We start from the raw sequence: 144179 nt of genomic DNA on the forward strand, positions 1-144179 counted from the left end.
TAAGGGAGCTAAATGATAATGGCAAAAAAGGCAGTAAAGATTAAATTAAAAATAAAGTACTCCAGAGACGTAAATTGCCATCTTATTTGATTTTATTTTTAACCTTGAAAACTAATCAGGTAACTTTTATGAACTGTCTAAATAAATTTCCCTAAAAAGTATCCAAAACCTCTTACTGCACTTTCAAAAACAGTGTTTCTATTGCCATAGGCCATATGACATACTAAAATAGTAATGTTTATTACACAACTTTGCTTAAACTTCCTAACCTTAATATTAAAGAATATTCTATGGACCAACGTTTCTAAATTTAATGCAGTCTATTATATTAAATGTCTTTATGTTCTTCTTGGGTCTTATTGAAAGCTTTTGTGTCCAACGTGTCATTATAAATTTAGAGGTGTTATTTTGTGCCTTGTTTAGGAAATACTTCTGTACACAAGATTAAGAAGATATTCTTATTCTATATTTTATTTAAAAACTCAAATTTATCCTTTGATTTACAATTGACTTGTTATTCAGTGTTCTGGGTAGTAATACTAGTTTCAAGACTCAGTACCACTAGCAAGAGATCATCCTTACCCCATGAATGCTTTGAAGTATTATCTTCTCATAAATTAGGCTTTCAGATTACGTGTTGTCATCTGACTTTAGAATTTCTGTTCTGTTTGTCTATATACATACACAGGAAAATTAAAATAATAAGGAATGCTATAAACAACGCTAAGCTCACAAATTTGATAATTTTGTTGAAATAGAGCTTTCAAAATGCACACAAAAAGAAATAGACAATATGAAAAAGCCTATATCTATTAAGGAAATTGAACCAATATTAACCCTCTAAACCAGAACACACCAGGCTCATCAAATATGTTTACTGGTGAATTTTTCCAGTCATTAAGAAAAACATAATATTAATCTGTAGAATCGTTTTCAGAAGATGGTAACCGAGGGAATACTTTTTAACTCATTTTGAGTGATACCTTAGTAACAAAGACATTGCAAGAAAAAAATCTATAGACCAATCACTCTCATAAGCATAGAGAAGGAAATTCTCAACAAAATATTAGCAAATTAAATCCAAAAATGTATGAAAAGAATTATAATAATCAAGTAGGATTCATCTCAGGTATGCAAGGCTAGTCAATATTTAAAAGCCAGCTAATGTAATCTATCACAGCAACAGAAAAAATGAAAATTCACATGATCATATCAATGGATGCATTAAAAAACTTGAAAAATTCAACACTTATTTATAGTAATAATAAAACTCTCAGAAAACGAGAAATAGAGATTAACTCTCTCAACTTGCTAAAGGATATTTATAAAACTAAATTCTATTGCTATGTAATAGTTAATGCTGAGAGATTCTAAGCATTCCCACTTAGCTCAGTTACAAAGCAAAAGTGTACTCCCTCGCCATTCTTTTTCAGCATAATACTGAAATACATGCTAATACAATAAGAAAGAAAAAAGAAATAAAATGTACACAGATTGAGAAAGAAAAACAATATTGTCTTTCTTAACAAATGACATAATTGTTTATGCAGAAAATTTGAAAGACATGGGAAAATCGCTCAAGGAAATAATGAGTAATAATAATAAAATTGTAAAGTACAAGGTTAATACACAAAAGTTAATTGCTTTCCTTTATATCAGTAATGAAAAAATTCAAAACACACTAAACTTGAAATTAAAAACAGATTAAAATGTAATTTGAGATTAAAAAACATAAAGATGTAAGTAAATGGAGAGATATCCCATGTTCATAGATAGGAAGTGGTCAATTCTTCTGAACTTGATCTATATTTCTATGCAATCCCAATTAATATCTCAGTAACTTATTTTATAGATATCAACAATGGCAATACATTCAAGCAAAGAGAGCTTCTTTCACAAATGGTGATGAAACTACTAGGCATCACATGTAAAAAAAATTAATCTAGACACAGACCTTACCCCCTTCACACAAAAATTAGCTCAAAATAGATCTTAAATGTAAAACCTGTAACTATAAAATTCTTAGAAGATATCATAGAAGAAAACATAGGTGACCTTGAAAGTGACATTAACTTTGTAGATAAGAAATCAAAGATACAAACCATGAAAGAAATAATTCATAAGCTACATTTCATCAATATTAAAAACGTCTGCTCTGAAAAAAGGTAATGTCAAGAGAATAAGCAGACAAGCCACAGCCTGGGACAAAATATCTGCAAAACACACATTTTACAAAGGATAATACCTGATATGTGCAAAGAACTCATAAAACCCAACAATAAGAAAACACACAACCTGATTATAAACTGTACTACACACCCTAACTGACACCTCACCAACGTAGCTATACAGATGGAAAATAAGCATATGAATAGATGCTCCTCACCATATATCATCATGGAGATGCTAGTTAAAACAAAAATGAGATACCACTACATGCCTACTAGAATAACCAATCTCCAGACACTGACAACACTAAATGCTGATGAGAATATTGAATAATAGGAAGTTTCATACATTATTGGTAGAAATCCAAAATGGTACACGTACTTCATAAGACAGTTTAATGCGTTCTTATGAAACCAAACATACTCTTACCACATGATCCAACAGACATACTCTTTAGTATTTATAAAAAATAAATAAATAAATAAACAGGAAAATGGCGGCGGAGTAGGATGGAGGGACTCCAGCTCTCGTACCCCTGGAAGGAAATCCTGGCAGATCTACTGAGGAACAGTGCAATCAATTCCCCAACCAACAATTCCCCAGCATTTATGAAAATAAGAGACCAGAGATAGTGACAGACCAGACAGCTACAGGTTGGTGGGGTCTCAGGGACACGAATAAGGAGAGAGGTGGCGGTGGCCAGCATCCCTCAGCCAGCACCTGGTGGCCTTGGAACCACTGCTGCCATTGCAGTTGGGGTCCAGAGGCTTCCGTCTGTGTCCAGCAACAGGGGTGTCTGCCATGGAGGACTCATCAGGAGCCTGGTATCCCTGAGTAAAGTCAAGGGCGGCAGCGGTGGGGCCGGTGGCCCTCTGCCGGCACCTAATGGCCTGAGCTGATGCTGCGACTGTAGTCAGGATTCAGAGGCTTCTGTCTGCGCTCAGCAACAGGGGCATCTGCCACAGAGGACTCATTGGAGTCCGGCACTCAGCGGAGCCTTGGAACGGCTACAGGGTCCTTGGAAGAGAGCTGGCTCCCTCCCTCCCCATCTAGGCAGGGCTGGTCGGCACCAGGCAGAGCCCTGTCTGCCTAGGTTTGCAAAGATGGTGGCAAGGACAGCTGGCCATGTTCAGTTCCGATCTTTTTGGTCGCCAGCCCGCCAGCCTGCCAGCCCAGGAGATTTGAGAGGAGCATTGTCATAACTAGTCCAGTTGGGAATTGGGCTAGATTGAGAGGCAGGCTTTCTGGAGAAGTTTTTGTTGGGAAGTGGACTGAGGTGTTCTCCTGTGAAGGCAGCTTGACTTGCTTCTCACCCAGCCACAACACTGGAAAGGACCGTACCAGATCCTGTGGGACACAGGCAGCCTGTCAGGTGTGCGGGCACCCACACCGCAGTCTGCTAGCCTGGCTGGCTCGCCGGTGTGTGCCTGCACCTACAACCCAGTCCACTGAGGGGTCCTACTAAAACCAGAAAACCCAGATTAGACAGTTTGAAACAACAAGGGAGGGTTTTTTTTTTTTACTTTTTTTTCAGTAATTGTATACTTTTTAAATTTTATTATTGCTTTATCTTTCAATACTTTGTTCCTCTATTTTTCCTGTTTTAGTCCTTCTTCCTTTCACCCCAAACTTACCACTTTTTCCTCCATTCTCCTGCCCTTTTTTCTTTATGTTTGTTTGTTGCTTTCTATACCACTGTAAATACTTCACAACACATCTCTTGGGTCTTAGCCCACTTTATAGATTCCTGAATTCTATTACTGTAGTGATTAACTCTATTGCTGACACACTACACCTATTTACTATTTTTACTCTCACCTTACCTCAAAATCTGACCACCCGCAACCTCACTGCTTTCTAGATCCAACTCACAAGCCTTCCCTCCCCAACAAGAGACTTATCTCTGGTCCATCCTTTCTTAAAAGTGGCAAGTTGTGTTGAAGATTATGGTTAACACTATATATAGCCTGAAGATCTTCCATCTCTTCTCTATGAGCTTTGACTGTAAATATCATAAAGTACTCTCCTGCTGTCATAAACCATTTTGCCTCCCCCTCCAACTGATCACAAGCACACACAAAAAAGAATTAGGTGGAAGTAGAGAACATCAAGATACCTGAAGGAGGCTGCACCACTGAATCTCACAGGTATTCTACCACAGAAGTTCACACCATAAACCCAGGGAGTCCGAACAGATCAATTTAAGAAGCTGAGGCAAACAAGAAGAGTCTCACAAAAATGGGAAGACAACAAAACAATGCCCAAATGAAAGAAAAGGTGGAAGCCTCAGAAAGAATGTTAGATGAAATAGAGGCAAGTCAACTATCAGATACTGAATTCAAAACACTGGTTATCAAGAAATTCAAAGAGCTCACAATGAGCTACCAGAAACTACAGGGGAGCTACAATGAACTCACTGCAAACTACATCAAGATGAAAAAGAAAATAGAAACTATCAGCAAAGGCCAAGAGGAAATGAAGAATAGAATTACTGAACTGAAGAACACAGTAGAAGGAATCAGAAGCAGGATCGATGAAGCAAAAGATCGCATCAGCGACTTGGAGGACAAAGTAGAAAAAAACTCCCAGAGAGAGCAAGAAAAAGAAAAGAGGCTCGGAAAGAATGAAGAGGAATTAAGAGAATTGCAAGACAATAGGAAATGTAATAATATCTGAATAATAGGAATACCAGAAGGAGAAGAAGAAGAACAAGGGATAGATAACCTATTTGGAAGAGTAATGATGGAAAATTTCCCTAATTTGATGAGACGAAAAGTCACACGAATCCAGGAATCACAGACAATCCCAATCAAGAAGAACCCAAAGAGCCCACTTCAAGACACATCATCCTTAAAATGGCAAAATTCTGAGACAGAGCATCTTAAAGGCAGCAAGGGAGAAAAAGGAAGTAACATACAAGGGAGCCCCAATAAGGACAGCTACTGAGTTTTCACTGGAAACACTCCAAGCCAGAGGGAATGGCAAGAAAGATTCCAAGTAATGATAACCAGAGGCCTACAACCAAGGCTACTTTAGAAGGCCAAATAAAGAGCTTCCAAGACAAAAGAAGTCTAAAAGAATATGCCTCCACGAAACCAAGTCAGCAAGAGATGCTAAAGGAACTGCTTTAAAGAAAGAAAGAAAAAAAGAGAGAGATACAAAAACACAGGTATGAAAATGGCAATGAATAATTACCTATCCATAATAAACTTAATGTAAGGGGAATAAAGGCTTCAGTCAAAAAATGTAGAATAGCTGAATGGATAAGAAAGCATGACCCACATGTATGCTGCCTACAAGAGACCCACCTCAGCACAATAGACCACCACAGACTAAAAGTGAAAGGATGGAAACAAATTTTCCAAGCAGATGGACAAGAAAAAAAAGCCAGGGTAGCAATTCTCATATCAGACAAAATAGACTTCAAAAAAAGGGCCATAAAGAGAGACCCAGAAGGTCACTTCATAATACTCAAGGGAAGAATCCACCAAGAAGACATTAACATCATAAATATATATGCATCCAGCATAGAAATACCCAAATATATAAGGAAAATCTTAGGACTTCAGGAAAGATATTGACTGCAACACATCATAGTTGGGGATTTTAACACCCCACTGTCAAAAGTGGACAGAGCTTCCAAACAAAATATCAATATTGTGGCATTCAACAATGCCCTAGATGAAATGGACTTGACTGATATATATATATAGAGCCCTTCATCCCAAAGAAGCTAAATACACATTCTATTCAAATGCACATGGAACATTTTCAAAGATAGATCACATGATAGGACACAAAACGAGCCTCAACAAATTCAAGAAAATTGAAAACATACCAAGCATTTTCTCCAACCACAAGGGACTAAAATTAGAAACCAACCCAAAAGGAAAAAAAAAAAAAACACCCCAAATCATGGAGATTGAATGGTAGGCTATTAAACAACGAATGGGTCAGGAATGAAATTAGGGAAGAAATTTAAAAGTTTCTGGAAACAAATGAAAATGAACTCACAATAACCCAAAACTTATGGGACACAGCGAAGGCAGTCCTGAGAGGGAAGTTCATAGCAATACAAGCTTACCTAAAGAAGATAGAAACATTTCAAACAAACGACCTAACCCGACGCCTGCAAGAGCTTGAAGAACAACAAAAAAGAGAGCCCAGAGCAAGTAGAAGGAAGGAAATAACCAAGATCAGAGCACAATTAGATGACATAGAAACTAAAAGCACAATTCTAAGGATCCATGAATCCAGGAGTTGGTTTTTTGAAAAGATAAACAAAATAGATTAACCTTTAAGTAGGCGCATCAAGAAAGGAAGAGAGAGGACCCAAATAAACACAAGCAAAAATGAAAGAGGAGAGATTACAACTGATAGCACAGAAATAGAAGGGATTGTAAGAAATTACTATGAAGAACTGTATGCCAAGAAATTTGAAAACCTAGGTGAAATTGACGAATTTCTAGAAAAATTCAATCTTCCAAAACTCCATGAAAAAGAAGCAGAAAACCTGGACAGACCAATACCAGCAGATGAAATTGAAGAAGTAATCAAAAAACTCCCATCACAAAAAAGCCCTAGACCAGAGGGTTTCACAAGAGAATTCTAAAAAGCATTGAAGGGAGAGCTAACCCCTATTCTTCACAGACTATTCCAAAAAATCCAAAATGATGGGAGACTCCCAAACTCTTTTTATGAAGCCAGCATCACCCTAATTCCAAAGCCAAATAGAGACACAACAAAGAAAGAAAATTACAGGCCAATATCGCTGATGAACATAGACGCTAAAATCCTCAATAAAATATTGGGAAATCACATCCAACAATACATCAAAAAGATCATACACCACGACCAAGTGGGATTCATCCCAGGGATGCAAGGATGGTTCAATATTCATAAATCAGTAAATGTAATACATCACATAAACAAAAGCAAAGACAAAAACCACATGGTCATATCAATACATGCGGAAAAAGTTTTTGATAAGGTTCAACACCCATTTATGATAAAGGTACTCAGCAAAGCGGGAATAGAGGGAGCATTCTTCAATATAATAAAGGCTATATATGAAAGACCTACAGCCAACATCATACTCAATGGGATAAAACTAAAAGATTTTCCACTAAGATCAGGAACAAGACAAGGGTTGCCCACTTTCACCACTTCCATTCAATATAGAATTGGAAGTTTTAGCCTCAGTGATCAGGCAAGAAAAGGAAATAAAAGGCATTCAAATCGGAAAGGAGGAAACAAAACTGTCACTGTCTGCAGATGACATATCGTGTACATGGAAAATCCTATAGACTCTACCAAAAAACTGCTGGAACTAATAAATGAATTTGGTAAAACAGCGGGTTACAAAGTCAATATCATTAAATCAAAGGTATTTTTGTATACTAGCAATGAATCAGCAGAAGCAGAAATCAAGAAAAAAATCCCATTCGATATAGCAAAATCAAAAATAAAATATCTGGGAATAAATCTAACCAAGGATGTAAAAGACCTGTATGCAGAAAACTACACAACACTGAAGAAAAAAATCAAGAAGGACACAAACAAATGGAAACATATACCATGTTCATGGATTGGAAGAATTAACATCATCAAAATGTCCATACTACCCAAAGCAATTTACAGATTCAATGCAATACTTATTAAAGTACCAATGGCACATTTCACAGACATAGAACAAACACTTCAAAAATTTATATGGAACCATAAAAGACCCCGAGGAGCAGCTGCAATGTTAAGAAAGAAGAACGAAGTAGGAGGGATCACAATACCTGATATCAAACTGTATTACAAGGCCACTGTAATCAAAACAGCCTGGTACTGGCATAAAAACAGGCATATAGACCAATGGAACAGAAAAGAGAGCCCAGAAATAAACCCAACTCTCTACAGTCAATTAATATTTGACAAAAGGGGCAATAACATAAAATGGAGTAAAGATAGCCTCTTCAACAAATGGTGTTGGAAGAACTGGACGGTTACGTGCAAAAAAAAAAAAAGAAAGAAACTTGAGCACGAACTTACACCATACACCAAAATAAATTCAAGGTGGATAAAAGACTTAAATATAATCCGTAACACCATTAAAGTCCTAGAGGAGAACATTGGCAGGAAAATATCAGATATTTCACACAGCAACATTTTTACTGATATGTCCCCTGGAGCAAGGAATATAAAGGAATGAATAAACAAATGGGATCTCATGAAAATTAAAAGCTTCTTCGCAAGTAAAGAAAACAGTATTAGAATAAAAAGACAACCAACTGTATGGGAAAACATATTTGCCAATGATACCTCAGACAAAGGTTTATTCTCCAAAATATACAAAGAACTCACACGACTTCATTCTACAAAGACAACTAACCCGATTGAAAAATGGGGAACGGACTTGAACAGACATTTCTCCAAGGAGGACATACAGAGGATCCAGAGACATGTGAAAATATGCTCAATGTCGTGAGCTATCAGAGAGATGCAAATTAAAACCACAATGAGATACCACTTTACACTGGTGAGAATGGCTATCATAAACAAAGCCATAAACAACAAATGTTGGAGAGGGTATGAGGAAAAGGGGACTTTAGTCCACTGCTGGTGGGATTGCAGACTGGTATAACCATTTTGGAAAACAGTGTGGAATTTTCTCAGAAAACTAAAATTGGACCTGCCTTTTGACCCAGCAATTTCACTGCTGGGATTATATTCTAAGAACCCTAAAACACCAGTCCAAAAGAACCTATGCACCCCAATGTTCATAGCAGCACAATTTACAATAGCCAAGAATTGGAAGCAACCTACGTGCCTGTCAGTAAATGAATGGATCAAAAAACTATGGTACATATACACAATCGAATTCTATGCTGCAGAAAGAAAGAAGGAGCTCCTACCCTTTGCAACAACATGGATGGCACTGGAAATATGCTGAGTGAAATAAGCCAGGTGTTGAAGGACAAATACCATATGATCTGACCTTTAACAGGAAGCTAAACAACAAAACAAACAAGTAAGCAAAATACAACCAAAGACACTGAAATAGAGAACAGGGGGATAGGGACCAGAGGGGAGACGGGAGGGAATTTCAGGGGAAATAGGGGAGGGATTTAGAGGAACAAATATAAAGGATACGTGGACAACAATTAAGAAGGGTGGAAATGGGAGGGAGGGTGGAGCACGGGGGTGCATTGGGATGGGAGTAATAAACAGAAAACTATACTCAAAAATAATTAAATAATTTTTTAAAATAGAAAAGAAAAACAGGACAAAACCAAAAAAAAGAACTGAAAGTTATGTCTACATGAAAACCTCCACACAGATGTTTATAGCAGCATTCTTTATAATTGCCTAAATTTGAAAGCAACCAGATGTCCTTCAGTAGAAGATTAGATAAATAAATTATGGTGCATCCAAATAATGAAAGATTATTCAGCACTACATGTTTTATTTATGAACTAACAAGCTACAAAAAAAACCATAGAGGAAACCTCAATTTATATTACTAAGTGAAAGGAGCCAATCTGAAAATGCAATTTACTGTATGATTTCAATTAGACTGCATTTTGGAAATAATAAAACTATGGAGACAAAAGATAATTGAATAGACAAAATACAAAGAATTTTAGGGCAGTGAAAATATTACGTATGGTATTATAATGATGAATACATATAATTAGATGTTTATCCAGACCCACAGAATGTGCAGCACCAAGAGTGAACCCTAAAGTGATTTATGGACTCTGGATGATTATGATGGGCCAACATAGGTTGATCCTTGGGGTGGGGGAAGTATTTAGGTCAGTATATCATAGAAAACTATGCATGTATGGGGACAGAGTATATATAAGAATTCTTTGTACCTTCCTTTCAGTTTTGTTGTAAACTTAAAAAATAAACCTCTTTTAAAAATATCTGAAACTCCCAAAATTTGGTTAAAAGGGCATTAGCCTATAGATTCAAAAAGAATAACAAACTCAGCAAAGGATAAACCCAAAGAAATCCACATTAAGACACATATTATTTAAACTTTTGAATACTAAAGACAAAGAAGAAAAAGTCAGAACAACTAAGGAGATGTTAGGGAGAGTACCAGAATATATTCATATAGCAGCATGGGCAGGCAGATTTGTAATTTTAGTATTTAAAGAACTTACTGATTTCCATTTTGCTTTAACTGAATTTATAAAATATTCTATATGAGACAATTGTGCTAAGTATTCTGATATATCTCTCTGTCATAATATCTTGTGGTTATATCCCCTTTATAGGAATAAGAAAATTTTTCAACTTATTTATTCTGCTACAGATTCTGATAAACTTCATGAATCAGTCAGGATTCTGGCAAGAAAGACTTGGCACTTAAATAGAAGAATGATCCTGCACCCCAAAGCTTGCAAGTTGCCACTACTACTCCTAAGCCTGAAGGGACAAGGTAGGGAGCAATTACTGAAATCCAGAGAAAAAGAGTGTTGTGAGAAAGAACTGCCTGGCATGACTTGTTGATTTTTCATCAAAATACTGACTCAGTATCCCTCCAGGAAGGTAGTAAAAACCCCAACCTTGCTTTTTCCTCTCCTCTCCTCTGTAGCTGAGGTCCATCGATCAAACTGAATTGGAAGCCCAAGGAGCAGAGGAAAAGGTGGCAAAGGGTGAGGAATCATCTGGAGGGGCAAATGAAAGACATCCAGCGCACTTCACTGGTTTTACGACAGTCTATAGGTAAGAATATAGTCTTCGCAACTCAAATACTTTCAGCTGCATTACTTTGAGACATCTACCTAACCTACCTGAGCAATAATTTGCTCCCATAAAAATGGGCCGCAAAGCACACCTAACTCATAAGGTTAGCCTAACTATATGCATTGTGCCTGCTATACATTGTATTCTCAATAAATCTGTTATTTTTATAAAAATGCTAATTTATAACCTTTTGTATTTATGCTTACAATTATAAAGGTTGACAAAAACATCTATTGAAACATAGTAAACATTGCCACAATGTGGATTTTTAGATTCCTGTATATATATATATATATATATATATATATATATATACTGTATGATTTCAATTAGACTACATTTATATATAGAAGTATATATATATGTATAAAATTCCTGTATATATGTGTATATATATATATATATATACAGGAATCTAAAAATCCATATATATATATATATATAATCCACATATATATAATATATACATACATACATACATACATACATATACATACAGGAATATATATCAGGAAAATTGAAGGAATATAATATCATATAATATATATATCAAGAAAATAAAAGGAATATTTTGACTTCTGGTTGTTAAAAAACAATACAGAGGGAAAACTATGAACCCAAGCTTTATATAATTTTGAATATGGGTGATGTTTCTCTCTACCCAACCCCATCTGACAATGAAAAGAAAACTGCAATTACCCAAGCTTTTTATAAATCATAATTTTCCATTCCCTGCCTATACATGAAATTATGAAGCTGCATGGGACCTCTCCAAAAGTCTCTATGACATCAAAGATTATAGTTTTTCAAGTGTTTTTCTGTAGATTACCTTTCAATGTGGCTTTCATATTCAGGCAATCTCTAACTGGCTCCAGTATTCAAAAGAATTTAATTCAGGAAAAAATATTCCAGAAGTGAGGAACCTGTCTCAGAAGCTTCCTTGTCATCAGTGCTTAAGGTTTCACTGAGAAACTGGTGGTCTTAAGATGTTAAAATAAGATGCTGTTTTGATGAGATACCATTTGTTTATTCTTTCCTTTATGTGCCCTGCTATAAGGGACATATCAGTGAAAATATTGCTGCATGGAATATCTAAGATTTTCCTGCCTATGTTTTCCTCTAGGACTTTTATGGTGTCACAACTTATATTTAAGTCATTTATTCACCTTTATTTTATTTTTTTTATGGTGATCAAGCTTCATTTTCTTGCATGTAGCTGTCCAGATCTCCCAACAGTTAGTTGAAGAGGTTATTTTTACTCCATTTTATGCTTCTGCCCACTTTGTCAATTATTAATTGAACACGGAGACTTGGGTTTATTTCTGGACTCTCCATTCTGTTCCGTTGGTCTATGTGTCTGTTCTTATGCCAGTACCAGGTTGACAACTGTACAATAAAATAAAAACATTTTTCAGAAAAAGATTCTAGTTGCTTAGGAACTGTGACTGTAGCTATCATACTGTATGAACTAACAGATATGATCTTTCTGGATGTGTTGGCATCCTTTTGATGAAAAACATGATAATTGCTTGGTCTGTTGGCTAATGAAGCAGATAATAAAATACGGAGAGTTCAACAAGTTACATCTGGGAATTGAGAATGAAGCAAGTATTACAGTTTCTCAAGAATTTATTTTATTCCTCTCAACAGAAGGCTCTGAGGATGGATGATGAAGCTGAATGAGTGTGCATCTTTAAGGTCCTGAAATAAATCATTTTTTGTTTCATTTCATTCTAAAAAATAAATCATGTACCTTATTATGATTCTGACAGTAACTTTCATGCTGACTGACTGTATAAACAAATGCAAGAATGAATAGTGCTTAAAGCTGAATATAGAAGAGGTTTCTGTACCAAAACTTCTATAAAATAGAGTCATCTTAAAGACTGTAAATTTAAAAAACTTATGAAGTACATAATTATGATCCAAAAAAAGCCATTGAAATTAAATTTAATGGATGACTCAATGACTTTTATCATAAATTATACATCTGGCTTTTTGTTAGATGCCCCCTCAAGGGACTACAGTCTTGTTGAGTGCATGTGAAATACACATAATGAACATCAGGACCACCAAGGGTAACCATAGCCAGGAAATGAAGCAGCAGAACAGGAATCACCAGTTGAAGCTACTAGCAAAGAACTGGGAGAAGAATCCAGAATGGATTAGATGCAGGGAGTGGAAATTAATGGAGTGAGATTTATGTGTCACATCAACAAATCACAATGCAGAGACAAGCATGTCACATTGAGGACAGTCACAAGAGTCCCCAATCTAAAGTGGAGAAGTCATTTTAAAGGATCTCCAAGTAAAGGTGACTCAGTTTTATGAGTTGAGAGAGACTTCATTATGCACTGGATATCAGGTAAGCTCATTTAAAAATATATTATTACTAGATGTTTTTAACAAGAGCTTAGAAACTCTATAAGGAGTAATGTTTATTTTCACTAAATATTTGCTAGATACTATGTTTAAGACCTTCACATAAATTATCTTACTAGATCTTCGAATACATATACTAAATATTCAGTATGTCTCTGCTATTATTATCAATTATTATTTCCAATTTTTTATTCACACCTGAGTTACACATGAATAAATAGCAAGATGTTTTTTGTTTTGTTTTGTTTTTTTAGCGTAGAATTTAAGACTAGATGAGACAAGAAAGGGCCTGTGGCGCCAGCTCTGGATTTTGGCACTGGGCTTAGTCAATCTCAATTGTAGCCATGAGGGAAATCTTCTGTAAATGTCAGCTCAGCCAGGAAAAGTTTATTTTTGCTCTGCTGTGTGATTTTGATGAATCTCCTATTGATTTCAAGAGCTTTGAATGTCTAAGGTTCTTCTAAAGTAAAGCAATATTAACCCGATGCTCTCACTCATTTAAATGTATCTATCATATACAAAGCCTGTACATGTATAAACATTTCTTGGTGCTTACAATATCTAAGTAAAATTTGCACTCGTTCTTATATGAAAGAAAAGTAGATTTAAAAGTTTCTTCTTTCCTTTTGTCACCTGTTATCCTTCTGTCATCTTCTGTAAACAATAAGACTATTATATCCTTTTTCTTTATGCTCTGAATATAACTTTGATTGGCCTGCATTAACAGTGAAGAATAATGATAGCACTACCACTTCAAAGAGATGCCTTCAAACTATCATGTCATTATCACTGCCAAAAATTTAACAAATGCAAAATCTGAACAAAATTGAACTAAGTCAATAAATCCCAGAAATTGCTCCCTAAAACACAACATTCTGCAAGCATAACTTCACATAACTCCTGAGCTAACAAATTTAAACGGAGAGTTTAATCAAGTTCCCTTTTAAAGAGGTATGCTTTAAAAGCTGTAAACAGAAGTAGAATGGCTCATAAATACCAGATAATCCACTTCAGCAATACTGCTGGAAACAAAGGAACATTGCTTTCCTTCACTGTAACCTGGCTGAATATTCAGGAAAATATTGCCAAAATATTCATCACCAGTTGGCATCAAAAAATACAGTTTTCATGGTAATGAGTTACTTTGAGGAAAGATGTTGACAAATGTGATACCAACACATACTATTTGCCTTCAGCATTTTACATGTAAGAAGCCCATAAGTCCAATCAGAAGTTCACATACACTACTGCCCTTTAGGCCTTTTTAAAAATATGGAACCCAATTTTATCATTCTAACCATCACTGAAGTTTTGAGTATGCTGTATATCATGACAGTAGTCAGCAACAAGAATGTAAGTCTTTGTTTCAATCAAAGGTACCATTTCAATTGATATTTCATACCAATGACGTGAGAATGGTGTGAAGATTGCAAGTAGTCCCAACTGACCACCAGGATCAGGTAATGTACCTAAGTAACCCCTAATGTGGGATTGTCAGCTCAGAGTGACAGTGTCAAATTGCTTCTCTAGGTTTCTAACACAAACACAGACCAAAAGTCTCAAGCAGTGCAAACATAGGAGCATTGTTTAGAGTGAACGGTATTTAGAAACAAGCAGCAAAGCATATGGAAAAAGAGTCAATGAATCATGGTGATGGTAGTGGTGAAACTTTGTGAGTCATTCCATGATCACCAGGATTTCTTGGCCAATTTATGAATAGTCCTGGTCTGTAGAAGATGTTTCATAGGACTAATGTACAACTGATACCTCACAAGTATGTGAGAGCTCTAGCCCAGAAAGTTTTGCCAGAATATATTAGAAGTCAAAAGCTGCTGACTGTTTTGAGAACTTGAATCCTGCAGAGTATCTTCTTACTGTGGACAATAACGTGGTTTAGCTGTGGCTGACACTGTGAAATAAAAATGTTGTACAAAATGATCAGTTCTAGGAGGGTTCGAATGTCATGGTCTTTGTGTGTAAGCATCTCATAGTTACCTGTGCCTTAGCCTGAGCAGTATGAATTCCAAAAGATTGGAAATAGCAGAGTATGAAGATAACACCCATATCTGATCTTATCTTAGGGGGTATTACATCTCAGAAAGTCAACAAGACACTTTGGAAAAAAAATTTTTTTGGAAATTTAGAATTGAAGATATAAAAATCTTAATGAACTAAATTGAAAAATAAATATGGTTAAACTTTTCCTATGAGATCTAGAAGTTGAAAAAGATGCAAGAATGAGAATGGAAAAAACAAACAATCCTTATTGACAGGTGACATCATTTTACTTGTAGTTAATCTAAAATAATCTATAGATGAATCATTGGAATTAACAAAAAAGCTTAAAGTTACTAGAGAGAAACTCACTGCACAAAACTCAATTACATTGCTATATGCCAACAAATAATTAAAAAATAATGGCACTTACAAAAGATAGATTCTGAATAATATAACATAAAGTCAAGCACCCATAAATTATGGACAAGGTCTAAGAAATCATGGACAAGGTCTTCAGAGAGGAAATTCTAAACCATTATTAAAAAATTATGAAAGAGACTAAATAGAGGAAAAAATATAACAAGTTTATGAATGGGAATACTCAAGGTTTTAAATATACCATTTCCCCCCAAATTGCACTGCCAATGAAAATCCCTAATGTTTTTATGGAATTTAATAAACCAATTCTCAAATATATAAATGGAGATATAAATTGCCTAAAATACTCAAGATAGATTTCACAAAAAAATGCTAAAGGAGTTGTCCTAACAGATAAAGATTTATTTCAAAGTTATAGTTACTAGCAGTGCACAGAAATAGTCAAATACACGAATCAGAATTAACTTTATAGAAACAAAACTTCTCACGTAAAGGCATTTCATGTTAACATAGTGAAGACAGTATGTTCTTTTTAATAAATGGTGCTGGGACAACTGTATACCTGTAAGGAAGAAATATAATGACTTATACCTCAAAGATTACACAAAAATAAGTGCAGATGGATTAAAGTCATGAAAGAAAAAGCTAAAAACTATTAAACATGCTTTAAAATACAGAATATCTTCATGACCTCAAATAGGTAAGACTTTCTAAAACAAGATGTAAAAGGTATTGGCACTATATTTTTGTGCATGTGCTTGTGGTGTGAAAATTAACTAGATATATGTGACAAAATACCCTTTGGGTGGAAAATCAAAAATAACTTTACGAAATACCTACAACACAATAAAAAATAAAGCATGATAAATCAACTCATTGAAGATAGCTAAAATAATTACAGAAAACAATTTAATGCCTTCAAGAGAGTAGAAATGTTAAATACCATGAAATCAGTAAAAAGTTAGAAAAATTACAGATTTTTGATATTTTTTATAAATACCATAAAAGAAAAAAGATAAGAAATCACTGGATTAAAGAACCATGTAATAGAAAACATCCAAACTAAAACTGTTTCTTTGAAAATATCAATTGCACAGTCAAAGCCCAGCAACACAAATCAATTAGAAAGAAAAGGAAGTAGATTAAAATAAGTGTACTACAAAATAAATAGAAAAATAATAGATGTACATTTTTAAAGGATGCTTTGAACAAGTACACTTTAAACCTAGATAACATGAATAATTTCTTGGGAAAATGTAAACTGACAAAATTGTCACAGAATGAAATTTTTTAAAAATGTGTATATGCCAGCAACTTTTAATAAAATTTAATTTATGTAAAGACCTTTCAAACCACAGGTCCTGAAGCTTAGAGATGAGCAATGCCAGTCTTTGAGAAAACAGGAAACCCCTCTTATGTACAAGTTGTCTATAAAAGTGAGAGAGGGTGAGTTTTCCAAGTAATGGAGTAACACAAGTGTCATTAAAAAACCCTTTAAAAAAATAACTATCAGCTCAACATCTTTATTCTGCCTGAGAGACTTTATAGAGTTATAAATATCATCAGAGCCATACATTTTCTTTAAAATCTTAAGAAAAACCTTTCAATAATGGAAGACTGATGATACAAATTCTTTGAAAATATAATTTAGCAAAATGGTCATTCCTCCATATTATACAGATAAAGGTGAACACTAAAGCATAATTATAAGACCTTTACCTTGAATACATTAAGAATACACTAGTAGATAAATTAGGGTAGAGGTCCTTTCTCTTCATATTTATAATTATTCAGTGTTATAACAAAATTGAACCCCAGGAGTTTATTTTTAGTTTTCTGTGACATATAGTTTTGTTGTTTGTTTTGTTTTGTTTTTAATCTAAAAGATTCATTGTTAACTCATATGGCTCAATCTGTATATGCATTTACTGGAAATTACATTTGCTTGCTTTATTTATTAAAATTAAAGATTGACATATAACTTTTAATATGCACCCCACTGTGATGCATATTAAATGCATCGCATTTAATGAGCACTGTGATGATTTCTCTAAAATCTCAACAATTTCATGTAATAATGTTCTTTTTATAAGGTGGATTGGTTTAACTATTGTAGTCAAACATCTATACTATTAATCAGGTAGAGAAGATGAGGTAAATCTTCAATTCTCCAAGTGAGACCTGAGTATCCCTGAGATTCAAAGAGACTGATTGAGAGAGTTTATGAGGCCGAAATTATTTTCATAATAATATGAAGTTATTATTTGCTTTTTTTGCTGAATGGATATTTATAATGATGGCACAAAGCAAAGTGGTATTAAGGATCTAGAACCTCAGCATGAATCAAACAATGGCACCAAATTATATGAGTAGTCATTACATTCAACACAAACATGTATGAACATTAAAATAAGTTTCAGTTGTTTAAGTATATGGTGATGAAACAGTAAGAAGTATTAATATTATTGAATCTCAACCTGTATAGGAACACCTTTTTACTACCATGTGTGATAAAATGGGAAGTCCCAAAGAAATTGTGTGCTACACAACAAGGCATGAGAGTTGTCATGGAAAATTGTTTGTGCAGTTATTGGAGATATGAGCTGAAATAGTCACACATTTCATACATCATCATTTGTACTTGATTGAACAACTGAAAGACAGCTATGGTTATCAGATGTAAATTTTGACAAACATTTTCTCAAAAATGAGCAAAGTGAGCCTGTCAATTCAAATAACTTAAATTATATGTTGTTGATGGTACAGCTTGAGCTTTCAAATGAAATTAAGACTGCTGAAAATTTAACAAGCATCCCAATAAATAAGACTTCTCTGATAATATGAGTGGTGAGATGTTAATCAATGTAGTTTTTAATATTATAGAATTAAGTATGTTAGGATTTAGAAGATCTGCATTAGGCAGTGAATTGATTTTTTTAAGTGATCAATGTGTGATGTTCAATATCACACATAAGCAAGTGATCCATTCAAAATACAAGATAGAACTATAGCTTTTAAATGACTATGAAAAGCTGATTGACATTGTTTCGATTCCTTCTAAAACTGTTATTTGTCAAATTTTGTGAAAGTATCAAAGAAAAATATCCACAATTAGCTGACAAAACTATTAGAATATTTCATCCTTTTCCAACCACTTATCTATTTTAGGCCATGATGCTATCACAAACTTCAACTTAAAATATATATATACTACAATAAATTAAATAAAGAAACATATGTGGAAATGAAATGTCTTGTAATAGATTCAACACTAAAGAGATTTGCAAAAATCAGAGGACTTCCAGCCAAGATGGAGGCATAGGTAGGTACACTGTGCCTCCTTACATAACCAAAAGGACAACAAATTGAAAAAAAAATAATGAAAACTACCAGAAAATCGAACTATATGGAAGTCTGACAACCAAGGAGTTAAAAGAGAAACATTTATCCAGACTGGTTGGAGGGAGAAAGAAGGGCAGGTGGGGAGGAGAGGACTTTCAGCAAGGCAGCACCTAGAGGACTGGGGCTGGTGATGGCTGGCAGAGTGGGCAGTCCCTTATTTACATGTGGATAAAATGGGAGGAACAACTGGGGAGAGAGACAGATGAGCAACCCAGGGTTCCAGTGTGGGGAAATAAAGCCTCAAAACCTCTGACTGAAAAAATCTGTGGGTGTTGTGATAGTGGGAGAAACTTCTAGCCTCACAGGAGAGTTTATTGGAGAGACCCACAGGGTCGTTGAACATACGCAAACCCACCCACCCAGGAATCATCACCAGAAGGGCTCAATTTGCTTGTAAGTAGCAGAGGAAGTGCTGAGAGCTCATTGAAAGCTGGCTATGAGCTGAGCAAGTGGCATTGTTCTTCCTCAAACCCCTCTCCCACATACAGCATCACAATGCAGAAAAGAGTGTGGTCCTACCCTGGAGAATACCTAAGGCCCCACCCCTTAATATATAACAGGCTTGCTTAGACAAAAAAAATGGTCCAAATGAAAGAAGAGATTAAAGCTCCAGAAAAAATACAACTAAGTTATGAAGAGATAGCAAACCTATCAGAGGCAGAGTTTGAAACACTGGTAAAAAAGATGCTCACAGAATTGGTTGAGCATGGTCACAAAATAAAGAAAAGTGAAATCTATGAAAAGTGAAACAAAGGGAACCAATAATGAAGCAAAGGAAACTGGGGATCAAATCAACAGTTTGGAGCAGAAGGAAAAAATAAACATTTGTCCTGAACAGAATGAAGAAACAAGAATTCAAAAAATGAGGAGGGGCTTAGGAACCTCCAGGACAATCTGAATCATAGGAATGCCAGAAGGAGAAGAGGAGGAGCAAGAAATTGGAAACTTATTTGAACAAATAATAAAGAACTTCCCCAATCTGGCAAAGGAAATAGAAGTCTAGGAATCTCAGAGAGTCCCAAAGAAGTTGGACCCAAGAAAGCACACACCAAAGCATATCACAATTAAGTTACCCAAATTAAAAATAAGGAGAGAATCTTAAAAGCAGCAAGAGAAAAAACATAATTACATACAAAGGAATTCCCATAAGTCCATCAGCTGATTTTTCAAAAGAAACTTTGCAGGCAAGAGGGGGCTAGAAAGAAGTACTCAAATTCATGTAAGGCAAGGACCTACATCCAAGATTACTCCATCCAGCAAAGCTGTCATTTAGAATGGAAGGGCAGATAAAGTACTCCCCAGATAAGGTCAAGTTAAAGGATAATCTGTTTCCATTTTCTGTTTATGTACACTATCATGTCATCTGCAAACAATGACAGTTTTGTTTCCTCTTTTCCAACTTGGATGCCATTTATTTGTTCTTCTTATCTGATCTCTGATAGGAAAATTATCTCAGATGACAGGATAGTGTACATAGAAAATAGATGCCACCAAAAAACTACCCAACCTAATAAATCAATTTGGCAAAACTATGGAATACAAAGTCAATATTGAGAAATCAAAGGCATTTTTGTACACCAACAATGAAATATTGAAAACAGATATCAGGAAAAACATCTCATTTGATATAGCAACAAGAAAAATAAAGTACCTAGGAATAAACTTAACCAAGGAGGTAAAAGACCTCTACTCAGACAACTACACAACACTGAAGAAAGAAGTTAAGGAAGGCACAAACAAATGGAAGCATGCACCATGTTTATAGATTGGAAGAATTAACATTATCAAACTGTCCATACTACCCAAAGCAATTTATAGGTTCAACACAATCCCAATTAAAATACCAATGACATATTTCACAGTTATAGAACAAACATTTCAAAAATTTGTATGGAACCATAAATGACCCCGAATAGCTGCAGCAATTTTGAGAAAGAAGAACAAAGTAGGAGGGATCACAATGTTGATGTCAAAGTATATTACGAAGTCACAGTAATCAACAAAGCCTGGTACTGGCATAAGAACAGACACACAGATCAATGGAACAGAATAGAGAGCCCAGAAATAAACCCCAGTCTGTACGGTCACTTAATATTCAACAAAGAGGGCAGAAGCATAAAATGGATTAAAAATTTTGACTCAATTTTTATATATTTATATTTAGAAACAAAATCAATTATTATATTCTAGGGTATTATTTTGCATATGGATGTCATTATTGCTTTCTAGAGTTACATTTTTCACACATAAGCATAAATAAAAGAAATAAAAACATTTATATAGATACATAATTAGTATTACCTGTATATAATATGCACCCTTATTTTTCCCTCAAAAATTTAGGCAAAAAAGTGCACATTATACATGGCAAAATATGGCAACAGTAAAAAGAAGTTCTTTGGAATTCTCATTAATTTTTAAGGGTGTAAAGAGTTCTGTAAATCACATAGGTTGAGGCCTCTTGAACTAGATAGACTCTAAGTAACAGGATATATATTTAAAACAAAATAGCCTGGCTGTTGTATCTCAGTGGATTGAGCATGGGCTGCAAACCAAAGGATCACTGATTCAATTCCAAGTCAGGACACGTGCCTGGGTTCCAGGCCAGATCCCGAATGGGGCATGTGTGAGAGGCAACAACACATTGATGTTTCTCTCCCTCTCTTTCTCCTTCCCTTCTCCTCTTTAAAAAACAAATTAAAAATATTTAAAATTAATTATAATAATAAAAGAATAAAACACCGATGAAACAGAATTTTAAATGTATCTGAAATCAAAATAATATATTATTAATTAAATTATTAATTAATAAATTAAAGTAATAATAATAAAAATAATACATTTAAGGTATATGCATATTTAAAGATATATATTAAATACATTAGACTGAATGCCTATTAGGAATTTAAAAAACTGACACCTCTAGTCATTTGAAGGGCCTGCGAGCAAATATACACATATATCATCAGCTTAATGAAGAAAATACTAGGGAATAAAGAAATATAGAATTTTCATTTTCCTGTTTAAGAGTGTTCAACCCTTGATAAATTCTAGATGTTAGAGTCATTGGGTTAGATGTTAGATGTTAGAGTCATTGGATTAGACCCATTTTGTAATCTGTACCTAAGTACTTTTCTAAACTTCCCTAGCACTTTGTGGCAGCTTTAACACTGCATGTCAGCAGCTGCTTCTCCCTTCTTTGATACACATGTCCTCATCTCTGTGCTCTAGTAGGCAGCCTACATACCTTACCCTCTTTGACCTTACTACAATGTAATAAGTTCACTGGGTCACTAAAATACAGCCAATGATTAACTAAATTGGTGTGATGTGTGTGTGTGGGGGGGGCTCCACCTGCAGAGCCCCCCTGGCCACCACAGATGAAAATAAGTGTATCAGGACATGACCTTCTTGGGGAGGAAAGGTGGCCAATCTCTCAAAGGAGAAGGGCCTTGAGCCTATTCCTCAATAGGCTTTTAATGAGTTCAGTTTGCACAGGAATACAGGTAAAGTTCATCAATCATTGTCAGGCAGTAATGATCAAACACGAGATAACATTCAAAGAAATATGAAGGCTTATTCTGCAGTTAGCTAAAGGGCCATAAAACTTTGGGAAACAAACTCCTTTTACACTTGGACCCTTATCAGAAAATTGAAGGCATTCTTAGTAAAGCAGGTTTCACAGGGTTTTATGCATTCTTTCTTAGGCCTGATCACCCTGGGAAACTGCCCGTCCTGAACAGGGCTGTACCACCCTCCAGCATTGTTTTAGGCCTAAGAGGTGGGGGAAGTAAGGCAGGTAAGAGATTAGGAGACTTCTTACAAACAGAATAAGGACCTAGGCTATGTCAAAGCTGAGGGGTGAGAGTCCATCATCCCCTTTTTCTATGGTTCCCCAAGTTCTTTCCTGATGGTTCCATTGCAACCATGCCTGTCTTAGGTCATCCCTCCCCTGAGGAATCTTACCTGTCATTGGCTAACCAGTCATCAGCACAGGGCCAAGCAAAGTGAAGTAAAGGGGGCAGAGGTAGCACCCAAGCTGGGAAGATAAGCTTTGTCTCCTTAGTGGCTTATTGTCCCAAGGTCTTTTACTCAGACTTAGCCATAGGGGGTTACAACTTCTGAAATGAGGGAGGGCAGTTCCCAGCAGAGACTCACAAAGCCCTTGACAATCTTGAACTGTAATATTAATGACAAAAATTTCAATGCCTAAAATGTCTCCAAAAAATAAAACAATATAACATCAACACCAAAAATCTTTTGTTTTATTATGTTTAGGTAGCTCTGGATTTCTATGTCTGTTCTGATAAATTTATATATAGATTCAATAAGATCAGTCAATTCAATATCAAATTTTTATGAAACAGAAAGCAACAAATGAGGGCTGGAGGAAGATGGCGGCAGAGTAGGACAAAGGATTTCACTTCTCTCCACGCACCAGAGAAGGACCTGGCTGGTCTGCGGAGGAGCACAGCAGATGCCCAACTGGGACCCAGCATATAAGAAGGCAGGACTCCAGAGTGTGTAGTGGACACTGAATGACCAGAGATTGAGGAGAGGAGACAACCACAGATTAACAAGGTATGAGGGAGCAGTGCAGAGGCGGTGGCGGGCCCCACACCAGGCTACACCAGGGCCCTGGCCGGCCGCCCCGGTCTCTGAGAGCCGAGGGTGGGCAACACCGACTCTGGGAGAGAACTGGTCACCAGCACCCCCCCCCCCCCAATCTGGCAGGGCGCAGACTGGAAAACACCATAAGAGATCGGCCTGCCAGTAGTAGCAGAGAGAGGAGTGAGCATTCGGAAGCAAACCAGAAAGCTCTGATAACCCATGGAGTCAGGTTGCCGGCTTGGGAGAACTGAGAGTTGCCAGAGCATTCCCGGCTTCTCGGGGACTGTGCCGACCCTCGAACAGTCTCGGGGAGTCTCAGGCTGCTGCCAGGGCCTCTAGAAGTGAGTCAGTTGCGAGCTCCATCCCTACTCACCCAGCACAGACCAGCTCCATGCATGCTCGCGCGGCACAGACCAACTCCTTCCCTGCTCAGCTGGCGCAGAGTGGAAGGCACTGGGAGTCAAACCGTGGCCTTCAGCTTGATTGGCTGCAGGTTGCCCACACCCCCCGGCCATCACGGGGCTGCGCCGGCCCTCGGCTTGAACAACCGCCAGTCACCCACGCCTCCCTAGCCCTCGCGGGGCCTGCGCTGGCCCTCTACTTGGGGAACCACCAGTCGCCCGTGCTTTCCTGGCGGGGCGGGGTCTGTGCCCACACTCAGCTTGGGGGACATGAGTCACCCGGGTGATCCCTGTGGCGCGGGATCTACACCAGCTCTTGAACAATCTCGGGGAGTTTGGGCTGCTGGCTGGGCCCCTGGAAGAGAACCAGTCGCCAGCTCCATCCCTACTCAGCCAGCGCAGACAGGGAAACACAGGGAGTAAGGCTGTTGCTGTTGGTTTGGGAGAATTGTCAGTTGCCCTGTGTGTTCAGCCACAACACAGGGAATGGTCCACACCCAAGCCTACAAGAACAGGAAAGCCTGGCTGGGAGCGCCCTCATGCCAGACCAGGGCTGGAAAGCCTGGGAGAAAATCCACTCTCAATGGGGCATGGGAAAGCGGCGCCAGTATAAATCTTTGGGGGGGTACCGGTGAGACCAGTTGAGTGTAATGAGGTGCGAGAAGAGGCACACTAAGAGCCCCTCAGGCTGCTGCAGCTAGTGAGACCAGAAGAAAATGTTTGACTACCTGGAAACCAACCACAGGAGTAGTGGGAGCAGAGAACACCAAGATACCTACAGGAGACTGCACCACTGAATTGCACAGGTATTCTACCACAGAAATTCACACCATAAACTCAGGGTACCAGAACAGATCAATTTAAGAAGCTGAGGCCAACAAGAAGAGCATCACAAACAATGGAAAGACAAAGAAACAATCCCTAAATGAAAGAAAAGGAGGAAGTCTCAGAAAGAATGTTAGATGAAATAGAGGCAAGTCAATTATCAGATATGGAATTCAAAGCACTGGTTATCAGGAAATTCAAAGAGCTTACAACGAGCTACCAGAAACTACAGGGGAGCTACAATGAACTCTCCGCAAACTATACCAACATGAAAAAGGAAATAGAAACCATCAGCAAAGGCCAAGAGGAAATAAAAAAATAAAATTTCTGAACTGAAGAACACAGTAGAAGGTATGAATAGTAGGATTGATGAGGCGGAGGACCGCATAAGCGAGCTTGAAGACAGGGTGTGAAGAAACTCCCAGATGGACAAAGTAATGGAAAAGAGAATTAGAAAAAATGAGGACAGTCTAAGAGAAAGGCAAGACAATATGAAACGTAATAATATCCGAATAATAGGAATACCAGAAGGAGAAGAAGAAGAACAAGGGATAGAAAACCTACTTGAAAGAGTAATAACGGAAAATTTTTCTAAGTTGAGGAGAAAGAAAGTCACATGAATCCAGGAATCGCAGAGAGTCCCAGGAAAGTGGAACCCAAAGAGGCCTACTGCAAGACACATCATCATTAAAATGGCAAAACTCCAAGTCAAAGAGGGAATCCTAAAGTCAGCAAGGGAGAAAAAGGAAGTAACATACAAGGGGGTCCCAATAAGGTTGGCTACTGACTTCTCAATGGAAACATTCCAAGCAAGAAGAGAATGGCAGGAAATATTCCAAGTAATGAGAAACAAAGGCCTAAAACCAAGGCTACTTTATCCAGCAAGGCTCTCAATGAAGATAAAAGGCCAAATAAAGAGCTTCCAAGACAAAAGAAGTCTAAAAGAATATGCCTCCACAAAACCAGCTCTACAAGAATTACTAAAAGGGCTGCTTTAAGGAAAGGAAGGAAAAGAGAGAGACAGAGAGGAACACAGGTACACAAATGGCAATGAATAAGAACCTTTCAATAATAACCTTAAATGTAAATGGATTAAATGTACCAATTAAGGGACATAGAATAGCTGAATAACCATTCAGCTAAGGTTATTAAGAAGAAAGCATGATCCACACATATGCTGCCTACAAGAGAACCACCTCAGGTCAAAAGACCACCACAGACTGAAAGTAAAAGGAGGGAAACAAATTTTCCAAGCAAATGGGCAAGAAAGAAAACGCGGAGTAGCGGTCTTCATATCAGACAAAATAGACTTCAAAAAAGGGGTATAAAGAAAGACCCCGAAAGTCACTTCATAATACTCAAGGGAAGAATCCACCAAGGAGACATTAACATCATAAATATATATGCACCCACACAGGAGCACCCAAATAAATAAAGAAAATCCTAGAGGACCTCAAGAAAGATATTGACAGCAACACAATTATAGTAGGGGATTTTAACACCCCACTGTGAAAAATGGACAGATCTTCCAAACAAAATAGCAACAAAGATATAGCAGAATTAAGTGACACTCTAGAGGAAATGGTCCTAATTGATATATATATGGAGCCCTCCATCCCAAAGAAGCTAAATACACATTCTTTTCAAGTGCACATGGAACATTTTTAAAGATAGATCACATGATAGGACACAAAACAAGTCTCAACAACTTCAGGAAAATAGAAATCATACCAAGCATCTTCTCTGATCACAGGGGACTGAAATTGGAAACCAACCCCACAGGAAAAAAACAAAAACAGCCAACAGCATGGAGATTGAATGGTATGCTCTTAAACAATGAGTGGGTCAAGATTAAAATGAGGGAATAAATCAAAAAACTTCTTGAAACTAATGAAAATGAACTCACAACAACCCAAAACTTATGGGACACAGTGAAAGCAGTCCTGAGAGGGAAGTTCATAGCAATACAGGCTCACCTAAAGAGGATAGAAACATTTCAAACAAACGACCTAATCCGACTCCTGCAAGAACTCGAGGAACAGCAACAAAGACAGCCCAGAGCAAGTAGAAGGAAGGAAATAACCAAGATCAGAGAAGAACTAAATGACATAGACACTAAAAGCACAATTCTAAGGATCAATGAATCCAGGCATTGGTTTTTTGAAAAGATAAACAAAATAGATAAACCTTTAAGTAGGTGCCGCCGCCCGCGGCAGCAAGGTGTTCGCCAGGTGAGGCGATGGACTTAACTTAATTAAAATAATGGAGAGGTCCAAGTGCTCCTGGCTGGCAAATGGCGAGTTTATTCAAGGAACTGCTGGCTTATATGCAGAACTACAGTGGCCTGAGAACAATGCTGTTTTACAAAAGTTTGTACATTCCCGAAGGCTATCAAGAGGGCAAGATGTTCTCACATCCTGAGAACATTAGCCCACAGATAGCAGTGTCCTCAAGATTATCTCTTTCCTGGAACATGACGCACATGCCAAGACCTTGTTCTTTCCTTCAAGGCTGAGAAGGAGAAGGTCCGGAAGATGTCAAGATACCCACCGGCTCCAGGGACCAGAAACCAAGTCCCGCCACCGTTTTCACAGTGGGGGCTCTGTCCGTGATCCCCTGCAGCCTGGTGGGCTCCCACAAGTAGGCTCATCAAGAAAAGAAGAGAGAGGACCCAAATAAACACAAGCAAAAATGAAAGAGGAGAGATTACAACTGATAGTACAGAAATAGAAAGGATTGTAAGAAATTACTATGTGGAACTGTATGCCAAGAAATTTGAAAACCTAGGTGAAATGGACAAATTTCTAGAAAAATATAATTTTCTAAAACTCAATGAAAGAGAAGCAGAAAACCTGAACAGGCCAATAACAGCAGATGAAATTGAAGCAATAATCAAAAAACTCCCATCTCACAAAAGCCCTGGACCAGATGGTTTCACAAGAGAATTCTACAAAGCTTTTAAGGAAGAGCTAACCCCTATTCTTCACAGACTATTCCAAAAAATCCAAAAGGAGGGAAAACTCCCCAACTCTTTCATGAAGCCAGCATCACCCTAATTCCAAAACCAAACAGAGACACAACAAAGAAAGAAAATTACAGGACAATATTGCTGATGAACATAGACGCTAAAATCCTCAATAAAATATTAGCAAATCGCATCCAACAATACATCAAAAAGATCATACACCACGACCAAGTGGGATTCATCCCAGGGATGCAAGGATGGTTCAATATGCGTAAATCAATAAAGGTAATAAACCACATAAACAAAAGCAAAGACAAAAACCACATGGTCATATCAATACATGCGGAAAAAGCTTTTGATAAGGTTCAACACCCATTTATGATAAAGGTACTCAGAAAAATGGGAATAGAGGGAACATTCCTCAATATAATAATGGCCATATATGAAAGACCTACAGCCAACATCATACTCAATGGGATAAAACTAAAATCTTTTCCACTAAGATCAGGACCAAGACAAGGTTGCCCACTTTCACCACTTCTTTTCAATATAGTAGTAGAAGTTCTAGCCACAGTGATCAGACAAGAAAAGGAAATAAAAGGCATCCAAATCGGAAAGGAGGAAACAAAACTGTTATTGTTGGCAGATGACATGATAGTGTACATGGAAAATCCTATAGCCTCTACCAAAAAACTGCTCAAACTAATAAATGAATTTGGCAAAACACCGGGATTCAAAGTCAATATCCAGAAATCAAAGGCATTTTTGTATACCAACAATGAATCAGCAGAAGCAGAAATCAAGGAAAAAATCCCATTCAATATAGCAAAATCAAAAATAAAATATCTGGGAATAAACCTAACCTAGGTAAAAGACCTGTATGCAGAAAATTATACAACACTGAAGAAAGAAAGCAAGGAAGACACAAATAAATGGAAACATATACCGTGTTCATGGATTGGAAGAATTAACATCATCAAAATGTCCATACTACCCAAAGAAATTTACAGATTCAATGCATTATCTATTAAAGTACAAATGGCATATTTCAGAGACATAGAACAAACACTTCAAAAATTTATATGGAACCATAAAAGACCCCGAAGAGCAGCTGCAATGTTAAGAAAGAAGAACGAAGCAGGAGGGATCACAGTACCCGATATCAAACTGTATTACAAGGCCACTGTAATCAAAACAGCCTGGTACTGGCACAAAAACAGGCACATAGACCAATGGAATAGAACAGAGAGCCCAGAAATAAATCCAACTCTCTACCATCAATTAATATTTGACAAAGGCACCACCTTACACCATACACCAAAATAAATTCAAGGTGGATAAAAGGCTTAAATATAAGGCATGAAACCATTAAAGCCCTAGAGGAGAGCATTGGCAAGAAAATCTCAGATATTCCACGTAGCAATATTTTTACTGATAAGTCCCCTAGAGCAAGAGATATAAAGGAAAGAATAAACATATGGGATCTCATCAAAATTAAAAGCTCCTGCATGGCTAAGGAAAACAGTATCAAGATAAAAAGAGAAGCAACTTATTTGGGAAAACATATTTGCCAATGATACCTCAGACAAAGGTTTAATCTCCAAAATATACAAAGAACTCACTCGACCCCACTCAAAGAAGACAAGCAACCCGATTAAAAAATGGGCAGAGGACTTGAACAGACAGTTCTCCAAGGAGGACGTACAGAGGATCCAGAGACACATGAAAAGATGCTCGATATTGCTAGCTATCAGAGAGATGCAAATTAAAACCACAATGAGATACCACTTAACACCAGTCAGAATGGCTCTCATAAACAAAGAAGCAAACAACAAGTGCTGGAGAGGTGGTGGGGAAAAGGGGACCCTAGTTCACTGTTGGTGGGATTGCAGACTGGTACAACCACTATGGAAAATAGTATGGAATTTTCTAAGAAAACTAAAAATGAACGTGCCTTTTGACCCAGCAATTCCACTCTTAGAAGTATATCCTAAGAACCCTGAAACACCAATCCAAAAGAACCTATGCACCCCAATGTTCATAGCAGCACAATTCATGATAGCCAAGAGTTGGAAGCAAACTAGATGCCCATCGGTCAATGACTGGATCAAAAAACTATGGTACATTTACACAATGGAATTCTATGCTGAAGAAAGGAAGAAGGAACTACTACCCTTTGCAACATCATGGATGGAACTGGAAAGCATTATGCTGAGTGAAATAAGCCAGGCGGTGAAAGACAAATACCATATGATCTCACAGTTAACAGAAATCTAAACAAAACAAACAAGCAAGGAAAATATGGCCAATGACACTCAAATATGGAACAGGCTGACAGGGTCCTGAGGGGTGAGGGGAGAGAATCATAGGGGAAAAGGGATTGGACTCACATGAACAAGTATAAAGGACACATGGGCAATAACTAAGGGTGGGGGGTGGATATGGGAGTGGGCTGGGAGCTTGGGGCAGGAGACGGGCAGGGTTGGGAATATAAGAGAGAAAGCTGTACTTGAACAAGAATTAAATTAAAAAAATATTTAAAAAAAGAAAGCAACAAATGAACAAACAAACAAACATAAAGGCACAAACAACAGTATGATGGTTACCAGAAGGGAAGGGGGTAAAGGGAGAATAAATAGGGTAAAGAAGGTCAAATATATAATGATGGGAGGAGACGAGACTGGGTGGTGAGCAATACAATGTACAAAGTACACTGTACAAATAATGTATTATAGAATTGTACACCTGAAACTTGTATAATATTATTAACCAATGTTCCCACAATAAATTTAATGTAAAAAGCTTTTTAACAACCAGGTGGTTTTTTTAAGAAGTTCTAATAAATAGATTTTTTCTCATCTGACCTATACCTTTCATGAAAACTAAAATAGTAGAACCAGCAGCTAGAACATCAAATGATCTTTGTATTACCAATTAATTTGAGTAGGAGGACAGTTTAGCCTGGGACCAATGGGTTTGTCAATTCAGTCTCCACAGTAGACCTTGGAACACTCTCTCAGAGAGAAAGGTCTAGTCAGCAGGAGAGGCACAACTCCCCATGGTGCTATCTCTCGACACTAAAGGAGAAAGTCCAAGACTTGGTATTTTTGACGCATTTGCTACATCTAAGTGATAAATTTGGAGCAATGCTTTCCAGTAGTCTTCTCTGCCTATATCTCCAGCTCCTATGGGAGGATAGAGATATGGGACAGGAGACTCAAATGTTTAAAGCAGACCACTCTCCAGGGAGCCTAGGATAATGCAGGGACTCCAGTCTGTAGAAATTATGATCCTTAACTATGTTGATAGAAAACATTCATTGAATGATTATTATGCCAGGAAATCTTTTAAGTATATATATTTTCATATTTAATATTAATTCTAACCTTTATTATTATTATTTCTACATGTGAGTGAACTAAACCACAGATGAGGTTAATATTTTAAAGCTCCTCCAACTGTCTGATGGAGGACTCAGGCACTGAATCTTAACTTTAAATTACCTGACATACTTGAACTGATAAGTTTTTCAAAATATTTAACTCACAGCTAGGAAATTAAAGTAGCCTTAAATTTTACTAATAATTGATGCTTTCTTTCATCTTGTAATTACTATATACCTAAAATGTGTCACCGAATGGAAAGAGGGCACATTTCTTTGAATTTTGTCATGGAAAACATGGTATTGTATTAATCATGCCTCAGCTGCCATTTCACAACAAGCATGATTTCTTGTCACAAATTGTGTTTTAGCAAAACAGACTACCCACATTTTCATGTGAGAAAGTTTAAAAAAAGTTTAGCCCTAGCTGCTGTGGCTCAGTGGATTGAGTGCCAACCTGGGAACCAAAGGATTGCTGGTTTGATTCCCAACCAGGGCACACACCTGGGTTGTGAGCTGGGTCCCCAGTTGGAGGCGTGTGAAATGCAGCCACGCATTGGTGTTTCTCTCCCTCTCTTTCTCCCCCTCCTTTCCCTAAAAATGTTTAAAATGAATGTCTAAAAATTTCTAAATGAATGTCTAAAAATGAATAAATAAAATGTTTAGCCCTGGCTGGTGTAGCTCAATGGATTGAGCACGGGCCTGCGAACCACACGATCGTGGTTCGATTCCCAGTCAGGGCACATGCCTGGGTTGCAGGCCAGTTCCCAGCAGGGGACTCACGAGAGGCAACCATACAGTGATATTTCTCTCCTTCTCTCCTTCCCTTCCCCTCTGAAGATAAATAAATAAAATATTTTAAAAATGTTTAAAAATAAGAAAATTACTGATGAAAGAGAGAAACATCAATGTGTGTTCTACCTATTCACTCATTCATTGGCTGACCCCCACATGTACCCCAACTGGGGATAAAACAGGTTAACCTTGGCTTACATGAACAATACTCTATCCAACTGAGCTAAAGAGCCAGGGTGAGAGAAATAGTGTTAATACAGTAACTCCTCACTGTTTGGCCCTTCATAACCAGTGGCACAGAAGATCACAGAGGAGCCTGGAGGATAGTCCTTGGCCAGATGCACATTCTTTCTCTTTGGAGATGATGAAGCCAAGCAAAGAAAGCACACTGTGAGTCACAGAGTTTCTTGCCCAGACGGTCATCACCATGGCAACTGTGGTTGCCAGGTGGAGAATTCTATCATACATCTAATTGCTGTGTCTCTCTAATCAGCAGATTAGAGAGAAAAATATCATAAATTTGGCCTAGATTAAAATACTTTAAGAAAGAAATATAGTGTGTATTGATATCATAACCAATAAGATAATATAATTATTGCTACAAAACTATACTTAGACATAAAAATACTGGATATTATAAATAACACTCATCACTAGTATATTTAGTATCTTGATGAATAATCTCATTTAGTGATAGTGTTGCACATTCAAAAATGCTGCTTTTAAAATGAAATGTCGGACTTCCGCCAAGATGGAGGCATAGGTGGTAACACTGTGCCTTCTCCCACAACCAAGTTTGAATACAACAAAGGTTTGGAGAACAAAGACACAGACAAAGAACAGAAAATTGAATTATAAGGAAGTCCTACAACAATGAACCATTCAACCGGGACAGTAAGAGGGGCAGAGCCAGCAGCTGAGCACGGTGGGGCAGGAAAGATCCCCAGACCTAGGCATGCAGGTAGCCGGGACCCAGTCAGGGTGTGGGGCAGACTGACCGTGGTCGCGCATTTGTGCACAGTGAGATGAACCACGCAGGCCCCAGAGGGTGAACCCAGTGGTGGAGGGCTTACGGCGGTGGCACACTCGTGTGCAGTGGGACGAAATGCAGGGGCCCCTGGGATGGTGGCAGCTGAGGCGAGAGGCGGCAGACGGGACGCCATTGTTCCTCGTTGGCCCCGCCCCCACATACAGCGTCAAAACCCAGCAACTGAGTTGCCCTGCTCTGGTGAACACCTAGGGCTCCGATCCTGCTACATAACAGGCACGAACAGCCCAAAAGATGGCACAAGAAGAACTCAAAGTCCCAGAGCCGATACCTCTAAGCGACCAAGAGATTGTCAGCCTCTCAGAAGCACAGTTCAAGACACTGTTTATCAGGATGCTCACAGAACTGGTTGATTATAGTCACAAATTAGAGGAACATATGAAGGCTAAACTAATTGAAATGAAGGGAGATGCACACAAAACCAATAGTGATGGAAAGGAAACTGGGACTCAAATCAATGGAATGGACCAGAAGGAAGAATGAAACATCCAACCAGAAAGGAATGAAGAAATGAGAATTCAAAAAAAATGAGGTGAGGCTTAGGAACCTCCAGGACACCTTTAAACGTTCCAACATCCGGATTATAGGGGTACCAGAAGGGGGAAAGAAACAGCCACGAGTGGAAAACTTATTTGAACAAATAATAAAGGAGAACTTCCCCAGTCTGGCAAAGGAAATAGACTTCCAGGAAGTCCAGGAAGCTCAGAGAGTCCCAAAGAAGTTGGACCCAAGAAGAACACACCAAGGCATATAAGAATTACATTAGCCAAGACTAAAATGAAGGAGAGAATCCTAGAAGCAGCAAGAGATAAGGGGACAGTCACTTACAAAGGAATACCCATCAGACTGTCAGCTGATTTCTCAAAAGAGACCTTACAGGCAAGAAGGGGCTGGAAAGAAGTATTCCAAGTCATGAAATCCAAAGACCTACAGCCAAGATTGCTTTATCCAGCAAAGCTTTCATTTAGAATGGAAGGGCAGATAAAGTGCTTCTCAGATAAGGTCAAGTTCAAGGAGTTCATCATCACCAAGCCCTTATTATATGAAATGCTAAAGGGACTTATATAAGAAAAAGAAGATGAAAAATATTAACAGTGAAAGGACAGCAAACTCACAGTTATTAACAACCACACCTAAAACAAAAGCAAACCAAGAGGACAGCTAGATCAGGAGTGGAACCATAGAAATGAAGAACACATGGAGGGTCAGCAACAGGGGAGTGGGAGGAGGAGAAGGGGGAAGAAGGTACAGAAAATAGCATAGACAATAGGTAGAAAATAGATAGGGGGGAGGGCAAGAATAGTAGGGGAAATATAGAATCTAAAGAACTTGAGACACATGGTTATAAACTAAGGGGGGGAGAATGGTGGGGGAGGGAGTTTGCAGGTGGAGGGGAATGAAGGGGGGAAATAGAACAACTGTAATGGTATAATCAATAAAAAATATAAAAATATATAAAAATAAAAATAAAATAAAAAATAATAAAATGAAATGTTCTTCAAATAGGAAGAGAAACCACAGCAATTTTAATTTTTGGATGAGCAGAATACACAGTTTCCCTGAAGCAATAACACAGAGAAGATATAGAATAGAAGTATGTCCATTTGCTAATATGGCTAAATGTTGTTATGAATAACTAATAAATTCAAAATAAATAATAATGAGGTAAACAATGTACTTTCCTTATCAATCAAATTAAAGGGCATGAGAATTCATGCCATTTTCCTATTGAAGTTCAGATCAATTTTGAAATATATTTTTATCTGTGTTGCCTCCTTCCATCTACCTATGTATCTGTATAAGTTTGTAAACATGTATAAAGATGTACAAACTTTCACTTCATAGTGCTTTTGACACAAAATAACTTAATGAAATTGTCAAAAGTGTTCTACACAGTGACATCCATATATCCATCACCCCCTAGGTGTTTGGAAACCTAGGAGTGAGGCTTAAGTGGCATAATGAACTAATGATAGTCTCAGGCTGCTATTATCTCATCTTCTGATAGACCCACTTTTCTTTCTTCAATAATAAAACTTTTTCCATGACCAGAAGAAGCCTCTTAAGAGGGTAGGGTAAATGCCTATTGTTTGTTTCTCTGCCCCACCCTCCTCTCCTTGGCCTCAGATACAGACATTTATAGGGATTGTAAAGAACAGGGGGAAACTACAGCCCCATTTATCCTTCTGGCCAGAGGACAAAAAAGCCAGGGATAGGACAGTGTCTGAGGGGCACCAGAGAGACAAGGTCAAGAGTATGAAATCTCTAGAGTTTGAAAATGAGCTGCACGATAGAACATGCTGCTCTGGTTCCAGACTGGCAACTAGGTGGGACAAAAATGGGACTTCCCCCAAAAGCACTGCAAATATTTGAAAATTAAAGACTTTAAAATCATTATTATAATCATACTCCAAGATAAGAAGGCAAAGGTTTTTGAAATGACTAGAAAGCTAGACAATCACAGGAAATAGATGAAAAATAGAAAGTAAAGAAGACACAAGTGGAAATTTTACAGTAGAAAACTACAATAGCAGAAAATTTTAAAAATCCACTGGATTTGTCAGACAGCAAGAACACAAAGATGACAGAAGAAAGAGTCAGTAAATGAGAAGATGTAAAGTGTTCGATCTGTGTAAAAAAGAGAGAAAAACAGTTAAAGAAGAGAAAGGAACAGAGCCTGAGGTACCTGCAACACAAAAGGGTTAGCATTTATGCCATCAGAGTTCCAAAAACAGAGAAGAGCACAGATCAGAAAAAATATTTTAAGAAATATTAACTGAATATTCCAAAATTTGTCAAAAATGTGAAATACAAACAAGTCTGTACTTAAACATAAGGACAGGCTTTAATAAGAAAGAAAGACTATTGCAATAGAGAGAATGCTGTGATCTCAGAAATTGGTAGTCTCATAATCAACAGAAAAAAATGTCTTTCATAGGGTCAAGAGGGAGGCAGACAGAAATGAGCAGAAGCTTTGAGAACAGTTGGCCAACCAAGGAAAATGAGCAGTGGGCTCTGGTAAGGACAGGTCTCCTGCGATCAGCAGTTTCAGGATAAACTTATCTGGGCACATTCCGCATTTGTGAGTGCTTGCTTAGGCATGAGGCCCACATAGAGCTGCTGTCTGAAGGAAAGAGAGAAGGCAGGTGTAACAAAGTTCAGTCAAGTCAAGGGAGAGGGTAGGCAATAGGCAATTGTGAGCACCTGGTCAAAGGGCATACACTTAGCAAGTTTGAAAAAGGATACACTCAAAGAACTCCATCTCAGGTACATTACCTTCACACTGCTGGCAACTAAAGACAGAGTGTGTCTGACAGAAGCAAGAAGCTGAGCTACCCTGGCCTGAACAAGAACATGGGCCCAGGACTTCAGCACAGCATTAGCCATTGACCTGCAGCCTCCTCACCCACCATGTGTTTCTGTTTTCATGTTTTCTCTCGCAATGGCTATAGGAGACCATTCTGCATGGCATGGTCCCAGCTCCCAGTGGAAAGCAAGGTCCGATGCACAGGACCCATGCCCACAGATAGGTTTTCCCATGAGGAATCAGGCCTGCATTGTACCTAGGCTGCTTCGAGACTTGCTTTTGCTAAAACTCCCTTGCCCTGAATTGATGCGAAAGTGCCTACTGTAACTTCCCAAAGTCTGTGCTAAAACTCCCCAGCATGGAGTGTAACCGGTTCAACCACTTTTCCCTCTGCATTTGCAAATATCCTTCTTCTGTGATGTGATTAGCAGCATCAAAAGGTAACCACCTAAAGTGAACCTGTGCATAGTAAATGAGGACCATCATGTAATGTCCCCAGAAAATAAATAAAGGCCTGTCACAGGGAAGGCCAGGTTTTTTTTCTCCCCTTGAGAGAGAAGCCATGCTGTCCCATTTCCTCCACAGGACTTGGTAGTCTGTGTGAATTTCCTGTGCCTCATCCACAATGTGGCGGATCCCACCAGCCAAGGTCCACATCAAATGGATTGGTAGTTTTTACACAACGATATATTGCTGTGTGCATGTTTTAAAGCTAACTTCCCTTTCTATGCTGACAACTTCAGAAAGAATGCTCAGTTAGCATAACTGCTCTAGGGTGGCCCAAAAATGGAGAGTTTAAAAACAAATAACCTTCAAAATAATTTGAGCCTTATTGTTCAAATTCAGTGGTCTACTTTTGTTTATGTTATTTAATTAGAAAACACAGAGAGACCTGGCTGGTGTGGCTCAGTGGATTGAATGCTGCTGACATGTGAACCAAAGGGTCACTGGTCAATTCCCAGTCAGGGCACGTGCCTGGGTTGCAGGCCAGGTCCACAATAGTGGGTGCACAAAAGGCAACCACACACTGATGTTTCTCTCCCTTTTTCTCCCCTTCTTTCTCTGAAAATAAATAAATAAAAATTGTAATAAAAAAGAAAACAGAGAGAGGTATATACTTCAGCAAGTTAATATCCTCCTATTCAATCTGAGTTCCCACATGTGATGGTTAATACTTGTGTCCATTTGGCTGGGGCAGACTACCCAGATACTTGTATTGGTTGAAACATTATTCTAGAGTCATTAAAGTGAGTAATATACTATGAATATAAATTTTTTATAAGTTTTTGCTTTATTTCATTTGACTCTGGCAATAATTTCAGTATTTTGACACAGAAGTGATAAAGAACTGGCAAGATGACACGGTCATCTTTCTTCCTGATACACTCAGTGTTTCAAATTTCTCACTTCCAGATGTTAACAGAGTTTGTTTTGTGTAGCTAAAAGTCCGATTAATCTCAGAAGCAGGAACAGCCAGATCAGCACCAGAAAAGACAGATCAGGACAGCAAAGATGAAACTTCAGGCTCTTAACCACTTTGGTGTGTCCAGGGAAAATTAGATGAGATAAGTGCTATGGACTGAAGGTTTGTGTCCCCCTAAATCCATGTGTCAAAGTGCTAATCCCCAGTGTGATAGTATTTAGAAGTGGGGTTTTGGGGGAGGTGACTAGGTCAGAGGGCAGTGCCCTCATGATGGAATTAGGTCCATTGTGAGAAAAGGCCAGAGAGTTTTCTGTCCCTTCTGCCATGTGAGAACATAGCAAAAAGATGAGTCACATTCCCTGTCATCTCAAAACTGATGCCAGTGGTGGGGTTGACAATGTAAAGTCTTCAACAAGCCTGTACCAGGAGCCTTCTGCAACTCTGCAGCCTCTCCGATTCAGTGTGCAGCCTCCTCCTGATGCCACTGATGCTTATTAGAAATGAGATACACAGATTCCCCCCAGAGAAAGGATGGTCAGAGCTCTCTGTCAGGCCATGCCCAAAAGAGCGTTCTTGCATTTGTTTTCTACTGCTGCTATACCAAATCACCCCAAACTTAGTGGTTAAAAGCACATACATTTATATCATACCATTTTGTAGTTTATAAGTTCAACAGGGACTAAAATAAAACTGTTACCAAGCCTGTGTAACTTCAGATGGCTTCTGGGAAGAACTGCATCCTTCATTTTTCACAGCCAGGACCTTCTGCATACCTTGGCTATGCCTTTTCAATGGGGCATCTTCCTAACCATTTTTCTATAGTCACATCTCCATCTGACCACAGGCAGGAAGTATACATTCTCTTCTTTCTTCTTGTAAGGTTCCTTGTGATTCCACTGGGGCCACTGTGATAACTTAGGATCATCCCCACATCTCAATGCCCTCAACTTAATTACATCTACGATGTCCCTTTGACCATGGAATGTAACAGATTCCAGGGATTAGGATGGGAATGTCTTTGAGGGACATTTTCCTGCCTAACAAACTTCCCAACTGAGAAAGACTTTAATTTTTAAGAATTGTGATTTCATTAAAAATTAAAAAGAGACTGCATCAAAAATCTCTTTTTGTAAAAGGACTGGGAGAGAGAAACTCATTGTATTCACAGAAAGGAAATAAGGGCCACGTGTGTCCAGATCTTGAACCTACAAAGAAGATGGTCCATACTTCTCTGCAGTCCTTCAGAGCATTGCCTCCTCTTCTCATTGGGAGCAAGATGACAACTAGGGTTAGATCATGGGCATGTTTTCCACTGGGAAAGGGCAAAGAGAGGATACAAGATGTCAGAGCAGGCTCTGCTGTAGCAGAAGAAATGTTCTCCTCTTTCTTCTGGCTGCCCAAAATTATTGGTATTGGTGGTAGAAAATGACCAGTAAATAAGAACACAGTCTCAGAGCTCATCTTCTCATACCTATTTCTCTCAATTTTGGCACCAGGTGTTGTTTCAATCAAAGGTGGCAGCTGGCCTTCATGGCACCAGCTATAATTGATATTCTCATATACTCCAGTTAGGATGTAGGAGTTTCATACACTTATTTACACTATTGTGTAGCATTTCCCCATGGGTTTTATAAATGTTTTATTAGATTATTTAATCTGTTCAGAGAGATGTAATAATAAGTGTCATCTCTATTTTACAGATGAGACATCAGAGGCTTCTTGGACTTAAGTATCAGTCACTGTAATAACATAAATGGAGAAGCTAAACATCAAACTCTACCTTGTAATGTTGACTTCTGTCCCCGTGGTAAGCAGTTACTGGCCCCAAAGATGCCGTAATCCTTAGAACCTATAAGTATGATAGTTTCCATGGTGAAAGGGACTTCACAGATGTGATTAACATAAGGATCTTGAGATGAGATTATCCTTGGTTTTTAAGTAGGCCCAATGTAATCAAAGGTTCTTATAAGAAAGAGGCAGCAGTGTCAGAGTCGTTGGAGAAGGAGATGTGGCAAGTAGAAGACACAGTGATGGCAGGGGGGCATGAGCCAAGGAATGTGAATGCCCTCTAAAAGTTAGGAAAGGCAAGAAACAGATTCTCCCCTAGAGCCTCCAGAAGGAATGTGTTCTTGCTGGCATGTTGATTTTAACCATGTGAAACTCATTCTGAACTTCCATTCTCCAGAACTAAAAGAGAATAAATGTGAATGATTTTAAACCACTAAGTGTGTGGTAATTTGTTACAGCAGCCATAAGAAATGAGTATGGCCACTAACCTTTATACTAATCCTGTGTGCTTGACATGCCTTTAGGTCAGACCTGACCTCTAAAGTCCAGGTCCACAGAGCAAATTCCCACATCCACTTTGGATGACCTCAAGAATATCACATTTTACATATCTAAAACTTCAGTCTTTTAAACCTTCCTTTCCCCCTTCCCAAACCTACTTCATTTCTGTGTTTCCCATTTTCATGAAGGCTACATCTTTTTACCATACCACATCAGTGACTTTATCCCAGATTCTCCCCTTTCACTCACCCACTCTATGTGAATATATGCATTCTACTTTAAAAATATTATCTCCTCAATTATTATTCCCACTTACTAATTTTAGGGCACATATGTACACATTTATACTAATCTACTCTTTAAAATTACCATGGTCATTAAAAACAAGGAAAGTCTGAAAAACTGTCACAACCAGAAGAATCTGTGTAGTTAACAATAATGTATCAACATTGGTTCATTAATATGGAACAAATGTACCACACTAATGTAAGATAATAATGGGGGAAACAAGGTGGGATATATAGAAACACTTGACACTATCTTTGGAAGTTTTCTCTAAATCTCAAAATGTTCTAAAATTTACAAATTATTTAAAATATTTATTTAAAAATTAAGTATATGTATATATCATATACCACTTTATTATATTTATTTGTTTATTTATCTATTCTTACGTAAGGACATGCTCATTGATTTTAGAGGGAGGGGAAGGGAGGGAGAGAGAGAAGGAGAGAAACATTGACTTGAGAGAGAAACATCAATCAGTTGCCTCTTGTAGGCACCCGCACCAGGGACCTAACTTGCAACCTAGGTATGTGTCCCAACTGCAAATGAAACCCATGACCTTTCAGTTTACAGGACAATGCTCCAACCAACTGAGCCACACTAGCCCAGGCTATTATCGTATTTAAAATTAATCACCCTTATAATGCACTTATATAATTTCCTTGTAGCTTAAAAATTTTTCTGTCTTCTCTCTCTGTTGGGGACTGCCCTGCCTGGTTTCAGGAATTGTAACTGCCTTCCATGGCTAAGTGAGAGACCTCTGGAATGCGGGCCACAGGAGACAAAGCTTGTCTCTGGCAGCAAGTGCTGCTTCTGCTTCTTCCCCTGCCCCCAAAGCGTGGCCGATGTCCATGGCGGGTATGACCCCTCAGAGAGGGGCAACCTAGGCCAAACATGATCACATGGGAGGCCACCATGGAAGGACTTGGGGAGCTGTGACAAAGAGGGAGCAGTGGACCCTCATCCCCCCAGCTATTGTGACATAGCCTGAGTCCCCATTTCCATCTGGGAGAAGTTCTGCCTGGCTCTAATCCATTTAAGCCTAAAAACCTATGATGGGGAAGGCAGTGCAGCCCTGTGCTGGAAAGGGTGGGTATCCAGGGTAAATCAGGCATAAGAAAGAATATGTAAAAATCCCTTGAAACCTGCTTTGTTTAGAATGCTCTCATTTAAATGATAAGGGTCCAAGCAAGAAGTTTGTTCCTCAAAGTTTTATGGTTCATTAGCTATCTGACCCTGACTGAGAATAAGCCCTCATAGTTCTTTGAATGATATCTATTGTTTGATCCTTACCTGTATTCTCGTGCAAACGAACCCAACAAAAGCCCCATGAGCAGGGGGCTCTTGGCCCTTTGCCTTTGAGGGATCGGCCACCTTTCCTCCCCAAGCAGATCATGTCTTGGCAGTGTTTACTTTCATCTGTGGCACATGGGGGGGACTTGCGGGGAAAGTTGCCCCCACATCTGGCACTTGGACAGGGACCTGAATGGATTGAGGACCTCCTTCATGGACCAGAGGTTTCGAGCCACAACACCATGGATGCACGCCTAAGAGAGACAGAAATCAATGCTTCATTCCTGAAGGGAACAGGGGCAACTATTGGTAAGGCCCTCAGGCATGTTAGAGATAAGACTTTCATCCGTGGCAGACTGGGGGACCTTTCAAGGGGAGTTGCCCCCACACACCACCACCATACCAGCATTGCAAGATATGCTAAAGGGACTGCTCTAAGAAGAGGAAGAAAAAGAATGAGAGAGAGAAGAACACAGGTACAAAGGGTGATAAATGAATAAGTATCTATCAATAATAACCATAAATGCAAATAGATTAAATGCCCCAATCAAAAGACGTAGGATGAAAAAACATGCCCCACACATAGGCTGCCCACCTCAGAACAAAAGACCTACACAGACTAAAAATAAAGACTTGGAAAAAAATATTCCAAGCAAATGGGCATGAAAAAAAATTTAGGGTAGCAATACTTATATCAGACAAAATAAGCTTCAAAACAAAGGTCATAAAAAGAGACACAAAAGGACACTTCATAATACTCAAGGAAAACATTTTCCAAGAATATATAAACATTATAAATAAATATGCACCCAAAATAAAAGGTATATATTTGGAAAATATATGAAGAAAATCTTGGAGAACTTCAAAAAAGATACAGACAGCAACACACTTATACTACAGGATTTCAAACCCCACTGTCAAAAATGGATAGATCTTTCAAACAAAATAACAAGGATACTTTGGCATGGAACAATGCCCTAGATCAAATGAACTTAACTGATATATGCAGAATCATTCATCCCAAAAAAGCAAAATACATATTCTTTTCAAATGCACATAGAACACCTTCAAAGATAGACCACATGTTAGGATACAAACAGGCCTCAAAAAATTCAAAAAAATTGAAATCATATCAAGCGTCTTCTCAGACCACAGGGACTGAAACTAGAAACCAACCTCAAGGAAAAGACTCCAAAACACTCAAATTCATGTGGATTGAGTAGCATGCTATTAAACAATGAATGGGTTAAAAATGAGATCAAGGAAGAAATAAAAAAAGTTTTTGGAAACTAATGAAAATGAACAACAACAACAAAAAAAAAAACAGTCCAAAACTTATAGGACAACACAAAGGCAGTCCTGAGAGGAAATTTCATAGCAATACAGGCCTACCTAAAAAAGATAAAAACATTTCAAATAAACAACCTGACTCTACATCTACAAGAATAGGAGGGACAACAACAAGCAAAACTCAGAGCAAGTATAAGGAAAGAAATAACCAAGATCAGAGCAGAATTAAACAGCATAGAGACTAAAAGAACAATTTAATGGATCAATAAATCCAGGAACTGATTCTTTGAAATGATAAACAAAATTGACAAGCCTTTAAGCAGACACATCAAAAAATAAGAGAAAGGATCCAAATAGATAAAATGAGAAGTGAAACAGGAGAGATTACAACTGATACCACAGAAATACAAAGGATTGTAAGGAATTACTACTAACAACTATATGCCAAGAAATTTGAAAACCTGAGTGAAACATATTTCTAGATATTTCTTGACATATTTCTAGGAAAATACACCTTCCAAAACTGAATAAAAAAGAAGCAGAAAGCCTGAAAAGAACAATAACAGTTGATGAAATTGAAGCAGTAATAAAAAAACCTCCCAGCACACAAAAGCCCAGGACCAGACAGTTTCACAGGAGAATTCTACAAAACATTTAAGGAAGAGCTAACTAACCCCTGTCCTTCTCAGACTATTACAAAAAGTCTAAGAAGAGGTAAGACTCCCAAGCTCTTTTTATAAAGCCAACATCATCCTAATCCAAAAACCAGATAAAGACATAACAAAGAAAGAAAACTATAGGCCAATATCAGTGATGAACATAGGTGCTAAAATCCACAACAAAATATTGGCAAACTTCATCCAGCAATACATTAAAAAGATCATACACCATGACCAAGTCAAATTCATCCCAGGGGTGCAAAGATGATATAATATTTTCAAATCAATAAACACAATACATCACATAAACAAAAGGAAAGACAAAAATCACATGATCATATCAATGGAAGAGGAAAAGCATTTGATAAGGTACAGTGCCCACTTATGATAAAAACACTCAGCAAAGTGGGGAGAGAGGGAGCATACCTCAATATATTAAAGGCCTATATATAAAAGAAGCATACACCAATATACTCAATGGGCAAAAACTAAAATCTTTTCCACTAAGATCAGGAACAAGAAAAGGATGTCCACTTTTACCACTCCTATTCAACATACATTGGAAGTCCTAGCCACAGCAATCAGACAAGAAAAAGAAATAAAAGACATTAAAATTAAAAAGGAAGAAGTAAAATTGTCACTGTTTGCAGATGACATGATAGTGTACACAGAAAATAGATGCCACCATAGAAAAACCTATGCGACCTAATAAGTGAATTTGGCAAAACAGTGGGATTCAAAGTCAACATTCAGAAACCAAAGTCACTTTTGTACACTAACAATGAAATATCACAAACAGAAAACAGGGGAAAAAATCCCATTTGATATAGTAACAAGAAAAATAAATTACCTAAAAATAAACCTAACCAAGGAGATAAAATACCTATACTCAAAAACTATACAACTTTGAAGAAAGAAGTTATGCAAGACACAAATAAATGGAAGCATATAAAGTGTTCATGGATTAGAACAATTAACATCATCAAAATGTCCATACTATCCAAAGCAAATTATAGATTCAAAGCAATTATTATTAAACTACCAATGATGTATTTCACAGATATAAAACAAACATTTCAAAAATTTATAAAAGACTTTGAATAGCTGTAGCAATTTTGAGAAAGAAGAACAAAGTAGGATGGATTACAATATTGATGTCAAACTGTATTACAAGATCACAGTAATCAAAACAGCCTAGTACTGGCATAAGAACAAACACATAGATCAATGGAACAGAATAGACAGCCCAGAAATAAACCCAAGTCTGAATGGTCAATTAATATTCAACAAAGTTAGCAGAAGCATAAAATGAAATAAAAATAACCTCTTTAACAAATGGTGATGAGAGATCAGGACAGCTACATGCAAGAAAATGGAAATTAACCACCAACTAACATTATATAGAAAAATAAATTCAAGATGGATTAAAAACTTAAATATAAGTCATGACATTATAAAAGTCCTAGAGGAGAACATAGGAAAATGTCAGATATTCCATGCAGCAATATTTTCACCAATACGTCCTCTAGAGCAAGGGACAGAGGGGAAAGAATGAACAAATGGGACCTAATCTAAATAAAGAACTTCTGCATGGCTAAAGAAAATATCAGCAAAATGAAAAGGATATCAACCATATGGGAAAATATATTTGCAAATGACACTTTGGGCAAGGGTTTGATATCCAAAATGTATAAAGAACTTACATGACTCCACTCCAGGTAGACAAACAACCCAATTAAAACAGAGCACAGGACCTGAACACACTTCTCTGAGGAGGACATACTGAGGGCCCAGAAACATGAAAGGATGCTCAGCATCACTAGACATCAGAGAGATGCAAATTAAAACCACTATGAGATATCACTTCACACCAGTGAGAATGTTCATCACAAACAAATCAACAAACAATTGCTGGAGAGGGTGTGGAGAAAAGGGAACCCTAATGCACTGTTGGTGGGATTGCAGATCCTGCAGCCACTGTTGAAAACAGTATGGAATTTCCTCAGAAAACTAAAAATGGAACTACCTTTTGATCCAGCATTTCCACTGAGGGAACTATACCCTAAGAATCCTGAAACACCAATTCAAAAGAACCTATGCACCCCAATATTTATAGCAGCACAATTTACAATAGTCAAGTGCTGGAAGCAACCTAGGTGCCCATCAGTAAATGAATGGATCGAAAAACTATAGGACATTTACACAATGGAACACTATGCAGCAGAAAGAAAGGAGTTCCTATCCTTTGCGACAGCACGGAGGGAACTGGAGAGCATTATGCTTAGTGAATAAGCCAGGCAGTGAAAGACAAATGCCATATGATCTCACCTTTAACAGGAACCTAATTGATAAAAGAAAAAAGCAAGCAAAATGTAACCGAAGATATTGAAATAAAGAACAAACTGTCAGTAAACTCAGGGGAGAAGTGAGAGGGATAGTGGGGGAAAATACGTGTAAGCGTTGTCAAAAAACATGCATAAAGGACACACAGACAAAGCTAAAGGGGCAGGATTAGGGTTGGAGGTGGGGAGTTCTGGTGCTGTGGGTAGTGACACAGAGAAAATGGAGACACTGTACTTGAAGATCAATAAAATAAATACATAAGTAAACAAACAAACATTTTTTGTAACTTCTTTTATTCTCTCCCTTACTGAAACTTGTATCTTACACTGACATATCATTTAAATTATCTTATTTTTCTTTAGTATTATGTCAACAATTTTTAATTCATACAGGATACACAGGTGAAATAAAGTTACTTTTTACATCTCACAAAATTTCTTAGCTTTGATGTTGGCTTTGTGACTTATATTTGACATATATCTCTCAAGTGAAAATAATTTTCTCTCAACTTTGAATAATCATTATGTTACTTTTTATAATTTATTTTTACTAATTAGAAATCTTGTAATTTGAGTGATTTGTCTATCAATTTTTTCCCTGACATGGCAAGTTTTAGGATTACCTCTCTGCACTTTGAGTTGCAAAATTTGACTAGAGATGTCCAGGTGAGTTTCTTTCCTATTTTTATTAATTTATCTTTTTAATAAATTTAATCTTTTTAATAAATTTATCTTTTTTAATTTAAAAAAGATAAATTAATAAATTTATCTTTTTTAAATTAAAAAGATAAATTAATTATCTTTTAATTATCTTTTAATTATCTTTTTATTAATTTATCTTTCACAGTGGAGTCATTTCACTGTGAAAATTGGAGTGTTTTACTTTGTTATATTAACACTTTCTTAATTATTTTTACTATTCTTCTTCAATGTTTTTCTAAGTTTGTTGTTTTCCCTTCTGGAAATACTATCAGATGAACACTGAGATTTCTGGATGAGGGTATCCATGTTGTTAAGTTTTTCTCTCTTATTTGCTCATTCTCCCTTTTTTTTCTTCAATACATTTGGAGAGCATCCCAACATTTTTCAGATCATTAATTCTTTCTTTGGCTGTTTTCTTTTAATTGCTTGGTTCTTTTACAAATATTTTCAATCTGGCAATATTCAAATTTTCAAAAAAAACTATTCTCCTAGTGTTCCTTATTCATGAAATAAAACTTTTTTTAATTTCACTAATATTAGACATCTCAAATCTCTCTGAGGATGTTCAAATTAGTTAAATGTTCCTTCCAATTTTCTTGGATTATTTATTTCCTTCAGCAATTGTTTGTTTGTTTGCTTAATTCATCATAGTCCTCTTTCCTGAAATGTCTGGTGACTCTTGGTTCACAGTTATGAATATGAAGTTACTTTTAATGTTATAGTTTTCTTCACTTCAAGTCTCTTTCTCTAATATGACCTTTTTTGTAATATTTCCTATTTTAAACCTAAAAAATAAAATAGTATTTGTTGAATTTCACTCCTGCTTATCATGGTGTTTTATAGTACAACTCTTACCATTCTTGATTTCTCCATTAACATTAATTATCTCCTGACAAGCAGAGTACTAACTGCAAAAGATTACCAAATGATACAATTATTGGAATTTATGTGATTTGGGTGTTGTCTTATACTCATTTTTTTCTTATTCTACTTGTATTCTACTTGTATATACTCTGTCCCGTTGTTTTTGGTACAGTATTATTTAGATCAAAAGTCCAGAGTAAACTTGATTTATGTTTCTTTACAGAATATTTTTCTTTCTTAGGTATTTTTTAAATTTATTTATCTTTAGAGGGGAAGGGAAGGAGAGAGGGAGAGAAGTATCAATGTATGGTTGCCTCTCACGTGTCCCCTGCTGGGAACCAGTCTGCAACCCAGGCATGTGCCCTGACTGGGAATCGAACCTCGACTCTCTGGTTTGCAGGCCCATGCTCAATCCACTGAGCTACACCAGTCAGGGCTCTTAAATATTTTTTTTTATTTTTGAAAATAATTCATCAAAATCTTTTTACTTTATTTTTATTGTTGACACTATTACAGATGTCCCACCTCTCCCCTAACAGAAATTTTCTGTGTTCACTTATTTTTTATTAATGTTGCCTAAATTTTTGCCTAAACTTAAAAAAATATTTTATTTATTTACTTTTTAGAAAGAAGGGAAGGGAAGGAGAAAGAGAGAGAAACATCAATGTGTGGTTGCCTCTCAAGTGCCCCCTACTGGGGACCTAGCCCAAAACTCAGGCATGTGCTCTGACTAGGAATTGAATCAGTGACCCTTTGGTTTGCTGGCCAGTGTGCAATCCACTGAGCCACACCAGCCAAGGTGCCTAGACTTCCAAATAAGGTGTTCAATTTAAGTCAGTACAATTTTTGCTGCAAATGTTCTGTTCTCTCTTTTTTTAAGTCACATCACATTATAAACTGGAACCACTGGGGCCCTCCTATCTTTCCTCTTCCCTCTCCTTGTCTCTTCCTCCTCCATCCCTTCTTTCCTTCCCTTTCTTCTTCTGTCCTTTGTACTTTCTCTTTCTTTTTCTTGTCAATTTCAGTGCTCTTTTTTTTGTGTAGTTCATGGAAGAATTTTTACAATTCTTTATCTGTTGAGTTTATTGTATTTTGTTTCAGTGGCCTCAGTTTTTTGTCTGCATAATTAAGCTGCATAAGTTGCTACTTTTTACTGATAGACAGTGCTTGGCTACACGGGCCCCTGTGTACATACAGGGCACAAGTTATCCTTGGGTCCTTGAGTAACATGCCAACTACAGAAGAGAAGGGGTCCCACTAGCCGATGTGTTAGGAAGGACCTATTGAGGTCCTTCCAGTGTTTTCTTTGTTCTAGCAGAAAGCAGGTGGTGAGAAGAGAGAGCAATTTAAGGGCCCATAGTATAGCTACCTCAACCCCTTTCCTAGTCTTCACTGGAAGACAGATGGGGTCTGCTTTCTCTGCCACCATCAGGCTGTCCTCATCTCTACCAGTAGGTGGAAGACACATCTGTGGCCCCAGGACCAAGGTCATTTTGCCCTTGCATTCTATTCCATTGATTCTTCTTGTGGACAGAGTTGGGTATGGTGGAAGACAGACAATAGCAGGTTCCTCTACTTGCACAAATCTTCATTGGTGCTGTGTTCTTTCTTTAGTTGTATTACAATTGTGCAAGGGTTATCTTATGTTACCCAAAAAGTTCCTTTCCAAAAGGGTCCCCTGCTGCCTCTGCTTTGTATGTGCCCAGAAGAAGAGCCCAGAAGCAGGGAGGCAGGAAAGAAGCCACCCTGATGGCATTTATTTCTTTCATTTAGGATTTATCCTTCTTTTCCTCCCTTAAACCCATTGATTGTGTTTTCATTGGAGTCAATCAGCCATTAACTAATTAAGTCTGTGTCTCAGACATTTTAAAAAATATGCAAATCTGCTCTTTTCCCAAATCCAGCCCCCGGAGAACATTAAAAAAGGCTGTGTTCTTTGTGTTCTAAAACTCCCAGGCATAAAAGAATTTGAGCTTAATATCTGACAAAGTTCAATATTTATGGTAATGGCATCCAACCTGAGAAATAGCAGAAGTGTTTGTTTATGTGTCAATGTCACTATGGTATTTGAGGGCACAGTGGAGGTCTTGGTATTTTCACTTCCCTCAGCAAACACGAGTCCTGTGAGAAACCAGGTCATTTATAGGCATATAATTCTGTCTCATTTTTAAACACTTTAATATTCATGCAGTTGGTGACAATTTTCACTTCATTTTAAAAATAATTACAAGTGTAGATCCAATACATAGAACTAACCAATGAAAATATAACCATTCAATGAAGTTGGTGATTCCTTGGGCCATCAGCAGCTGTATCAATAAGTGATAACATCACATTATTGACTCAAAGATTTCTCAGTGTGCAAATCTCAATCCATATGTTCATTAGATACTAAAAACCAACCAAAACATAAAACTAAAAAATAGAGTGAACCATAGAGGCACCACTCCATAAGATAACAGTATTATATGTCAATGACTATTAGGGATGCTTAAGAAGGGGAAGAATAGAGAAAAGATGTAGAAAGAAGAGCTCTGAGAGATGCTCAGAGAAGCTAAAGACAGTTTGGATACAAGTCAAATCTGTGTGTTTAGTCCTAAACTTTGGATGTTAATGACTAAATTACACTGACTGTGGGATTGTACCTAACACTAAAACAAAATGTGTGAAGTCTAAAAAGTATGCATTTCAGTAAAAATGTAAATATTTTCAAGTCAAAATAAACCTCACCTGGTTTCCTATTTTGATATTTTATTCTTTTTTAAAATATATTTTATTGATTATGACATTACAGTTGTTCTATTCCCCTTTCATTCCCCTCCACCCTGCACAACCCCTCCCCCACCATACTCCTCCTTAGTTTATGACCACGTGTCTCAAGTTCTTTAGATTCTGTATTTCCCCTACTATTCTTGCCCTCCCCCAATTCATTTTCTACCTACCATCTATGCTACTTATTTTCTACCTTCTCTATGCTACCTTCTCCCCTCTTCTCATCCTCCCACTCCCCTGTTGCTAACCCTCCATGTGATCTTCATTTCTATGCTTCCGCTCCTGATCTAGCTGTTCTCTTAGTTTGCTTCTGTTTTAGGTGTGGTTGTTAATAACTGTGAGTTTGCTGTCCTTTCACTGTTCCTATTTTTCATCTTCTTTTTCTTATATAAGTCCCTTTAGCATTTCATATAATAAGGGCTTGGTGATGATGAACTCCTTGAATTTGATCTTATCTGAGAAGCACTTTATCTGTCCTTCCATTCTAAATGAAAGCTTTGCTGGATAGAGCAATCTTGGTTGTAGGTCTTTGGATTTCATGACTTGGAATACTTCTTTCCAGCCCCTTCTTGCCTGGAAGGTCTCTTTTGAGAAATCCACTGATAGCCTGATGGGAACTCCTTTGTAGGTGACTGTCCCCTTATCTCTTGCTGCTTCTAGGATTCTCTCCTTCATTTTAGTCTTGGCTAATGTAATTATGATGTGCCTTGGTGTGTTCCTCTTTGGGTCCAGCTTCTTTGGGACTCTCTGAGCTTCCTGGATTTCCTGGAAGTCTATTTCCTTTGCCAGACTGGGGAAGTTCTCCTTTATTATTTAGGAAAACCTATTAATAGGTTTTCCAGTCGTGGCTGTTCCTCTTCCCTTTCTGGTGCCCCTATAATTTGGATGTTGGAACGTTTAAAGGTGTCCTGGAGGTTCCTAAGCTTCTCCTCATTTTTTTGAATTCTTGCTTCTTCATATTTTCCTGTTTGGTCATTTCTTCCTTCTGGTCCATTCCATTGATTTGAGTCCCAGTTTCCTTTCCATCACTATTGGTTTTGTGTGCATCTCCCTTCATTTCTATTAGTTTAGCCTTCATTTGTTCCTCTAATTTGTGACTAAAATCAACCAGTTCTGTGAGCATCCTGATCACCAGTATTTTGAACTGTGCATCTGAGAGGCTGGCTATTTCTTGGTCACTTAGAGTTATCAGCTCTGGGGATTTGAGTTCTTGAGCCATATTTTGGGTTGTTTGCACCTGTTACATATGAGGAGCAGAGCCCTAGGTGTTCACCAGGGCAGGGCAACTCAGTTGCTGGGTTGTAATGCTGTGGGGGGGGGGCGGGGCCAAAGAGGGGCAATGGTGGTCCCCTCTGCTGCTTCCCACCTCTCGGGCTTGTGTGGTCCATCTCACTGCTCACTTCTTTGCTGGTCTATCTGCGCGCGAATGTGTGACCATGGTTAGCCTGCCGCCTTACGCTCTCACCGGGTCCACCCATCGCAACCCCACACCTGGTATCTACCCACGGCTGCCTATGCACCTGGGTCGGGGGATCTTTGCTGCCCAACCCAGCTCCGCTGCTGGCTCCGCCCCTCTTACCAGTCTGGCTGAATGGTTGTTGTTGTCAGACTTCCATATAGTTCAATTTTCTGTGTTTTGGTTGCATTTTTGTTTACTAAAACTTTGTTGTCTTTAAACTTGGTTGTGGGAGAAGGCACAGAGTTTCTACCTACACCTCTGTCTTGGTGGTTTTTAATGAGATTTTATTTTCTTTTATTTAAAATATATAAACATTTAGTTAAAAGCCCATCATTTAATAGAAATGCCACCAGTCCAGTGAAATTACCCAGTGTGGATGTGCAGAGGGAAGCAGCTTTCAGATGTGAGGAAGTGCAGAGGTGAAATTATTTTCGTCCTTCTGTCCTTGATGTATGATTATACTTTAATTAGGATGTAATTTTGTGTATTCCCTGAAGGAACATCAACTCTGCAGGAACGAAATTGAATGGTAAGTAATAAAGTTGTAATTAAATTGGTAGTTGCTGGTTTCCCACTGTGAGACTTGAACGCAATGCTTAGGTTTTCTACAATATTTGCTCTAGAGCCCTCATGGGGCCCAGAGGATGTTATGTGGGCCCAAAGCAGTCATTATCATGAAGAGCAACTCATTTAAGCTGTTTAGAACATGCCCAAAGTATAAAGTTTTCTGTTTGTAATTGGATTTTTGCTGTAGGTAGCAACTGGATGTTTCCCAGGGAAAGGCTCATCTTCAGAGTTATCTAGTTAAAGAAGTCGGTAATGGACTCCTAGGTTAAAATTCCAGACAAAATGAAAACAATCCATTTTTAAAGCCTATGGGTAGAGAGCCTTTCTGGCCACCCTTCTGAGTATACCATGTAGGCTCTGACTATGTCAGCCCAGACTTGGGCAACCAGGACTAAAACTTTCCCAAATTATAGAAATAAATCACAAGCTTGTGCTTTCAAGACTAATAACTATATACTCCACAACTATGGCAGTGAAGCTCAAACAGATGTTTTTGGATTTATACTATTTTTCAATTAAAAATATTATGTCATACATAAATAAGATTTTTCTTCTTAGATTAAAAAATCTCTAATGTTTGGGGAAAATGTGCGTGAACTAAAGACAGTTTTTAGAATATATGATCAATTAACAATTAATTAGTGTTAATTACCTGTAACTGCATAACAAATTACTCCAAAATTAAGTAAATGAAAATGACAACATTTATCATCTCCTCGCTTCTGTTGTTAGGAGCCCAACCATGTCCCAGCTCTGGCTCAGGGCTCCTCATAAAGTTGTCATCAAGATTTTGGTCAAGACTATAGTTATCTCAAGACCTGATTCATAAAAGTTCTGTTTCTAACTTCACTGTGTGGTCATTGGCAGTTTTCAGTTTTTTGAAGGATGCTAGATGGGAACATCTCTCAGTCCCTTGTCATATGGCTCTCTCCCTAGGGCAGTGGCTTTGGGTTCATCAGTGTGAACAAGTGAAAGAGACACAGGTAGATTGTGAGCAACACATGAGAGTCTGGATATACTCTCAGAAGCAACATTCTATCCTTTTTTGCCTCATTCTGTTAGTTAGAAGCAAATCCCTGGGTCCAGCCCCCTATCAGGGAAGAATTACATTGGGGTGTGAACATCAGGAGGCCGATCATTGAGCCATTATAGAAGCTGTCAACTATAATTCAGCATACAGGAAAACAGACACATAATAAATAAAGAAAATTCTCGAACTGAGTAAAAGCTTCTTTGAGGTCCCTAACATCAATGTCATCCTTACAGACCATCTTTATCCTCAGATTCAATCAAGTATTGCAATACCACAAAATTACCTTTCCTTTTTTAAAAATTTCCAGTGGGTGATAACATTAAAGTGATAACACTGAAGTTACTCAATGACAAGAGCAATCACAAAAGCATATAAAACATCTTAACATTATGACACAAAATAATAAAATATGATTGATTAAAATATTAGAAATATAACTATATCAATAAATGAAACATACCAGCTGACCAAATATCTATACTCAATTAAAGAAAGGAATTAACATACTAACTACTATTTTTCACCTATCACACTGAGAAAAAAGTAAGTTTGAGAATATATAAACATATTTTTTAAGTTTAAAAGGACATACATCAAATTGTAAAGGACCGAAGGTGGGGTTGAAAATAATTAGAGGTGATATCATCTATACTGTTACACTTGGTAATTTGAGCATGTATTACTTTTATAAATCTAAAACCTGGCTTATTTCATTTAGCATAATGCTCTCTTGTTCCCTCTATGCTGTTGCAAAGGGTAGGACCTCCTTCTTTCTTTCTGCTGCGTAAGGATTTCTATTTATATAGTTGGAGGGATAAGGGTAAAAAAGTTAGATATTGATTGATGAGTAAAGGTGGTGCCAAATTTCTAGGGGGGATGTGACTACCCAAATGAAGGTATGTATGGGGGTCTGTTAGTTCAAATCCTTGTTTTGCTCCAGACTCCATTTATTCATCTGGTTGTAAAACAGATATGTGACAGGGGACAGTTAATTCAAGTTGGGACAGTTACCCAAATTTATTTATGGGCTCTTTCTGTAAGCATTAGAAACTCCCTTATAAAACAGTAGCCAGAGGTAGGCAATTAACCAAAGTTGTTTGATGAGCTTATTTTGGGGCACCGTGGATCCTCTCCCACCTTTCAGTCCTTGGGATGAAAGCACAGTTTCAAGGCTTTCTTTCCCAGATAGTGGAGGTGATACATAGAAGTTCAAGGACTGCTCTCCTCCCGTGTTAGCACAGTATTTCTTGTGATGTTGGAACACCTGGCAATATTATCAGCCCAGGCTCAAGGCTGATGAGTTAGTGAGTTAGACAGATCTTCCACCTCTTCCCTGCTCTGGTTTGCTATTCATTCTACCCAAGTGCTAAAAGGCATTTCCTGGCAACCAGGATGCTAGACACTGGCTGGCAACAGCAGCACAGTCTCAGAGTTCTTCCTATGCTACCTCCTGCCTCACTACTATCTTTCTTTACCCACTACACCCCTATTCCTGGTGGATAACAGAACTTGCCTGAGATCATAATTAAACTCTTACCAACAAAAATTTTGCTTTTCCAAGTTCTCATACTCTTAGGAAGTTTCTTATTTCAGGTAGTGCCCAAGGGGCACACTTTGATGGAATGGTAGAAGAAATAGGAGTTAATTGTTGCCATAGCTTGCAACCATAACCTAATATGATATCCTGCCTTGAAAACTCACTCACACATTTGATACCCTCAGTACTGAGGAAATTAACTTTATTGATCATTAGTGGGAAAGAAATGGAGGCCAAATGTCTCCTGGTACACTATGAAACAATAATTTTTACAATGACTTGAGATAGAAATGTGATGAGAAACCTGAGCCAGCATGGAGCACAATCTGCTGTAGGCAATTCACCATCACAGGACAAGCCATCCGCTATAGCACACCAAGAGCAGCCATTGAGGAGAAAAGCTATCTCCCATGAAATTGATTATGCTAATTTGATTTTGATGATTGCATAGTTTTGCTTGAAATTGCTATACAATTTTTATTGTTTTAAATATACATAAAAACCATTAGCTTAAGAAGTCAACCTAGTTCTGTATTTTTACATATTAAGTAGCATCAAAATACAAATAGTGTAGATGACTGCCCAGAGGTTCACAAATCTCTTTCTTTTCAGTTACCCATTCATTACTCAAATTAGATGACAGCTCCTCTGGAGGGAATAAGTGAGACCTCGAGTAACTGCTGAGGGTAAGAGCATAATGGGGTGAAGTGCAGAGGCAAGCTCCCTTCTGGGGTGGGAAGGGATCCTGAACTGTTTGTGGGAACCTTCTTACAAGGGTAACAGTAATGAGGACATTTTGTATAATGCAATCCCCTGCCACACCTCAGCTCTTCGGGCTGTCTGACAGACAGATGTAGATGTGGAGTGTGACCATGTGGATAATAAAGGAAAAAGGCAGATGTGTCCTTTCTTCTTTCCTCTGAGACAACAATGTCAATGTAGGCGGCAAGTGTCCAGTTCTCCCAGGAGCACTCTGACTTCCCTGTTGAGGGATGGCTGTATAGGATAGTGCAGGCCATGAGGCGGGGCTTTCAGAAAACTCCTTTAAGGGGGGTTGCTGCAGCCTGCTGGCTTTCCCCTCACCTTGCCTGGAACATGGTGAGTCATTGGTGCTACAGCAGCTACCTCTGAGAAACCTCGGGAGTGACCACACTGGAGAAACCACTGAGAGACACCCAAGGGCCCCTGGGGTGCTTCCCTTCAGGATTCCTGATGCTCTAAGAGGAAGATCCTGTTTAAGCCATTGTCATTGAGAGCTTCTGCTATGTGTAACGGAGCACAAGCCTTTAAGATAAGGGCAGCCTGGCCCCTCAGAGCCCCCTTCTGATGCTGTGTGGGGAGGGCAGGAAGGTAGTACATAGATCCCAACACACAGCAAGGTGGCCATGAGTTCCCTGCCAACCTGGCAGCTGGGGGAGGCCAGGGGACGTTGGGACAGGCCACTGGGATCTACATCAAGAAAAGAGGGCAACAGTGCCACCACCAGCAAAACCTCCTCTCCAGAACTCAGAGGGAAAGAGCTCTTTGAATGGAAGGATAAAACTGGCTCTTTTGGATCACCTATATTTAGCACTTCCTGAAAGCGGCTATTTCGGGTTGCCTGTGAATGAAAGCAACAGCGGATTTTAAAAGAGGGGAGCGTATGAAGGAAGCAGTGAAAATTTAATCTAGAAGAAAAGAATGGTAGCAAAGTAATTCATATCACTTCATCTTTTGGTTCAATTCTAGTTGATTAGCGGAAAGTATGCCCTTACATTAGAAAAAGAAAAAAGAAAAATGCTACTCAAGATTGAAATCAGAAAAGTCAGATATCATCTCACAAACCCTGCATAGGTACAGCCCATGGAGAATGGTTGAGACAACCATCACTGTGACATTCTGAGTGTTTTGTGTGTGACAGCACTGTGCCAAGTCTTTCACCTCTGTGCTTTTGTTAAATTATAAAAGCTATCCTAAAATGTATCAGATGCCATTCTCAGGTACTGGTAAGGACATTGGGGGTCCACCTGCCCTCTGTCACAGTGCAGTACATGACAGGAACTGTCCCTTCATCTTTACCAACTACAGCAGAAACAACCCAACTCTAAAGAATCTACAAAGCTTCTTGTTAAAAAGGTGATTGTAAAAAGCTCAATTAAGCAACTGATCCAGGTAACTTAATTTCCTGGCTTAATTGAGCACTAACCAAAAAAAAACCTTTTACATTAAAGCATATTTTTCCAAAGTATATAAGACACTTTCCTGACTTAGTGAACCCAATTTAAATTTTCTTTGCTAATTAACTCACTGACAGTGCCTCAGCGGACTGTTCTGAAAATCACTTCTCACTGTCTAATGGAGTACAATACAGAGTTTCAGTTTTTTCTCAATCTTCTACTAATTAAGACTGAAAAGAACACCTCTGTGTGTAACTTTTTTCTTTTATATTTAAAATTAGTTTCAGATATGCCTAAAGTGAAATGTTAGGTCAACTTGGTTATAACATGTTTTATAGTTCTTTTAATGTTTCCCAAAGTGTTTATAAATGCCACATCAATACTCACCATATCACTGACAGTACTCAACATTATAATTTTTAAAACAATTTGTAGAGTATAATTGCACATAATGAATTTAACAATAAACTGGTGATTGATAAGCTGGGACATCAGTGAAGAGGGTTCTCAGTAATGATAGATAACAATTAACCAAAAGAGGAAAAAAACACTCAGAAAAGAGCCTCAGAGGGGAGAAGAAATAAAACACCTCATCCATTGAAATCAATGATTTGCCGGAAAATGCTTAAGAGCCAGGTCTCCAGAAAAAAAAAAGTCCTGATTTGTAGTGTTTGTCAAGGTGTATAGGTTCCTTCTGCGGCTGACTTCAACTCATTTAACTCAGGGTTGCAAAAATGAGCTGACTTGGCTCTTGCGACCCAGTAAGAGCTGGTCCCAACACACCACTGACAGGGAGGGACCAAGGGAACCACTGGAACAGGTAGTAAAAATAAGGCCCTTGGGTGTGGTTGTGCCACCACCATTCTCCACACTGTGCTGTATAAGTGTTGCCACCTAACGTTTCTGGACACTTACAGGGACCCCCAAACAGAGGAAAGGGTACCTGAATGGTCTACGTCGTCAAAAGATACACATGCCCTTCAACCATGACTCCAGTGAACAGACCCCATAGGAAAATCCCCTATGCATTGGGAAAGTAGTGTCCCATATGAACCACCACATCCCCTAATTTTTTCATGAGGTCTTATTCAATCTAAACAGACAACAAATGCCTTGAACTGTGCATCATATTTCATTGCATAGTTAGTATCTCTTATTGTATCTACGAAATAGGAAAATCCTAATTCAAAATAATAATAACTCATTGTGAGTAACAGAAAGTAGTTGATTATTCTGCCATACAGTGCTAAGTACTAACATTGAAATGAACCCAAAGTGAGAAGATACTTCTCAGTAGATGCTGTTTTCAGTGCTTCATCTGATTTTGGCTATGGAGCAGGTAATACTCGAAAGCCAAAGGTTAAAAGCTTCAATGGAGAGATCATAGAAAATAGATTCTTAATATAGGTGCTTGCTTGAGCTTTACAAAGCATTTCTTCATGCTCTTTTTTAAGCATTTGGATATAGTTTTATTTTTATTTTTTATTTTAACTTGATTTTTGTAATTCCATAGTAAATACATGCTCACTGCTGAAAATTTGGAAAGAAACAAAAGCCATTTTAAAACAAAACAAATACCATTACTCAGCTACCACCAATGTTTAACATTTTGGGATTTATACTCCCTAAGGTTTTCTGTTCATGGCCTAGTTTTGCTTTTACTTTCTTTTTCCTTTTTATTGAATTTATTGGGGTGGTATTAGTTAAAATTAGGTTTCAGATGTACAGTTCTGTCATATATCACCTGTATATTGTATCATGTGTTCACCGCCTCAAGTCAAGCATCCTTCTGTAACAGGGTGCAACCAAGAAGGGGTCCCCAAAAAGGAATTTGGAATGGGGTCCAGAACTCAAGGTACCCAGGAAATATTAAGAAATATTAAGATGTCTTCACCATCTTACACCCCAAAGGTGTGAGTTGGGGAAGGGACAAATGGAGCAGGGCCATTGAGAGCTGTTTTGTACGGCAAAGGCTTTGCAGCCAACCTCTGGCATGGTCATTTAACACATCTGTAACCTTTAACTGGAGGCATAGATGCATTAAATAGCTGTGGCCATGCTCCGAGCCAGGGGGATGGAAGTGACTTCCACCCAACATGTAACTGGGGGCAAGTCCCCTGAGTTACAGCGCCTGCATGAGAGCTTGAAGTTGATTGGCTCCAGGACATGGGGCCATACCTGCCCAGACTCACAATGGCAGCCCAGTAAATCTGAAATAATACAGGAATGCTGGCAGGTGTAATCAATTGTGGGAGGAGTCGGAAATGGGGGCACCAAGGACGATTGGTGCAGAATTTAAACCCAGACATGGCAGCCATTGAGAGGGAGCCACGTGGTTTTGGCAGAGTGAGGACCCCCTCTTGGCCAGGTGAAGAAGAAAGCCACATGCTTTTGGCAGAGTGCAGACTTCTGCAGCTTTGGTAGAAGAGGACCATGCAGCTTTGGGGTGCTCCCTTTGGCCACATGGCCTGGGAAGCAGGAGAGACTTTGCCTGGAAAATGGGTACAAAGAACTCTTGCCACTAGGCCATGAGAAGGTGCCACATGGCTTTGGATTAATTAGAGATCCTGCTTGGATGGTGACACAGCTGACAGTGCCAGTGGCCTGAAACACTGACGTGTGCTTCTTTTCCTGAGATACGATACTCTGAATTAGGGTAGGAGGAGAAGGAAGCACTGTGGGCATCTACAGTTATCCTAAAGGACTTTGATATTTTAATGGGGGACATTGGATCACTACTTTAAGTCTGTATAGCTTTAAATAAATCTTTCCTTTCCTTTTCACAAGTCTCTGGCATTGAGAGATGTCCTTCCTCTAGCGGTAGACAGACGAGCCTAGTAAGTGGTGAGTACAGTATTAGTATACTGTCCTTGTGTTGGGGGTGGGAGGGGAGCTTTTGTTCTGTAACATTTCCATCACCATTTATCCTCCCTTTATCCTCTCCTACCTCCCCCCACCTCCCTTGTCCTCAAGTAATCACCATACTGTTGTGTGCATCTATGAGGGTTTTGTTGTTGTTGTTTATTTTTGCTTAACCCATTGACCTTTTTCACCCAGCCTCCAGTCCCCCAAACCCTTTCCCTCTGACAGCTGTCATCTGTTCTCCATCTACAAGTCTGCTTCCATTTTGTTTGTTAGTTTATTTTATTCATTAGATCAACATAGTGAAATCAAATTGTTCTTGTCTTTTATGAAGTCAACATACTTTCAAATTATTTATACTATGACATTGCTTTATTTCTCTACCAAATTTAGAAAAACATGAAATATTAGAAAGTGTTGATAATTGAGCCATGCTACCTTCTGAAATATTGGTATCCTATCCATGGCGAATAATGTATTGACAATGTTGTCTGTTTTCTATATTTCTGATTATTTGACATGTGGGAACTTGCTGATCCTGGAGGAACTGTTTCTTCCAGGGCTAAATACTTCCTGTAGAAATTAAACTACTCACCTATTGGCATGCCTTTCATACGCAAACCAGCCCATGAGGAGCCCAGTTCCCAATCACCTCCTCTTTGGGGCTCTCACACTCAGGCCCACTGTCTACTTGCCCTACTCACCCTTGGGCCAGGTGCCAGACAACCAAGGACATCCCCTATACCCCAAACCCACTAAAATGATCAAACTTACCAATCCTGAGCCCTGCCTACCCTGCCTCATGCTCATTCATTCCCACGTAAAACACAGTAAAGGTGCCTGCCTTTACTGGGCCCGTGTTCCCTCTGTCTCCTGGTGCTTCCCTGTGTGGCCCTTCATGGCAGGAGCCTCCTCTTAGAATCCATGAGTATAACAAGCTGCCTTCTCAATGGCAATGATCTGTGGGTTTCACCACACCTGAATAATAAAACAATACAGTTTAAAACAGTGAGCTGCCTCTCAATACATACTTCCCCTTATTAATAAGAGAACCCCAACTTCTTCTAGATAAACACATTGTGTTCCAGATTAAAAGAGAGTCTTTTCTGTGCCTCCCTGGCCACTAGCAGCAGCTAGGTAAATAAGTTCTGCTCAGTGAGGGTTCCACAGAAGTGCTTTACAGTATGCATGCTTTTCTTTGTGTCTATCTTCTTGCTACCTTCCTGCAGAGGATTTGATGGATGGAGCTCTAGCAGCCATTGTGAGTCATTAGGATAAGCCCCACACTTAAGAGAAGGTGGAGCTAAATCATTTAATGAATGTGGATCCCTCATGATACCATGAAACTAATGAACCCCTTTCACATGACAAAGAATAAAAACACTGTTGTTTAAGTAACTTTTACTTGAGATTTTGTTGTTATATTCAGTGAAATAAGCTCACATACAGCACTATCCTTCAAGTAAGAAAATAATGATAAAATCTTGGAACTCAATGTGTCCCCAAAATATATCATTTGATCATGCTATGGGCATCAGTTTCAAAAATAAAATAGTTCAACTTATCTTTAATGGCAAAAACTTGGTAAAAGCATTTCTCTTCAATGGTCAACTACTCAGTGCTGAAACCAGCGCTCTCAATACCCTCCACTTTTTCTAAGCATGGAAGACTGACAAAGTGCTGCTGGCCGTGATGTGATTACATTTACAGTTTTTGTTATTTCCTTGAATCATAAATCAAGATCAGGACGTTACAGAACAACAGGGCCCCCCTGCCCCAAGGACAGTATACTAATACCCTCTGGACCACCTACTGGGTTCATCTGTCCACCGCCAGAGAAAAGGCATCTTTCAATGCCAGAGACTTGTGAAAAGAAAAGGTTTATTTAAAGCTCTACAGACTTAAAGTAGTGACCCAATGTCCCAATTAAAATATCAAAGCCCTTTTAGATACCTACAGATGCCCACAGCACTTTCGGAGTGCCGTATCTCAGGAAAAGAAGCACACATCTGGGATCCAGGCTCCTGCCATTATCTGGTGGGTCGCTGTCCAGGCAGGATATCTAATTAATCAAAAGCCATATGGCGCCTTCCCATGGCTTATACCCTTGGGTGTAAGGGTGAAGAGTTCTTTCACCCTTCTTCCAGGCAAAGTCTCTTCTTTCTTTCACCAGAGCTGCAGAGAGGGTAGAGTCGTCATTCTGGCAAAGCCGAATGGAGATTCTCTGCGAAAGCTGCATGGTGATTCTCTCTACCCCCAGATGCAGGGGTCCCACTCTGTCCAAAATCGAGTGGGTCTCTCTCTCTGCACTGTCACAGCTGCATGGTTCCCTCTCCTCACATGGCTGTGAGGGTCTCCACTCTGGCAAAGCTGCATGGTACTCCTCCTCCAACGGCTGCTGTGTCTGGGTTTTAAATCCCCGTGCCAGTCCTTTGCAGCCCCATTTCTGACTCCTCCCACAATCAGTTACACCCGCCAGCATTCCTGTATAATTCCAAGTTTACTGGGCTCCCGTCAGGAGTCTGGCCCCATGTCCTGGAGCCAATCATTTTCAAGCTCTGACTCAGGCTCTGTTACTCAGGGGAACTTCCCCCAGTTACATCTTGGGTGGGGGTCACTTCTATCCCCCGGGCTCAGAGCATGCCCAGAGCCATTTAACATATCTATGCAGCCAGTTAAAGGTTATATATATGTTAAATGACCATGCCAGACAGAGGTTAGCAGCAAAGCCTTTGCTGTACACAACAGCTCTCAATGGCCCTGCTCCATTTGTCCCTTCCCCAACTCACACCTGTGGGGGTGAGGAGTGAAGACATCTTAATATATCCCGGACACCTTGAGTTCTGGACCCCATCCCAAATTCTTTTTTGGGGCCCCTCTCTTAGCTGCACCCTTTTATAAAGAGGCATGTAGTTAACCAGCTACTGTTTTGGAGAATAAAGCAGTATGTGATTTCCCATTCAAATACAACCCTTCCCTTTCTGTGACAGTTACGGCCAGTTCCCACTACACTCCAGTAGTGCACCCTGTGCAGAGCACATCACCTCTTACAAAATTGGGACAAAGTAAACAAACGATGACAAAACCATCTCCTATGAGCATCTCCTATGGTATGGATTCTCTGTTGACCCCTGACATATCCCACCTGCATGTGTTGAACTGACTCAAGTGTGAAACAGAATCAGCAAACACACTAATGCACTGATGACTGCTTTCTCCACATGGTAGGTCATTAATATAACATGATATCCAATAATAAATAAAGGAATTTTAACGACAGCCAATTGTGCTTCCTCTCAGGGAACATCTACAATAAGCTTTAAGTCTAGTCTTATTGGATGCTCTGTGATAGTATCGTAACCGGAAAAGACATTGGCATTCAGGCTGCCTGTCACTACCAAATCCAATAAGTAAGGATAGCGATTGAATCTTTATGGGCACTTTATTCAGATGGCCGGTGATCTGAGAAGATGGTGGGTTCATACCTAACAAACCATCTTCCCTTCTCTTTCCTGGCCAAAACTGTTATAAGGTGGGGGGTGAGTGGATAAACAAGGAGTGGTGAGGGCTTTGAAATTCAGGTAGGACTGGATGAACAAAGCTTCAGCAGTCATGTTCTGGGCAGTTAGCTGTTCCCAGGGGAGGGCCGTTGGCTGCTCTCCCTGGAACAAAGTTTAGGGTGTCCCCAGGCAGTAATCTTCTATCCGTGCCCCAGGGGGCTGGCTGTTTTCCCAGGAGCCAGAATGCAGTTTCTGAAATAAAAGCTTTAACATACACATTACTCGCTAGACTTAAAACATTTTACCTTAAACTAAAATTTTCCAAGTCTTGAGTCCCCTCAAGACTGTTTGGGATTTCATTACTTTCACACTTAAAATTATTATTTGCATTTGTTTTTCTAAAAAAGATCTCAATTGCTGAATTGATAACTTTCTGAAAGAACAATTAATTGGCAAAATATCAAAATATCAAATCATAAGATATTTTTCTCTGATTTTCCAAACACCTTTCTTTTTGGTTGGGGAGAGATTCTTGTCTTCTAAAACAATCACACTCACAGATTGACAGATTCACCACATGCAAAGAGAGTCACAGTGCTTTAGGATATTATAAATTTAGTATTTTCCTACTCATTTATTTCTACCTTTAGGCTTCATCAAATCATGAGTTAGTCATACAAAGGAAAAATACACAATTTAAAAAACACCAGAAAGTATGTACAATAAGCAGGAAAAAGTGCTAGTCAAGACAACAGGCACCTCGTTTATAGATACCAACCAGGGTGACACAACAGAAGTGCCCGTGGCTATGAAATGGCTGCTAATAAGTTGAAAACACAACTTAGGAGGTTCTCAATGGGACTTCTGTGACAGCCAACTAGTTTTACAAGTCACATTTGTAAATGTCATATGATTTTTAAAAATCTATTTCACTCTCTTTTTCTTGAAAATTGAAACTGCCTACAGGGTAATATACCAGCAACATCTTAAGCCATACTGACTTTTTGGGCAAAGGCAAGATCTTTTGGAATGCTGGAAGTGTTGTCATTCGATTAGCCAAATTTATTGCATATTTTCTGTAATGTAATTCATTTTTAGTTGACAGTACTCAGCCTAAATTTAAGAATGCTTAAAAATATATAACCTGTCAAAGAAGATGAAAAAAGTTTATGAGTCTGACTCTGGCATGTTCTTAAGAATTTTATCCTTACATAGTAACACTACACTTATTTTTAGTGTATATATTTTGTTCATTTGCTATTTTAAGAGGAAAAGGCTGACAAGAATGAAGTGCCGATCTTTAACATTATAAACCAAAGACAATGTATTAGTAAAGATAAGGTGGGTTATGTTACTATAACAAATAACCCCTCAATTTCAATGGCTTTAAACAACAAAGGTTTATTTCTTCCTGGGGCTATATGTCTACTGCAGGTAAGAGAAACTCTGCTCCCATCTCACCCTTTTCCTCACTCGGAAATGCAAGTTGATGGAGCAACCACTGCCAGCAACCATTGCTGCTCCTGCTGGACAAGGGAAAAAAGACATTGAAGGGCCTTTCATTGGAAATAAAAATGTTTTATCCCACTCACAACTCCTCACCCAGAAAGGTCAGAGCCTCCTCAACAACAAGGGTGCCAGAAAGTACAATCCCACACTGTGCCCAGTATGGGCAGAATGGGTGTGTTTGGAGAACTGCACAGAATCCCACCATTAGATGGGGTTTGCTCCTCATTCTAACAAATGTAGTTTAGGTTACCAATGACTTTAGGTTAAATAGTATGGAATAAATCAGGACATAAGCAAAAACCATGTCAGCAAAACAAAATATGTTGAAAGAGCCATAAAAGACCAAAAAAAAAAAAGAATCAAGAGGAATTCTGAAGAGGGTGAAAATTCCTTTGATTCAAATGACTGGGGAAGGCTTTATAGAGGAGTTCATTGGATGAGAGCCTTAATATAGGAAAACAATTTAATAAGCAGGATGGGACAGGGAGACAGAGAGAAGGGATTTCTGAGCAGAGTAAACAGCATGGCCAAAGTTGTGGATTTTGAAATATGGACTTTATAAACTGCACGGTGCAAGTTTCACAGTGACAATGATATCTTAAACCAGCCCATTTCCTAATCTTCCTCTGAGCTCCTGGTACATACCTATGCTTGTCACATGGGGTGTTAGGGATACTTTATCTCATTCTGATGGTTCAGTGCAAGTGTGCAAACATGCACACTGAGTGCTAACAAGTTGGTACTTTCAAGGGGCACTTCTTAAAACTTAGTGTGTTCTTATTATCAGACAGACAGCAAAGAATATAATCCTAACCTTGACCAGAGGGCAATAAACTTTTCACATCTACTTTACATCCCTATGTTGCCCCTAGTAAAAAACCAACAGAACTTTTATCTCTGGACCTATCTCCATAGCTTTTTAAGGCCTCCTAGGCTGCCCTCCTTATTCAAGTTCATGGAAGGCCGGGGATTTACTTGTGTTCCTAACCCTAGGCTAACCCCCTCCATTTGCTTAAGGCAAAGAGTGTGGGGAATTCTAAGAGCAAAACAATTTAAAAATGATCAACTATTATCCTTATGACTATAGAAGTTATATGAAAATATCCAAGGCAGATGCCTGCCTCTCTGGGTCACCGATGACTTGTATACATGGGGTGGGAAAAGGCCTAGAATTAAAGTAATAGAATGGGAAAGTGACTGAGAGAAATGGAGAAATATAAAAATAGGAAGGCAGGTGAGACCTTGCCCCAGTCTGGAGCAGGACACTGTCAGGACAGAGCAGCTGCCTTAGGTCACAGCCAGCCTGCAGGTGAGAAGCTCTGACCCCTGACCTGCATTCATGTATGGTGTCAAGGGCAAGAGCAAGTCTGCAGAGCCCTTAACAATACATGTGCTGTGCTGTGATTGGGCCAGATCAGAACAGAGCCCTCAAGAAAGTTTAAGGCCTCCAGGCTAAAGACCAGTGAAGTCACCCCTCTAGATGGGTTGGTGGCAGAAGCTACATTACACTTTAATCTTCACACCAATGTTGCAAGATGTTATACATAGAGGGGCCCAGGATGCTCACACCAATTTCACCAATTTGCTGCCTGGAAAACATTAATTAAAGGAGAACTCCATTTAGGGAGTTGGCAGGCATTCCCAATGAAATTTGGTTAACAGCAATTGTTCTCAAATTTTATTCCACAATTTCAGTTGCCTGGGAAGTTTTAAACACCCTGAAGCCAAGGCCACATTGTAGACCTGCTTAAGTTACGATTTCTGAACTGGGGCCTGAATATCAATAGGTTTCAAGACTCTACCAGGTGGTTCCAATGGGCTGCAAAAGCAGAATCCAAGTATATCACAGCCTTGCTACTCAAAGCCTCGTCCGTGGACCACAGTATCAGCACCACTTGGGAGCTCACTAGAAATGCAGATTTCCAGGCACCACCAGTCCTGTGCATTGTGCTGAATCATGTCCTCAAGTGCTTTATTTGTACATGAAAGCTTGATAAGTACTGGACAGGATGCCCTTTAATGGAGCCTAATGGAGAACCCTGAATAATGTAACAACCTGGGGTGGGGATGTGCTAAGAAGATTTGGAAAGTTGTTAAAGAAGCTGAAAGAACTTACGTACCTAAGTTTCTGCTTTACTGTTATATCTGTGCAGATTAACTTTCACACTGTCTGACTTTCCAGAGTCCCACTTAGTCAAATCTTTCTTGTTTCCTTTGAAAGCTTAATATATGACAAAGTGCTTTGTGTTTATCATTAATGAACCCTCAGGGCTGACCAAGCTGCAGACATACAGTTCTCTTTCTGCAGAAGTGCAGTGAGGTTAGGAACCCACCCACTGTCACCTAGCTCTTCAGTGACCCAGGAAGGATTTTGCTTTGCTTATAGTTTTTTAATCTATTTTCTAGTGTTACCAAAAATCAATTTTATGTCATGTTAGCATTGAGGAGGAGCAATGAGGACCGAGGGTGTCAAGCAGACACTGCCCAAAATGGTGCCGGGGCCTCTGCAGCCATTCCTCTGAATAGCCTGGCCCTTGTGAGGAGTTGGGGAGAGGAAGAGATATCACACTCCTGTTTTGAGCTAGACTGGAGCGTCCTGTCAGCCCAGCGACAGGGACCAGCTGGGAAAACTTGGGAACACCACAGGGTAGCCGCTGAGGGCAATCCCAAGCTTGCATGGAGCCCAGAAGTCTCCTCTTTGGTCCAGAATCACAGAAGAGCAGCTGCAGGAGAATGAGGTCATGACCATCACAGTCAGGCTGCCGCCTGAAGAATAAGAAACATCACCATCTTCCAGCCAGGGTGTTAGAACTAAACCTTTATTTTAATATTTCATTATTTTCAGAACATCACTGACCACTAGAAACCTGAATGCAAGAGAAATTTTTATCATTGTAGAATAAGTAAAATATAACATATAATGGAAGTGTAACAATAAATACACCTTAAATATAAATATACACATTGACATCCCACACATATAAGTCATGCTTTATAAATACTCTGTCCATAGTTGTATTTGTAGGGTTCTGAATTCCAGGATGGAGCTTTAAGGACTGACATGTCTCCCATGAATTATGGATACTTCCAGAGAGCTGACATAGGAGCAACACATTACACATTTTGGAAAAAAATTTATCAGAGAGCAACTTTTTAAATATGTAATCTATTTTTACTCTACAAAGAATGAGCATTTCTGAAATATTACAAATAGTAAAACAAATATACTAACTCATAAATATATACAATGCACTACTTTATACTTCAAAAATGCAGGAAGATAAATTATATATATGTTGTTATAGATATAATTTTGATCTGATGAACGATTCAATATTGCTTTTTATTAATTTTGCTGTATTGCAGGCATGCCCAGGGCATGCCCATGGCTTGTCACTGGATGAAGGAAGGAATGGCAGGGACAGAAGGGAATGCCTTGGAGCCCCATGCTTATTTCCAGAGTGCCATTTCAAAGCAATATTTTGAGTTTTTGACTTACTCTGCTAGATCAAAACTTCTGTGCCCATATGCAATGTAGGGTGCATCCTCAAGAACCACAACTACATATTTGGGATGAGGCCACATAAATACTAACAACATCTAATTCTGTGGCACTAACTCCTGAACCAGTTGGGGAACCCCGGAAAGACTATTTGCCATAATCAGTTTTTGCCAATACTATCAGTTCCATTCATAGAAAATGATCTCTGAACAAAGACCCATGTCTGGAGCATCAATAGCCTTCCTGTAAACTCACAGTCAAAATACAGAGAAACAAAATGTGTCCTGAATGAGATCAAATTTTAACTAATGACAAGTTTCTTGTATTGATGAAGCTCTAAGCACTTAAAAATGTAGACAAGGGCTTGAGAGGGTGAAAAGCAATTCTGACCTGTATCGGTGGAAACCAAATGGTTTGGCAGGAGAGCACACACTGGAGGCCTCACGGACATGGTAGTCTGTGGGAGGCTGCCCGTTTTACTGTTAGCAAAGCGCCCCCACAAAATCTCTAAATTCCACTCTGGCCATTAAGTCTTGTTTCTTTTTTCACTTAACCCATAGTCAAATTAAAAATTGATTACATTTCTCTGATTATAGAAATAGAAAAAATATAGACACAAGTTGAAACACAAATGGCCTAGAAAATCCACCAACTTGATCTCACTGTGAGGACTGTGGGTCAGCCACTTGGAACAGGACAAGCCCTTGGGAAGCATACCCATTAGGGCTTGAATAGGGCATGAAGAGGGGTTCTGGGTGCCCCTGCTGACACCCAGGCTCCTTCCACACTCTCACTGCTCAGGATTTGTTCTCAAAGGCCACAGTGGTGGCCACAGAGCCACCACAGAGCAAATGGTCTCAAAGTAAATCCCACACACTAAACCCATCCCAAGGGGGAGTTATTAGAAGAGTAGACAGGATGAGACAGAGGCACGGACAATTTAACCAGAGGGGGTAGATTTAGGATTTGTTGAGAGCAGGAGCTGCCAAGTTGCTGTTGCCTCAGCCCTGCTCAGGAGGGGCAGGTGCCATGTGAGGAGGCCCACAGGGTGTGCATGCAATCATCCCACATTTGAGAACTCTCCCCAAGCTGGTGCTGCTGTCTACAGCCAGGGAACTTCCTGTAGGTCACAGGAATGACTGCTGCAAGAAAGGTTCTATAGTCGGGGCCAGCATGGATTATGTTCACTGGAGCAGACAGGAGAACTCAACAGGCTCTGCCAATGAGAGTTTTTAGGAAGCAGAGTCAAACCAGACTCAAGGATAGCAGAATAATTGAAGGCGGTGGGCTCTGTCCTGCCTGTCTCCAACCATCCTGTCTGCACACCAGCAGGCAGGAACCAGCAGTAGCTGTAATTCAGTTTGAAGGATTAGGATGCACACAAGATCATTAGGAGAAAAAGGTTAATTGTTTTTCGAGTGAACACTACATTGAACACCTCTTAGGAGACATTTATAATGGAAAATGCAAGATAATGTCCTATTACTTGAAGACATTTTCCAGAAATATGCTGTTATAGATAAGTCATTGAAACACAGTGAAGAACTTGTTTGAAAATATTTCATTAAGGTACAAAGTATGGCATACTCATGTCTGTGTCACTTAGAAAACAAATGTGCTTCTGGTCTTCAGATGGTTTTTGTCAGCTGTTGCCCAGCTGGATACACATCGAGTTATTTAAAAGAAGAAATCCATCTTGCAGAAAAAGAGAAATGTCTACCTTAGTTGCTTTTATTTAAAATCTGAGGGCTGGAAGAAGTTATATCCTTCATGGGTTAAAGGAAGGAAACATTACACATAAAACCCTTAAGTCTAACATAGGAGTAGTGCAGGGTGTTCATAAAGTCACAATATCCTCACTCACACACTGAAGAATCCTTGACAGAGCAGCATACTTGTAGTGAACTCATCATTGTATATGAAAAGAAACTCTAAAAGGTTATACCAACAGCTGCTAACTAGGCCTAGTAAGGTGAGTATACCTGCTCTGGGAAGCAAGGTGCACGGGTCAGCTGGGAATTCGAATGAACATCCTCTGTGGGAGGCTGTTATTCTATTTTAATCCAGCTAAAGAACCATGACATACAGCTACTATGGCCTAATCTTTTCACTTCCTTCAGCCTCTCCCCTCCCACAAGGAGGCACTGGCTTGAGCAGAGGGAAAGACCTGGTCTGTGGTAGCACCCGTGGCTCCAGGTTAACATGCTCAGGCACGCATGCAGGTGACAGTGGCTCCCTTCAGTTCATGCTACCTCCTAACAGCACATGATGCCTTCAGAGAATGCTGGCACCTCTCAGCTCGCTGTGAGGCAGAGCATGTTCATTTTCATTTTAACCATCTGGCAGATCCCCTGGTTCTGAACGGGGGTGAGGGTGTGGGGCTTATTTTTGGTGGTGTGAAATGCCCTCTCAAGGACAATAGGGCACGTCTCAGTCAGAATGCAATATATAACATATGGGTGTCTTACATGCTACCCTGAAGATGGTGGGTTTCATGGGGAATGGGGAAGGCAAGGTGACATGGGACATGAGAAGGGCATTCACATGACCACACATTTGCCTTTGAGCTTTTCTTTCCTTTTCTGCTGCTTGCTCTTTTTCCCATCAATCTGTAGGCTCACGGTCCTGCGCTTCTCCAGGTTGAGCAGCTCCTGAAAGAGCTCCTTCACGTTGTGGTTGAGCTTGGCTGAGGTCTCCATGAAAGCACACTTCCACTTTCGGGCCAGGGCCTCTGCCTCACTGCACTCCACCTCACGGTTCGGGCTCTCATCACACTTGTTCCCCACTAGCATAATGGGGATACTCTCCACGTCCCCTTTGATCTCACAGATTTGTTCATAAATGGGTTTGAGCTCTTCTAAGGACTGCCGGCTGGTGATGGAGTACACCAGGATGAAGGCATGCCCTTTGGAAATGGACAGCCTTTGCATGGCGGGAAACTGGTGGCTGCCTGTAGTGTCTGTGATCTGCAGTGTGCAGATGCTCTTGTCACAGCTGATGACCTGCCGGTAGGTGTCTTCCACAGTGGGGATATAGCTCTCCCGGAATGTGCCTTTCACAAACCTCAAGACTAGGGAGCTCTTGCCAACACCACCTGCTCCGAACACAGCCACCCGGTAATCATTGCTCTGTTCCGGCATATTGCTTGAGGGCTCCAACTACCAACCAAAAAGTGCCTATCAAAGAAACAAGGTGTTTGAGAGAATTAATAAAGAAATATACTGAAAGAGATCACTTTACCCTCTAATGATAGCTAAAAAAACCCTGAAGTTATATAGTTTGCTTTCATTCTCCCAACATTAAAATGTCACTTAAAGGGCCCTGGCTGGCATAGCTCAGTGGATTGAGCACGGGCCTGTGAACCAAAGGATCGCAGTTCAATTCCCAGTCAGGGTACATGCCTGGGTTGCAGGCCAGTTCCCAGAAGGGGACACACGAGAGGCAACCATACATTGATATTTCTCTCCCTCTCTCTTTCCCTTACCCTCTAAAGATAAATAAAATCTTGAAAAAAAATGTCACTTAAAAAATTCTTAAATTTGGTCCTGGCTGGTGTGGCTCAGTTGATTGAGCACAGGCCTGTGAACCAAAACATCACTGGTTTGATAACCAGTCAAGGCATATGCCTGGGTTGCAAGCCATGTCCCCAGTGTGGGGTGTGCTAAAGGCAACCATACATTGAAGTTTCTCTCCCTCTCTTTCTCCCTTCCTTCCCCTCTCTAAAAATAAATAAATAAATCTTTTAAAAAATTCTTAAATTCTAAGCTCTGGCTGGCGTAGCTCAGTGGATTGAGCACAGGCCTGTGAACCAAAGGATTGTGGTTCGATTCCCAGTCAGGGCACATGCCTGGGTTTCAGGCCAGTTCCCAGCAGGGGACACATGAAAGGCAAACATACATTGATATTTCTCTCCCTCTTTCCTTCCCTTCCCCTCTAAAGATAAATAAATAAAATCTTTAAAAAATGTTCTTAAATTCTAAATCCAATCCTCAATTTCTAAAGGGACAGACAATCTACTCATCTTTGCTCACATATGTACCACCTACCTAGAGGAAAAATGCTAAGTCTTCCCAAGGCAGACATAATCAAGGTAAGCTGAGGGAGACATGGGAATTAACTCCCCCCCTCACACACTCAGGCACACATATACAATCACAGCATGTTTCCATTGTTTTTCCTGAAGTTTTGTAAACACCCAATACATTACTCATAATATGTAATTTTTTTATGAGCAGGGGGTAGGGAAGCAATGAAGTGGAGAAAACTATTAATATTTATTCACTGTCCACATTAACTTACGAAATCCTCACCACCTTGCAGAATTGGTGTCATTCTCCCTTTTGTGCAATGAAGAAACTGGAAACACAGAAGGAATCAGGGAGTGCAATGTCCCCATCTTGGCAGAGACAGTGAGAAGTGAGGCTGCAATACAAACTGAAGTATCACAGCCACCTCAGTCACCCTGTAGACTGCCTAGGCAGAGAACAAGTAGCAGTCGGGGGGCGGGGGCACCACTCAGGCCACAGGGTGAGCTGTCTCAACTCAAGCAAGAGTTGACAGTCAAAAAAAAAAGCTTGGAGAGTCCTTTCATTCATCAAATTTAAAATAGTTATAAGTGTTTCATATTTATGAATCATAAGGAATCAAGCAGTATCAAGAAAATAGAATAAACTACTATCAGCAGTAATTAAAATGGAGTACAATGGGGTTTGCATTCATCACAAACATCACCCCAAATTCAGAAATAAATGTACTTTCCTCACATACAGATTATATCTTTCATCCTGCTCCTTCTTGGTAAGAGAGGTAACATAACACACAGCAGTGTAAAATTAAGCAACATCCAAATTTTGTTTTAGCTGAAGTGTATGGATTATATGGTAAGAGAAAGCATGAAACCCATTTTTCTCCAGAAAACCACTGTGCTGGCTTTCACTTTTCAAATGTTAGACTAACTGAGGACTAATAACAAAAGTCATTTTCTGAGGCCAGAAAAATATTAAACATAATTATCCATGGAGGGGAATGACTGTGGACAGTGAAGGATCAAAGACCAGAACTGTGCATCTGTCTCCTGATTTCACCATATACACGTGCCTACAAATTCACTCAAACACTTAGCTGTTCTCATATGCATTTTGGGATCCCAAACCTACCAAGAAACTGAAGAAATATCAATGCTAAAAGAGGATATAGACAAAAGTCAGGAAGTTCATTAACAGAAAGACTGAGAAAGCCTGCTGAGGAGTTTAATTACTCTATTAAATGCTTATAAGACCCTTATGATCAATTCAAGAGCACAGAATTGTGATAAATTGTTCTATGTTTTAAAAAAATGCAATGGTCTATAAAATCTGGCATAAAACTTCTCTCTGCATCATCAGAATGAGATTTTGTTTGTGCCTCGAAGGCAGGGTACTCACTCAGCCTTGCTTGTATTATGGTGCTTTAGCTCCAGACTGGAGAGTAAGCATTTAGCTGGAAGAGAGCATATTTTAGCAAGCTTTCAGCTATCTCAAAATCTGAAATTCACATTCATTCTGTGTTTTGATGAGTATTTCTCAACCAACCTAAAGTGTCTCCATTATTAGACTGGTAACCAGATATAGAAAACAAAGATAAAACATAAAAAAGAGTAATTTTTGGCTACTATAATTCATTTGTCCAAGAAATCTCTATTGAACTTCCTCTAAAAACTGGGTTCCAGGCTCTGTCCTCTGCAAATAGCTGTGCAGAGGACGCAGGGCCTCTGTTCTTGTAGAACTTAGGATCAAGTGGAGCTGACAGACATCAAAAAGATAACTTCACAAAGATTTAATAAATTATATCACAGGAGTGTGGCAAAAGAGAGGTGTAAAGGAGTCTATCCAACCTGGGGTATCAGGAACAACTTCCCTAAGAAGTTGGCATAGGAACTGGAGCCTGAATGATGCACAGGAGACAGGAAGGTGAAAGGTCTGTAAAAGTTCACTGAATTTATGAGTGAGGTCTGGGGTAATAGCTACATACTGATCTTCATATTCTTCCACCTCAGATTGATCATTCATTTTACAAGCATTTGTTAAAACAAAACAAGACAAAAGCCTCCAAATAATATGCAGAATTGGTGCTTACTCAACAGAAGCTACAAAATGCCGATAATAACACTAACTTCCTCACAGAGCTGCTGTGGAGTTTAGTAAAGACAACATATGACCAAGCATTAAATGCAGTTGCCGGTGCAAAAGTCTCAGGCTATCTTCAGTAAGGACCAGGAAGAATAGGGGGTCACAAAGAAGCAATAAAGAGAGTAGGGAGAAACTGAAGAAAATATGACAAAAATGCCAAGAGAGCAGAAAAGTGTCAAAAAGACATTGAGGGTGTGCGACCAAAGCAGTACTTAAAGGAAAAATATAGCTATAAACAACTACATTAAATGAAAAGAATGGTCTCAAATCAGTAATGTAATTTTCCCACCTTAATAGAGAAAAAGAGCAAACTAAACCCAAAGAAAGAAAAATTATGGAAAAATTAATAAAATAATGAATATAAATGTAATAAGGATGAATCAATAAACCCCAAAAATGTTTCTTTGAAAATATTAACAAAAAGAAACTTGCTATTCAACTAACCAAAAAGAAAAGTGAAAAGACTCAAATTACTGAAATAGGAATGAAAGCAAAGACATTACTACTGACCTTAAAGAAATATAAAAGATTATGAGACTCCTAAAATCAACTGTATGCCAACAAGTTATATAATTAAGATGAAACAAATACAAAGTACCAAAGCTGACTCAAGAAGAAATTAAAAATATGAATAGACCTATAACAGGTAAAGATATCAAATGAGTAATCAAAAAACTATCCACAAAGAAAATCCCAGGGCCAGATGGGTTCACTGGTAAATTTCAGCAAACATTTAAAGAGGAATTAATACCATTTTTTCAGCACTGGCAAGTATGGCACAGTTGGTTGGAACAGTCCCCGGTAACCAAAAGGTTGTGGGTTCAATTTCTAGTCAGTGCACATACCTAGGTTGCGGGTTCAATACCCAATCAGTGTGTAGGTACCTGCAACCCCTGCTCCAGACACATATGGGAGGCAACCAATTGATGCTTCTCTCTCTCTCATTGATATTTCTCTTTCCCTTCCTCTTCCTCTCTCTTTAAAAGGAATTAAAAAATGTGCTCAGATGAAGATTTAAAAAAATTCTTCACAAACTCTTCCCCCTCAAAAATGAATAGGAGGGAATGTTTCTCACTCTTTCTGAACATGATATTACCCTGATACCAACACCAGGAAAAGATATCACAAGAAAACTACAGACCAGTAATTCTTATAAATACAGATATGAAAATTCTCAGCAAACTAATAGCTAATTGAATTCATCAAAGTATAAAAACAATTTTACATCATAATCAAGAGGGATATATACCAGGAATACAAAGTGGGTTAACAAAATTATATTTTTGGATTGTACTCACTTTTACATGCCATCCAAAAATGAATACAACATAACTTATCAATAAACTAAAAGACAAAAACTATGATATTTTGATATAAAAAATAACAAAACTAAGCACCCAATCATGAAAAAAAAAACAAACCTTAAACCAGGAATAAAAGGGAACTTCCTCAACTAAATAAAGGACATATAATTTAAAACCCAGAGCTAAAATAATACTTAATGATAAAAGACTGAATATTCTTTCCCTATGACTAGAAAAAAAACATGTGAATCAATCCTTACAGTTTCTTTTTTTCTTTTTGAGTTGCAATTATGATTTAATACTTGTGTAAACATGAACGGTCATTCTCCCAGAACCAAATAAAGCATCACTAAGAATTATATAAAAGTAATTACAATCAATAATTTGTTTTCATATTCTTTAGAGATAAAAGGGTTTAAAAAACAAAAATTTGACTATCATGTCATTGCACAGATATAATAGTTGACATAATAAGTAAATTTGGACCATTTAAAAATATGTGTTCTTAATTCTGTCATCCATTTTTACTTAATGTTTTACTTTTTTACTGAGGCATAATTTAAATATAACAATCTATGAATTTTGAAAAAATAAAATAAATAAAAATAAAAAGCTGCAAAAATGAAAAATATGATTTTGTAATATCCTATTTCCTTAGGTGTGTTCTATAAATTCCAAGTAAGTAAAATAATAAAATATATTTTAAAATCTTTATAGAATGAAAAGAAAATCACATTAATCATTAAACATTCTTGCATTTTCTTTACTCCTCCCACAGATCAATTTACAAGTGTAAAAACTGATATATATTTATATTCTGACAGCCAAGTAGTCATACATTTTATGTGCAAAATAGATGTTGCATATTTGGTTGCTATGGAAAGCAGAGTATAGGCTCAATGGAGAATAATCATTAAACATTAATTTTTTAAAGAAAAATGTGAAAATATACAATAGTACAATATACAATTTCTGGTAATTATGTACTTATCAAAGTAAATAACAGTTTTTAAATATAGATCTTTTAAAGGCTGTCTTTGAAGAACTGTGAAGCGACTTGTTTCAAATTTGTTGTCATCTGTAGTTTTTATCACTCAATTTATTCTCCCATATTCTACCAATAACACTTTAATTATTCTTTCTGGAGCCACTTGTCTTTATTCTAGTTAATAAGTTCACTAGTCCCCACCCAGGTCATAGTAATTAGGTCAAGAAGGAAAATGATAATCCAAATTGGGCTAATATCTCCATCAGCAATATTTGTTGGAACATGGAGAGGTTGTGAGAAGTTGAAGCAGTTTTTTTCCATACTAAGGTTGCTTAACTACTAAGGGTGACAGCCTGCAGCTGTGGTTAGTCATCTTGCCACCAAGAACAGAGAACCTTCCTGGGAATTGAACCAATATGAAGGCAGAACAAAAGACAGAAAAAAAAAAGCCCATACATTTTTCATACATCATTTGAGCACTAAGATCCATCTGTGCATAAAGCCCTTTCTTGTTAAAGCCCCCCCAAATATCTGAAGAACATTTTTAATTGCATTTTATTGTTTATGCTATTACAGCTACCCCCACTTTTTCTCCTATTGCCCACCTCAGTCCAGCCCCCCACCCCTCAGGCAATCCCCACATCACTGTCCATGTCCATAGTCATGCATATGTGTGTTTTGGTCACTCCCTTCCGCTTCTTTCATGCAGTCCCCACCCCTACTCCCCTCCAACAGCTGTCAGTCTGTTCCATGTATCTGTGCTTCTGCTTCTATTATGTTCAATTAATTTATTTTGTTGAAGAACAATAGTTTGTTAGTAACCTTCTCAAAAATCAAGCCAGGAGAGAATTTTTTCTTTTCTTTTTTTTTTCCATGTCGTCAGTTTCATTCTTAGAGAAGGCCTGATTTTGCAGGGAAGATATAGACCTGATGTAGCAAGAAGATACAGTTCACAAACTTTTAACACAAGTTTTGATCCATCAACTAAAGACACCACCTCCAGTAAGGATGGCTTCATTCAACCATATTCTACCAACTTTTATATCTTCTAGATCATCTTTTATGATGCTAATCAAGTGGCTAAGGCCTTCCTGTTCTTGTTTCAAAAGCTGCCTGACTTCTTGTAGCAGATCTTTCCTCAGATTTGACTGCTCCAAAATGATTCTGCATCCTGATTTGAAACATCAGTTCATTTAGCCAGCCCTAAAACTGAGTAGGTGTGTTTAATTCACAATGAATTATATCTAGCTGCACTTGAAACTTCTCATCATCAGCTTGGCTGGCATACCCACTCTTCCTCTGTTCCTGTTTAATTAGGGCCTGTAAGGAAGGTTCTGTGGAAAAAGCCCATGAGTTTCCTCTTGTACTGTGCAATTTTGGCCATTGCTGTAGTTGGATTCTTCTGTAATATCTCTAGATATATCTAATCTGGTCTTATACTGCTTAGCCATCTGTTCTTGAACCCTCAGTCTTCTAAGTTCTTTGAAACCCACCATTGGTACAGGATTAACTTTTCAGAACAAGGGTGATTCAATTTAGTTCGTTCCCAGATAACAAGATCAATACCAGCAGGAGGATTCTGTAAAAGCTGTTTGATCTGTGCAGGAGAAAATTCTGTTCTAGTCATAGACAGTGTTACACCAAGTTGCTGTGATTGTGTTTTTACACTGGTTTGTTCAAACAAGCATATAGTGTTGTAGCTGGAACTCTTCTTGAAGTAGCACTTGGAGAACACTCAACAACATAACTGACAACTTCTGTCTGACCATCTGGCAATGTTTCCTACCCTCTACATTTACTGTAAGGGTCTGCTTTCCTACCAACACTTCAGGCAATGAATCTACCAATTACTGTTGGTGGCTTCAAATATCTGTTTCTTTTCTGTTGAAAACTAAAACCACTAGCACATCTTCATCTTTATTATTGGGCATACAACTATAACCTACTGCTTTAAATCAGCAAAAGGGACTTTTTCACTAGTGAAATGTAATTATTGAAATAGCCTTTTTCAGTTCCCCAAATGGCCTGCAATTGATTCCACTGTGCCAAAAAACTATCTCTCTCATCTCCTAATGGCATTGGAGCAGAAAAAGCACTTGCAGTATGTACCAGTGGGTTGGACTGGGCAGGAGCAAGGTAGTCTGACTGAAGAGACCACCTAATACAGTTTGTTCCTCCTGCTGTGTATTAAATCCTCCAAATCCTGTGTATTAAATCCCCCCAAAGAGTTCCCAAACCAGTACCTAAACCAGTACTGGTTCCAGCTGTTGTGCCAATACCAGTACTGAATCCAAAAATTTTGTTCTGAGTAGCTCAGTAGTGCCTGTGTTAGCTGCAGCACAAAAGCTGAATGCAGAACCTGCTGTTATAGATGTCTCAAATCCTCTGAACCCATCACAGGGAGCTGCAGTGGCTGCAGAAGTGCCCAAAGTGCCTAAGGTGCCCAAAGGAGCACCAAAGTTGAAGGCCATGTCGTGAGAGCAAGGAAACAAGAAGCTACTTCCACAACATTCAATGCACTCCCTTCCAGTTTCTATTCAACATTTTACCAGTGATTTTATCCTGGGGAATTAAACAAGGAAAAAAAATAAAAAGTATTTATTTTTATAAAGGGAAAGGAAGAAATAAAACTATATTTTTTGCATATGACATGACCTTGTATATAGAAAATCCTAAGGAATAAAAAAATAAATAAAACTGATAACCAAGTCCAGGAAGGTTTTAGAATATAACATCTATATAGAAATCAAGTGTATCTCTATACATGTCTATTAATCAATTTGAAAATGAAAGTTGAAACCAAATACATTTATAATGTAATATAAAATAATTAGTAATAAATCGAAACAAAAAATATAAAATTTACACCCTGAAAATTATGAAATACTGTTGAAAAAAATAAGACCTAAGAAAATGAAAAGACACTCATGTTTATGTGTCAGAGGAGCTAATAGTGTTAAAATAGCAATAAAGGCAGTCCTCAAATAATGTCATTTCATTATAATATTGAGGAAATATAAGAACTTACCTCTTTTTATGTCAATTAACCTATGGTCAAATTGTTTTCTTATATGTCATTTTGCTACAGTTCCAAGAACCTACTGACATTAAATGAAGACTTCCTGTATTCCTCAAATTACCTACAGATTCAATTCAATCCCTAAAAAAATCCCAACAGACTACTTTACAAAACTTGACAAGCTAAAATTAAAATATATATGAAAATTCAAGAAGCCCAGAATAATTAAAACAATGTTGAATAACAACAACAAAAAGTTGGAGGACACGTACTTCTTGATTTCAAACTTACTACAAAGCTAAAATAATCAAGATAATGTTGTACTGGCACAGGATAGAATATAAATGAGTGAAAAGATTTAGAAACAAAAAATGAACCATCACATTTATAGCCAATTGATTTTTGACAAATTGCCAAGAAAATTCAATGGAAAAAGAATAGTCTTTTCAACAAATGGTGCTGGGACAACTGCATATCCACATGCAAACCAATAAAGTTGGACCCCTCCCTCACACCATATAGAGAAATTAATTCAAAATGGATCAAAGATCTGAAGGTAAGACCCAAAACTACAAAACTCTTAGAAGAAACCATAGACATTCATTTTTTAAAGATTTTATTTATTTATTTATTTTGTTTGTTTATTGTTTTAGGCACAGGGGAAGAGAGGGAGAAAGAGAGAGAAACATGAATGTGTGGTTGCCTCTTGTGTGCCCCCAACTGGGGACCTAGTCTGCAACCCAGGCATGTGCCCTGACCAGGAATCAAACCAGTGACCCCTTGGTTCACAGGCTGGTACTCAATCCACTGAGCCACACCAGCCAGGGCTACAAGGCATACATTTTTATCATCTTTTATCTGGGAATTGTTCCTTAAATGTGATACCAAAAACATAAGAAACAAGATGAAGGATAGGTAAATTTGACTTTTTCAAAATTAAAAACATCTGTGCATCAAAGGAAACTATTAAGAAAATGAAAAGACAACCCACAGAATGGGAGAACATTTTTGCCAATCATATGTCTAAAAGGGATTAATTCTAGAATATATAAAGAATTCCTATAATTCAACAATAAAAAGCAATTTAAAAAATGGACAAAGAATTTGAATACATATTTCTCCAAAGAAGCTACACAAATGGCCAATAAGCACATAAAAAGGTGCTCAACATTACTAGTTATTAGGGATATATAAATCAAAACCACAAAAAAATACCTTACACCCATTAGATGACTATAAAAAACAGAAAATAAAAATTGTGGTAAGGATGTGGAGAAACTGAAACCCTTGTGCTTTGCTGTCCTGACTGTAGAATGGCACAGCTGCTTCACAAAACATTCTATAACTTCTTCAAAAAGTTAAACATAGAATTACCACATGATCCAGTGACTTCCCTTCTAAGCAAATTCCCATCAGAAATAAAAACATAGCCACATAAAAATATTTTACGGAAATACTCATAGCAACATTATTTATAATAGCCAAACTGAAATCAATCCAAATGTCCACCAACTAATGCAAGGATAAGTAAAATGTGGTATATACATACAATGAAATATATTATTCAACAATAAAAACATAGGAAGTAGTGATGCATGCTACAGCATGGGTGAAACTTGAAAAATTATGGTAAATAAAAAACATCAGTAACAAAAGGCCATACATATTATCTGATTGTATTTATATTTATGCAGAATTATAACATGTGGGCATTTGGTGGTAAATGAAAAGTGACTGACAATGGGTACAAGGTTTCCTTTGGAGTAATGAAAGTGTTCTAAAACTGATTGGGGTGATGACAGGACAACCCTGTGAGCATGCTAGAAAATACTTTAATTGGGTACTATATTTCAATAAAGATGTTGTTTTTTTAAAAAACAGAAGACATTAGAAAGGTCAGTAATCTACTGTACATGAAGCCATTATCTGCTGATTATGAACTGGTCACAGCTACAAAGGAATAGGTTCACAGACCCCAGTGTGAGAAATGTGTTAAAGGTAACAGCCTCAGCATAGTTCCTAATAGCCAGATAATAAAAAAAATCCACATATTCACAGCAGATATAATAAACAAACAATGGGATAATCATACCATAAAATCAGTATACTGAATGAATACATATTCATACAAGAAGAAAATACAATGCAGAGCACGAACATATAAGGCAGTTATCTAGATTATTCTGAATAATTTTATTCTTTTAAAATTATAGATACGAAATAGCAAATTTTAAAGAAATCATCAAAAGTCAGGACATCTTGGAGAAAGCCAAGATGGCAGCCTAGGTAAACATAGGTTGCCTCCTCACACAACCATATCAAAATTACAGCTAAACTACAGAACAACCATTATTCAGAACCACTAAAAACTGAGCTGAATGGAAGTCCTACAACTTTGGAATTAAAGAAGGCACTTCTAGACTGTTAGGAGGGGTAGAGACATGAATGGGCTGGTCCCACATCCACATGTAGTGGATAAAAATTGGAAGGGATATCTTGGGAGTGAGGGATCCCAGCCCCACAACAGGTGTCCCCAGCCCAGGGTTCCAGTGCCAGGAAAGTAAGTCCCAATAAATTATGGCTGTGAAAACAAGAGGGAATTGAGGCTATGGAACACAGAAACTTCTGGATACCCAGGCAGTTCCTCCTAAAGGGCTCATTCAAAGACTTACTAAGGCTCACTCCCACTGAGCACCAGCAGCAGAGCAGCAGCATGAAAGGCACCAGAGGTATGTGGGAAGGAAATGAATTGTCTCCCCAGGGTGAGTGCTGGGGGCAGCTTTCTCTGAGACAGAGCTGCTGGCAAAGGCCATTGTTCCTTTTCTGAGGCCTCTCCGCACAAAGCAGGAAGGCAGGCACCATATCTAAGTCTCCATCAACCTGGCTCACACTTCCACACCCTGGTAATTCTCTCAGGCTCAAATTTTAAGCCCATCTGACCCAAATTTCAAGCCCACCCAAGCTGTTTCCAGTGGCTTTTCCATACAAATGGCTTGTTTTGGCTCATGATTCAGATTTTCCTAAATCCTCTCAAACAAGCAGCAACTGGCTTCAGCCAGTATGTCTTGCTAAGTAGCCCCAGGCCTGACAGTAGTAGCAGCTGGCCTTGTTTCGTAGCTTGGCTTTAATTGAGCACCTCCAAGTCCAGTAGCAGCCTTCTGCAGATTGCTTTGTAGCTTATGCCAGAGGGGTGTCAGACAGAACACAGGTGGTAGTAGAACTTGGCCTGCACCTCCGAGGATGGCCCAAGCCTGAGCACTCAGTGGACAGCTACAGACCACATCGGAGCACCACTACTCAACTATCTCCACAAGCGACTCACTCAAGGGGTAGACTCAGTGGGCACCAGAGCCCTGCTGAATAAGTCCTGCTCTGTAGAGTGGGCCCCTGCACAGCTGATCTACTAGAGTGGTCAGAGGTTGGTGATCAGAGGTCACAGCCAGTCCTAGCAGCTGACTGGCTTAGGAAAATCCCTCCCGTTGTTGTCCCAACAGCAGTTAAGGCTCAATTACAAAAGGAGGGTGTACTCAGCCCACATGAAGCTTACACCCTGAGTATCCAGGTTGGGTGATAGGGGAGGCTGTACCACTGGACCCTACAGGACACTGACTATATTAGGCCACACTACCAAGCCAGGAAATCATACCAGCTCTACTTTAGACATAGAAACAAACACAGGGAAGATGCGAAAATGAGGATACAAAGAAACATGGCCCAAATGAAAGAACAAAAGTCCAGAAAAATATCTAAACAAATGGAGATAGGCAATCTATCAGATGAAGAGTTCAAAACACTGGTTATAAGGATGTTCAGTGAATGGAGGGGAAGAACAAATGAACTCAGAGAGAACTTCAGCAGCATAAAAAGGACACAGAAACCACAATAAAGAACCAGTTAGAAATTAAGGATACATTAATTAAAATGAACAATTTACAGGGAATCAATAGTAGAGTGGATGAAGTACAGAATCAAACCATCAATTTGGAATATAAGAAAGCAAAAAACACCTAATCAGAAAGAAATGAGAAGAAAAAAGAATCCAAAAGTGAGGACAGTGTAAACAAGCCTCTGGGACAACTTCAAGCATATCAACATTCACATGGTGGGGGTGCCAGACGGAGGAGAGAGAGAAGAAGAAATTGAAAACCTACTTGAAAAAATAACAAGAGAAAACTTTTCTAACTTGATGAAGGAAATAGACATACAAGTCCAGAAAGCAAAGAGAGTCCCAAACAAAGTTAACACAAAGAGGCCCACACCAAGGTAACAGCATAATTAAAATGGCAAAGGTTAAAGACAAAGAGAATCTTAAAAGCAGAAAGAGAAAAGCAGTTAGTTACTTACAAGGGAGTTCCGATAAGACTGTCAGGTGATTTCTCAAAAGAATCTTTGCAGGCTAGAAGGGCTTGACAAAAAATACTCAAAGTGATGAAAAGCAAGCACATACAACCAAGATTAACCTATCCAACAAAGCTATCATTTAGAATTGAAGGGCAGATAAAGAACTATTCAGACAAGAAAAGGCTAAAGGAGTTCATCAATCAAACCAGTATTATATGAAATGTTAAAGGGGCTTATTGAAGAAGATCAAAATTTGAACAGCAAAATGGCAATAAATACATATCTATCAACAACTGAATCTAAAAAACAAAATAAGCAACCAAGAACAGAAACAGAATCTAAACGAAGAACTTTATAATGATTGCCAGATGGGAGATGGGCAAAAAACATGAAGGGATTAAGAAGTAGAAATCAATAGCTACAGAATAGTCATGTGGATGTAAATTACAGCATAGGTAATAGAGTAGCCAAAGGACATATATGTATGACGCATGAATGTGAACAATGGTGTGGGGATTGCCTGAGGGAGTGGAGGTGTGCTGCATGGAAGGAAGCAGAGGGGGAAAACTGGGACCACTGTAATAGCATAATCAATAAAATATAATTTAAAAATAGAAAATTGTGAAATCCAATAGGACTTATTCTTAGATTTCAGGCATAAATCCTATTATTAGCTATCATGTATGATAGAAATGGAATGTAAGGCTTTGATTTTGGAGGATAGGTAAAATGAAAGCTGGTAAAGCTGTAGTTAAGTGATATGTTCGTTGGAAAATGTGAAGGGAACTGAAGTCAATTCACTTTGGGCTTGAGGGTGATGGAAATTTATGGTATGACTAGAAAGACAATAAGTGTGAGTTTCTCTGTAAAGATAGTCAAGGATTGAGGAAAGGGGAAAGGACAATAGGTGCTGGGTAATGTAGGGGTTAAAGGAGTTAAAAAGATTACCTGTGGAGGTATGGTGATGGATATGCAATGGAGCAAATCTGGAAGAAAGCAGGAGCCACTGGGAGCCAGGATGCACACAGCAGGTTGGTACTTGAGGATAAAGGGCAGGTGACACGGCTCCCAAACCACAGTTGCTGTCTCAGCTTAAAAACTGTAAAACAAATGAAAAATGGCATAATGCATGTAGTTGTTTAAAAAGTAAAGGGAGATCATAAAATCTTCTTTATTTGAAACCAGGCCACTTCCTTCCACAGTTCCAGTCTCTCTTTCCAAAAATAACCAGTTAGAAAGACTGGAAACTCAGTTGTCATTTCCTGGTGTTCACCAGTGTAATTTCAATGAACACATTCATTGCTTAAATAATAGATCTTAATGTCTTTTTATTTTTTAATACAATTGACAAAAATGTTATATTTAGCATTAGTTTTAGGTATACAGCATAGGGACTAGACATTTATATAACTTTTGAAGTTATCACCCCGATACTTAATGTCTTGACTTAATTACTTAATAACTCATACTATTTACAAAATTAGCACATTTACTTTCCTCTGCTGCCTAATTTCTGTTACTTGTACTCCACTTTTGAGGCATATACCAGTATTTAACTTTTCTAGATAAAGTATTTACAACATGTTCTAAATTTTAAATTGTCTTCTATGCTTTTTCTGCAGGTTGTTTCTAAACCCTATCAATAAACAGCATTAGAGGATTCTGTAAAGATTTTTAACTGTAGAAGTAGATAGTAGGACTGGACCTACTGAGATGAAAAGGCCATCTTTCATCAGAGTTCACTGTAAATAAACAAACAAAGCATAATTTTCTGTGTCAGAACGATTTGGCCTTACATTTCTTTGTTAGCTTTGTTTTTTGCCTAGATAATTATCAATTGCCAATTTTTATATTTCAATATACCACCTTCCCAAAACTGTCATTGTTTGCAGATGACATGAGAGTGTACACAGAAAACCCTATAAACTGTACAAAAAATTACTCAACCTAATAACTAAATTTGGCAAAACAGTGGGATACAAAGTCAATATTCTGAAATATTGTCTTACAAAAGGTGATAACACTGAATTTCAACAAAAATGCTAATTGACATTTGTTGCTTCTTTTCTCATTTATCTTAGAAATTTCTGATTCTGTTTGTTTATTGTGGTTCTTCCCTTTCATGTTAATTGGTTTCACCAAATAAATGCTTGTCTGTTTCCACTAATTTATAAAAGAACCATTACATTGTCTAGGAGAGGCAGCTGGACTGGTTTCTCTGATAATGCACAGATCTGTTCCCCTAAATAGGAAGGCTGTCTAGAATGACTTCAGGAATCCTTTTCCTGAATTTGTTTGGGCTAAACTGCCTCTGTAGTTGCTTGTACTACTAAACAGCATAGACAAAGACAGATGCATGAGAGAGAGGATTGAGGAAAGGGTGTGGACATCCCAAAGTGTCCTGCAACATAAAAATGTGTGTCTTATATAATAAAGAGTTCAAAATGAGACTATTCAAATACTGAAAATAAGCTTAGAGGCTATTCTAGATCTATATGACCTGAGTTCTGGGGAGAATGAATATGATTTCCTGAATTGCAGAATTTGTCATTTGGAAGAAACATTAGATTCTGATGAATGAGATAAAAGAAGCTTCTCAGTTAACACAAGCTTTCTCTGTATTATACCTGAATTAAACCTGCTTTCAAAGACAAATACTTAGAACCAGAGATATAGTATAGATTGGAAGACTTCAACTCATTGAAAGTAAAGGTTTGGGAAAGCTTGACAGTTTGGTGCACTCCCCTGCCCACCGTGTCCCCCATCAGTCTGAGTCACAGGCACGTGGCTGCCTGAAGTTCACACAGCTGGCCTCTGCTCAGTGTTTGTCTTGGTTTCCCACGATGCCTCTACTACAACATTTAAACTTTACTAACTTTAAACAAACTCCATGTTTAAGGTTGGTATGCGAGACCCTATATTTAAAATTATTACTAATAAAAGGTTAATGGGTTATTTAAGTAGAAATAAGGACTATTACTGATATTACAACATAAATAAGAATATCCTACAAGGAAATTAAGAAACAGTTTTCAACAGAACTTAAATTCCCTAGGTAGGAAACTCTACTTTTATATAATTTTAGAATCTTAAATTAATTAAAAACTCATTTTATGCATCTTCTTAGCTGAACCTAAAAAATAAGATTTGTTTCTCAGTGGGAAACATCTGCCTGATCATAAAGAAGAAGTAAATCTTCATGGCTCCTGTTTCTCTAAAGAAGCAGAGTCCTTTTTCAGGAATCTTGCTTCACAGCATTATGGAGACACCCACCCTGGCACTGTTGGTGCAGGTGCTCAAGCAAGTGCCACATCTACACCCAGGTAAAGGAATCACCATTTCACACTGGGATGGGAGAAGGTCTCAGGGACTCACTGCAAGATTCAATATCTGCACAAATGAAATACATGGAGAGAAACAAGGCATTTCTGGAGGCAGAAGCATAAATTATTCTTTAAGAGTTTCATTACCAAAAGGCAAATAAATCCACAGCTTAGAAATAAGATTCATTAATATTTGTCTGAAACTACTCCATTTGGAGAAAGCATGATGGACAGGAATTCAAAGAGCCAAATAAAATGTACTTGGTGACACTTTTCAGACTTCCATGCATCTGACTGCATTTGGCCATTTCTGCTTATGCCTGTTATTTCCACATGGGTAAGGGAAATGAAAAGGAAAATCATGTGAGCAATAAACAATGCCAGTCTCAGTCAAAGAACAATTTACCCAGTTTTATCCTACATGCCCAATGCAGCATGCTAACCCTGCAGGGAAGTAAACACCAAAGCACGAAGGCAACTGCCACAGAATCTTGATGCACAGGAGAAAGAAAGTGTGCAGTGCCAGGCATGACAGCTTCATGTGCTACTGTGTGCAGACAGGGTTCTTCCTTCATTGTCCATGTATTAGAACATGGCACTATGTATGTGTACCTGCTTAGTAGGTGGTTTTCTGGTTTAGCCAAATAAAAGTTTACAGAATTGGTAAGTAGTTAAAAAAGACTCCTTCAAACAATCATGAACTATTTTGTTCATGAACTATTGAACAAAAAGTTGTTCATGATTGTTCAAGTTGTTCTAATCATGAATTATTCATGCTTTTGGTGTTATATCTAAGAATCCATTGCCAAATGTAAGGTCATGAAGATTTACCCCCATGTTTTCATTTATGAGAAGAAAACCACACTATGAATGGTTTTAGTTTTTATATTTAGATCCTTGATCTGTTTAAATTTTGGTATATGGTGTAAGGCAACTTCACCCTTTTAATACATGTGGATATCTAGTTGTCCCAAGACGATGGTCTTGGGACAACTATTTATTTATCTATCTATTTATCTATCTATCATCTATTTATCTATCTATTTATTTATTTTTATAATTTTCTTTCTTTTTTTAGATTTTATTTATTTATCTTTAAAAGGGAAGGGAAGGGGAGAGGGAGAGAGATATCAATGTATGGTTGCTTCTCGTGCATCCCCTGCAGGGCCTACGACCCAGGCATGTGCCCTGACTGGTAATCGAACCTCGATCCTTTGGTTTGCAGGCCCATGTTCAATCCACTGAGCTATGCCAGCCAGGGCCCAAAGACCATTTATTAAACAGACTGTTCTTCATTAAATAGTCTTGACCTATTGTCAAAAATCAATTAAATATAAACTTGAAAGTTTATTTCCAGACTCTGATTTCTGTACATCAGTCTATATATATATATATGTCTATCCTTATGCCAACACCACAGTTTTGTCTACTGTAGCTTTGTAGTAGTTTGAAATTAGTCAAGTGTGAAGCCTCCAGCTTGTTCTTCTTTCTGAGATTGTTTGGCTATTGGGAGCCCCTTGTAATTTTGTGTAAATAACTAAACTATATTTCATTAAAATTAAATACTCTATGCAACAAAGGACATTATTAAGAAAGCTAAGTGAGAACCTACACAACGGAAAAAATATATTGTATATGATAAGGATCTAGTACCTAAAATATACAGAAAACTCTTACATAACCAAGAGGGCAACCGACTAAAAAATAGACAATGAGCTTCAATAGCTGTTTCTCCAAAAAAGATATAAAAATGAACAATAAGTAAATTAAAAGATGCTCATTATTAGTCATCAGGGAAATACTAATTAAAACCATGGGTCAACCACCTCATACCCACTGTGATGGCTACTATCAAAAAGGAAAAAAAGCCATGAAAAACAATAATGAATGGAAAAAAACAAGTGGTATGGAAACTGTGGAGAAATCAGAGTTCTTGTGCACTGCTGGTAGAAATCTAAAACAGTACAGCCTCCACAAAAAAAAAATTAATCGCCACATGAGCCAGTAATCTACTTCCAGGTATGTATCCAAAATAATTTAAGCAGTGTGTAATTGATATACACATATGTAATTGAAGAGATATTTGTATGTTCACATTCATAAAAGCACTATTCACAATAGCCAAAAGGTGGGAGCAACCCAAATGACCATCGATTTGGATAAACAAAACGCAGTATATACACACAATGAGTCATTGTTCGGCCTTAAAATAGAACACAATTCTGATACATCCTACAGGATGAACCTTGAGGTCATTATACTAAGTGAAGTGGGTCAGATACAAACGGACAAATACATTATACTTCTACTTTCATAAGGTGCTAGATGAGTTAAAATAATAAAGGCATTTTGAGAGGAGGAAGATGGTGGCCAGGAAGGAGGGAGCAGATTCCACTTCCCCCTACACACAAGTGAGAAAAACCTAGCCCATCTAAGGAGGAACAGAGCAAACAGCCAACAGTACCCCACCATATATGAAAATAGGAGAACAAAAATTGTAGAGGACATTGAAAAACCAGATGGTAAGGAAAGTGCTTCAGGACAATAAGGTTCCAGGGACCAGTGCGGGGACCAGGGTGGCTGCAGCCCCAGGCCCAGTGCCCACTGGGTCTGCCACAGGGTTTTGGGGAGAGAGCTAGGTTAACAGCTCCCTCCCCTGCCAAACAAGGTTTGAGCAGCACCAGAAGAGACATGGTTGCTTGAGGTCTCAGAGAGGGGAATAAGGACAAAGAGGCAAACACACAGGGTCTGTGAACACCCATGGAGTCTGTGGATGCTGGCTGGGAAGAGTTGAAAGTTGGGCCTTAATGGGCCCTGACTCAGATAGTCCCTGGTCTGGTTGGAGATTTGGGCTGTGCAAGAAGCCAGGTTGCTGTAAGGAACATAGGCTTGAGTAGGAGGGATTTCTTAAAAAAAAAAAAAAAAAAAAAGTGAAAAAAGAGACCTGTTTGGGGAATTCTGCTGCAGCGGTTGCTAAAGTCTCCTCTCCATCCAGCTGGGCAGCTCTCCTGAGGTGGTGTAGAAGGCACTGCTGTGCACTCCTGTAGCCCTAGGAAGGGTGCACACCCGAACCTGAGAGACTGCAGGTGGCCTGGCCTAGTGATTGAACCGCAACAAAGGGAGAACTCTGAGGTAGGCCTCGAGCCCACAACCAGAGCCCCTGGGAGAAGTGCCAGGCTAGCTCTGGGGAGAGTGCTCCATTATCCCTGGGGACAGTACATGCTGGAGGCTCACTGAGTGCTGATCAGGAAGGAGAAAAGCAAAACCAGTCACCCCTCAGTCTGCTGCAGCCAGCAAGACCAGCAAAACCAGTTTCACCAGATCGAAATCAGCACAAGGCTTTTTTATTCTAAAGTAATTCTTTATCTTTTAATTTTTATTATTTTATTACCTCTCAATTCCATTTTCCTCTCTTTCCTTCTTTCTTCTTTTATTCCTTCTTCCTTTCTTTCCAATTTTACCTCCTCTTCCTTCCTTCTTCTTCTTTTTTTTTTAATGCCCACAAATGAAACATAAAAGCCTAGAACTGTGAAAAGACCAAAGTTGGACCCAAAGAGGGGGCATCCCAAGAGCTGAGACAGTGAGATAAATTTCACTTTCCTATTAAAGAGGACCTGGAATTTACTGTATATTTGTATTATTATTTTTAATTATTTTTACACCTTTTATTTTAATAGTGTTTTTACATCCCTCTTCTTTCTGTTTACTCTTCTTTGCTTGGTTGGTTAAATTGTATTGTTTAACAGGTTTCCCCTGTTTTCTCTTTCATAGGGTATTGCTAATTTACTGTCTTTCACTTCACTTGTGTTCCATTAGCACACTACTCAAGGTCCTATATTCCCTATTCTTGTTGTCCACATCACATAAACTGTGTCATATGATTGTTGCTCTAATATTATTATAAATATAGCAATTCCATATAATTGTAAATATTACACAACAACCCTCTCAGATCTTAGCCAACTTCATGGTTTCCTGAACTTTATTACTGTAGTGGTTAACTCTATTCTCTCACGCACTATAGCTATTTACTATCCTTTTCTTTTTTTTTTAAAATTCTTGTTCAAGTACAGTTTTCTGTCTTGTATTCCCAGCCCTGCCCCCCAGAGTGCTCCCCAACTCCCTCCCATTTCCGCCCCCCATCTTAGTTATTGTCCATGTGTCCTGGGAATGTGTGCAGGGAATGCACAAGAAGCAACCATACATTGACCTGCGAGCACCTTTTGTATTTCAGTGTTTTTGGTTATATTTTGCTTGCTTCTTTGTTTTGTTGTTTAGATTTCCTGTTAAAGGTGATATCATATGGTATTTGTCTTTCACCGCCTGGCTTATTTCGCTCAGCATAATGCTTTCCAGTTCCATCCATGATGTTGCAAAGGGTAGGAGGTCCTTCTTCCTTTCTGCAGCATAGAAGTCCATTGTACCATAGTTTTTTGATCCAGTCATTGACCGATGGGCATCTAGGTTGCTTCCAACTCTTGGCTATTGTAAATTGTGCTGCTATGAACATTGGGGTGCATAAGTTCTTTTGGATTGGTGCTTCAGGGTTCTTAGGATATACTCCTAACAGTGGAATTGCTGGGTCAAAAGGCACGTCCATTTTTAGTTTTCTTAGAAAATTCCATACTGTTTTCCATAGTGGGTGTACCAGTCTGCAATCCCACCAACAGTGAACTAGGGTCCCCTTTTCCCCACAACCTCTCCAACACTTGTTATTTGTTTCTTTGTTTATGGTAGCCATTCTGACTGGTGTTAAGTGGTATCTCATTGTGGTTTTAATTGGCATCTCTCTGATAGCTAATGATATTGAGCATCTTTTCATGTGTCTCTGGATCCTCTGTATGTCCTCCTTGGTGAATCTGTTCAAGTCCTTTTTCCATTTTTTAATTGGGTTGCTGGTCTTCTTTGAGTGGAGTCCTGTGAGTTCTTTGTATATTTTGGAGATTAAACCTTTGTCTGAGGTATCATTGGCAAATATGTTTTCCCAAACAGTTGCTTCTCTTTTTATCTTGATACTGTTTTCCTTAGACTGGCAGAAGCTTTTAAGTTTGATGAGATCCCATTTGTTTGTTCTTTCCTTTATGTCCCTTGCTCTGGGGGACGTATCAGTAAAAATATTGCTGTGTGGAATATCTGAGATTTTCCTGCCAATGCTCTCCTCTAGGGCTTTAATGGTTTCACGGCTTATATTTAAGTCTTTTATCCACCTTGAATTTATTTTGTTGTATGGTGTAAGTTGGTACTCGAGTTTCATTTTTTTGCATGTAGCTGTCCAGTTCTCCCAACACCATTTGTCGAAGAGGCTATCTTTACTCCATTTTATGTTACTGCCCCCTTTGTCGAATATTAATTGACTGTAGAGAGTTGGTTTTATTTTTGGGTTCTCTGTTCTATTCCATTGGTCTATGTGCCTGTTTTTATGCCAGTACCAGGCTGTTTTGATTACAGTGGCCCTGTAATACAGTTTGATATCAGGTATTGTAATCCCTCCTATTTTCTTCTTCTTTCTCAAAATTGCAGCTGCTATTTGGGGTCTTTTATGGTTCCATATAAATTTTTGAAGTGTTTGTTCTATGTCTGTGAAATATGCCATTAGTACTTTAATGGGTATTGCATTGAATCTGTAAATTTCTTTGGGTAGTATGGACATTTTGATGATGTTAATTCTTCCAATCCATGAACACGGTATATGTTTCCATTTCTGTGTCTTCCTTGCTTTCTTTCTTCAGTGTTGTGTAATTTTCTGTATACGGGTCTTTTACGTCCTTGGTTAGGTTTATTCCCAGATATTTTATTTTTGTTTTTGCTATATCTAATGGGATTTTTTTCTTGATTTCTGCTTCTGCTGTTTCATTGTTGATATACAAAAATGCCTTTGATTTCTCGATATTGACTTTGTACCCCACTGTTTTGACACATTCATTTATTAGTTCAAGTAGTTTTGGGGTAGAGGCTATAGGATTTTCCATGTACACTATCATGTCATCTGCAAACAGGGCCAGTTTTGTTTCCTCCTTTCTGATTTGGATGCCTTTTATTTCCTTTTCTTGTCTGATCACTGTGGCTAGAACTTTCAATACTATATTGAATAGAAGTGGTGAAAGTGGACAACCTTGTCTTGTTCCTGATCTTAGTGGAAAAGATTTTAGTTTTGCCCATTGAATATGATGTTGGTTGTAGGTCTTTCATATATGGCCTTTATTATATTGAGGAATGTTCCCTCTATTCCCACTTTGCTGAGTACCTTTATCATAAATGGGTGTCGTACTTTATCAAAAGCTTTTTCCGCATCTATTGATATGATCATGTGGTGTTTGTGTTTGCTTTTGTTTATGTGGTGTATTACATTTACTGATTTACAAATATTGAACCATCCTTGCATCCCTGGGATGAATCCCACTTGGTCATGGTGTATGATCTTTTTGATGTATTGTTGGATGTGATTTGCCAATATTTTGTTGAGGATTTTAGCATCTATGTTCATCAGTGATATTGGCCTGAAGTTTTCTTTCTTTGTTGTGTCTCTATCTGGTTTTGGAATTAGGATGATGCTGGCTTCATAAAAAGACTTTGGGAGTTTCCCATCATTTTGGATTTTTTGGAATAGTCTGTGAAGAATAGGGGTTAGCTCTTCCTTAAAAGCTTTGTAGAATTCTCCTGTGAAACCATCTGGTCCAGGGCTTTTGTGTGATGGGAGTTTTTTGATTACTTCTTCAATTTCATCTGTTGTTATTGGCCTGTTCAGGTTTTCTGTTTCTTTTTGATTGAGTTTTGGAAGATTATATTTTTCTAGAAATTTGTCCATTTCACCTAGGTTTTCAAATTTCTTGCCATACAGCTCTGCATAGTAATTTCTTACAATCCCTTCTATTTCTGTGGTATCAGTTGTAATCTCTCCTCTTTCATTTCTGATTGTGTTTATTTGGGTCTTCTCTCTTCTTTTCTTGATGAGCCTACTTAAAGGTTTGTCTATTTTGTTTATCTTTTCAAAAAACCAACTCCTGGATTCATGGATCCTTAGAATTGTGCTTTTAGTCTCTATGTCGTTTAATTCTGCTCTGATCTTAGTTATTTCCTTCCTTCTACTTGCTCTGGGCTGTCTTTGTTGTTGTTCCTTGAGTTCTAGGAGGCTTCGGCTTAGATTGTTTGTTTGAAATGTTTCTATTTTCTTTAGGTAAGCCTGTATTGCTATTAATTTCCCTCTCAGGGCTGCCTTCACTGTGTCCCATAAGTTTTGGGTTGTTGTGAGTTCATTTTCATTTGTCTCCAGGAACTTTTTCATTTCTTCCCTAATTTCTATCTTGACCCATTTGTCGTTTAATAGCATACCACTCAAGTCTCCATGATTTGGGGTGTTTTGGGTTTTGTCCTGCGGGGTTAGTTTCCAATTTCAGTCCCTTATGATCACACAAAATGCTTGGTATGATTTCTATTTTCCTAAAATTGTTGAGTCTCCTTTTGTGTCCTATCATGTGGTATGTCTTGGAAAATGTTCCATGTGCTTTTGAAAAGAATGTGTATTTTGCTTCTTTGGGATGAAGGGATCTCTCTATATATATCAATTAGGTCCATTTCATCTAGAGTGTCATTTAATGCTGCAATATCTTTGTTGATATTTTGTTTGGAAGATCTGTCCATTTCTGACAGTGGGGTGTTAAAATCCCCTACTATAATTGTGTTGCTATCAGTATCTTTCTTGAGGTCCTCTAGGATTTTCTTTATATATTTGGGTGTTCCTATGTTGGGCGCATATATATTTACAATGTTAATGTCTTCTTGGTGGATTCTTCCCTTGAGTAATATGAAGTGACCTTCTAGGTCTCTCTTTATGGCCCTGTTTTTGAAGTCTATTTTGTCTGATATGAGAATTGCTACCCCGGCTTTTTTTTTCTTGTCCATTAGCTTGGAAAATTTGTTTCCGTCCTTTCACTTTTAGTCTGTGGTGGTCTTTTGACCTGAGGTAGGTCTCTTGTAGGCAGCATATGTGTGGGTCATGCTTTCCTATCCATTCAGCTATTCTGTCTTTTAATTGGTGCATTTAATCCATTTACGTTTAAGGTTATTATTGAAAGGTACTTATTCATTGCCATTTATGTACCTGTGTTCCTCTCTGTCTCTCTCTTTTCCTTCCTTTCCTTAAAGCAGCCCTTTTAGTAATTCTTGTAGAGCTCGTTTGTTGGGGGCATATTCTTTTAGACTTCTTTTGTTTGGAAGCTCTTTATCTGTCCTTCTATCTTGATTGAGAGCCTTGCTGGGTACAGTACCCTTGGTTGTAGGCCTCTGTTTCTCATTACGTGGAATATTCCCTGCCATTCTCTTCTTGCTTGGAATGTTTCCATTGAGAAGTCAGTAGCTAAACTTTTTGGGACCCCCTTGTATGTTACTTCCTTTTTCTCCCTTGCTGCCTTTAGGATTTTCTCCTTGTCTTGGAGGTTTGCCATTTTAATGATGATGTGTCTTGCAGTAGTCCTCTTTGGGTTCCACCTGCATGGGTCTCTCTGCAATTCCTGGATCCGTGTTACTTTATCTCTCCTCAACTTTGGAAAATTTTCTGTTATTACTCTTTCAAGTGGGTTCTATCCCTTGTTCTTCTTCCTCTCCTTCTGGTATTCCTATTATTCAGATATTATTACTTTTCATATTGTCTTGTTTTTTTCTTAAATTCTCCTCATTTTTTCTGAGTCTCTTTTCCATTACTTTGTCTGTCTGGGAGATTCTTTCTGTCCTGTCTTTGATCTTACTTATACAATCTTCTGCCTCATCAATCTTACCCTTCATAACTTCTACTGTGTTCTTCAGTTCAGAAATTGTACTTTTCCTTTCCTCTTGGCCTTTGCTGATGGTTTCTATTTCCTTTTTCATGTTGGTATAGTTTGCAGAGAGTGCACTGTAGCTCCCCTGTAGTTTCTGGTAGCTTGTTGTAAGCTCTTTGAGTTTCCTGATAACCAGTGCTTTGAATTCAATATCTGATAGTTGACTTGCCTCTCTTTCATCTAACATTCTTTCTGAGGCTTCCTCCTTTTCTTTCATTTGGGGATTGTTTCTTTGTCTTCCCATTGTTTGTGATACTCTTCTTGTTGGCCTCAGCTTCTTAAATTGATCTGTTCTGGTTCCCTGAGTTTATGGTGTGAACTTCTGTGGTAGGATACCTGTGCAATTCAGTGGTGCAGTCTCCTGCAGGTATCTTGGTGTTCTCCGCTTCCACCTACTCCTTTCTTTATTGTGCATGTGTGATCATTTGGAGGGGGAGGCAAAATAGTTTATGATAGCAGAAGATTATTTTATGGTATTACAGACACCATCGGTAGAGAAGAAATAGACAATCTTAGGCTATGTATAATGTTAACCATGCTGTTTGACCCAGCTTGCCACTTTTAAGAAAGGATGGACATAAGCTAATTCTCTTGTTGGGAAAGGGAGGCTTGTGAGTTGTATCTAGAAAGCAGTGAGGTTGCGGGTGGCCAGATTTTGAGGCAAGGTGCAAGTACAGGTTAGTAACTGGGTGCAGTGTGTCAGTAAATAGAGTAATAGAATTCAGGAACCTGTAAGGTGGTCTAAGGTATGAGAGATGTGTCATGAAGTATTCCTGTTGTATAGAACAGCTCTTATTTACAATAATGTTAGAGCAACACTCACGTGATAGACTCTATGTGATCTGTCTAAATGCGGGTTATAGAGCTTGGGGAGTATGCGAAAGGAAAGGAATTGAAATATAGAAAATTTGCAATACAGTGTGGAGGAAAAAGAAGTGGGAACCTACCAGGTAGTACAATATAACCAGCCAGGACTAAGAAACCTGTACAGAAAGAGGAGGAATACAAAGATATTCTGAAAATAAAAAAAAAGAAGAATAATGCAAAAAAATAATAATACACCTAAAAGAAAACTAAGCAACAAACAAACAAACAATCCAACACACCTACACACATACATACACACACACAAAAGTCAGGACAAAGGAGGAATAAGTGGAAAATTTGGGAAGAACGGAAGGACTAAAACCGGACAAAAAGAAAAAGAAATGAGTGACAGAGTACTGAAAGATAGAGCAACAATACAGTTTAAAACATATAAGATTACTTTAAAAAGAGGTTGAGGGAGAAAAAAAGGGAAGGGGGAAAAAACCACACACACACACACACACACACACACACAAAACAAAACAAAACAACAACAAAAAAACACCCTTCCTTTGTTGGTTTCAAACTGTCCAAACTGGTTTTTCTGGTTGCAGGCCAGCTGGGCCTCTCTGAGGGCAGGTATTCAGACTCGAGCCAAGCACCAGACTGGGATTTGGCGCCCAAACCCCTGGGAGGCTGCCTGTGTCCCGCGGTATCTGGCACTGTCCTTCTCAGTCCCATGGGGGGACCCAGGTGTTCCCGCCCCTCACCTGGATGGCTGCTGGGTGGTTGGGCCGTGAGGCAAGCTGCTGTCGCAGAACACCTCAGTTCACTTTCCAATAGAGACTTCTCCACAAAGCCTGCCTCTCAGCCCAGCCCAATCCCAAAAGATCGGCAACGACAGTGTCCTTAAATCCCTCGGGCTGGCGGGCTGGTGACCACAGAGTCCGCAGTTGAATAGGGCCCTCCGCCCTTGCCACCCTTTATGTTAACTTAAGCCCACAGGTCTCTGCCCGGTATTACCCAGCCTGCCTAGACAGGGGAGGGGTGGGGGAGTCAGTTTCTCTCCCAAGGACCCTGTAGCAGGCCCATGACTCCCACGGAGTGCGCTGCCTGCCCACTGGGTGCCGGGCCTCTGGAATTCCCTCCGCCACATGTGCCCCGGCCCTGGATTCAGACGGGGCCTCTGTTTCCCACTGATGGTTCTGGCCCAGATTGCCCACCGCTTCTCATCCATACTCATGCACCCCAGGAGGTCACCTGCCTTGGGCGCGCCCAGGGCGCAGCCTGCTGCCAAGGAGGCTGTGGGTGCACCAGCTTTTGTCCTCACTTGCCTTCTGGAGTCCTCTCTGACCTCCAGCTGTCTGGCTCCTCTGTCACACTCTCTGGTCTCTCATTTTCATAAATGCTGGGGAATTGTTGGTTGATTATGCTGTTCTTCAGTAGATCCTCCTGGATTTTTCCACCAGATGCACTGGAGCTGGGTTCCCTCTGTGCTACTCTGTCGCCATCTTCCTCTCTCTCCCTATTTACTATCCTTTACTCTCACCTTACCTCAGAATCTGACCTCCCACAAGGGGGGGGGGGGGTCACTGCTTTATAGATCCAACTCACAATCCTTCCCTCCCTAACAAGAGTCTTACATTCTTTCCATCCTTTCTAAAAAGTGGCTAGTTGGGTTGAAGATTACAGTTATCGCTACACATACCCAAAGGATCTCCTATCTCTTCTCTGCCAGCTGCTAATGTAAATATCATAGAATACTCTCTTGCTGTCTTAAACCATTTTGTCTTCCCCCTCCAACTGATCACAAAAAAGAGTGGCTGGAAGCTGTGAACACCAGAATACCTGGTAGAAGGGGAAACCCGCCAACAAAGGAACCACCAACAGATAACAACAGAGGAAGGTGAAGGAAGGAGTGGAAGCCATACTAACCTCAATCCAGGACCTATCTGGAAATACAAATAAACAGTGTAGAAACTACCCAGAACAACTGAACAAGAGGAAGAAAGAATACTCAAAACCTTGTACACATGGAAAAACCAGCTTCAACACAAGTTGCCCACTCCAGCACAAGAAAATGCGAGAGGTAGTTGTGAGAGCAAACCATCAATTAACAAGCTAGGGGGAAGGATCCACCAAAGAAAGACCCAACAGTAGTCAAAACCAAAGACAAACACAGATCCAACTTAAACAACAGCCAAAGACCAGTGAGCTCAGGAGATCCAGGAGAATACACCACTGAATCTCATAGGCATTGTACCATAGAAGTTCACACCATGAACCCAGGCAGCCAGAACAGATCAAATTAAGGAGCTGAAGCTAACAAGAAGAGTTCACAAACAACTGAAACACACAAAAAAATCCACTCATGAAAGGAGAACAGGAAGCCTCAGAAAGAATGCTAAATGAAATAGAGGCAACTCAACTATCAGATACTGAGTTCAAAGCAATGTTTATCAGGAAGATCCATGAGCTCATAGTGAATTGCCAGAAACTACAGAAAAACTACAATGAACTCACTGCAAACTGTACCAACATAAAAAAGAAAATGGAAACTATCAAAAAGGGTCAAGAGGAAATGAGGGATATAATTTATGAACTGAAGAACACAGAAGAAGGAATGAAAAACAGGATAGATGAAGCAGAAGATTAGATCAGCGAGCTGGAGGACAAAGTAGATAAAAACACCCAGAAAGAGCAAGAAAAGGAAAAGAGGCTCAGAAAGAATGAAAAGGGATTAAGAGAAATGCAGAAAAATATGAAACATAATAATATCAATATAATAGATACACCAGAAGGAGAAGAAAAAAAGCAAGAGATAGAAAACTTATCCAAAAAAGTAATGATAGAAAACTTCCTTAATTTGATAAGACAAAAATGTCACACAAATTCAGGAAACACAGAGAGTCCCAGTCAAGAGGAACCCAAAGAGACCCACTTCAAGAAACATCATAATAAAAATGGCATAATTCCAAGGAAAAGAGAGAATCCTAAAGGCAGCAAGGGAGAAACAGGAAGTAACATACAGTTTAGCCCTGATAAGACTAGCTTCTGACTTCTCGATGGAAACGCTCCAAGCAAGACGAGAATGGCAAGAAATATTCCAAGTAATGAGAACCAGAGGCCTAAACCAAGGCTACTTTACCCAGCAAGACTCCCAATCAAGATAGAAGGCCAAATACAGAGCCTCCAAGACAAAAGTCTAAAAGAATATACCTCCATGAAACCAGCTCTGCAAAAGATACTAAAGGAACTGCTTTATGAAAAGGAAGAAAAAGAGACAGACAGAGAGGAACACAGGTAAAAAAATGGCAGTGAATAAGTACCTATCAATAATAACATTAAACGTAACTGGATTAAATGCCCCGATCAAAAGACATAGAATAGCTGAATGCTGCCTACACGAGACCCACCTCAGGACAAAAGACCTACACACTCTGAAAATAAAGGGATGGAAATAAATAATCCAAGCAAATGAACAGGAAAAAAAGCTGGGGTAGCAATACCTATATCATACAAAATAGACTTCAAAATAAAAAAGGCCATAAAGAGAGACCCAGAAGATTACTTCATAATACTCAAGGGAAGAATCCACCAAGAACACATAAATATTGTAAATATATATGCACCCAACATAGGAGCACCCAAATACATAAAGAAAATCTTAGAATACTTGAAGAAAGATATTAACAGCAACACAATTATAGTAGGGGATTTTAACACCACCATATCAAAAATGGACAGATCTTCCAAACAAAATATCAGCAAAGATATTGTGGCATTCAACAATGCCCCAGATGAAATGGATTTAACTGATATATAGAGAGCCCTTCATCTCAAGGACACTAAAAACATGTACATTCTTTTCAAATGTACATGGAACATTTTCAAAAAGAGACCATATGGTACAACACAAAAAAGCCTCAACAAATTCAATAAAATTGAAATCATATCCAGCATTTTTCTCTGACCACAAGGGACTGAAACTAGAAACCAACCCCAAGGGAAAAGACCCAAAAAACTCAAAATCAAATTGAATAGCATGCTTTTAAACAATGAATGGGTGAAGAATGAAATTAGGGAAGAAATCAAAAAGTTTGTGGAAACAAATGAAAATAAATACACAACAACCCAAAATTTATGGGACACAGCAAAGGCAGTCCTAAGAGGGAAGTTATTAGCAATACAGGCCTACCAAAAAAAGACAAACATTTCAAACAAACAACCTAACACTACACCTACAAGAACTCAAGGAATAAAAACAAAGACAGCCCAGGACAAGTAGAAGGAAGAAAGTAACAAAGATCAAAGAAGAATTAAATGACAGAGACTAAAAGCACAGTTCTAAGGATCAGTGAATCGAGAAGCTGGTTCTTTAAAAAGATAAAAAAAATTGACAAGTCTTTAAGCAGGCTCATCAAGAAAAAGAGAAAGAAGACCCAAATAAACACAATCAGAAATTAAAGAGGAGAGATTACAACTGACACCACAGAAGTACAAGGGATTGCAAGTAATTACTATGAAGAACTATATGGCAAGAAATTTGAAAGTCTAGGTGAAATTGACAAATTTCTAGAAAAATATAATCTTCCAAAACTGAATGAAGAAGAAGCAGAAAGCCTGAACAGAACAATAACAACAAATGAAATTGAGGCAGTAATCAGAAAACTCCCAAAACAAAGAAGCCCTGGACCAGATGGTTTCACAGGAAAATTATATAAAGCATTTAAGGAAGAGCTAACCCCTATCCTTCACAGACTATTCCAAAAAATCCAAAATGATCAAAGACTCCCAAACTCTTTTTATGAAGCCAACATCATCTTAATCCCAAAACCAGAATAAGAAACAACAAACAAAGAAAACTTCAAGCCCATATTCCTGATGAATATAGAACAAAATCCTCAACAAAATATTAGCAAACCGCATCCAACAATACATCAAAAAGATCATACACCATGACCAAGTGGGATTCATCCCAGGGATGCAAAGATGGTACAATATTTGCAAATGAATAAATGTAACACATTACATAAACAAAAAGAAAGATAAAAGTACATGATCATATCAAGAGATGCAGAAAAAGCATTTGATAAGGTACAGCATCATTTATGATAAAAACACTAAGCAAAGTGGAAATACAGGAAGCATTCCTCAGCATAATAAAGGCCATATATGAGAGACCTACAGCCAATATCCTACTCAATGGGAAAAAACTAAAATCTTTTCCACTAAGATCAAGAACAAGACAAGGTTGTCCACTTTCATCACATTAATTCAACATAGTATTGGAAGTTTTAGCCACAGTGATCAGACAAGGAAAGGAAATAAAAGGTCTTCAAATTGGAAATGAGGAAACAGAACAGTCATTGTTTGCAGATGACATGATAGTGTACATAGAAAATCCTATAAACTCCAACAAAAAACTGCTCAACCAAATAAATGATTTTGTCAAAACAGCAGGACACAAAGTCAATATCCAGAAATCAAAAGCACTTTTGTATACAAACAATGAAACAGCAGAATCAGAAATCAAGAAAAAAATCCCATTTGATATAGCAATAAGAAAAATAAAATACCTAAGAATAAACCTAACCAAGGAGGTAAAACACCTGTATACAGAAAACTACACAACACTGAAGAAAGAAATCAAGGAAGACACAAACAAACAAAGGGAAACATATACCAGGTTCATTGATCAGAAGAATTAATATCATCAAAATGTCCATACTACACAAAGCAATTACAGATTCAATGCAATACCTATTAAAGTACCAATGGCATATTTCAGACACAGGACAAACACTTCAAAAATTTATATAGAACCATAAATGACCCCAAATAGGAGCTGCAATTTTAAGAAGAACAAAGTAGGAGGGATCACAAATACCTGATACCAAACTGTATTACAAGGCCACTGTAATCAAAACAGCCTGGTACTGGCATGAAAACAGACATATGGACCAATGGAACAGAACAGAGAGACCAGAAATACACCCAAGTCTGTATGATGAATTAATATTCAAGAAAGGGGGCAGAAACATAAAATGGACTAAAATTAGCCTCTTCATCAAATGGTGTTGGGAGAACTGGACAGCTAGCTATATGCAAAAAAATAAAATTTGAGCACCAACTTACACCATACACCAAAATAAATGCAAGGTGGATAAAAGATTTAAAATTAAGTTGTGATATCATTAAAGTCCTTCAGGAAAATACAGGCAGGAAAATCTCAGATATTTCACACAGCAACATTTTCAACGATATGTCCCCTAGAGCAAGGGACATAAAAGAAAGAATAAACAAATGAGATCTCACCAAAATAAAAAGCTTCTGCATGGCTAAAGAAAACAGTATTAAAATCAAAAGAGAACCAACCATACGAGAAAATATATTTGCCAATGATACCTCAGACAAGGGTTTACTCCCCAAATTATTTAAAGAACTTGCACAACTCCACTCTAAAAAGACAAGCAACCTAATTTAAAAAATGGGCAAAGGACTTGAACAGACACTTCTCCAAGGACAACATACAGAGGATCCGGAGGCACGTGAAAAGATGTTCAGTATCTCTAGCTCTCAGAGACATGCAAATTAAAACCACAATGAGATGCCACTTTACACTAGTCAGAATGGTCATCATAAACAAAGCAACAAATAACAAATGTTGGAGAGGTTGTAGAGAAAAGAGAACCCTAGTTCACTGTTGGTAGGATTGCAGACTGGTACAACCACTATGGAAAACAGTATGGAATTTTCTCAGAAAACTAAAAATGGACCTGCCTTTTGACCCAGCAAGTTCACTGCTAGGATTATATCCTAAGAACCTTGAAACACCAATCCAAAAGAACCTATATACCCCAATATTCATAGCAGCACAATTTATAATAGCCAAGTGTTGGAAGCAACCCAGGTGCCCATCAGTAAATGAATGGATCCAAAAACTATGGTACATTTACACAATAAAGTTCTATGCAGCAGAAAGAAAGAAGGAGCTCCTACCCTTTGCAACAGCATGGATGGAACTGGAAAGTATTATACTACACGAAATAAGGCAAGTGGTGAAAGACAAATACCATATGATCTCACCTTTAACAGGAACCTAAACAACAAAACAAACAAGCAAAATATAACCAAAGCCACTGAAATTGAGAACATGATGACATTATCCAGAGAGGAGAGGGGAGAGAATTTCAGATGAAAAGGGGAAGGGTTTACAGGGACAAGTATAAAGGACACATGGACAAAAACAAGGGGTGGGTTGGAAACAGGAGGAAGATGGGGAGGGCTGGGTGGATGGCCTGGGATGACATTAAAAGGCAAAAAACTATACTTGAACAACAATTAAAATAAAACAATAAAACAATTGTTTTATTGTTTAATAAATATTTATTATACATATTAAACATAAATATAATAAACAATATAATATACCAACATACTAATATTTATATTTATTATATAAATATAATAAATGAAATACTGATATATAAATATAATAAATATTTGTGTGTTGTTAATATTTAATAAATGTTTATTTATTGTTTAATAAATAAACAATTTTATTTATTACAACAATTAAACTATTGTTTTAATAAAACAATAAAAGTAATAATAGAGGCAGAAAGCAGAGGTTGCCCTGGGCTGGGGAAAGGGGAAAGTGGAGACAGTGTTTTCAGCAGGGGAACAGAGTTTCAGTTTTGTAAGATGAAGAGTTCTGGAGATGGATGCTGGTGAAGGGTGCACAATGTGCTTAAAACCACACACCTGTACACTTAAAAGTGATTAAAATGGCACATTTTAAGCTATATATATTTCACCCCAGTAAAAAGATACAATTGTGAGTGAAGCATTTTCAGCAGTAACAAAACCATGAATCAGAGACCACACTCATGATGTGCAAACAATTAGCCTCCACATTACACAGTAAAAGCAATAAGGGTGTGATCTGGTCTCACAAGGCCAAAAGTTATCTAATTTCCTGAGAACATCAATTATAATTTGCACCTACTTCCTGGACCTAATTGTATGTGGTACTCATGGCGACTGAAGCTTAACTATTAGCCACAGCATTTAAACTAAACTGGTAGCCCGTACTGTTCACCACGGTAGGCACTTGCCACCTGAAAATGCAGCCAGACAGAAAGGAGGTCTCCTGCACCGAATGCTGAACACTTAGTATGAAAAAGAATGTTAAATATCTCACTTACAATGTTGATACTGATTACAAGTTGAAATGACAATATACATACACACTTGGTAAAAGAAAATATTTAAATTAACTTCATCTGTTTTTTTACATGCAGTTACTAGAAAACGCAAAATCACATATGTGGCTAACACTGTATCAGTCTTCAGTGCTCTAAAACATAAAAACAAACCTCCATTTTTTAGCAAAGTTTAACAACACAGCATACTTAATCTATTATAATATTTAACTAAATCTCATTTTCAGTGCTTAGAATCCTCTTTTTATAAATGGTGGAAAGCAAAAAAAAACCACTGAAAACTTGTGGTAAAATATATAAAACAATACACCAAAATGTATGGTGACAAGCTAAAATGCATACCTTTCTTACAATCCCATACAAAAATAAGTAGAAAACAATGCTGAAGGTTTGAATAAACCAATATTAGAAGTTTCACAGGAGAGAGATTGGCTGAATAGTTGAGCAAAACTACAAATGTGTCAAACACACTTCAGGGCCTCTGTTCTGTGATTTGCTGGAAAAAAATTCTCTTTCATTAACAAGATGCTTTGGCACATTGACTCTCAGTATTTATTTACTTGTGTTTTCTCCCTCTACTCCACTCAAATATCAGTGCTCTGAAAGAAGAAATTCATTCACCAGCCCATCAGGTCTCCAACCTAACACCAGACATGTCAGAAATACCAAACGTACACTGACCAATTACGTCTGTTGCTGAAACACATTTTTTATACCAAAGAAGATAAACTCTTTAAAAAAACAAAAGAAAATTTTGAAAAATCTACATATGAGTAACCCCTTATTGGAAATAAAAATTACAAAAGGATATGTAGTAACATTACAGAGACAGAACCAGAGGAGAACGAATCTATTGTGTCATTTCATCAGTCAGTTGTTACAGCACAGAAGTTGGAGCCAGAAGTAGGTAGGAACTACTGGAATCATGCTTTGGGGTAGTTTATTTATTTTAGTATACATACAAGACCTTAATGATATAGTAGATTTTTATAATATTTTATATGGAGATAAGAACCAACCACAGAAGTATTTTCTACTGCATGCTGGTTCACTAGTTACCTTGTGACAATAAAAATATGTGTTGCAGAACTAAAGGGCTCAAGTTGTATGTTTTTCTTGCAATAATAGGAGCAAATTCTAAATTCATTACCATTTTCTGTGTGGCAGGTGGCTTTTAGTAGTGTGCCACAAAACAGGTATTTTCCCAAAAATAAGCACCTTCCTCCATTCCTATAATATAAAGGTGACATTTAAATATGATTTGGGGGCCCAGGACCTGCTTTGGGAAAACAACTGTCCTATGGAAAGAGCATTTTGAAAAAAGATATATAAAAGGCTTCCACCGACATAATTTTGCCAAAAATTAATGCAAATGTGCCCCCAAATGGTTTTCCTATCTGCACAATTACAAACTTGAAAATCAATTTTCAAAATCATTTAAAAGGTGTGCCAAATGAACGATTTCCATGGGTGTTAGTGCATTTGACAAAAACACATCAATGTAATATCTTTCAGTTACATTTCTAAAATGTATAGTAGGTAATAAGAGGCCAGAGAAGGACTTCTTGGAAAGTTGCCATTTGAACAAAGATTTGAGAGAGGTGATGGTGACACCTGGGTGGGGAAAACACAGCCAGGAGAATGGCAGTTGCAAACACAGACTGCTAACGTGACGTGTCCTAGGAATATGGAAGATGCTGAATGCAGGGAGAAAGAAAAGTAGATGAAGCCAGAAAAGTAATGGGCAGGTGTAGAGGCAGCTTTCACTGTGAGAAGGACGAGAGACCACTGAGGGTTTTGAGAAGAGAAGTGACAGATCTGACTCCTACTGTACTGGGACCTCCTGAGGACTTCGGTGGAAAAGAGTAGAAGCAAGAGACCATTCTGGGGGGCCCAGCTTGGGTGAGGGTGGTGGTGGGTGAGGGTGGTGGCAGGAGAGGTGGGTGGATGCCATTGTTCCTATTAGCTCACCAGTAATACATCCTCCTACCTCCATCTTTGTTATGCTTCCCCTCTCTGCTAAACTCACACTCTCAGTGTTTCATCTGGTTCCACGCCTTTGGATATCAACCATATGTCAATACCTACCAATGCATGAGCACAGCCAAGCCTTTCTCTTAAACTACAGACTCTCATGGACTGCTCTCTCCTGGACACTGCCACTTGCATGCCTTGGAGACAACATGTGCAAAATGGAATTCCCCATATGACCCAAAACTGCCCCCCCTTTTATCTCGGCCCATGTCAAACTTCTCTTTCCAGTCATCCAGGCCTAAACTGTCAGAGTCCTCCTGAATTCCTCTTGTTTTCTGGTACCTTACATCCAGCCAATCAGCTAAGTGTAGTATCTTCAAAATGCATCCAGCCTAACCAGGAATCACCTTCTCCACTGTCTCCATACTCTCCAACGACTGTCACCTCTTACCTGGGTCACTTCAGGAAACTCCTAAATGGTCAGTTGGCTTCAGGACTTGAGCCACTCCAATGAACTCCCCACTCAGGCACTGGATCACATCATTTCTATACTCAAAGCCCTCAATCTGCCACCCCATCTCCCTAAGAATAACAGCTCAAGGGCTCTTCTTTCAACCACACCTGCACTCTCACTTCCTACTATTTCTTCCCCTTTGCTACTACATTCCAGCCACATTTGTCTCCTCAGTACCACTTGTACACATGTAACATGCTCTCCTTGCCTCAGAGCCTCTGCAGTGGATATGTCCTCTCATTGTGCCACTCTTCCTCCCACCTTCCAAAGGCCTATGTTCCAACATGGCCTTCTCAGTGAGAACTCCCCTGACCACCTCATTGGAGTTTACAATCCCATCCTCAATCTAGCAGTTCGTGACCTCCTCTTGCTTTATTTTTTTCCAAAGCACAAATTCCTTTCTGACACTATGTATTTTACATTTTAAAAATTTGTGTTCAGTTCCACTATATTATAAGCTCTATGAACAGCTTTTTATTTATTTTGTTCACCAGTGTCTCCCTAATGCTTGAACACTGCTTAGCCCCTAGGAAGTGTGCAATAAGAATCTGCTTGGTGTGTGACTGAGTCTGCAATTTACTTCTGATGAGCAGACTGGCAAGGCCAAGCTAAGTGACTTGCATGAACAGGGGCATTGGGCATCATCTCCACCTGGCCATGAAGCTGTGGTCCTTACCTATACTTCAGTGGGCTGAGTGGGATCTCTGATGGGACTTCTATGCTGCAGAAATAGGACCAGTGTGGACCATGCCACCACTTCAATAATGGGGAAGCGCTGCTGCTGGTGAAGCCTCATCCACATCCCATGCTCTGTGAGAGTAGTGACAAAGCCAGACCAAGACCACATGCAGGCCCTGCAGAGAGAGAGCCTCCTAGTATCAGGAGGAGAGTGTATGGCTACCACAGTCAGTGAGAGAAAAAGCAGTGAGGTGAGGCTGGAAAGGGAGTCATAGCCAAGACCACATGAGCCTCCAGAGAGCACCACGCAATCACTGAAAGGGTCTGGCTTCAACACAGAAAGTGGACAAGAAGCCTATTATATCAAATCAAGCCCCAAATGGGAAGTTTAGACTAGAGCAATAGCAGAGACAGTGGAACACCAATTAGGGATGGTAGGTGAGAAAAGGAGTGAAGATGTACAGTGAGAGAGTAAAGTGTCAAGAAAACCTCTTAAAGTTTCCAATTGGTAGAACTGAAGAGATGGGATGAGATCATTTACTGAGAGAGTACTGGACAAAGGCCAGGTTTTAGGGGAAGAGCATGGGTTTAATTTTCAGCAGTGTGGAGTTCCAAATGTCTTGGACAATAGAGGGTATCATGTGAGTAGGGGGTTAACATATCCTGGGCCACCTGTTGTGTCTGAGATCAGGATGCAAACAGGTGGGAGTCATCAGTGTTGTGGTAGTCCCTGAAGCCCAGGCTGTGGATGAGATGGCTTCTGAGAACAAAAGAGTAGAGGACTTAGACATAGCCTCAGGAGACTCCAGCTGTCATGTCTGGATAGGGAGTTGACTGCAAAGAATTATAATGGTAGAGTCGTACTAAAGGGCCATGTTATCGAAGCCAAGGAGAGTGATTACTTCTCAAAGAAGAGAGGGTTCACCAGGGTGAACTGGCACTGAGAAGTGAAGTACAGAGAGAACTGGAAAGCACCCTTAGTAAGGAGGCAGTGAAAGTCATTAACAAGAACCTAGAAGGAGACATTTTGATGGCAGCACAAATAGAAGCTACACTGCAATACATTGAGGAGTGCGCATGAGATCCAGAATTTGATACAGGCAGTGAAGACATAGTTTCTGAGTCTTTGATTGTGAACTGGAGAAAAGGATATGAATTGATGGCTGAGTGGTACCCAGTTTTGAATTTTTAAAGGGTTCTTTTTAATTAATGTTAAAATATAGAGACATGAACATGTATAAATGTTCATGGGAAGATAACGTGAATATTTTAGCAAGACAGAATGCAAGTTCTGAGAGAGATCCAAAGAGATGTTGAGTAAGTATGTTGCAAAGACCAGGTGCTGAGGTCAGATAGGGCATGTTCCATGGCCCTTCAGGAAGTAGGCCAGTTTTCAGCACTGAAAAGATGCCCTGTGACTGTGGGTGTGGAGCTTAAGAGGAGTGGAGAAAATATTCAAAAGAATGACATTTGAAATTAGCATGAGAAGAAAGACTGAACCAGGGGCCAAGGCCCTTGATGAGAGAAAAAAAGAATATTCAGGAGTCAGAAGCTGATGGAGTGAGAAATGGAGAGGGCAGAACCATTAGTCAATGAATATTTATTTGTGTCTACTCTATGGTCACTAGGCAGATCAGCAAAACAAGCTATAAAAGGCTATGGCTACTTGTGTGTCTGGAATCCAATCACACACAACATCAGATAGTCCAAGCACCACATGTCCTCAGCAGGCTTCCAGTCAAGGCCAGGACCCACAGCATCATTACAAGATGAATAGCTCAAGACTAGAATGACATAAACATGAATCAGGGGATATTCCTACATCCTCAGAACAGTATGAATTCAGTTATAGAGTCAGGACTGCCTGCAGGGAGATCAGCTCAGTGAAGGAACAGAAGAAAGAATGTTGATGAAAAAAAGAAGAGGGATTTAACCAGATAAAAAATAGGGAGTCCTGCAAGTAAGCCTGGCTCAGAGAGATGTGAGAGAAAGAATCAATATTTTTAAATTAATTGGAGAGTTGTGTACCAGGTAAATTAGGAAAGGCTGATGCTGAAGCATTCCATCCAGAAGCAAAGTGCAACTATGAGACAGTGGGCCAGCCATGTGCCAGGTTGTAAAGGGGAAGGATAAATCTGAGAAAGTGAGATACAGGAACTGTTGATGCTCATCAGATAGCAACTGCAAAAACGTCCCAGGAATCCTGATCATCTAGCAAGTGTTGAGAGACACTACACAAGCCTGACCTTCAAAATACCTTTGATTTAGCTATTAGTAGCCCCATTTTAGAGATAAGGGAACTGAGATGTCAGGGGTGTCAAACTCATTTTCACTGGGGGCCACATCTGCCTCAGGGTTGCCTTCAAAGAGTCAAATGTAATTTTAGAACTGTATAAATGTAATTACTCCTTAACTAGGGGCAAGGAACTCGATGCTGCTGCCAGGTAGAAACAAGGTACTGGGCCAGATAAAGCAAGGTGGAGGGCCAGATTCAGCCTGTGGGCCTTGTGTTTGCCATCTGTGTGCATGTTAAAGTAACACATGGCACAGCTAATAAGAGGTGGAACCTGCATTTCAACTCAGGTTTAGCAAATCCAGTAAGGAATTCAAGCCAATCCAAATGAGCAACAATTCGACAAAGAGCTCTAGATTCCAAAATTTGAGGGATGGTTGTTTCACTAATATGTAATATTGCCAAGCAACTTTTAGAGAAGTCTTATATTTATTTTAAAATATAATAATGATATTAGGCAGCTAATAATGCATGACTGACCCATCAAAAAGTGATAGATGCCTTTAAAAAGGTCCACATCAAAAGTTGAACTCTAAATAATCACAATAAGTGGTTAATATGGCACATGCTTGTGGGAAAACATGGGTTATACTTATGCCATGGGATAGTTAAATCAGCATTTTAATTTAACCCTAAAGCCAGGGGAAAAGTGACCTGATAAGGCTGAGCAATAGAGGCTTAGGCCAGAGACCAAAGTCAGTGTAGGAACTCTGATTCTGCTGGTCTTTGCAAGTCTTAGAAGGCAATGAGAGGGTATGAAAATGTTTAAGATTCACATATCTTTCAATGCTCAGGTAAAATACTCACAGTTCCTAATGAATACAAGTTTCTAATTAGTACAATTCCCTAATTAGTACAAATCCTATAACTAAAATGTAGGAGGCATTGGCTGTCCCAAGGTTGTAAGGCAAGATCCCGGGCCCCAAACATGGCTTGTGTTTCCATAATGGAAGTGGAAAGACTTCAGTGGAATCTGGAACTGACTAAAGGATAGAGAGGAATAATCTTTTAAGAGAAAAATCTCAGAGTGTCCATGTAAGAATGAAAATAGTACAAAACAGTACCAATGCAAAAATCAGTAATATTCCCTATAATTTTCCAATGCATTAACTTGATTGAGCTCATTTTTTCACATTATCTCACAGCAGCAACAAAGGTGATTTCTGTTTCATTTGCCAGAAATAGTCAAGAGCACAGGTCAGATGGGAAAGGAATGTAGGAAATGAAACATGCAGCATGTGTGTTACAGTTGAGTGGAATCAGTTGTTAATGCCTAGTCAACCAGGGAGAGATCTCAATAGACAGCTAATCAGTGGAGAGAAAGGCACAAGGAAGTGTAGTCCCCAGTATTTCATGCAAATCTGCCCCCATTACTACACACAAAGCCATCTTGTTCTTTTAACAGCTGCACAGGAATCCCCAAGAGATGGTCTGTCACTTATCCACCAGTTTTTCACTGACTGCTTCTTTTTTTATTTTTTTGCTCAGTGAACAGCCTTAAACATAAATATCCCACCATGTGTTTTGAGACTATATTAGTGTATTGGATGAATGAACAGTATGTTTTTATCATAGATGCATCTCTTTTTAAGAAAAGAATCCTCATTATTTTTCAATTTAACTTGCAGTAATATGTAGGTATCAGACTAGAGGTAGTACCCACCCTGAAAAAGCCAGTTCTAGTAGGCTGAAGTCACGTGTGATCTATAACTGTTTAGCATGAAGTTAATAACTCTAATCATGGTGAAGGCATCACTGATTGCTAAGAAAGGGAGACTTCTAGACACAAGCTAGAAAGGAATGCCACCAATTAGCACTCAATTTAGGTGCTTTATGCATCTTAGGAATAATTCTATATCAAAGCTCTAAGAACAAAAGATTCTGGAGGCTTGGAGGCTTCTGCAATAACCATGCACATACAATTTCCATCTGGAGAGAAAACTGAGGAATGAGCAGCGATGCTCTGCCCCATAAAGACTGAAGTCACCCCTTTCTCCCCCTCCTTCGCTGTCCACCCTGTCCCTACTACCAAATTAAATTGTATGCATTAGGTGGGATGAAATGTCTCCTTGCTTTCTATCTTCTATTTCTACAAAATGAACTGTGTATCTTCCTGTGCCGTAGCCCATAGGACCTCCTGCATTTCCAGAGAGAGAATTGTTCACAGCTTGCAATTTCAGACAGAAAAAAGAATAGTATTATTGCCCCACAAATTTGTTGAATTTGTTCTAATTTTATTGTCCCCTTTTCTCTTCCTCCCACTCCACCTCTTTGGATCCAAATGCCACAGAAAAAGAAGTGCATTTGGATTGATCTGCAATGTAAAATGCTCCAGTCCTTTATTGTTATCTAGCAAATCTTCCTGAAAAGAATATTTTTAAAGTTTTTAGTTCAAAGCAGAAAGGACTCCATGTGCTAATGCCTGCTTCTCACATGGAAGACAGTTGTTGAAGAGATAACAGGGACAAACATAAAGCATGAATTCCTAAGGAAGGCAAGCTGTGTGATTGCATAGTCAGGAGAAACAGAATCCCACCACGGTGCTTTATTTCACCATTCAAAGGGAGGAACCCATGAATCACGGAGCTTCCCATTTAAAAGTCTCCCAAATCCACAGAATGCAAGTTGGAGTTTTAAAGGAGAAAACCAGTATTTCTCTACAGAGGATTCTGGCCAGTTCCCACATGGTGAGAAGCCAACAATGCTTTGCAAGCCAGCCTGGGAGCTGTGAGCAGTCATTGTCATCTCATGGAAACCACAATCTAACTGACAGTGGATGCAGCACCTTTCCTGTATTCTGCTCTTACAACAAGGAGGCATGAAGGAATACATGTAGACATCATCAAATGCATTCTTTAAAAGAAAATTAAAATATTTAGCCAAGTCCATGAAGGGCTGTGTCTAGGAAAACATCCTGAACAAAACGGCAGCCTCTAACGTGGTTTGCATTTTTCTCACTTCGGACTACATCTTTTTAAAACTTTCATAAATCCATTAAATCATCTTTCACATTAGTAGGAATCCCTGAACCACAGAATTTTCTAAAACACTAACTTCTAATTTGGAAGAAATTCCAAATAATTTGTGTGTGTGTGTGTGTGTGTGTGTGTGTGTCTGTGTGTGCCTACTTACTTGTTTTAGACAAGGATAGCAAAATGCTCACCCCTCCCTGACAAGGGTACAGAAATTCAACATTTCCCCCTCGCGGATTCCAGTATTCTTATTGCTGACTCGCTCTCCCAGAAAAGGCGATCCCTTTTCAGAGACTCACAAACAAGAATGCCAAAGCGATCACTGCCCTAATGCGGACGCGGCGGAGCCCTAGCAAAGGAAGGGAAATCGGTTACCTGAGAAAGAACACAACCGCTCATCGCTTCTTCCCAGCTCGCCTCGCAAAGGACCAGGCAGCACACGGGGTGCGGATGCGAGCTCCTCCCGGAGACAGGCGGGGCGCGTACTCCCTCACGCGGTGGTGGTGACGCTGTCAGCCAGTCGCCCGCAGGCGCCAGCTAGCCAGTCGGTGCCCCAAACGCGCCCACCCTCTCCGCACACCTGAGCCCTTGTGTCCCGTGCCCCTGGAGCCCCCATGCTCCCCGCGCCGCCCGCGCACCTGCGCCCCCTTGCGCCCCACGTCCCCCAACCCCGCGCACCTGAGGGCCCCGCGCACCTGCGCTCCCTACCAGCGCGGCCTGGTGCTGTCAAAACCGCCCGAAGTCCTCTAGCCTTCCTCCTCCTTCTTCTATCTCTGACTTCCACGCTTGCCAAATGCCGGCTGCAGCGGCGGCTGCTCCCGCTTAAATGGCGCCTGCACTCCACCGAAGAGCTTTGAGGTGCCACCTACTGCATGCTTCTGGAATAGATGACCAAGACTGGAATTTTCTGAGATTTCAATGAATTAAAATAATTTCATTGAAAATGTACCAGACTTTTTCGTTTTAGATCGTTTACATTACCAACTATAATTACTACTAACCACACAAGTCTTTCTTTCTTTCTTTCTTTCATTCAGTGTCCAGACACTAAATAAAAAACCTACCAGTTTGGAAGACAGACAAAATGGGACTGTGCCCGTAGCCAACCACACAGTGCAGGTTAATACATTTTAATTTTAGGAACTCCTAATGACAAAACCATCATTGGCAACCTGAGGCTAGAACTACCCTTTCACTGACTAGTTTCACAGTTCTGTCTCAAGGAAATAACCACATTTATCTTCTGACATTGATAAACAGTTGTCAAAGAAGTATTGGTCAAAAACCGGTGAACTGGCAAGATGTATGACTAACAATTCTGTGCTGACATTTCAAAAATGCTTGCCTGTAACATTGATCTATAAATTTAAACTACAGGTTTGAGGATAATTTGTTCTCCCTATGTTAACTTTCTTGTTTATAAACACTACCAAATTTTCTAAGAGTTGAACAATATTAACATTTTCCTGATTTTAAATTTGATTTAGCTGATAGAAGCTCATTAACCTGTCTTAAAACTGTTTCTGAATTTCTGTATAATTTCAAACAGCACTATCCTTTGACGTTCATTTCCAAAGTAAATTTCTACCCTGTTATTCACAGGAAATGTGTGTCTTTAATATCTTACTCAAGAAATATAATGATGATGAAGAAAGTCTTTGCTCATTAGTTCATCCTAATTCTGAACTTAAAGATATGGCCATTGGAATATGAAAAGAATACATCATTTTAGTTAAGGCTTACCATTGGCAAACCCATCTCTACTTCACCGATGCCAGAAAGCAGGGTAGTTGCTGCATTCCCAGTCTCCTCTCCATTTCCAGGGAATGGGTGGCCATGGGGAAAGCTGTCCTAGGAGAGTCCGGATACACTGGGTGGAAGGCTTTGGGCACCACCTGCTGCCATTGCTGGAATCTGAAAGAACCATCCAGACTAACAAGTCAGATAGTTGTTTTCTGTGACAATTCAAAATGTAGGCTATTGAGTTAAGCTAAATGATAAGATGGGGGTTGAGGACTAAACAAATAAAGGTAAAAAGATTTATAGAACTAAAAAATATTGAAGTCAAAAAGTCAGTCTTAGCCCAGAGCTACTAGGGAGCAAGAGTCTGCAGCTGGAAGGGCACCAGTCCCATTCTACAAATTATGCATTGTGGAAGAATACTGCATTTTGCCACATATAATTACTATTTGCTCTAGAAAAGGAAGTGTGAGCCCCAGAGGCCCCATTTAAATAGGAGCAATACACTTAAAATGATCTCCCTGTCACTTCCCACAAGCCCTGACTTTTCATGGGCCAGAAGAAACAGATTGCTCCCAGAAACTTAGTGTCAGAATCAGAGTTAATAATATCCCCAAGAGGCATCTATGCCTATTGGAGGTGAGAAGCTGTAGGCCAGTGTCTTTCAAATTCCACTATGCATCAAAATCACCCCAGGGGCTTGCTATACACAGTCACCTGGGAAACAGCCCACATTTTCTGATTTAGCAGGGCTGGGGCTAGGTTCCAAAATGTGTAATTCTAACAAGTTTCCTGGTCATGTTGAGGCTGCTTGGAGCAAGCATGCCCTGAGCACAACCACCTACTTGGAGCACAGACTAGTAACTAGTGGTAATATGCTCAGAGAAAAAAAAACCATAACATTCTTCTACTTTCTAAAGTAAGTTGAAACTGGTCAGCTGATGCAGTGTCCCCCATTTTGAGGAAGTTGTTTCCTTCTCACTGACTCACACATGTACCCCATGGCCTATTTGAGAGGCCATAAAAATATCCTCTTCAGCTGCATTCAACTTTGCTCTCATGACCTAAGATTTTGCAAGCTTACACTTGGCCTCTGTGCAAATTAGGGGGGAAAACCCTCTCAGGTGGACACAATCTCTCTCCTCTTCTCTCCACCGCAAGGCAGGGCATGACCTGAGGGTCAGAGATACCCTTTGTGCAAAGAACTTTCTTGGGAAAGGTGCAGCTCACTTCAGGCTCCCGACTGGGTGAGTGGGCACCAGCCTTATTCTTGCCCTCTGCTGGCCACCCTGGCATATTACAAAACTGCACAACCCAGCACTTCAACCCTCTTCTCCCGCAGTCTCACATGGTCCATGTGAGAGCTAGAAGTTCCATTTGGGACCTGGGTATACAGGTCCAGAAAGTAGCAGACACCATCAAGGGAGAGGCAGAGCCAACTTCCAACCTCATGGGTAAGACAGAGATTCCCTAGTTGGCTGCTGAGCAAGCAGACATGTATTAAAAGACACATCTTTGGATGTTGTTCCTTAAGTTTCATTGTCTCCCTTTTATCCTGTCACCTAGAAAGTTGTTAGAAATGGTGATTTCAGCTCCACCCTGGACTTAGTGACTCAGAAACTCAAGGTGGCACCCATCAATCTGTGTTTTAGCAAACAATCTAGGTGATGTTGATGATGCACAGTACAGCTTAAAACCCACTGAACTCAGGTTTGTTTTTTTAATATATTTTTAACAAATGTCATGTTAACATATCTCCTTAGAAATTAGTGCAAGGCTATACCATCTTGATAGAATGTGCTCAAGGGAGTGGTGAACCCCAACCCCAGATAGATACTTCTGGTCCTGCACCTTAGTACTTGCCTATTCAGTCATCCTTTCTAATATTTTATCACATAAGGGTGGGGTGAAGGACTCCAGTGTCCAGAGGATACCCCCTTTTCCAGCAATCTTATCAGCAGTGAGGCTGTCCACCTCTAGAAATAGCCACATCTCTCTTCTTCCTGCCTCTATCTTCTCCCTTATGAAGTCACCCTAATCTGATCCCTGGGTGGGCCAGAATTTCCAAACTAAGATATCAACTCTGAAATGGAAGAAGCTTTTTACATCTACTTAAAGAAAAGAAAGCCCAGGCCCAAGAATATAATGGCTTCCCACAATGGGAAGAAGAAAGCTCAATTTTTCTTTGTTTTTTTTTTTTATCCACAAGTTCACTGGCCCCAAAAATAAGAGCTCTGAAGTTTGGTGAGCCCCTCAGAGATGTCCCATGTGGAGAGCCAGCACTGGGTCAGCCAATGCACATGTGCTGCTCTGAGGACAATTCCTAGGACACAAGTTCTCTGAGAGCCTTCAGCAGCCACACTCCAGCCACTGAAAACAGCATGTATTATTTCATAATACTGGGGCCCTGAGGCTTCAGACCTGTATGAGTAGTTTGTGTGGTGCTGTGCTGGGGCTACTTCAATAGCCAAAGACAATTTGGAGAGTATGGCATCCATTTGATGTGAATAAGAATCTCAGAGGCAAGTCTTTTTGCAGAGAATAAAGGTATGTGTCATTCCATTAGTGTTGATTCTGATTCTGCATTTTTAAATTTTTTTATTTTAATTGTTCAAATATAGTTTTCTGTCTTTTACTCCCATCCCATCCCACCCCCCAGCTCTCCCCAACTCCGTCCCATTTCCACTCCCCCTAGTTTTTGTCCATGTGTCTTTTATACTTGTTCCTATAAACCCTTCCTCTTTTCCCCTGAAATTCCCTCCCCTCTTCCCTCTGGACACTGTCAACCTGTTCTCTATTTCAGTGTCTTTGGCTATATTTTGCTTGTTTGATTGTTTTGTTTACGTTCCTGTTAAACGACAGCATGGATGGAACTGGAAAGCATTATGCTAAGCAAAATAAACCAGGTAGTGAAAGACAAATACCACACTATTCTGCATTTTTAATCATCCCTTCAGGCCTACCCAAATGTACTACATGCCTATAAGTCTAAGGAGGTTTTGCCTTTCTTCCTCTTCTCCCTTGATGCCATGTGCACCAGAATAAGAACAGGGTATCATGCTTTCTATTTGCTTTTAATCTTTTCAGCTTACCAGGGCTACACAGATGTTAAAACTGACATCTGCTTTCTGTAATCTGAGAGTTTTTTAATCCCTACTTTATCTAAGGTTGACCTAGTTCTCTTATTCTAATAAAATATTAACACAGAAAGATGTTTATATCCATAAAATGCAATGTTGTAAGCTCTAACTGCTCTGTACATTTCTGCGTCCAGCCCTGACTTTTCTTCTTCCCAAAACTTCCACTGTAAGCTGCAGAACACTGTGCCTTATTCATCAAGTTCTCCCAAATCCTACTCTGCTTTGGGAAGACTCCGCCACCTTTATGCCCTAACAAAGAGCTGACTCTTCTGTCCACACTTCTACAGCATGTCATGCAGAGACTTTCTTTTCAGGCCCCACCAACTCCTTGATCTCCATGCATTGTCCCTTTGGAGACATAACTTCCCCTCTGGTGGCAAAATCCATGCCTCCTTCTGGGTTGTACCATCCTCTTCCTTTCATCTTGCCATCTTTTGAGTCATCTGCCATTTTCCAACCTTTGTCGGCCTTCTTTTCCACCCAGATAGAGTGCCACCTGAAATATTCACCCTACTTTCTGCTCTTTCATTCCCATGATCTCCCTTCCTTGCCCCAGTGACTCTTTCCCTCCACCATATCCCATCCATCCCCACTGAAGACCACATCCTGCCCCCCTCCATCATGACAAGTCACAGAGCAGCAGCAGGACATCTCCAGCCACTGGCACAGCCACACCTCCCCCCAGCAAGCCAGTTTCTCCCTGTGTAGTCAGAATGATCTTCCTTCCAAGCATCTGTATCTTCCACATCATCACTTCTCTCTTTTCTATCTGCATAATAGGTAGCAAACACAAGTTTTCTGTCCCTCTCTCTCTTGTCCTTTCTGAAGAATCAAAAAAATGAATGTATCATCAGTTGATACTGAGTTTCTAAACAGCAGTCTCCCCTCCTCCGTATTGGTGACCTCCAACATGTGCCTCAGTGCAACCAGGAGGAGCAGAGCTGGGACGCTCTGAAGGGGCATCCCTGATCTTTAGAATTCGGCCCAACCTTTGTGTTGGCTCACAAGGCTCACGTGATCAGGCAGCTTGCTACCTCTCCAATTTCATCTCTTGCCCTTTTCACTAGGCTTACAGGTACCAACCAGAGTAGCCCTTTTCAGTCGCCTAAAGGCACCCAGGTCTTCCTACCAACATAGCTGCTGTATATGCTTGTCTCCAGCTCTGTGAGCTCATCCAGCCATGGTCATCCTACTACATTCTCCACCTCAAATCTACTCCCAAATGCACTGTCCACAGAGAGGCCTTCCTGATCACCCTGCTTAAAGTTTTATCACACCGTGCTAAATTTGTTGAATTGTGCTCCTCCAAAAAGATATATGAAAACTATCTCCCAGGAACTCAGACATGTGACCTTATTTGAACATAGGATTATTGTAAAAATAGTTGGAGAAGCTGAGGTCATATTGAAGTACAGTGGGCCCTTGTTTCAAAATGACTGGTATTGTTTTAAGGAAAGGAGAACAGATGTATGGAAGAAGACTACTTCTCTCCAATATGATCACAGGGGCAGTGAATGGAGTAACAGACACAAGGAATGCCAAGTATGACCGGCAAACACCAAAAGTTAGAAGGAAAAAAGGATTCTCCCCAAGCTTTCAGAGATAGCCTAGCTCTGACAATAGCTTGAAACCTCCAGAACTCTAAATTCTAGCCTCCAGAAATCCAGATCCAGACACTGAGATGACAAATTTCTCTTACCTTAAGCCCCTAGTTTGTAGGACTTCGTCACAGCAGCCCCAGGAAACTAACATACCTTCTATCACCTAGCCCCTAGCTTCTGCTCTCTTCATAGTCTGTACTACAATTAGTTCCCAGTTTGTGTTTGTTAAGTATTCATACAGTTTGTATGGGTTTTATAGTGAAATTTTCTCCTTTTATTGCTTTCCAATTATTTGTGGGACCTCAATCTCTCATAGGACCATGGTTAGAAACTCCTGCTGTGTCACAAGAAAGACCCACAAAGGGAGGATCCCACTTGCCTGGTACAGACTCCAAGGAATCAGCAGCAACTGTGGGAGCTTGATGTGTGTTTTGGTCCCTGCATTTGAGGATACTCATCCATTTGCCTTGAATTAGAACTTTCCAAGCTTAGACAATTTTACATTCAAGCCTCCTCTTATAAACTTATGCAAATCATTTGAAAAAGCACTTGGCAGTCCACAAAGATTGCCATGATTGCAGGGCCAGCAAAAGCTTTCCAGAACATACTAGAAATTAGCTGTTAAATTTTCTATATATTTATATATGCATACCTTGGCAATTGCTGCTTATTTTACTCAAGTGAGCCTGTCAGAAAATTCCTTTCTTCTTTTCAAAATAGATCTCTAAGTAAACTTATTTTACTCTCTTTTTTCCTCAGAAGCATTTTTTTGCTTTTTAAAGTTAATTCTGTAGTTTTTCTACCTCATCATCTGTACTTTAAGAGAGATATGCTTTCAATTCCAATACTCTATATAACTTTACCAATAGATATTGATGATAATTAACACTGTATGAGATTTAATGCCCTATATATGTGACTTACAATAAGCAGCTGTATTAAAATTATGAGCATCAAGAAAACATCAGGAGAGACACAGGCTGAATGGATGCTCTATCTTTGTTCATTATGGTTTAGTCTTTCACCCAACCATAAAAAAGTCTAACCTAATTTGTTATAGCAAAAAAAATAGGGAAAGAAATCTCAGTTCTTCAATCATTCTTGCTGTAATAACTAAGTCCGGGCTCCTAATAACACAGGAATAAGTGAAATAAGCCAGGTGGTGAAGGACAAATACCATATGATCTCACCTTTAAGTGGAAACTAATCAACAAAACAAACAAGCAAGCAAAATACAACCACAGACATTGAAATAAAGAACAATGTGACAGTAACCAGAGGGGAGGTAGGAGAGGATAATGAAGGGGAAGTGGAGAAGGGTTTTCAGGAACAACAACTATAAAGGACCCATGGACAAAACCAAGGTGGGGTGGGAGCAAAGGAGGGAGGTGGAGATGGCTGTGGTGGGGGTAGTGGTGGGGGGGGGGCGGTAAATGCAAACAACTGTACATGAACAACAATAAAATAGTTTTTCCTTCTTTTTATTTTTTTTGTTATTCAAGTACAGTTTTCTGCCTATTCCTTTCACCCCTCCCCACCACCCCAGTTCTCCCCACCTCCCTTCCCTGTCCCCCCTCTTCATTGTCCATATGTCCTTTATAATTGTTCCTGCAAACCCATCACCCTTTTCAAAGGAATGAAAAACAACTGTTACTGCTGAGTTGTGCTCTTTCAAAAGGATAGTTTCCACCAGTCTCTCAATCTTGCATGCAGGAGAGGTTCCTAAAGAGCAAAGAAGTGACCTAGGATGCCAGAAGACATTTATTTAAATGTCACTTGTACATTGTGTAATGAGAATTGAAGGAGTTCCATTTGAGACAATAAACCAATTTTTGCAAGAGAAGATGAAGTAATTAATTATTCAAGGACAATGACTTCTTCAGCTTCGTTTTCACAAACCACATTTATCCCTAGCTGTTTAAATATGAAACAGGCTGCATACTACATTCACAAGTACCTTCTTAAATAATAAACTAGCTGTAGTTTAAATTAGAAACTCTGAATTTGAGTGTCAGTGCTTGTCAACAGATTCCTCTAAGCACATGGACTATATCTGAGCAAAGCAGGGCTCCTGCTCTCCCGCCATTAGGATGGTGGGAGATACACAGGCAGCAATCCCAGCAATGTCTGACTGGGTAAAAAACAGTAAAAGAAGTGGAACTCTCAGATTCAGCAAAGGGGAGCTTCCCACCAGCAGGATAACAGGCTTGCTTTCAAATATTCCCTTAGGAAAATGTTGCTGGAGAGAGAATTCTTGGGATTAAAATTGGTAATGATTTTCCTTCAGATTTGCAGCATCCTTCCAGGTTTGCTAGAAGTCAGGGGAAGGAGTCACAGGTATTTGGAGAAACCCTGTGGTATAGAGGATATGCCAACTTTCAAAAGCAAATGACATCAGACATATTTTCCTTTGCCAGTTGGACCTCTTGTTGATGTTCTCTAGGGCTTTATTTCCTGAACAATTATACTAGATTATTCCTATGTTCTCTTTTAGTTAAAAATTTAATGTTCCCCCCCCAAAAAAAAACAATGGATTTCTTGAAGTGAAAAGAGAACAAATTATGTGAGCATAAAATATCAAGGTAGATTGTGTAGTGTTGGTAAAATGGACTTTGCCTGAGCATTTACCTCTTTCTTTGGCTTTAGCCTCATCTACAAGATGTGACATTGTACCCTGAGGTCACCATGAACTCATTTCAATTCTTTTTTAATAAAAATTTTTAATTAAACTTTTTGGGATGACAATAGAATTGTACACTTGAAACCTATGCAAATGTAGAGTTTTTGAAAGATGTAAAGTATAAGGCTCCTTTCAATTCAATGTGACAGAATAGGCTGCATCTGCCTATACACTAAAAAAATATCTAACTGTATTAGTCATGTTTTTTCAGAGACAGGACAAGTAAGATATGTGTGTGTGTGTGTTTATTACAGTCAGGTGCTATATCACAACATTTCCATTTTCATTAATGACAAAATGCATACAATGGTAGTCCCATAACATTATCATGGAGCTAAAACATTCCTGTCACCTAGTTATATTATAGCCATCATAACACAATACATTACTCATGTGTTTGTGGTTATGATGGCATAAACAAGCCTACTGTGCTGCCAGTTGTATAAAATAGCACATACAATTATATACAGTACAGAACACTTAATAATGACAATAAATGACTGTGGTACCACTTAGTAATGACAATAAATGACTGTAGCATCAGCTTATATATTTGCTATATTATATGTTTTATTCTTTTTTAGAATGTATTTTTCTATTTATATAAGAAAATAAGTTTGCTATACATAAAATAGTATGCCTTGTTATGCCTCATACATCTCATGTTTACCAACTCTCTTGGTTGTATCACTTTCTCTCATGCTATATATATAGAATGCTATAGAATATATCACTATATTCTCTCATGCGTGATTTAATCTTGTGTTGTTTTGTTCATCATGGCCAACTAGCACACACTATCCACTGCTAATGTTGCCAGTAAGAGGCCACGTTCAGTGATTGACCTGGAAATAAAATCAGAAACGACTAGAAACATGGAAAGTCCATGATGGTTATTGTTCGCCAGTCAGGCATGTCCCATTCCACCACAGCCACAATCTTTACCAACAAGAAAAAAGTGACAGAAGCTATTACAGGATCTGCTTCATTGAAGGAAATGAGACAAACAGAAGTTCAAGAAGAGCCCATATCAGACATGGAGAAACTTCTAATGACTTGGACTGAATACCAGACACAGAAGCCTGTCCCTGTCCACACTGTGATGACCACAGCCAAAGGTAAAAGTTGTGATGTTGAAAGATAAGGCTGGACCAACTATGATGTTGAATTTACTGCTAGCTCTGGGTGGTTTAAAAAATTCAAGAATAGTTATTCATTACATAATGTGAAAATGAGTCTGTGGGTGCTGATGTGAAGGCAGCTGAAGAATTTTTGGAAACTCTAAAAGCTGACTGTGGAGGAAAATTACTTGCCAGAGAAAATATTCAATCTGGATGAAACTCTATATTTTGGAAATGAATGCCTGAAAGAATTTGTATCTATAAGAAGGCCAAGTCAATACCAGGTTTTAAGGCTTTTAAAGACAGAATAACAGTCTTGCTTGGGAGCAATGTCACAGGCTACAAACTGAAGCCCCCTGTGATCTGACACAGTTCTCCAGTTCTCTGGAGAACTCCAGAGCCTTCAAGAGCTTCAATAAGCACACACCACCAGTGTGTTACTACAGGAGCAATAAGAAGTCATGATGACCCAGCTCATCTTCCAAAGATGTCCTCCTGAATTGCTATCCCAGTGAAATGGAGAAGTACTGTTTGGAGACTAACAGTTTGCAAGATTTTTCTTGTTGTTGACAATACTCCTAGACATCCTCCTTTTGTTGGTGAACTTCAGACCAATATCAAAGTGTTGGGTACAGGATGGAGAGATGGGCCTGGATGGCCAAGGGCAGATGGAACTTTGAAAGAGAACTGGGAGCAGAAGGAAAAGTTTCTGTCTGTGGGAATTCCTAGGGTCAAGGGGTATGAAGAATGAGTGTGGAGTGGAGAAGACTACACCAAAACAATTCACAAAAAATTCTTCTTAAGGGTTGAAAGGATCAGGTTTCTCTGTATCATGGTGGACTAGTGAGCTAAACTCTGGGATAAATGCAAAGAAGTAATTACTAGAGAAATGGAATGGTCTTCCTGAAAGGAGACTGAAATTAAAGAGTTGGTGCCTAGAGTAGCCTCCTCCTGGACTGGATTCAGCATTTTGGGAAGAGCCCATCTGCTTCTATGGTATTCACTGATGCCCCATAAAATGAAACCTGGAGGTTAACTCAAGCTGCTCACAGCCACAAAGCCATGGCCAGCTCTTTTGTCATGAGGAAGCTGAGAAAGGCAGAGGGGATACCATATTGATCAGTTAAGGCTTCCATTAATAATAAAAATAGTGTAATCATAAAAAGCCTATTGGTCAACCTCAGAGAACTAGACACCAGAGGATATGCTATAGTGTTGTTTCTCCTCCAAAAGGTAAAACACAATCACCTGTCAACCTCTATCCAAGGTGACATTAACTCTGGGCAATTCTGTTACCTGAAAGGATAAGATCTGTAATAACATGTTAGATTTGGGGGTTTCAGGCATTTATACAAAAGAAGGAGGGAAACTCAATGCTTTATCATGTTTTAATAAGATTCTGCTCATTTTTCTGTGTACTGTGGCATGAAGGCAAACAATACTGGCATAAGTATAGCCATCTCCTTCTGTGTTTACTTCAATTCAGTCTCCTTTCCATCCTCCTCTTTATCTCAGAGGTCATTTCCATTTCTGTTCCTCAGGCTTTTGGCTCCATTTTATCCTTTCCTTCAGAACACATGATTCTTATTCTTTAGAGCACCCATGCCAGCCTGTGTATACTCAACAATCCTTGTCATCTCTGCCACCAGTCATAGCATTTAACTAAGATGTCATTCCTTAGGACACATAGGCCTCCCCTTATCCTCTAGACAACCCAATTCTGAGGGAAAGGACTCAGATTATCTTGTGTCCTCTATACCCTGTCTACCTCATCAGTCAAGACTGCATTGCAGCCCAGGGTATAAGGGCACTTCATGTTAGCAGAACTGAACTGCTCCATGTCATGGCCAGTTCATGGGAAGCCCTGACCCCAAATGTGAAGTGGAAATGCCCCATGTGCTCTTCAGCTCTCTCACATCTCCTGGCTTAGATATAATGACTCTCCTGAATTTTGTGTCTAGAGTTCTCACACCAGTATTTATTCTTGAACTAGGATAGGATTGATTTACCATTTTCAGCATAATAGAAAAGATACCATACTGACCCGGCCAAGGTGAAGGCATAGATGGAAATGCTGTACCTCCTCACACAACCAAATTTAAGGACAACAAAGATTTAGAAACCAAACCAGACAGAAAATTGAACTGTACAGAAGTCTGACAACAACAAACCATTCATCTAGACTGGTAAGAGGGGCAAAGTCCATGGCCAGTGGAGAGGGGCCATGGCAGAGAAAAGCGGTGGCTGCTGGACCAACTCAGATGCATAGGTGGGGTTTGGCAGATCCCAGGCATGGGGTGGCAATGGGCAGGCCCACTGAGAGCACAAGGCTGCTGATTGACCATGGTCACACATTCATGCTCAGATATACTAGTTGAAAAAAACAGTAAGACAGCCTGCACAACCCAGGGCCCCAGCTCTGGGTAATAAAGCCTAAAAGCACCAATTGAAAAAGCTTTCAGAGGTTGAGGTTCCAGGAGAGGCTCCAGCCTCACAGGAGAGTTTGTTGGAGAGATCCACAGGGCCCTAGAACGTACACAAACCCACCCACCCAGAATCAGCACCAGAAGGGCCCAATTTGCTTGTGGGAAGCAGCAGAGGGCTGAAATCTGAGAGAGAATGGAACCAACTCCATCGCCCCCTCTCTGACCCCACCCCCAGTCATAACCCAGCAACTGGGTTGACTTGCCCCGGTGAACACCTAAGTTTTTGCCCCTCATACAAAACAGGCATGAACAAACCAAAACATTATGGCTCAAGCAGAACAACTCAAAGTCCCAGAGCCAATAAGTCTAAGTGAGCAAAAGATAGCCAACCTATGAGATGCACAGTTTGAAACATTGGTGATCAGGATGCTCACAGAACTGGTTGGTTTTAGTAGCAAATTAGATGAAAAAATGACAGCTACACTAAGTGAAATGAAGCAAAATGCACAGGGAACCAATAGTGATGGGAAGAAAACTGGGACTCAAATAAATGGAATGGACCAGAAAAAAGGAAGAAACAGCCAAACAAAAGAATGAAGAAACAAGAATGCAAAAAATGAGGAGAGGCATAGGAAACTCCAGGACACCTTTAAATGTTCCAACATCCAAATTATAGGGGTACCAGAAAGGGAAGAGAAGAGCAACAAGTGGAAAACTTATTTCAAATAATAAAAGGACAACTTCTCCAATCTGGCAAAAGAAATAGACTTCCAGGAAGTCCAGGAAGCTCAGAGAGTCCCAAAGAAGGTGGACTCAAGGAGGAACACACAAAGGCACGTCATAATTGCATTACCCAAGATTAAAATGGAAAGAATTCTAGAAGCAGCAAGAGATAAGGGGACAGTCACCTACAAAGGAGTACCCATCAGACTGTCAGCTGATTTCTCAGAAGAGACCTTACAGGCAAGAAGGGGCTGGAAAGAAGTATTCCAAGTCATGAAATCCAAAATCCTACATCCAAGATTGTTCTATCCAGCAAAGCTTTCATTTAGAATGGAAGAGCAGATATGGTGCTTTTCAGATAAGGTCAAATTCAAGGAGTTCATCATCACCAAGCCCTTATTATATAAAATGTTAAAGGGACTTATCTAAGGAAAAAAGATAAAAAATATGAACAGTAAAAGGACAGCAAACTCACAGTTTTAAGTAACTGTGAGTTGTTTTAGGCAACTCACAGTTACCTAAAACAAAAGCAAACTAAGCGGACAGCTAGATCAGGAGTGGAACCATAGAAATGGAGATCACATGGAGGGTTAGCAACAGGGGAGTGGGAGGAGGAGAAGGGGGGAGAAGGTACAGAAAACAAGTAGCATAGAAGGTAGGTAGAAAATACACAGGAGGAAGGGCAAGAATAGTATGGGATATGCAGAAACTAAAGAACTTGTGACACATGGACATGAACTAAAGGGGAGGATGGGGGAAGGGTGTGCAGGGTGGAGAGGAATGAAGGGGGGGAATGGGACAACTATAATGGCATAAGCAATAAAATATATTTTAAAAAATAAAATAAAAAAAGAAAAGATACCATGCTGTGTATATTCTTCTGTAGCTTTCTTTTCTCATCATTGTATTCATGAGCCTCATTTGCAATGATCTGTCAATAATTTGCTTTTACTTCTCAATAATATTCCTCTCTTTATATTTAGATTATTTCTATTTATCATGAATTTTTGCTATTTCAAACAATGACTATGCAAACATTTTTACACATGCCACCTTGTAACTGAGCATGGGAATCTGGGTACCTCCCTGGAGTGAAACTGCTGGCAGCATATCTTCAGCATCACTTGAGAGGGCCAGGTTGTTTCAAAATGGCAACACCAATTCCTGGATGCTCAAGGTGAGTAGCACACAGACTGCCCACACCCCTGCTAACACCTGGATTCTCCGATTTTTCCTTTGTCTTGGTCTGATGAGTTAGAAATGGTATCTAGTTATTTAAATGTTCACTTCATTGATTACCAATGAGCTTGGGCATTTAAAAATATATTAATTGTTTATCTGCTTTTCTTGTGAATTGACTCTAGATTATTGGTACATGTTGCTTCTCTTTCTAAATTTTAAAGATTCCACATTTATTTATGTATTTTTGTAGGATCTAGTGACTACATAAGCTTATATTTTTATTTTATTATTCAATTAATGACATTCAATATTATTTTGTACTAGTTTCAGGCATACAGCATAGTAGTTACACAAACATAACATTTACAAAGTGATCCCCCTGATATTTCAAGTACCCACTTGGCACTATAGATAGTTGTTATAATACCATTTAATTAGGTTTATTTATTTCTGTTTAAAGAGAGGGAGGGAGGGAAGGGAGGGAGATAAATTGATGTGCAAAAGAATCACTAACTGGTTGCCTCTCATATGGCCCCAAACCAGGGGTCAGGCCCTCAACCCAGGCATGTTCCATGATAGAGAATTGAACTGGCAACCTTTCACTCTATGGGATAATGCTCAACTGACTGAGGCACACTGATTAGGGTTATTACAGTATTATTAACTATATTCCCTATGCTGTACTTTACACCCCATAATTATTTTGTGACTACCAACTTGTACTTTTTAATACCTTTATCTGAAAAAATAGCCAGCTTGCAAAAACCCCATCCCCTCTGGCAACCATCAGTCTGCTCTATGTGTCAACTAGTTTGCTTATTTCTGTTCTTTAGATTCCTTATGTAAGTGGAATCATAATGGCATTTGTCTTTTTCTGACTGACTTATTTTACTTAGCATAATACCCTCCAGGTACATTCATGTGGTTGCAAATAGTAAGAGTTTATTTTTTTATGGTCTAGTAATATTTCATTGTATAAATGTATAACTTTTTTTATCTACTCATTGATTGATGGTCACTTGGGGTGCTTCCATATTCTGAATATTGTGAATAATGTTACAATAAAATAAGGATGGGTACATCCTTTTGAATTGATACCTCATTGTGGCTTTAATCTGCATTTCTTTGATTATTATTAACACTGAGCACATTTTCATATGATTATTGTTCATGTGTATATCCTCTTTGGAGCAATGTCTATTTAAGTGTGTGGTACATTTTTTAAATTGTATTGTTTAGGGTTTTTTTTGGTATTGACTTGTATGAGTTTTTATAAATTTTGGATTTACCCCTTATCAGAGGTACCATTGGTGAATATCTTCCCCCATTCAGTAGCTCATATTTTTGTTTTGTTGATGGTTTCCTTTGCTGTTCAAAATCTTTTTAGTTTAATTTAGCCTTATTTGTTTATTTTTTCATTTGTTGCCCTTGCCTGAGAAAATATAACAAAAAAATATTGCTAAGAAAAATATCACTGCACTTACTACCTGTGTTTTCTTCTAGGACCTTTACAGTTTTGAGTTTTACATTTAAGACTTTAATCCATTTTGAGTTTATTTTTGTGTATGGGGTAAGAAAGTGGTCTAGTTAATTTTTTCTAGTTAATTTTGTAAAAAAAATCTGTCCCATTTTCCCAACACAATTCATTAAATACACTGTCTTTACCTTATTGTATATTCTTGACTTTTTGTCATGTATTAATTGACTATATAAGTATGGTCTCTATATACTGTTTCATATGACTTATGTGTCTGTTTTCATGCCATTAACATACTGATTTGGTTACTGTAGCTTTGAAGTATACTTCGATATCTAGTACCATGATACTTCCAACTTTGTTCTTTCTCTAGATTGCAGTGATTATTTTGGGAATCTATTTTGGTTACATATAAATTTTGGATTATTTGTTCTAGTCCTGTAAAAAATGCCATTAATATTTTGACAGAGATTGTGTTGAATCTTTAGGTTGTTTTTGGTAGTATGGACATTTTACCAGTGTTAATTCTTCCTATCCATAAACACAATACATACTTCCATTCATTTGTATCTTCCTCAGTTTTTTTCTTCAATGTCTTATAGTTTTGTGAGTACAGATCTTTTATATCCTTGGTTAAATTTATTTCTAAGTATTTTTTTAAATGGGATTGTTTTCTTAGTTTTACTTTCTAATAGTTCACTATTGGACTATAAGAATGCAATTGACTATGAATATTAACTTTGTACCCTTCTACTGTGCTGAATTCAATGATCAGTTCTGGTAGTTTGGGGTGGCATCTTTCGGCTTTTCTATATTTAGTATCATAACATCTGAAAATAATGACAGGCTTACTCTTTTCTTTCCAATTTAGACACTTTTTATTTCTTCTTCTTGTCTGATTGTTCTGGTTAGGACTTGGAGTACTATGTTGGACAAGAGTGGTGAAAGTGTACATCCTTGTCTTGTTCCCAATCTTAAAAGAAATAGTTTTAGTTTTCCCCCACTGAGTATGATTTCAGCTGTGGGTTTCTCATAGGCAGCCTTTAATATGTCATATTCCCTCTATTCCTACTTCACTGAGAGTTTTCATTGTAAATAGGTGCTGGGTTTCATCTAGTGCTTTTCAGCAACTATTGATATGATCATATGATTTTTATCATTCATTTTGTTTATGTGGTATATCATGTTAATGTATAGATATTGAACCAACTTTTTATCCCAGACATAAATCCCACTTGATCATGGTGTATCTTTTAATGTATTACTGAAACTGGTTGCTAATATTGTGTTGGGGATTTTTGCATCTATGTTCATCGGGGATACTGGCATATAATTTTTTTCTTTGTAATGTGTTTATCTGGTTTTGAAATCAGGGTAATCCTGGCCTTGTAAGATGAGCTTAGGAGTTTTCAATTCTCTTGAATTCCTGAAATAGTTTTAGAAAAATAGGTATTAGTTTTTCTTTGAATGTTTTGCAAAATTTACTTTTTGCAAAAGTAAAAACTTTTGTTTGTTGGGTATTTTTTTAATTACTGCTTTAATTTTGTTGTTTGTTATTAGTCTGTTCAGATTTTCTGTTTCTTGTTCATTTAGTCTTGGAAGATTATATGTTTCTAGGAATTTATCCATTTCTTTCAGACCAATCTGTTGGCACATAATTTTTTATACTATTTTCTTATAAGCCTGTTTATTTCTGTGCTATCTGTTATCACTTTTCTTTTATTTTTGATGTGTTTAATTGACTTCTCACTATTATTTTTTCTTGAAGAGTTTGGTTAAAGGTTTATCAATTGTGTTATCTTTTCAGAGAACCAGCTCTTAGTTTCATTGATCTTTTGTATTGTGATTTCACTTATTTCCACTCTGATCTTTATTTTTTCCTTCCTTCCACTCACTTTGAGTTTTATTTGTTCTTCTTATTTTACTTCCTTCAGGTGTAAGGTTATACTGTTTGGTAAAGATTATTTTTTTTGTTTCTTTTGGTAGTCTTGTATTACTATGATTTTCCTCTTAGGATTTCTTTTGCTATGTTCTGTATTTGAAAATGTGTTTTCACTTTCACTCATTTCCTTGTGTCTTCTGATTTCCTCCTTGATCTATTTGTTCACCAATTCATTGTTTAGTAGCTTGTTATTTAGCTCCCATGCGTTTCTGTGTTTTCCAGTTTCTTTCTTGAAACTGATTTCTATGTTCATGCTATTGTGGTCAGAGAAGATTCTTGATACGATTTCAATATTCTTAAATTTATTGAGACTTGTTTTGTGGCCTAACATGTGGCCTATCCAGAAAATATTTCATGTGCACTTTAAAAGAACATATACTTTGCTACTTTGGGGTGAAATGCTCTAAAATATTAATTAAATCCATCTGTTTGTGTCATTAAATGTCACTGATCCCTTGTTCATTTTCTGTCTCTTGAGAGATCTATCTATTGATGCCAATGGTGTATTAAAATCCCCTACTATAACTGTATTACTGTTATATCTCCCTTCGTGTTCATCAATATTTGCTCTCTATATTTAAGTGCTTCTATCTTGGGTGTATAAATGTTTGAAAGGGTTATATGCTGTTGTTGGGTTGATCCTTTTATCATTATGTAGTATCTTCCTTTGTCTTTTGCCTTTGTTTTAAAGTCTACTTTGTTATGTATAAGTATTGTTACTCCAGCTTTTTTTTTCATTTCCATTTCCATCAAATATCTTTTTCTCTTCCTTTACATTCAGCTTGTATGTATCTTTTGTTCTGAGGTTGGTATTTTGTAAATAGCGTATAAATGAGTTTTGTTTTCTTATCTATTCAGCTACCTCAGTCTTTTGAATGAAGCATTTAAACAATTTACATTTAAAAGGATTATTTTTTCTTTTGCTCAACCCCTCCATTCCCTAGCCCACACCCACCCCTGAGCTGTCAGTCCATTCTCCTGCTATCTATGAGTCTGTCCCATTTTTTCTACAGCTCACTTCATGCACCTTTGTGACTTTCTAAGTAAACTTTCTCCTGTAAATAATAATAAAATAAAGTGATTATTTTATATTTATGTTTTTCTTTTCATTCTTTCTGCTTAAAGAAGTCTTGTTAACATTTTTGTAATACTGATTTGGTGGTGAAGAACTCCTATTGAAATTGTTTGTTTGTTTGTTTGTTTGGTTTTGGTTTTGTCTGGAAAGCTCTTTATTTGACCTTTAATTTTAAATAATCTTGTTGGATAAAGTAGTCTTGGTTGTAGGTTTTTGTTTCTTATCACTTTGAATATTTTGGGAGAGTCTTATGGAAGCTCCTTTGTAGGTAACTATGTTTCTCCTGCTGCATTTAAGATTCTCTGGTATTTAACTTTTGCCATTTTAATTACAATGTGGCTAGGTATGAGCCTCCTTATGTTTATCTTGTTTTGGACTCTAGTCCCTTTCTGGACTTGTATTTATTTTATTTTGCCCGATTAGAGATATTTTCAGTCATTATTTCTTCAAAAGCATTCTCAATTATTTGCTCCCTCTCTTCTTCTTCTGGTACTTATATGATGTAACTATTGTTACATTTGATACTGACCTAGAGGTCCCTTGAGCCCTCCTCAATTTTTCATTCTTTTTTTCTTTTTGCTACTTTGAATGGATGTTTTCTGCTACCTTTGGCATACATATACATATGTATATATGTGTGTATGTATATATATATTTGCTTACTATCTCTTTGTTGAAATTCTCACTCAGTATATCTATTTTTCCTTTAAGTTCTTTTATCTTATAACTATTCTTTTGAACTCTTTATCTGCTAGATTCCTTGCCTCCATTTTTTAAAAATATTTTATTTAGGCCCTGGCTGGTGTAGCTCAGTGGATTGAGCACAGGCCTGTGAACCAGAGGACTGTGGTTCGATTCCCAGTCAGGGCACATGCCTGGGTTGCAGGCAGGTTCCCTGCAGGTCAGTTCCCAGCAGGGGATGCATGAAAGGCAACCATACATTGATGTTTCTCTCCCTCTCTCCTTTCCCTCTAAAGATAAATAAATAAAATAAAATCTTTAAAAATATATGTTATTTATTTATTTATTTATTTATTTATTTTAGAGAGGGGAAGGGATGGAGAAAGAGAGGGAGAGAAACATCAATGTGTGGTTACCTCTCATGTGTCCCTTGTTGGGGACCTGGCCTGCAACCCAAGCATGTGCCCTGACCGAGAATCGAACTGGCAACTCTTTGGTTTGCAGGTCAGCATTCAATCCATTGAGCCATACCAGCCAGGGCTTGCCTCCTTTTTATTTAATTATTTTTTCTGAAGTTTTCTCCTGTTATTTCATTTGGGGCATGTTTCTTAACCCCATCCCCATTTTGGCAGCCTCTCTGTATTTTTTTTCAATGTATTAGGTAGATCTTCTTTGTCTCCTAGTCTTGGTAGGGTGGCCTATATACCTTATGTAGTACGTGTCCTGAGGGTTCCAGTGGCATAGTCTCTTTGATCACCTGAGTTGGGTGCTCCAGAAGGCCCCTTGTGTGAGTTATGTGTACTCTGCTGTTTCAGTTGAACTCTGATTGCTATTGGTACACCTGTGGGGGAGTAGGCTGACACTCAGGCTGGCTGGCAGAGGGGAGTTTAGCAATAACCACGGTATTTGAACTGCTGTATGGGAATTGCTCCTATGTAGCAGAACTTGCCCCACTGAGTTCTGGTGCCTCCAGAGACTTCTCCTTGTGTATTCCACTTGTATAACTAATTGGATCATATTCTCTTGTGGTCAGAAGCCATTCACTCAGTGTTTGGATCTGGGGCGTCTTTGGAGGAACTTCAGTACAAGTCAATCACAGATTCTGCTTGTGACCAGCCCTGGGCTACCCGTGAAGAGCTACAAAACAATCCACAGTTGGTAGCTACCTATTCTGCCTGGGCTAGGTGAATGTGGGAGAGGCCAAGCTGCATACCTAGGTTGGCTGCCACAGTACTGGGCCTGAAATAGGTTAGCAAAAGACCCAAGGCATACTAGTGACACCTGCTGCCACCAGCTGTCTGCTCCTCAGGCTCAGCCACTGAAAGAACTTCAGGAAATATGTGAGTTGAGACAGGGAGGTTCACAGGAAGTCATCAGGTAGGGGCAAAGGGGTTAAACTAGCTTAATACAGATTCAAATACAGCTACCACTTGACTGGGGCCTACAGACCTTTGTGGTTGGGTCTGTAGGATGACTCAGGGAATCATCAGGATGAAGCCAGCATAGATCATAAGGTTAGAGCAGATTAAGAATTGGCCCTGTGGAGGGAGGGCTAAGCATAGGACTTATGGCACCCATTGGACACATGAGAAGATGGCCCTTGTTCTAAAGCTGAAACCAGTGAGGTCAGTGTTTGTGCTATCTGTCACTATCAGAACCAATAAATAGAGACAAGGGTGGAATCTTTATGGGCACTTTATTCAAATGCCAGTGAGCTGAGAAGATGGTGGGTTATGTAACTGCAAAAACTATCTTAACATTTTATCTCAAGTCAATTTTTTATAGGAAGAAGGGAAGTGTATATAAGGGGTTTGGGAAAAGGTAATCACTTAAGAGTTGCAGTCAAGAGAAAAAGAAATATGGACCAAATGAAAGAACAGATCAAAACTCCAAAGAAGAACTAAGTGATGAGGACATAAACAACCTATCTGATGCAGAGTTCAAAACACTGGTAATCAGGATGTTCACAGAATCCTGATTGAGTGCAGTCACAAAATAAAGAAAAAAAGTGAAGGTTATACACAGTGAAAAAGATACATACAGGGAACCAACAGTGAAGGGAAGAAAACTGGGACTCAAATCAACAATTAGGAATGAAAAGAAGGAATAAACATCCAACTGGAACAGAATGAAGAAACAAGAACTCAAAAAAAATAGGAGAGACTTAGGAACCTCTGGGACAACTTTAAATATTCCAACATCCAAATCATAGGGATGCCAGAGGAGAAGAGGAAGAGCAAGAAACTGAAAACTTATTTGAAAAAATAATAAAGGAAAATTTTCCAATCTGGCAAAGGAAATAGACATGTAAGTCCAGGGAGCTCAGAGAGTCCCAAAGAAGCTGGATCCAAGAAGGAACACACCAAAACACAGCATAACTAAATTACCCAAGATTAAAGAAGGGAATCTTAAAAGGAGCAAGAGAAAAGGGGACAGTTACCTACAAAGCATATGTAACTGTTATAAGACTATCAGCTGATTTCTCAAAAGAAACCCTACAGGCAAGAAGGGGCTAGAAAGAAGTACTCAAAGTCCTGAAAAGCAAGGACCTACATCCAAGATTACTCTATCCAGCAAAGGTGTCATTTAAAATTGAAGAGCAGATAAAGTACTTCCCAAATAAGGTTAAGTTAAAGGAGTTCATCATTACCAAGCCCTTGCCCTTATTATATGAAATGTTAAAGGGACTTATCTAAGCAAAATGAAGATCAAAACTGTGAACACTAAAATGACATTAAACTCACAACTATCAACAACTGGACCTAAAAAAAATACAAAAACAAATTAAGCAAATAACTAGAACAGGAACAGAATCACAGAAATGGAGATTATATGGAGGGTTATCAGCAGGAATGGGGAGGGGAAGAATGGGGGGAAAGGTACAGGGAATAAGAGGCATAAATGGTAGGTACAAATTAGACAGAGGGAGGTTAAGAATAGTATAGGAAAAGGAGAAGCCAAAGAACTTATATGTACAACACATGAACATGAACTAAGGTGGGGGAGATGCTGGTGGGAGGGGGAATTGGTATTGTAACCAAGTCCAGTTGGAAATGGAAGCCAGAGAGATGTGCCATGGGAGGCTGGCAGCCATGCTAAGGGAGACTTTACTGCAAACCCAGCACACAGATTGGTTAGCCACTGAGGCATAAGTATGTACCCAATCAATTAGGGTGTTAAGCTTTTACCCTCGGGGCAAAAAGACAAAGCAGTTACTGAAACTAACAATGGTAAGTCATGATCCTCAGGCAAAATACAAGCAAGTTCCTGGTCAGTCAATAAAACATTGGCTAGCAGAGGGGGCCTTCCTGAGAGCATATACCATACCTTTTATGCTTTGACTGGGGGTTCAGCATCTACTTGCAAAAAGAGTGGGGAACTCATAATGGGCCATAGGGATATCACAAAGGAGCCACAGAGCAGTGTTTCATGATTTGCTGGCCCTGGGTATGTCACCTTCAAAATTAGGGGTCATGTCCCAATCACCCAGGGCACTATTTGCACTCCTTGTCCCCCAGGGCAACAAAAGCCACCCAACATATGTGGGGGCCCTTTATCTTCCAAGGCCATGTCCAAGTGGCTGTTTGTCTGTACTCCAGGCCCTCAGGTGCAGGCAACAGAATGTTTCCTTGTTTCCTCATGCCTGGTTTTAGCAAAGCCTCCTTAGTCTGTACCTATAGCTGAACTGGAGCTGCAGTCTGGTGGAGTAATGCTTCCACTGGAGCTGGGCCTGCACTCTCACTCCTCTCATTTGGATTTCAGAGGACAGTCAATAAGCGTTTCATCCAGCACTCTCCCCCTCCACCCCCGCCAATGTAGGAATGGCAGCTGTGGCTCACAGGCCTTGCTTTTAAGAAACCATTGTATGGTTTGATCATTCCAGGAGTGATAGGCCACATGGAACTTCCAGTCAATCTGCATGTCTTGGACCCATTGTTGCACCAAGACTCCAGAAAAATGCATCCCCTGATCACTTTCAATGATCAAGTTTCCCATAGGTGGTGCATAAGAGTGCTCCAGTGCAGTGATCACTGCTTTTTGATCCTGGTGCCATACAAGGTATGCATCCAAGAATCCAGTGGCCATGTCCACAAATGTGATTGTATACTTATACCCCTATGAACTAGGTAGGGGTCTGATCACATCAACCTGCCAATGGGTCAGTGGTACTCATCCCACACCACCTGCCTGGTAGTTCCCACTGGCCTCTGGGGATGCTCTCCCAAGCAGACAACACAGATCTCACAAGCTTCCTGTACCTCTGCTAAGGTGAAGGGTAATCCCCCAATTTTTATAATGGACCACATGGCCTTCTGTCCAGCACATAAGAGGTGACCATGTTGCCACTAGGTTGCTTATTTTTCTGACCAGCCAGCAGTCACCATTTCCAGCCATCACACTTAGGCTAGAGTATCAGCCTCATCATTCCTGGGGGAGGCTAGAGGTGCACGCCCAGTCACATGATACAGAGTAATTTGTTTCTAGCAGCCTAATACCCATAGGTCTTGCCACAAGGCCTGCCCTCATAATGGTCTATGCCTAACCACGCATTTATTTGCATGCCATGTAGAGATCCATAATGTTAGTCCCTGGTACACTACCCAACTATCCATGCAAATAGTCAGGGGTGGTGTTTCATTTGCAACCATAAGCCACACAATTTAGTTTTGCCCACTGGCTACTCTGACCAACTCCAGTGTCAAGCCAGATTGTATTTATTTCTGGATGAATTGCTACAGCAGTCTACATAGCAGGCTGGCCCCTGCTGGACTCATGCCCCCTGGACAGCCGGTACTGTTTAACCATTGTCACCCATTGTGGGGAGGGCAACTGAATGAGAGGATGCTCAGCATGTCCCTATAGAATGGTTTTTACCACTCATGCTCTCAGGTGGAACTCTCCCATAGTGGTCTGCAGCCACAATCCTTGGAGCACATCAATGCCCAGGATATATTCAGAAGTGGGGGACACATACACAGTACATTTATGTTGGGGAGCAATTGCCCAATATTCAGGGGAAGCAGCATGGCCTTCACCTTTATACTGTGCCCCCATAACCATCAATATAGGCCTCAGGCCCTGAAGACTTGTCAGGGTTTCCATACAAGAGAGTACATTTTGCTTCTGTGTCTACTAGAGCCAGGACCCACTGGACATTTGTAGGAGACCAGTGGGTAGCCAATTCCACATGTAGCCTCCAGTCCCTGTCTGTCCCCTGTAGATAGGTTCTTCACCCCTCCCCCTATTCAAATTTCTAAAAGGTATCTCCTCTCTCTTCTCAGGAGGTTGGCACAGCCAGGTGGTCTCCCAGCTGGACAGGACAGGCCTCTCCGGTCATGCCCCCAGGTTTTCCATTTACCTCCTTCTTCTTCTGGGGCTGCAAGCAACATTGGCCAGCTTGCCACCATTCCCACAGTTCTAATAATCAAGCGTTTGGCTACCCACCAATTTTATTTCATTCCACTCCAGCCCCCAAAAGATCCACACACAGCTGGGTCCTGGTCACCCGCACGGGGTTGCTTAACTGAGAAGCAGAGGGGGCTCAAGATACAGTCCAAACTTCTTTCTGCTGCTGCTGCTGCTCCACCTCCCCAAGACTTGCCACCACTGTGGTGACATCATTAATATGGCATCCAACATAAAGGGCCAAAAGAGCCATGAGGGACCCAAAAGAAGCATAAGGGGTGTGCTGCAACACCAGATATTATCCCTACCATAAAGCATTCATCACTGGGGCCATGGGTATTAAGATTAAACATGACCTAGCCCATGCCCAACTCCCGAAGAATCTGCACTAAGTCCACATAGGACTGCCATTTACTCACAGTGTCTATCACATCTCCTGCATCTGCCCAGACTGTACCAATCACAGCTACGGCCCATTCTAACAAAAAAATGAGATCCCTGCCCCCTCCCATTGCATGGGCTATTTTGCAGCCACTGGTACAGGGAGGGGTGAGTCATGATGGAAGCCAACTTTTCCATCTCATTATCAGTGCACAGGATACTATCCACCCCTAAATCCCAAAGCAGAGGAGCTACACCACCAGGCTCCCTGGGCTGCTGCTGAAACTGCTTTGCCAGATCAATTAGTTCAGCCTGCGTATATGGATGGTATACAGTGTGCTCAACCATCTGGGAGAGCCCAGCCAGAACCCCCACCCCCCACCCCCAGGCACCATAGGCTATTGGGATTTTGTCTTCTGCACTACTTACTAGGCAGCCTTCAGGGAACTCAGTTCCTCTTCCCCCTCCTCCAAATAGTTCACTGCAATTGGGGAGGGGACTGTTGCAGCTCCACCATTCAGAGATCTTCCTTCAGGGCACGGACCCAAGCCTCCAAGGCTTCTGCTCCCTCTCAGAGCTCTCATACTTCACCACATCACAAAGCACAGTCCCTGTCACAGCTCACAAAGCTGTAAGAAACACCTAGCCCACAGTCCCCATGGCCACATGGGCATCTGGCTTCTCCAGGGTCTCCCCTACCACCCACAGGACCTTCTCTACTGTGTCCAGTGCACCACTAACATTGGGCCAGTCCTTGGGGGAAGCCCAAGCTACAAGGAGCCCCACCATCAAATTCTACATAGCAGTGGCAGGCCACCCCTCTGATCCCCACTCCGAGGGCCCTAACGGCTCTATACTGTACTAGGATGAGTCTTACTGCCTACATCAAAAGTCCCCCAGCCATTCAAGGCCAGGCAGGTCCACACAGGATTTGGGCAGATGGAAGAAAATTTGCAGAGCTGTCGGGATATCCGACGTGCCTTTCTTCCAGGATGGGGCAATTTACGTACACTGCGAGCCACAAGTTGCATCTCTGGAAGTCCCAACTCCCTTATATACTAAGTGCACACAAAGCAGGCAAGGTGCCAATACTGACCTTCTAACTAGAAGCTTCATATAACAGTGCTTCATTCCAAACATGCAGGCCCTTAGTCAAGGCCACATGAACTAGCCACAGTTATCCCAATGTCTAGGTGAGGGAGCCTGACTGACTCCATTTTTCCTACACAGTATATTTGGAGAGGCCCTACCCTCCTTAATTGCTGCAAAGTTTCTCCTGTATTGAGCACCTAATGTTTGAATAAGAAGTAGTCCCCATAAGTTGGGTGAGAGTGGGCAGGTGTTCTTTAATGGGCATAGAGTTTCAGTTTGGGAAGTTAGAGAAAGTTCTAGAGATGGATATTGGTGCTAGTTGCACAGCAATTCAAATGTACCTAAGGCTGTACACTTAAAAATGGTTCAAATGGTAAAATTTTACCACAGGAGAAAAAAATTACATCCCTCTTTACCCCCCCAAAATAGTCCCTATCCTCAAGGACTTAACACCTTAGAGAGGTAGGCAGACATGGTACTTACCTGTGAGGCAGGACGAAACATGGAATGATCTTTAACCAGGGTGTGGATGAAATGGTCTTAAAAATCAACCTTCCTACCAGGGCACCTGGGAAAGCCATTCATGGTGGGGAAACAGGCAGAGGAAAGAGGACAGGCCATCACTCACATACCTAATTCTGCCAGTACATGACTCAGAAAGACTGAGTTAGGATCCTCTCCCTTTACTTTCAGCTAACAGGTCAGAGATATACGCTCCTTAAGGCTGATTTCAAATGGCAGTTCTTACGTCCAGATATCAGTGGTGGTTGCCTGCTCTATCTAGTTTCACTGCTGGCTTTTTTTCATACTCCTTCCATTTGTAGGTAACTCCAAGGCTAGATGATTAGTACTTATACAAGAAGAAACTGGGCTCCCAAAAGTATTGATCTAGTGATATGCTGTTACACAAAGTGCACATTTCACATACTAAAACATCTAGAACAGCTATAGGTACAGAACAGGAATAGTTAATGCTGATCATTTGATATTTTCAATAATTCTACAACATTTGTATAGGCATTAAACCTCTTTGAAGTTATTCGTAATGGACACAATTGACTTTAGACTTGGAGGTTCTCCCCTTCTGTTTGAACATCTTTGGTTTAATTCTTATCCATCTGTTATTCTTCACTTTGGCATGTTCTTCCCCATATATGTACAGCTAAGCCTTTATTTCCTTTAAGTCTTTTTCCAAAAATTTTATTTAGTAATCAAAACAGCCTGGTACTGGCATAAAAACAGGCATATAGACCAATGGAACACAACAGAGAGCCAAGAAATAAACCCAAGTCTCTACAGTCAATTAATATTCTACAAAGGGGGCAGCAACATAAAATGAACTAAAAATAGCCTCTTCAATAAGTGGTGTTGGGAGAACTGGAAAGCTATGTGCAAAAAAATGAAACTCAAGCACCAACTTGCACCATACACAAAAATAAATTCAAGGTGGATAAAATACTAAAGTATAAGCCATGACACCATTAAAGTCCTAGAGGACAACATTGGCAGGAAAATCTCAGATATTTCACGCAGCAACATTTTTACTGATATGCCCCCTAGAGCAAGGGACATAAAGCAAAGAATAAACAAATGGGATCTCATCAAAATTAAAAGCTTTTGCATGGCTAAAGAAAACAGTATTAAAATAAAAAGACAACCAACTATATGGGAAAACATATTTGCCAATGATACCTCAGACAGGGTTTAATCTCCAAAATACACAAAGAACTTTCATTCCACTCTAAGAAGACAAGCAACCCAATTAAAAACTGGGTGAATGACTCGAACAGACATTTCTTCAAGGAGGACATACAGAAGATCCAGAGACACATGAAAAGATGTTCAATATCACTAGCTATCAGAGAGATGCAAATTAAAACCACAATGAAATACCACCACTTTACACCGGTCAAAATGGCCATCATAAACAAAACAACAAACAACAAGTGTTGGAGAAGTTGCGGAGAAAAGGGGACCCTAATCCATTGTTGCTGGGATTGCAGACTGGTATAACCACTATGGAAAAGTTTGGACTTTTCTCAGAAAACTAAAAATGGATCTACCTTTTGACCCAGCAATTCCATTGCTAGGATTATATCCTAAGAACCCTAACACACCAATCCAAAAGAACCTATGCACCTCAATGTTCATAGCAGCACAATTTACAACAGCCAAGAGTTGGAAGCAACCTAGGTGCCCATCAGTAAATGAATGGATCAAAAAGCTATGATACATATACACAACGGAATTCTACACAGCAAAAAGAAAGAAGGAGCTCCTGCCCTTTGCAACAATGTGGATGGAACTGGAAAGCATTATGCTGAGTGAAATAAGCCAGGCATTGAAGGACAAATACCATATGATCTCACCTTTGACAAGAACCTAAACAAAACAAACAAACAAGCAAAATATAACCAAACACACTGAAATAGAGAGCAGGCTGACAGTGATCAGAGGGGAGAGGGGAGGGAATTTCAGGGGGAAAGGGGAAGGATTTACAGGAACTAGTATAAAGGACACATGGACAGCAACTAAGGGGTGTGGAAATGGGAGGGAGGTGGGGAGCACAGGGGGGTGGCCTGGGATGAGAGTAAAAGACAGAAAACTGTACTTGAACAACAATTAAATAAAAAAAAGATGAAAGCACACACACAAAAGATTTTATTTATTTATTTTTAGAGAGAGCAAAAGGGAAGGAGAAAGTTAGAGAAACACCAATGTATGGTTGCCTCTCAGTGGTGAGAGGCACTGGGGGTGGTGGCCCCCACTGGGGACCTGGCCTGTAACCCAGGAACATGCCCTGACTGGGAATCAAACTGGCAACCCTTGGATTCACAACCCACACTCAATCCACTGAGCTACACCAGCCAGGGCTATTCTCTTTAAGTCTTGAGTCAAATGTTACTGCAATAAGGCCCACCTGGATCCTACTTATAATCACAGCCTCTCATTCCATGCACTGTCCTACAGATTCCTACTGAACTTTTCCTCATGGCAATAATCACTCTCCAGTGTGCTACATAATGTACTTATTTATCAATTCATTTCTTACATCTCCCCCCATAAGAATATAAGCTCCTATTCTGTATTATAAGGTAAGCCAAGGGTCTAATCTGTGCCTAATGCATAGTAGCTGCTAATTAAATATCACAAATTAATCTTTCAGGCTTTACTTATCTACTACTTTCGGTGGGGTTTTTTTTTGTGCACATGGCTTGTTTTTATGTTAAGGATTTAGTCACGGCCTTAATATACAGCTGCCTATGTTGCTTGATTTTGCACTGAAAGTAAGTGTATTGCAAACATTCTGAAATGAAAATGATCACTCTGTGTAAACACTCTCATCAACATACAAATATGCTATATTCTCTCTCAACTTAAAAAATGTCCTTCAAATACCCTCTCCTTCCACCTACTATATTTCTCTTATAAATCTAGTTTATAAGATTCTTTATAAACCAGAATTAATTTTTTAAATCTTTATCTATTTCCACTACCTCCACTTTCTCTCCTCTATTCATCAGTCAGAAGTCTCCACCAAATCCCCTTCCCCATCCCAGAGAAGGTGGGCTCTTTGCACCATGTCCCTGAAAGGTTCTCTCCTCTGGATTTCCATGATGCTGCACTCTGCTGGTT

The 144179-nt window shown here is 39.1% G+C and overlaps 1 protein-coding gene and 1 pseudogene across 2 annotated transcripts; both read right to left on the reverse strand.

The window, feature by feature from the left end:
• Positions 1-68082: 68082 nt before the first annotated feature.
• DIRAS2 (DIRAS family GTPase 2) lies at positions 68083-114423 on the reverse strand. 2 transcript variants are annotated; one of them, XM_037041179.1, is made up of 3 exons: positions 114252-114423; positions 85223-85373; positions 68083-71631 (listed from the first exon to the last, which is right to left on the reverse strand). In XM_037041179.1, exon 3 carries the CDS (start codon positions 71593-71595, stop codon positions 70996-70998), a length of 600 nt encoding a protein of 199 aa, XP_036897074.1. In that variant the 5' UTR covers positions 71596-71631; positions 85223-85373; positions 114252-114423; the 3' UTR covers positions 68083-70995. The 2 variants fall into 2 exon arrangements, with proteins under 2 accessions (XP_036897074.1, XP_036897084.1); XM_037041189.1 differs by lacking the exons at positions 85223-85373; positions 114252-114423 and adding an exon at positions 84278-84303.
• On the reverse strand, positions 77895-79385 carry LOC118983542 (nucleoporin p54-like; annotated as a pseudogene).
• Positions 114424-144179: the final 29756 nt, after the last annotated feature.

Source organism: Sturnira hondurensis, unplaced genomic scaffold (genome assembly GCF_014824575.4).
Source record: "Sturnira hondurensis isolate 20B ecotype Veracruz unplaced genomic scaffold, ASM1482457v3 Scaffold0000460, whole genome shotgun sequence".
Taxonomy (NCBI): Eukaryota; Metazoa; Chordata; class Mammalia; order Chiroptera; family Phyllostomidae; genus Sturnira; species Sturnira hondurensis.

Excerpts from the sequence above, each read along its gene's own strand:
- DIRAS2 (XM_037041179.1), bottom strand. The coding sequence starts at position 71,595 with ATGCCGGAACAGAGCAATGATTACCGGGTGGCTGTGTTCGGAGCAGGT.